The sequence below is a fragment of the Bactrocera neohumeralis genome, chromosome 2, assembly GCF_024586455.1.
Source record: "Bactrocera neohumeralis isolate Rockhampton chromosome 2, APGP_CSIRO_Bneo_wtdbg2-racon-allhic-juicebox.fasta_v2, whole genome shotgun sequence".
In the NCBI taxonomy this organism is placed as follows: Eukaryota; Metazoa; Arthropoda; class Insecta; order Diptera; family Tephritidae; genus Bactrocera; species Bactrocera neohumeralis.
The window spans coordinates 92,237,077-92,358,972 of record NC_065919.1 but is presented as its reverse complement, the minus strand read 5'-3'; the positions used below and the strand labels follow the sequence as shown (position 1 = coordinate 92,358,972).

The 121,896-nt window shown below is 36.2% G+C and overlaps 11 protein-coding genes across 23 annotated transcripts in view; 6 read left to right on the top strand and 5 right to left on the bottom strand.

Annotated features, from left to right (window-relative positions):
* Window positions 1-3,576: 3,576 nt before the first annotated feature.
* Window positions 3,577-28,252, bottom strand: LOC126756115 (uncharacterized). Of its 4 annotated transcripts, XM_050468958.1 has the most exons (9): window positions 27,820-28,249; window positions 27,453-27,697; window positions 23,946-25,205; window positions 10,711-10,926; window positions 5,131-5,234; window positions 4,828-4,968; window positions 4,621-4,629; window positions 3,830-3,970; window positions 3,577-3,764 (listed from the first exon to the last, which is right to left on the bottom strand). In XM_050468958.1, exons 3-9 carry the CDS (start codon window positions 25,048-25,050, stop codon window positions 3,660-3,662), a joined length of 1,821 nt encoding a protein of 606 aa, XP_050324915.1. In that variant the 5' UTR covers window positions 25,051-25,205; window positions 27,453-27,697; window positions 27,820-28,249; the 3' UTR covers window positions 3,577-3,659. The 4 variants fall into 4 exon arrangements, with proteins under 4 accessions (XP_050324915.1, XP_050324923.1, XP_050324931.1 ...); XM_050468966.1 differs by lacking the exons at window positions 27,453-27,697; window positions 27,820-28,249 and adding an exon at window positions 26,280-26,339; XM_050468974.1 differs by lacking the exon at window positions 4,621-4,629 and having other exon boundaries at window positions 27,453-28,249.
* Window positions 6,843-9,843, top strand: LOC126756080 (neprilysin-4-like). The gene has a single exon (XM_050468909.1). It carries the CDS (start codon window positions 6,843-6,845, stop codon window positions 8,970-8,972), a length of 2,130 nt encoding a protein of 709 aa, XP_050324866.1. The 3' UTR covers window positions 8,973-9,843.
* LOC126756097 (neprilysin-4) lies at window positions 12,764-15,647 on the top strand. Its single transcript, XM_050468934.1, has one exon. The coding sequence runs from the start codon at window positions 12,933-12,935 to the stop codon at window positions 15,027-15,029; it is 2,097 nt and encodes a 698-aa protein (XP_050324891.1). The 5' UTR covers window positions 12,764-12,932; the 3' UTR covers window positions 15,030-15,647.
* Window positions 15,854-18,300, bottom strand: LOC126756071 (neprilysin-1-like). The gene has a single exon (XM_050468898.1). The coding sequence runs from the start codon at window positions 18,161-18,163 to the stop codon at window positions 16,016-16,018; it is 2,148 nt and encodes a 715-aa protein (XP_050324855.1). The 5' UTR covers window positions 18,164-18,300; the 3' UTR covers window positions 15,854-16,015.
* On the top strand, window positions 20,894-23,906 carry LOC126756089 (neprilysin-4). Its single transcript, XM_050468922.1, has one exon. The coding sequence runs from the start codon at window positions 20,945-20,947 to the stop codon at window positions 23,051-23,053; it is 2,109 nt and encodes a 702-aa protein (XP_050324879.1). The 5' UTR covers window positions 20,894-20,944; the 3' UTR covers window positions 23,054-23,906.
* Window positions 28,253-29,125: 873 nt separating the features above from the next.
* LOC126756183 (uncharacterized) lies at window positions 29,126-56,931 on the top strand. The gene is made up of 4 exons (XM_050469046.1): window positions 29,126-29,637; window positions 31,588-31,706; window positions 31,778-31,861; window positions 56,842-56,931. The coding sequence occupies exons 1-4, from the start codon at window positions 29,494-29,496 to the stop codon at window positions 56,843-56,845; spliced, it is 351 nt and encodes a 116-aa protein (XP_050325003.1). The 5' UTR covers window positions 29,126-29,493; the 3' UTR covers window positions 56,846-56,931.
* On the top strand, window positions 42,134-107,248 carry LOC126756014 (probable serine/threonine-protein kinase DDB_G0282963). Of its 8 annotated transcripts, none has more exons than XM_050468831.1 (12): window positions 42,134-42,212; window positions 45,235-48,098; window positions 74,081-74,279; window positions 102,636-102,711; window positions 103,482-103,548; window positions 103,626-103,739; window positions 103,808-103,898; window positions 103,966-104,136; window positions 104,768-104,937; window positions 105,044-105,157; window positions 105,229-105,437; window positions 106,316-107,248. In XM_050468831.1, the coding sequence occupies exons 2-12, from the start codon at window positions 45,910-45,912 to the stop codon at window positions 106,447-106,449; spliced, it is 3,534 nt and encodes a 1,177-aa protein (XP_050324788.1). In that variant the 5' UTR covers window positions 42,134-42,212; window positions 45,235-45,909; the 3' UTR covers window positions 106,450-107,248. The 8 variants fall into 8 exon arrangements, with proteins under 8 accessions (XP_050324788.1, XP_050324796.1, XP_050324806.1 ...); XM_050468839.1 differs by lacking the exon at window positions 42,134-42,212 and adding an exon at window positions 42,231-42,357; XM_050468824.1 differs by lacking the exons at window positions 42,134-42,212; window positions 45,235-48,098; window positions 74,081-74,279 and adding exons at window positions 92,513-93,159; window positions 95,750-96,104; window positions 98,451-100,355.
* A 1,899-nt stretch (window positions 107,249-109,147) lies between these two features.
* On the bottom strand, window positions 109,148-112,350 carry LOC126756059 (uncharacterized). 2 transcript variants are annotated; one of them, XM_050468883.1, is made up of 4 exons: window positions 110,446-112,350; window positions 109,943-110,293; window positions 109,616-109,888; window positions 109,148-109,551 (listed from the first exon to the last, which is right to left on the bottom strand). In XM_050468883.1, exons 1-4 carry the CDS (start codon window positions 111,893-111,895, stop codon window positions 109,331-109,333), a joined length of 2,295 nt encoding a protein of 764 aa, XP_050324840.1. In that variant the 5' UTR covers window positions 111,896-112,350; the 3' UTR covers window positions 109,148-109,330. The 2 variants fall into 2 exon arrangements, with proteins under 2 accessions (XP_050324840.1, XP_050324832.1); XM_050468875.1 differs by having other exon boundaries at window positions 109,943-110,359; window positions 110,446-112,347.
* A 2,680-nt stretch (window positions 112,351-115,030) lies between these two features.
* On the bottom strand, window positions 115,031-117,686 carry LOC126756143 (delta-1-pyrroline-5-carboxylate dehydrogenase, mitochondrial-like). The gene is made up of 2 exons (XM_050468992.1): window positions 116,647-117,686; window positions 115,031-116,539 (listed from the first exon to the last, which is right to left on the bottom strand). The coding sequence occupies exons 1-2, from the start codon at window positions 117,524-117,526 to the stop codon at window positions 115,632-115,634; spliced, it is 1,788 nt and encodes a 595-aa protein (XP_050324949.1). The 5' UTR covers window positions 117,527-117,686; the 3' UTR covers window positions 115,031-115,631.
* Window positions 117,687-117,766: 80 nt separating this feature from the next.
* Window positions 117,767-118,842, top strand: LOC126756174 (uncharacterized protein C15orf61 homolog). Its single transcript, XM_050469035.1, has 3 exons — window positions 117,767-118,342; window positions 118,403-118,589; window positions 118,658-118,842. The coding sequence occupies exons 1-3, from the start codon at window positions 118,241-118,243 to the stop codon at window positions 118,786-118,788; spliced, it is 420 nt and encodes a 139-aa protein (XP_050324992.1). The 5' UTR covers window positions 117,767-118,240; the 3' UTR covers window positions 118,789-118,842.
* A 681-nt stretch (window positions 118,843-119,523) lies between these two features.
* Window positions 119,524-121,896, bottom strand: part of LOC126756159 (acyl-CoA Delta-9 desaturase-like) — a 4,854-nt gene continuing 2,481 nt past the window's right edge. For both annotated transcript variants that reach the window (XM_050469023.1, XM_050469017.1), the window contains exons 2-5: window positions 121,027-121,331; window positions 120,559-120,895; window positions 120,293-120,478; window positions 119,524-120,209 (exon numbers count right to left, since the gene is read on the bottom strand). In XM_050469023.1, the coding sequence (XP_050324980.1) occupies window positions 119,891-120,209; window positions 120,293-120,478; window positions 120,559-120,895; window positions 121,027-121,324 (1,140 nt within the window). In that variant the 5' untranslated portion in view covers window positions 121,325-121,331 and the 3' untranslated portion in view covers window positions 119,524-119,890. The remainder of the gene's footprint in view (window positions 120,210-120,292; window positions 120,479-120,558; window positions 120,896-121,026; window positions 121,332-121,896) is intronic.

Below are 121,896 nucleotides of genomic sequence, written 5' to 3'. Positions count from 1 at the left end.
AAATTTATTAGAAAATACATAAGTAACATGGAGCTGGACGGAGAACTTTTCCAGTCAGGAAACTAACCAATATTATTTGTAAATAATGAATATAGATCTGACAATAATCCGAATTACATAAAATTATCTGACGAAAACTAAATATTTTTATGTGAGGTGAATCAAACCCAGAATATTTTTGTTTTTCTATTATACATATTTGTTCCAATATTATGTTTTTCGAAATATGGTATGTTTTTTATATTCTATATTTTATTTATTGCTGCTTTGGAAATCGTTTAATATATACATATCTATAATAAATTTTGGTAGTTATTTCCTTAAAATGTAATACCACAGTTGCAGAGTAAGTTTCAAATGAATTTCGAAAAATCCATAAACACAAATGCAAGTTTCGTCATTAGCATTTATGCGATTTCAGGAATTATTTCACTTTTTCGTTTGTTTATTAGCGGTCATTCGTACTCCATAAGTAACAACTTTATGATTACTTATTAGATACAATATTTGAGGTACATTCGTATATACTTTTGTGAATTAAAATCTCTGTCTTATAAGTGCGCTGATAAAATATTCTTCAATGATTCACATGTGTATCATATGTGTGTATATGTATGTATATTTCATTTTCTTGCTCTTTAATTCACATACGAGTTACATTAAAATATTTTTATGAGTGAGAAAAGGATATTGTATGACGAATAAAATACATGTTTATATTATATATCTTTGAACTATTTTTTGTTTACATAAAAATTGAACATTGAATAATGACACATTAAAAACAAATAACATTATTAACAGAAGTAATTGCTAAAATTATTCAATGTAACTTCAACAACTTCTATGCGGAGCCTACTTCTTTTTAGGAAACAATTGTTTGACCCACAATGTCCTACAAAGTTTTTTGTTGTTTTTCTCGAGCATTTCATGTTTACATTTTGAAGTGTGATTAACCAAAGTATATTCAACAAAGTGAAATAAGTATCTGATATTTCATTTTTCATTACGCTTATTTGATATGTACATATGATGTCATTGATTTAACCCTTACAATTTAGAAATTCAAAAGCAAAGAAATTTCAAAACGAAAAACATAATTTTTTAAATAAATAAAAAAACGCCGAGTACTTGCTGCTTGTACGCAACAACAACTCATGGAAGTAACTTACCAATGTTTTCTGCTCCACCTGAAATAAAAGAGTCTCCTCTTTAAATTAAGACAACTAAGACCCTATGCAGTACCTTCATTAAAATTACTTACCACTCTTGAAGAAAACAAGTATGATAGCCTCATCTTCTCTTAAAAAGAAATTTTACGTTTTTACCATACCTCAAGATAAACTTTTTTGCGTTATAATCTTCCGCTAGTCGGAAGCTATACATGCCATGCAGAATGCTATTTCTATTACATATGGACATATATGTACTTATGTATGTATGTAAAGCAAGTGGCTTCATATTTTTCAAGATCAAAACAAAAGAGCAGAAGACGTCTTAATATAAACAAATACATGATTTGTCGACAATTTTATTGTCAAATAAGCGTAGGTCAAATACCACACTTATTTCCCTCTGTTGAATACACTTTGTGATAACAATCTATTCGTATTCAGTTATCGCTCAAAAACACATTTTTATTGGCTGGAAGTTCGAACAATTTATTTTTGGATCATAAAAACAAAATAAAACGAATGATTTTGATATTATGAGTTAAAACGCTTCTGAAAAACTTTTGTATTTGGGCTATAGATGCAATCTTATATAATTGAATCCTTATGAAATAATAAAAAAAACTAACAATGTCAGTTGGGCAAACTTCGTTTCGTGTAAATACACCAGATTAGTTTGCTGCCTTCCTCAAACGACATTTTTTGAACGGACTGGACATTCAATCTAGACTTACAAACTTTTTTTTTGAAATTCACTACTTGTACCCATTATTATTGTAAGCGATATTGGTGCTCCTTTGATGCTTACTATCAACCATTTTTGTCACGTTATTATACCTTGAACAGAGTATATTAAGTTTGCCACGAGGTTTGTCTATAAAGTATACTTATATGTATGTACATACATATGTGTGTTTATAATTGATCAGCGAGACGAGCTCAGTTGATTTAGTCATGTCCGACTGTATACATGTGAACTAATCGCTCAGTTCTTGGGATATCGATTAGAATTTTGCACACGTCCTTTTCTCACCAAGACGCTACACATTTGTTGGAACCGCCGATATCGGCCCACTATAGTATATAGCTGCCATATAAACTATGAAAAGGTCTTTTTTCATTTGACAAGTTATCTTGACGAAATTTATTCAGATCGGATCAATATAACATATAGCTGTCATACAAAATGACCGATTGAACTCGAGCCCTTGTTAGAAACCGAAGTTAACGTTTTCTCTTATTTTAATACATATTTTTTCATAATACATACTATATATTTAAATGTGGAAAAGCCCAAAACTCCTGCAAAATCTTTGCTTATGAATGTATGTATATGTATCAAAGAAGATTTAATATACATATAATAATAATGATAATATAAATATCGGGTGATTTTTTTGAGGTTAGGATTTTCATGCATTAGTATTTGACAGATCACGTGGGATTTCAGACATGGTGTCAAAGAGAAAGATGCTCAGTATGCTTTGACATTTCATCATGAATAGACTTACTAACGAGCAACGCTTGCAAATCATTGAATTTTATTACCAAAATCAGTGTTCGGTTCGAAATGTGTTTCGCGCTTTACGTCCGATTTATGGTCTACATAATCGACCAAGTGAGCAAACAATTAATGCGATTGTGACCAAGTTTCGCACTCAGTTTACTTTATTGGACATTAAACCAACCACACGAATGCGTACAGTGCGTACAGAATGCGTACAAGATGGCGCTACATGCCACACAGCTCGCGATTCTATGGCCATTTTGAGGGAAAACTTCGGAGAACAATTCATCTCAAGAAATGGACCCGTAAGTTGGCCACCAAGATCATGCGATTTAACGCCTTTAGACTATTTTTTGTGGGGCTACGTCAAGTCTAAAGTCTACAGAAATAAGCCAGCAACTATTCCAGCTTTGGAAGACAACATTTCCGAAGAAATTCGGGCTATTCCGGCCGAAATGCTCGAAAAAGTTGCCCAAAATTGGACTTTCCGAATGGACCACCTAAGACGCAGCCGCGGTCAACATTTAAATGAAATTATCTTCAAAAAGTAAATGTCATGAACCAATCTAACGTTTCAAATAAAGAACCGATGAGATTTTGCAAATTTTATGCGTTTTTTTTTAAAAAAAGTTATCAAGCTCTTAAAAAATCACCCGATATAACAACGATGATATTTCTTAATAGAGAAGAGGGTGTCCATATTCCGCGTTTACTCCAATTACAAATTCTTATGGAAATTCATAAAAAATATGGAAGAATAATAATTTTCTACTTTTTTAACTTTACATTTACAGCCTATACTTATTTGTGGCTTTATGTTTGGCGGTTACTGTATAACTGAATACTTTTTAACAAATACCACTTGCTGCATCGATGGAATCTTGTTAAGCACATGAATTGCGTATTCAGAGCCTTTTTATGTTAGTATATTTATAGTTGTACTGAAACAAATATCTGTATAATATGTGGTATTTAAGAGGTCATAGTTCCACATTTGAGGTAAAAGTACCCATTAGTATGGCGGTGTTATTTGCAGGAGCATTGCAATTCGTTGCCGACATCCATTCAAAGTCTTTTACTGTTGCCTATTTAAAAAAGAAACGAAATACATCATTACTAAGTATGTACTTTTAAACAAAATTAAATTTACTTTATGCATTGAGTACACCGCAACTACCACCAGCACATGCATAATATTATGGGAATTTAAATAGAAATCCACAACGCCAGGAAACCACTTCTCCGGTATACGCAAAGCGCCTATAGCACCACCCAATATAGATACACCATCCTATTGGACAGAAAACAATGAATGTACTTCAAACACGCAGGCTTATAATAACAAACATCGGGTGAATTCTTTGGATGTGAATAGCTAAATAAACATAAAACGAAATTAATTGGAGTTTCAGGTTAATTTTTGAAAGTTCTCTCATATAGGATAATCAGTATGAGTGCACTAACTTTTCATTTTTATATACATATTTTATATAATCTCTATAACTGCGCGGAAAGATAATTACGCAGTAATATTTGGGAAGAAGATTTTAAAATCCCGTTTTACTTATAAACGGGATGACGAAATTCGCAGAATTTTTCAGATTTTTCAATCAAAAATTTATTTGGACCACAATATGTATAAAAACTTTATAAGAGCTTCGGGTAGTTAGATCCTTGCCTCCAACAATGCATTGATTTTCACTCAAAGTTCTAAAAAGGTTGGAATTTTATTTCATTAATATATGTATGTACTTACATATATGTATGTACATAAATGTGGTGCATGTATCTATAGTATACCTATAAGAGCGCTTTCAAATTTTAATAAAAAACAAAACTACTCCAACGACGGGAATAAATACAAAAATGCAAAATTAACTAACTAAATTTGCGCCAATTAAAATACAAATAATTAACATTTTTACAATGATTATCACTCACTGCTTCTAACTGGAATTTGGTTAATTTTTGGAATGTTTTGTTAGCATATATAGGTAAGAAAAGTAGAAGCACAGAAACACAATATTTCATATCAGTGACGTAGTAATGAATATAGTTCTTATTGAGACACATAAACTTAATTAACTAGACGATTTTCAAAAGTATTCTTTCTTTCTCTATGCTTCTTTTTCTACATCCGACACTCACCTGGAGGTAAACGTGAGAAAGTGCTATCCGGCTTCCTCCTACCCATACATCCATAGTTCGAAATAGTGTCAATATTGAACGCATAGTGAAGGGCAGAGCGAAGCAAAGGCGACGTTGCCAAGGGGAACTTGCCGTTAGAGCCTGGAATTTGTAGATTAATTACATATTCAAATGCAGTCACACTTTTCATAAAAATGCAATCTTCAACTAAATATAAAATTAAACTATAGCCAATTACATATTATATTATATTCCTTATACATACATTTGTATCTTAACTGCAGCCAACACATGCATACTCACTTTATAAAGACCCCAAAGCGACAGTAAACAATAGGATAATATGATAAACCATTTCCAAAAAGGACTAAAACAAAACGTTGTTGCTGTGACAAGCGGCAAAGCACCTGCAAAAAAAAAATTTAACTTAATTAATAACTGGATGATTATGGAAATGAGAAAGGCAAGGAACATAAATGTTATTTATAAACGTAAAACATTTTTATATTCTTACATGTACATACATACATATATTCGTACAGAATTTTGCCTGATAAAAATGTTAGCTTCAAAACCAAAGTATTACGAGCAATTTTGCAGTTACTTGAAGGGCCGATGAATATACAAAAATATTTAATTTTTGGAGCGCCATTCGCTAGATTGTTGGACAGACTGACCTACGTTTCGTCACCAGTAATTATGCGTTATAGCATTGATACCCTTCATAACCAAAACATTATCCAGAAAGAGTTGAGTCCATCCATAAGTGTTGTTTATATACTCTCTATGCTTACACGACGATCGATTTTCAAGAATGGTTCCTTTAACTTTTTCGATGTCAACAGAGGTGGGTGAATTACCCACAAGAGCAAATTTTCGATGACTTTACGACCTTTACTGAATTCTTTTTGCCACTAGTATTCGTTTACTATTATAGGGCTTTCCTAAACACTTCTGCAATATTTGAAAAGATTCCGTAGCCGGGATTCTATTGAAACTACAAAATTTTAAAGTGGAAGAGGGCATTAAATATATCTATACACGTAAACCAGCGCTAAATCTCTAAGAGAGAAGAGGTGTGTCCAAAGTTTGCCAAGTAGAGTCATATCAAATTTCAGCTGACCCTTTTTCTACTAGTCACGCTTAGGTCTATACACCGATTGTAGCGAGCTTTCAGTGCGCCGATTTATAAAATAATTGGTCTTTTGCTCTAAAATTGGTCTCATTCTAGGCGAATTCCCCATCTTTATCGCTAAATTACTTTCCTGCGAAAATTCTTTTGAGATATGAGAACAGAAAAGAATCGGTGGGACCAGAACTAGAGAATATGGCAATTTTTCCACAGATTAAATGTTCAACAATGCAATAATATGTAAATATATTAGGGCAACTATTTCAGTTCACAAGAAAGGTCAGTACAATTCGCATTGTTCCGATTGTGAGTTTGCAAGGCACTCACTTTGTACAAAGCCTCCGCTTGCCTATCATGTCAGCTGTTTCAAAAACTTCGACTTACCTCATCAAGTGTAGATATTGCTTATGTACGATATTTGTCTGTAACTCTTTTGGAGGGTTTACATGTTCGGCGCTCATATGACTTGATTGGAACTCATTAAATTTTTACGAGTGCTTACTTTGTGTGCATCTTCTAGATACAGGTATCTATCTATCTATAGCAATTTTTCGTCACAAATTCACATATTAGATTACAAATATTTGTATATTTTGAAGGAAAGAGTATAAGAACAAAACATCTAGATTCAATTGTAGCGACGCCCTCTCATAAAAGCAATACCGCCTTGAAATGTAAGCGTACAATAACCACATAGATATGTGTACATATGTACATATCAACACACTTGTATACAAGTATCATATGTGTGTGCTCATAGCGAATGAAAAGAGGAAATGTATATGTTTTGCCGATAACCTATGTCTGTTTCCGAATTCAATTCTAGTGGGTATTACTTTTTACTTTTGCGATAATTGTACTTTCCAAGCGGCAGTCACGTAAAATGCTCAGCATCAAACGGCATTCAGCATTCGTTACGACAATGTGTCCAGACAAACAGCAAATTTGGCAGGTTTTGCGGTGTTTAGTGTGCTTAGTTTATTTCATTACAGAACTTGCTGGCGCGGCACGAATAATCAACACTGATTACGATTTCAACACAGAAAATGCGCGCGAAATTTTACGACTTTCAAAGGCTGCAGAAATGGTTAATTATATGCGACCTTGGATGGATCCTTGCGATGACTTTTATCGTTATGCCTGTGGTAACTGGCAGGATATAAACCCAGCGCGCTTTTCGGATGGGAAAACTGGCTTATTTAATGAGTTAAAGAACGCCTACAACAGGCGCGTGGTGCGTTGGATTCGTAAACCGAAACGGACTAGCGAATCAGATATGGATCGCAAAGTAAAGTATTTCTTTGAGTCTTGCATGAATAAAGCAGATTTACGAAAAAACTACCGACAAAAGTTGCTTTCTGTATTAGAAGAATTTGGGGGTATGCCGGCATTGAAGGGATCACTTTGGGAGGCTGATAAATTCGATTGGTTGGAAGTGGTTGCAGTTATTCTCCGAAAGTATGGTAAACAGATCATTTTAGGCGCAGATGTATTCGCCGATTTGACCAACAATGAAGTAAATCGTTTATATTTGGGTCAACTAGATAAGTTGGTAACACCACGAGCTGCTGAATATTACGTGGTGTTAGCTGTCGCCAGGCAAATGGAAATGCACACAGTATTAGGAATGAGCATGCAGGTGGCCTCCAAAACAGCGACGGAAATTGTTGATTTTGAAAGGAGACTTGCGGAAGGTAAGATCGATGCAGATAGGGGTTTTGGCTTGGAATACAAAACTCAACTGACTCTACTTGAAGTGATGACCGATAACTATAAACCGACGATAAATTTTACACATTTCGTTAATGTATGGCTGGGTTATCCATATGTGCTGCCTGTTTATGTATATGTGGAATCATATATAAACAACTTGCGCAGAGTTATCGAGGAAACACCAAAAGAAATTGTTGCTAATTATATTATGTGGGAGCTATTACAGGATTTTCGTATGGAAGTAAATGATTCCGACGACAAGCATCGAAACAAATGCGTGGACCGAACCAAACGTTTCTTTGTGAAATACTTGGACCACGTAATATACCAACAATTATTCACCCAAAACCAACAAATTTTTGCGGAAATACGAATGCTATGGTTTGAATTAAAAAATGCTTTTGGTGAATTATTGAAATCGGAAGTAAACAATTGGTTGTCGGTCGTCACACGTGACAAAGCATTGGAGAAATTATCGGCCATGTCCATGGAGATTAATTCATATGAGCAAGAAAATTTCGAGCAACAATACGATGTTTTGGTAATCAGCACTGATAGCTACTTCGATAATGTCGTCAATATTTTAGAGTTACAGGGGCGCAATTATCGTTTGCGTCTTTTAGAAGCTCCAAAACTTGATGTGGGAGAAACTCTTAGCTTCTCTCCTGCCTACGCAGCTGAATATAACAGAGTTCTTATTCCAGTCTCCTTTCTGCAACCGCATTTTCTTTGGGACCATGCATATCCGTCAACAGTCAAATACTCCACTATGGGCTTTGTTATTGCACATGAAATGGCTCACGGTTTCGATGATATAGCACGTAAATACGACCCCCGAGGCAACCTCAACAACTGGTGGGATCGTACTTCTACCGATGAGTTTTCCAAACGAAAGGAATGCCTTAGGCAGCAGTACAGCGGATACCGGTATAATGGTCGCAAATTGCCAATAATAAATGCCCAGGATGAAAATATCGCTGACAATGTGGGCCTACGTATTGCCTACAACGCGTTTCAGCACTGGATTAGGCAGCATAGAGATAATTCGACGATAATGCAGCAAGAGAGACTGCCAAACATTAATTTGTCGCCGCAACAATTATTCTTCTTGAGCCTAGGCCAAGTTTGGTGTACCGATGTGAATCGCAATTGGCGTGAAATTATAATTGCGACTGATGTGCATCCACCCGAGGAGGTGCGCGTTATTGGAATGCTCTCGAATTTCGATGAATTCGGAAAGGAATTTCACTGTAAACCAAATGCGCGTATGATCCCGAAGCGAAAATGTGTTGTGTATTGAAAATATATTGCGGTGTAGGGCATCAATATTCTTGGATTAAATGTATAATAGCTACAAGTACATACGAGTACTTGTGTACTATAATAACTATTTTATGTACGAGTTATCTTTGGCTATTATAATTCTAATGACCATGCTTTTACGGAAGTGTTCAAACCTAACATCGAAACTACAAAGTACAATGTCAAGTACGGCTCTTGTTGATTCTAAAATGTATACTTTCGTTATCGCTTAAGAATGAGTAAAACTTGTGAATATGTGTGCCGAATTGAAGAGATATTTATATATTATATTATAAAAGAGAACATACACTGCGAGTCATCAGATTAGTACACTTCAGGTTCAAATAGTTTTGATTAATTTCTATCAAAACTAAAGAAGCTAGAACTCCAAATTGATTTACACTTATTACGAATAATTTTTTTACTAAACTTTTACTTTTCTGCCAAAAGGCAACTATAGGTATAGGTCCGCATATTCGGTACCTAGGGGTTTGAACAATTTTGGTGCGACTTAAACAATTTTTGCTCTTAAGGTGCCATACTTCATTGTTTAATTTCATTTGTTTAATTGTTTCTTGATTTGTATACCGGAAAGTGAAAGAATCAAATGGAATATAAAATTGTGTTATATGAGAAGTAGCCGTGGTTGTGGTATGATTTTATCCATTATCGTGATATAACAAAGAAATGCCAGAAAAATCTCACGTACCAAATTTGGTTGAAATCGTGCAGGTGGGTCCCTAGCCAATAGGCGATTTTGATTGTTGTAGCTTTAGTGTCTTAGAAGATATGTATGTACAATAAACTTGTTAAAGGGCGGTGTATATCTCGCACATTGACCGATATTTTCAGTAAAAAGTCAATCATAGGCTCTGGGGTTTATATATCCGGTATCTGTGGGCTTCAACAGTTATGGTCGGATTTTGACAATTTTTGGACCTGAAATGGCTTATCTTAAAGACACTATTGGCGCAAAGTTCTATCCCGATACATTTTCTGGTGCTGTGTTATATGGGAAGTAGGCATGGTTGTATTCCAACGTCACTCATTTTTTGCACTAGGACATAGGGATATCAAGAAAAGTATCACACACCTAATTTGGTAGATATGGGTTAAGTAGGTCCTCAGATATGGGTTTTCACCTAAATGTGGGCTTGCCACGCCCATCGTGTTATTTTGACGCCGGCTCCTATAATGCCTTCGCATACCATCTCGAGTGTAAAATTTTTTGTCTCTGGTGTATTTAGTTATTGATTTATCGCACCTTTATTTGTTTTTAACAGTACCGTTATATGGGGAGTGGGCGGGTTGAAGATGGTCAATACTTCCCTGAGCCCCCATATACCTAAGTAATCATCTTCATTTTCTAACAAATCTTATGTCGAATATGTCGGTCAATGTGTGAGTTATATGTACATATATAGTAGGTGCATATATAAATTTGCTTAGATTCTGATTCTCTGGTTGACATTTTACATCTGCATCGAAATTAAACGATTAAAAAACATCGATGTTGATGCATCGATGCATATCTGTTTGTCTACACAAGACCATTCCTGGCTCCTTATAATGAATAATATACTAATTTCCGAAACCTCAATATGTTTCATACTTTTTAAATGTGAACAAACTTCCAACGTTCCATTATTAATTACCATTGGCTTCCTTTGTGTTTTATAATAAGCCCTTTCATTAAATATATTTAATCGCTTAATTTTACGAAATTCTGTACTTACCAAAACTTTGACTGACCCATATTCCGACCATATCCAATTTCAGTAAAGTGTAGTAGACGTGTTCTCCACTTTCAATATTCATGAAGAGATGATATATAAAGCTTCCGCACCATGGAGCTACCGAACCGAAAAGATGGCAAAATGATAAAAAGCGGTATTCCTGTTCCCATGGCATAAGACCCGGTACAATTGCCAAAATGTAGAAAATCGGAATGGCTGTGAATTAAATTAACAAGAGCCTAAATATGTTGCAATATTTGTGTATTTATTTACTTATGTATATAATATGTATATGTACTTATAATATCTATATATGTATGTACATACTAGTATGTATGTATATCTAAATGCTTATGTGCGTGCTTATGAAAATAAGAATAAAAACAAGAAAAAACGTTAACTTCGGTTGCACCGAAGCTAAAAACCCTTCACAGGTAGAAATGCACCTATAACTTAGTAACTATGTGTTCAGTTTGTATGAAAGCTATATGCTATAGTAATCTGTTCTAAACAAGTTTTTTAGAGATTAAATTGTTGCCTTAGAAAACACCATATATCAAATTTCGTGAATATATGTATCTTGTCAAATGTGAAAGTTGTCCATACAAGAACTTGATTCCGATCGTTCAGTTTGTATGGCAGCTATATGCTATAGTTAACCGATCTGAACAATTTCTTCAGAGATTACATTGTTGCCTTAGAAAATAACATATACCAAATTTCGTGAATATATCTTGTCAAATGTGAAAGTTGTCCATACAAGAACTTGATTCCGATCGTTCAGTTTGTATGGCAGCTGTATGCTATAGTTAACCGATCTGAACAATTTCTTCAGAGATTACATTGTTGCCTTAGAAAATAACATATACCAAATTTCGTGAATATATCTTGTCAAATGTGAAAGTTGTCCATACAAGAACTTGATTCCGATCGTTCAGTTTGTATGGCAGCTATATGTTATAGTGGTCCGATATCGGCCGTTCCGACAAATGAACAGCTTCTTGAAGAGAAAATGACGTTTGCAAAATTTCAAAACGATATCTTAAAAACTGAGGGACTAGTTAGTATATATATACAGACAGACGGACGGACAGACAGACGGACATGGCTTAATCGACTCAGCTCGACATACTGATCATTTATATACATACATATATACTTTATAGGGTCTCCGACGATTCCTTCTGGGTGTTACAAACTTCGTGACAAACTTAATATACCCTGTTCAGGGTATAATAAACGTAAATGGCAGTACTTATGGATCCGACGAGTGTTACTATTTTAAAAAATTAAGATTAATAGCGAAATCTTAGGTATGCGTAACGGAAAATTTTAAGAACGCTTTTAATAGCTTCATAAGTATGTATTAGAGAAACGCATAAGCGCCTCAAAAGCGATGGTGGTGTCCATTCACACTCATAGCCATGTATTTTCAATGTGTAGCATTTCGATTGGAACTCCGAGCTCCTCCAGCGTTACTGGTTGATTGGCGTAAGCCATTGGTTTAACATATTCCCACGGAAAATAATTCTAGAGGCGTGAAATGGCGCATGATATTGGGGAATATCGTGAAATTAACGAATCGCAAACTCTGCACGCACTTGGAGGCGACGCACCGTCTTGTTGGAAGAAGCGATCGTCCGATTTCATGCCTCATTTGAAAAGGAATAAGGTCCGCTGATGCCGCCATACCGTCAATTTTCCTAAACTACACGAATATTTTACTCAACCCACCAGCGACAAAATTTTTCTTGACAAGCTGACAATAATATATGTATGTACATAAGTATATTTCGGTCAATATTACCGAGTATTTATATGGCGAATTATTACCACTTTTTAGTTTAAAGTGCTTTAAAGTGTATTTATTAGTTTATTTAAACTATGTACATTTGCCATAATCTTTTAATAGCAGCTATTCACACCCACACAGACACTATTCGGTTTCTCTACATTCTCTACACACTTTATTGAAAAGGGTAATTGTCGCAGAAATATAGCAAGTAATCCGCGGCGTACAACTGAGACAGTCAGATTACACAGCGTCAGCAAGCAACTCCAAAGCGATAACAGTGCTGACCTGCCCAAAAGCTATCGCTCAAAATGTGATAAGGCGTAAATGAGATGAAGTCGCTCTATGTTCGGAGGTTTGAAGTAGCAGTCTTGATTCTCCATAACTGTCGATAGTTGAAACTAGCCATTGAGCTGCGAACCGGTCAAATATGTTTCGAAGCAGTAAAAATGCAGAGTGTTTAATAATTTTGTCAATATTACTATTTTTACATCTAATTGGTGTTGATAACGCCCCAGCGAGTAATGCTACTAAAGAACCGATGGAAGGTTTGGACACCGAGTGGGCAAAACAAATCTCACAACAAGCTAAAGCCGCAGAAATACATGTAATGCTCAATACGAAAGTAGATCCATGTATAGATTTTTATCAATATGCTTGCGGCAACTGGTATCGCCATCATCCAGCACAGCTCTTCAATCATCTAATAACCGATCGATTTCAATTAATCGCAAGCGCTTTCGATCGCCGCCTACAGCTGGTACTCAGTGAGCCTCGAGGAGATGATGTGGTTGAAACAAAATTGAAAGACTTTTATCACGCATGCAAATTAGTGGAAAAAGATGAAGTCCGATATAAGGTGGCTTTGCAACGTATCTACCAGGAGTTTGGAAAATTACCGATGGTGGATGGTGAGGACTGGAAGAGTGAGGAGTTCAGTTGGTGGGAGTCAGTGGCAAAAATACAACACAAGTATGGCAAACAAATTATACTTGCAGTAGATATCATGGCCGACATAGTTAACAATACAGGAAATAAAGTTTACATTGGACCGCCCGATTTTTCTATTAGCAGTGGCATAAAAATACTTAGCACGCTGCAGGAAATAACAACGGTGCAGCACATGAAACGGTTTTTTGGCATAGAAGAAACAAAGGGGACGAAAATAACTAAAGAACTCATTGATTTTGAACGTGCTTTGGTTCGAGGAGGATCTGATTCTCGTAAGGGTCTCACACTGCATGATTTACTGTCCCTTAAGTCAGTCGGTGAATTGCGCGAAATGTATAACGAAAGTCTAGATTTGGCAAAATTTTTACAACTGGCTTTGGGTGCTGAAAGATTGCCAGACTACATTTACATTTATGATGAAAAATATTTAAACAGTGTTGTGAAAATTATAGCAGAGACTCCACCGCACGTGGTTGCAAACTATATATTATGGCAAATGGTACAACCTTATATAGTTGATGTCAAGAAGGGCAATATGGCCAAGTGGTGCGTGGAGCGTACTAAGAAATATTTTGGTAAATTTGTCGACTATATGGTTTACCAACGTTTTAAGGATCCAGCTGTGGAAAAGGAGGTTTACGACATGTGGAATGAAGTACGTGAGGTCTTTCGCTCAGAACTACGAGGCAATAAACTTGATTGGATTATAAATTCAACACGCGACTATGCGCTTCAGAAATTAGATGCCATGAATTTGTACATCAATTCTTATGAGTCGGAGAATTTCACCGCAGAATATGGGGATATACAACTTACGCGTAATAACTACGTCGAAAATGTGCAACAAATTTTACAAATAGAAAGCCGTAGGAAGTTGCAACGTCAAAATGGGCCTGTAGTTCCACTGGAGGCGCCAGAAGTATTCACTTTTACACCAGTCTACAATGTACTGGAGAATAATATTAAAATACCTGTCGCACTTTTACAACCACGTTACTTTTGGGGTGCACACTATCCGCAAGCCCTGAAGTATGCCACACTCGGTTATTTGATTGCACACGAAATGGTTCACGGATTCGATGATGATGGTCGCAACTATGACAAGTTGGGCAACTTACGCAATTGGTGGGACGAAAAATCCACATATCAATTTGAAGAGCGCCGCAAATGCTTCCAAGCGCAATACCATAAATACCGCTATGACGGACATCAATTGCGGAACGATGTTTCGCAAGCGGAGAATATCGCCGATAATGCAGGTGTAAAACTGGCTTATGAAGCATACCAGAGATGGCTAAATGCACAACGATCTGCAAATGTAACGGGTATCGAGAGGAACGAAACATTTTCGCAATTACATTTTAATAATGAACAGTTATTTTTCATCGCTTTCGCTCAGCTGTGGTGCGACGATGTCCAGTCGTTTTTCCGCACCGCACTGGCAATTTCTGATTCCCATGCACCTGGCATGTATCGCGTAATAGGCTCCCTATCGAACTTCCAAGAATTCTCATGGGTTTTTAAATGTGGCCAAGACGCACCAATGGACCCGGAATTCAAATGTTCACTTTACTAAAAGAAAATTGACGCAGAAAGTGTAGTGTTTAGCTTCTTCATGTTTATGCAGTATATATGTATAGTATATTCTTTTATCGTTTATGTACATACTTACATATATGTACACACATACATACATATGTATGTATGTACATATGTACATACATAGCTAAGAAGACAATGTGGGGCCAGCTCACTTAGTTTAGCATGAACTTATCCTTTCATATGCATGTAACGCACACATATTGATAAGGACGGCATTTTAATGAGCAAACAGTGAAGTACATATACTCATTCTATACTTAAGCTTCAAAACAACAAAATGTGCGTGTTAATTTTGAAAAGAACTTTTAAAGTATTTAAGTACATATTTTTGGAATATTACTGGAGGAAGTTATCTTTATCATTGGACGAAACCTGGCTCAATTTAATTGTGTTGTTACTTTAACGTATTCGGAATATAATGTAAATCTAATTTTCTTTCCATTGAATTATTTTTGTTGGAAATGAAGTCAAAACCTCCTTTATAATGATTAAGTTGACTAATTTACTCAATTCCATAATTTTTACTTTTTAGCCATCTCTTCAACACTAATCTTGTACTGTTGATGCTAAATAAAGTTAAAAATCCAAACTATTTCAAGTTTCTAAATTGAATTACTTGGGAATGAACATAATGAGGCTGTAGTATATACATACAAACATATGTACGTATATACATACTATTCTTAACATGGATACGTTTTTCTTTTAGTTTTTACCATATGTATCTTAATAGCCTGAAGTATTTGTAAGAGTTTCCGTGCCGTAGTGTTTAAACTTTGCGAATTTGTCAAAATGTGATTATTGAAAATTCTCCTTTATTCATTTCTCTATTCGCTTGAATGCTTACAAGTTCGAATATCATACATATATACTTATGTACATAGGTGCATAAACATACATATGTATATATATGTATACATATATTATAAGAATATATAAGGAACATATTACATTCGGTAATTAAAAGATTTTACATTTAGGTTTTGAATTCATTGTAGTGCCCGTGTCGCAATGGAATTCCTCAGCAAACGACTGGAAATTCGCCAAAGGGCCAATAACCCGATATTTCGCCGGTGCATGTAAACTTATCAATGAAACTTTGTCCCTAAAGTGCGTATCCACATTGTTGCACCAAAATTGTGCAAAGGCGAGGAAAAATAGTTGTTTGCTTGTGAAATTCAGATTAGGCAAAGTTTCCAAGGCCAGGACACGTTCACGCTTCAATGGTGTGATATCATTTAAAGTGACGATCCATTTCTGATACGCCTTGTAAGCTAATTGTAAGCCCCCATTGTCGGCTATATTTTCCGCTTGCAACTCATTCGGTGGTAGATAATTGCCATTGTAACGGTATAATGAGTATTGGCGTTTAAAACATCCCTTTCGTTCATTAAAAGCATCAGTGGAATTGCTATCCCACCAAGTTTGTTCACTGCCAGCGGTATCGAAATGACGTCCCATTTCGTCGAAACCATGAATAAGTTCGTGTGCCAATAAAGAGCCGATTGTGGCAAATTTCAGTGCATTTGGATAGTGATCGGACCAGAGAAAATTCGGTTGTAGCAATATGACGGGTATTTTAATTAAATTTTCTCTGTAAATATAGGCGGGTGAAAGTGAGAATGTTATGGGCACTTCTACTGTCCTAGGTGGTTGTCGGAGAGCGTCTAAGGCCCGTATAGTTTGCTGAATAAGAACTTGCTTCAAATTCTCTATATAATCAGTATGACTTAGCAGTAAATTTGCGTACTCCTCATTGAACTTTGATTCTTCATATGAATTAATTTGTATTCTCATTCTTGCTAATTTTTCTAAAGCCAATCTTCGTGTTGTAGACGATATCCAACTTAAGTTATTCGATTCAAGTTCACTTTTAAAAATTTCTTTAATTTTGTGCCAAATGAGATTAATATCAGCCACAGTATTCTTATCGTTGAATTTCCGAAATATCATGTTATCCAGGACTTTTGAGAAATAAAGTTTGGTTTTATTTAAACAAAGCTTTTCCTTAGCCCCATTCGTTGCTTGGTAATCAAAAAAGAAAGTCTTAAGTAATTGGTACATAACATAATTTGCTACTTGCTCTACGGGGATCTCCTTAAGCAGCTGCACAAGGTTCTTTTGATACTCCACGTGATATTCGTAAAATGTTCCGTTAAATTCTTGTCCTAAACTAGTATTAAGATAGGTTTGTATATCTATATTGCCTTCATAGACTGAATACATTTCGTCGACTGTGCGCAACACAGCCATAGATTTCAGTGTCCTTGTCAATCGTTTATCTGTCATGCCATCGGCTAATCTCGATTCGAAATAAAGTATTTCGTGCGCTGTTCTTTTTGCAACTTCTTTTTTAATATCCAAATGCTTTTGCAAAGCTTCCGATATTTCCTCTTCATATTTGTCACGGTGCCATTTAGTAGCTAGGCTCTTATACATGGCTCTACTCTCTAGGGCCAATTTTGGCTGCCCAATGAATATTTTATTTACTGTTTTATTTACAAAGTCTTCTCGCATTCCTAATTGGAGTATGATATCCAGCCCATATTTGTTTTGTATACGCGCAATGGTGGCCAACCAGTCGAATTTGTTGGCTTCCCATGTACCCTCCGGTAAAAGTACTGGCATCTGACCGAACTCCTCAGCAATCTCCCATAGCTTCATTTTGTGACGCTCCTTTTGCCTCTCGTCAACATGCTGGCACGCGCTAAAGAATGTTTTCACCTTTATGGTAATTTTATCCTCATTCTCCTGTATCTCCTCCATGAGCACTTTTAACTGCTTTTTATCATAGGTGCTAAGCAATTGAGAAAAAAATGTTGTTTCCAATAAGCTGCGTGGTTCCGTTGGATTAATTTTAGCCCAATTACCACAAGCGTGTTGAAAAAAATCATCACAAGCGTTCACATCCGGTTGCATGTAGTTGCGCATTTCGGCCGACTTTGCCTGGCGCATTACATCACGCACATACTCGGTGTTGTTCATCTGTGAAATTGTATCCACATACAATTGGACCTGTGGTACTAAAGTTGATTGAGAATCGCACACCGACAGCAATAGTAGTTGGAACAAAGGCATCCATAGCGAATATCTTTCTATGAAGAACATTTTCCTTCGCACAACGCCTCGGGTCTTTATGATTTTTCAACGGAAGAAATATCGATAAACTTCGTTGGCTTTGACATGCGGCACATGCGACATGAGAAGTACTACTGTCGTGTCAAATACAGAGCGGAGAAGAGGACAGCCGCAAGTGGCAGCTGTTCCATTTAATAAACTGCAAAACAAGTCTCATTTTACATATAGTTCGGAATGTTATCGCTTCGCAATTGTACAGAGGCTATCGAAGAGAGGCCGGCTCAACTATGACTAGTATTAGTTGTAGACAAGTTTGATAATTACTATGTAGGCTAGGTACATATGTATGTACATACATACATATGTATACTAACATGTAAGGCAAACTTACTTATACTTCTGTTCTGTTCTGATCTGTTGTTTTTTGTCCTTTCATTTTACTATTTACTATTACTCTCGATAGAAGTTTTCGAATTTATTGATAAATATTCATAATAATGTAAAATAATTTTTTTCATATACAATTTTTTCGAAAAACTTTTCTCTTAATATGCTTGTGCACACTATTTATATACAAATATTTTTTATTTTACCTAATGTTAGGTTAAAATTGTAATTGTCTTAAATTTAAAGTTCATAGGTAGTAATTTAATAAGTCTATTCATTTGCATCTTGACAAGCTGAATGGGTATTAGCTGGTACTTCCGATAATTCATATGCATAAGCATTTTAAAAATATAAAACTTTATTACTGCGATTCAAGTAATATATAACCGGTTTTGAGTTGTAAATATGTTTTGTGCATACATACATACATATGTATGTATTCTCTGAAATGAATTAAAGCAAAGAAAGCGCTTTGACAAGTATTTTAATAATAAGTGCATTACTCCACAAACGTGTTGCCTAATTTTTAAACACTTAATTATATTCCAAAAGTTGAGAAAGAATTGTTGTTTCTATACCTTGAACAGAATATATTAAGTTTGCCATAACGTTTAAAGGAAACGCCGGAGACCCTGTAAATATATGTACGAGTATGTAGGTATGTATGTACATACATATGTACATATATACTTGTACAAATGATCAGTGACAAAATGGGCCGATTTAGTCATGTCCGTCTCTCTGACTGTATATACGAGAACCAGTTCTTCATTTCCAGTTTCAAATTTTGAACGCGTCCTTTTCTCCGCAAAACTCTGCTCATTTGAAGGAAGCGATATCGGTCCAATATGGCTTGTAGTTGCAAAACATACTGAACGATCGGAATCAAGTATGAAAAACATTTTTATCTTCACTAGATTTGACATGGATTATTGTTTCAAGACAACGGCACAATTTTCGAAAATTCAGATCGGACATTATAGCATGCTCCATACATGCCACACAAACTGACCGGTCAAAATCAAGCTATTGTAAGAAATATTTTTTATTTTTGAAAGGTGTTATAGCTTTGGTGCAACGATTTTCTCTTGTTATTAACTGAAAGCAGACCGATCTACTGGCTCTAATTATATCACATACATATGTTGTGGCCGATCATCTTTCTACCTCTCCACACGTTTACATATGTTTCGCATTCACATATAAGAGATTATTCTCCAAATACACATTCATAACCATTTTAGTTCAAATCGATATGGTAAACAAACGTTTTAAAGTAATCAAAATTTATTTCAATCATATGTATTTATGTAGTGTGTGTATTGTAAACTATCGCTCATTTGTCGTCGGTATATATTTAATTTATTACTTAATGATTTTAAGTAAAGTTGAAAACATATCAGCACTTTTTCAGATAAAACAATAACACAATACAAATATTGATTTTGGGAGAAGCCCAGTCAAACGATGTCCCTTTTTTAGTCTCAACATCAGTTTCGTGAAGTATGCTCAGATCGTACCCATGCATGAACATACTATGTACATATATGTATGTACAATATGTATGCATATGTACATAGGTTGCCCTTCATATTTCGGAATTTGACTATTAGATATTTGTACATTATCGAGCTTACTCTTGACAATCTAGGGTCATTTTTTTCGTCACTTTTTTAATCTATAAGTTTTAGACGCGTTTTTCTCAAAACTACTTTTTCAAAGTCCGTGTTCACTGTCATTTCAAAACTACTTGAACGTTTCATTTCAATTTTTAAATGGAAAAAAATTATCACAGAACGATGCGGGAGGATTTGATTATAATTTGACTAATTTTTCTTGGTTTTTTATTTTCGGATAATTTCCAGCCCAGTTATGGTGAATACCGCAAAGTGTCTTTTTCTCAAGACGTTCTGGGAGAAGCTCTGTTACCGACTTATGCTTCAATATTTCTGCATGAAAAAATGCTCAAAGCCCTTTAAACGGAGGTTATAGTGTGCAGTGGAATCGCTCGCAGAATTATAAGTAATTCTTTTATCAGAAACCACTATAATTCTTAGTAGTGGTCAATGTGAAAGTATTTGCGTTCGAAATAAAGATATCACCCAATGCTTCGTGTTCCACATATACATATGTAATGTATATTATTCATTATTAGTAATTCATAATTACGATTTTGCGAGCCGTTTATATTTGTATGAGTACATATGTATGTATGTATGTTCTTAAATGAGTCGTAGAATGCCAAGCCGATAACCCCAGAGTCATACTCTAGTCATGTCATAAAATCTAAGTATGTATGAATGCTCGTGTATGTATGCACCCATACCCCAGATGAAGACACGAAAACTGGGATGACTGTGGCGATCGCAACAAAACAGTTGCAATTTGTTTTTCGACTGTATAACAACGCGTCTGCTCTCCGAAATGAAATGTCTAATAAAGTATTCGTTGCAAATAATTTGTGTGATTTTGGCATGCGCACACACCTTAGCTACACCGTTAATATCGAATCGAGATAAAAAAATTCCCTCGAATCCATCGAAATCGGAAATCGATATAATGCGCACAGCAAAGACCAATTCAATAGTAAACAATATGGATACGAAAATTGATCCATGTGATGACTTCTACAAATTTGCGTGTGGAAATTGGACCCGCCTCTACCCCGCTACTACATTGGATCACTTGACAACTGGTCTGTTTGAAGAGTTGAGCCATTTACTCGATCGGAAAGTGGAGAAGCTTTTAACAAATGATCCAAATTTCAATTACACCGACATCGACAATAAAGTAAAGGACTTCTTTGAGTCCTGTGTGAATTTAGTTCAGAAGAAAGAAAACCTCAAACAAGACTTAATCCGCACTATCGCCCAGTTTGGTGAAATGCCTGCGCTCAGCGGGTCTAATTGGAATGCGGATAAATTCGATTGGGTGGAGACAGTCGCAAAAATTGCTCACAAATATGGCAAAGATATCATCATAGGCATGGATATAATGGCTGATTTTAAAGACAATAGTGTCAATAGAATTTACATTGGTCAAGCAGAACTGCCTTTAGAAAGTCGTGTTATGTATTTGGATAATTCAACAGCTGTGTATAGAGATAGTTACAAAAGTAAAATTCGCAAAGAGCTTGAGAAATTTTTGGGAATAGATACACATTTGGCTACAACTACTGCAAATGAAATTGTGGACTTTGAGGTGAATTTAGCACGAGGTTTAATTGATGATACACTCGGTCCGAGTCTAGATGAGTTATCCAAACTCACAACCATTGATAACTTGCAAGCCAAATACGGCACAGTAATAGACATTAAGAAGCTGATGAATATAACATTGGGAGAAATCGTTAAAGACAAAGTATATGAGTATGCTGAGTCATATCAGGAGAACTTGTTGAAAATTATTCCCTTGACACCAAAAGCAACACTAGCTAATTATATTTTCTATACATTCCTCAACGATTACATGCTGGATATCGATAAGTCGCCAAAGAGGCAGAAGAAAACCTGCATTGAAAAGACCAAGGCATATTTTGCTAAGAATGTTGATAATATGGTCTATCGTAGATATAGTACTGGTAAAACTGAACGAGATGTCGAGTATATGTGGAATAAGCTAAAAGAAACATTCAAAAACAAGTTACTTTCAGATGACTTAACCTGGATATCAGAACCGACCCGTCAATATGCACTTGAAAAACTCGATGCGCTTCGAATGGAAATTAATTCATACTCAGATCATGATTTTACCGAAGAATTCGGATCATTGGTTACTAATAAACACGATTATCTAGCAAATGTTTTTGCTTTATTAGAGTTAGATACTAAAAGATCTATCGCAAAATTGCATGAAAAGCCAAGACCCATAGAAGCTGGCGAAATACTATCCTACACGCCGGCTAATATCCTAATTGAAAATGTCATTAAAGTACCGGTGTCGATTCTGCAGCCCTATATTATGTGGGGTGACTACTATCCAACAGCAGTGAAATTCGGTACTTTAGGCGCGCTGGTGGGGCATGAACTTATACATGCGTTCGACGACACCGGACGTCGCTTCGACAAGGACGGCAATAGTCGCGACTGGTGGGACGAGAGATCCACAGAGATTTTTGTTGATCGCACCGAGTGCTTCAGCAATCAATATAGTAAGTACGAGTATGGTGGACGCGCACTACCGAAGAGCGTATCGCAATCAGAAAATATTGCAGACAATGGTGGTATGCGGTTGGCATACGATTCGTATCTGCGTTGGTATGAAGATGCAGATCGTGCTGGGGATAACGTTGACATGGAAACCCTACCCAAATTCCCCTACAACTATAAACAATTGTTCTTCATTAGCTTCGCACAAATTTGGTGCAATGATGTCCATCCTCAAGTCAAGCATCTCCAAACATCAACCGACCAGCATGTGCCAGGCGAGTTTAGAGTAATTGGACCTCTCTCGAACTACGGAAAATTCGCGGAGGAATTTAACTGCACAGAAGGCAGAAAAATGAACCCCCTCAATAAGTGCGAAATATATTAAACAAAAAAATATTGCTAGGCTTTTCTAGCTATGTATGTATATACATATATGTATATAGTACCTACATATGTGTGTGTCTCATTATCAGTCATTTAACAAAAATCCATACACATACATATGTAAACATCTGTATGTATTTATATATTGTAATTTCGCTTTAAAAATAACATTAGAAGTTTAACACACAAATTTGTTTCCATGAAAAATATAATCACAAATTTAAAATGATATACAGAAATATGCGTTATACTTATAATATATGTATTAGGCATTGACTAAGGCATGTGAGTTTTTGGCTTCAGTTTAAAGCGATTCAGTTAATTTTCCTGTGAAACAAAATATAGCGTATAAAAGTAATCTATTCGGAGTGATGAAGTCGCATGTTATATCCTATAATATTACAAAGAAACGTGTGTCCAAAAAAAGAAGAAAGAAGAAGAACGAGCGACTATATTAACAGAAAGAATAATAATTTGGCGAAATGCTTGGCTAAAGTACGTCCATTTGGTGTTATCATACAAATTAAGGGCCTAACATACATATGTATGTATATTAGGATTGCTGGTCAGAGCGCTGATCAGAATTTCCCTTTAACTCCTTTACGTAACTTTGTTGCAAACTTTAAGCCTTTAGAAGGGGAATTGTGTTACAAAGAGAGCAAAAACTAGGGGAACTATTTTAGACAACGAAGTGACTTTAGTCGGTTCCGATTTTGCACCTAGTGTATATTCAAGTGCTATACCACACATTTAGTATAAAAAACTAAACTAAAAAGAAATAGGTTTTTAGAATATTTGTGTTGTTTGTTTACATGGTGACGCAATAAATTCAACAAAGCTCTTGCTCAAGTTTATTTAGCATTGTGTGTAATATCAGTATGAATTTCACTTACCATGAGTGAGTATATTAACGGTTTCATTGTGCCAGGAGAACAAGCTCCACAGACATCCACGGAATGTTGTCAGGGGTCGGTAGCCGTTCAGCACATATGGATTGAACTGCAAATATTTTGGCATATCCTGCCATTTCTGTAGCTGCTTAGTGGAATTGAATGCGGGTGATTTCGTTGTTGCGAGCGACTTTAGATTTAATGAACTTTTCGATGACTGCACGATCGATGTGCTTTCCGAATTCATACTAGGTGCTAACGAGTTTGTTGATGATGACAGTGATGGTGGCGATGACGGTGGCGACCGCGGTGTCAATGGTGTTGTTGGTGTGTATAATCCTAAATGTTCCTCGTTTGCAGTGTGTGGTGGAAGCCCTCTAATAGGGAGTACATCTCGGTGTTCGGCACGTTCTTTGCCATTTAAAGCTAATATATCTCCTGATGTCGAGAACGTAGAACCAGCGTCAATATTAAAGCCATCGACATAGCTTTCCACAACCAGTGTTTGTCGTCGAGCCATTTCTTGCTTAATACTAATTGGTGTTGCGATCACAGACGATATAGTCGAATTAGAACTTGAATTACTCCTGGAACTTGAGCTAGAAATATTGGATTGCCCAGACCCCAACTTAAATTCTGTATTCGGCGTGGTATTCGACGTAGAATTTGTTGATATGACGACAGAGTTTTTCTCTATTCTCTTTGACGGCGATGCTTGTGGTGAAGGAGACGGCGTAACAGACATACGCTCTGTGTTGCTACCAAGATATTCAACCATATCAATGGGATGTGAAGCAAAACTTCCAACCATGTTAGTTGCTACAGTAGTTCCTACAGTAGCCGGACAACCGTAGTTCATTACCGAGGTCCCGATGCTATGGCCGACACCGACGCCAACTTGCAAACGGTGGCGCAGCACACTCGTTTGCTCCAACATTGCCACTGGGGTTAGCAAAACGGCTGGCGTGAAGCTTCCGGGTGACGTTACATCATGTGATAAAAGTTCGTCGCAACTGCCGGCACTCGTTATATCGCTTTGCATGATTGTGGTGGTCGTGACACCGTTGTTGTTGCTTTTGGTACCATTGCAATCAGCAGCAGATTGCATGGCTCATCAATAGTTGAAACTTCAAAGATTAAGCGAATTCAATAAAACCGTAATTGACTCAGCATTTTAAGGCTTCTAAGTAATAAGTGCTAGGAATTTTGTACATAAGTTTTTATCGTCAACATTCACGTGTCGGGTAATTAACTCTAATTAAGCTGCAAAAAAAAGAAAAATACACATTTATGAGTGTTACCTCTGCAACTTATATTGAATTGATTACACACATACATACATACATACATAATAACTATATCCTCAGCGAAAGCAAAATAATGCAACAAAACTTTTTTTAAAACACTTTGAAGTCAGTGGGGCTCGCATATTAGGGCTAGGGGAAGTTCGTAACTCAAGTTTTCAAGGGAATTTCAGAAAAATAACTCACACATAGGCCGTTATATGCAGTATGATTCCAATCAGAAGCTCGAAAATATTTACTTTTATTAGGTCTATAGAGGCTAGGCGAAGTTTAAACTGATTTTACACATTTTTGACATAAATACATATCGTTATCGGCAAAAGTTTTCCAGTGAGTTTAAATTTTCTTCTGTAAAGTATATGGGGGCTATGAGAACCAATGACCCGATTGTACCCATTTTTAGCATCAGGGAAATAAGTGTAATAAGTTTCATTGCTGTTAGTGATTGTCCGTTATTTTCGGTAAAAACTCAACTCACTCACAAATCCGGTATATAGGATTTCGACAAGCTATAGTCCGATTTAGAGACGTTAAATGCCTATCTTAAGGTCACTATTTCTCTTTCGATTATTTCATTGCTGTTTGATTTGTATACTGTAATATGAAGAAAGCAGACGAAATTTAAAATTTTGTTATATGGAAAGTATAACCACGGCATTCCGATCATATTTTCACACAGTAAGATAAGCATATAATGATTATTTCCCTTGAAGGTGATGAAGTGGGCGGTACCACGCACATTTGCCAATTTTTATATCGACTCCTATGAAGCCTTTCCCTATCATCTTTTTTACGAAATTTAATGCTTCTGATGATTGTAGAGGATACAGGCAACCGTTAGATGAACAAAAGTATTAAACGCTGCAGCAATATCTTGGAGAGTATAATAATTGAAACTGATTGAAACAAAATTTGGATTTTAGTTATAACTTATCAGATATAATAGCAGAAGCTTTTTTTGTACAATTATATGTATGTATGTATGTGTGATATGATGTAATGATATGTAATCAATAAAAACTGAAATTCGTACTTTTTGATTACATGTTGTTTCGCATCTTGTAGTTATTCTTACACTTTAAATTTGTCGCCATTTTAGCGTTGAGTTGGCAAGTGCAAAATATAGAAAAAAATATACAAAAAAAAATAAAATATATTGCATTTTTTAACTCACTAATCAATACACTCCCGTTCAAGCTTTGCATGCTTTTTATATTCAACTATAAAATTCATATTTTTACTGCCTTTAGTTCACCGTTCATTGTGGCAAATTCATTTACGCTAGAAATATATGTATATGTAAATATATTCAATAAATCATTTAGAAAAGATGAAACCCCATCGGTAATATCAACACATTTTTATCACCAATATTGAAAGACACAAGATTAAATAATAATAATATTTACATAAGGATTTATTTGTTTATCTATATTTTTGCTTTGCTCTATTCTTAGACCTGCGAGGCGAATTAGTCGTTGCACAATCATAAACACTACGGCCGTAAACATATGTACATGTGTAAAAAACATCTACACTTGCTGCATTATTAGTACCGCGGCATTTCATTTCACTTTTCAAATATTATTCTACCAATATCCATATACATATGTATGTATATACATATAAATATATGTATGTGTGTATTTATGTACAAATTACATATGTATCATTGATTTATTTATATTGCAGGTAAAAAGAGTAACATATTGCAAATAAAACACTGTTATAGTTATAAAGTAATATTTAATTTCTATTTACCAAACAGCTAAATCAATTTTTTGACATTTTAAGTCGTTTCCTCATTGGGTGTATATATGTATGTGCATATGTATATATGTAGCATGAGTAGACGATAAAAGTGATTCAGAATGCAAACATAATACATGTATGAAAGTATGTAAGGTACACATATTTATACATACATATATACCTATCGATCATAAAAATTGATGCGAACGCTTTGAATATTCCAAAACACTAATTTTGCATGAACGGTTTGGAAGTGTGATTATCTCCAAAAGTACGTACATACATACATATATTGGTATATTGAAAAAATTATTTTATTAAAATGTTCTTTTATTAAAAAGGTTAATTTGAAGAATGTCATTACTGTTAACATAAACCAGACCATAATCGAGATGTTCATATATCATATTCCAAACATAATAGCATGCACAAAAACCTATAGTTTAATAATTACCTTGTACTCGGGTACCTCATAATCTGGCTTTATTCCATTTCAATATAAGACCATTTACAAAAGTTATAATTTTGATTCATTATTGGTTTGGGATTTGTAATTGATTTTTTCTTTACGTTTAAGTACAATCACGTGATTTTTACGCACACTGTATGCACTTGGATATTTATATTATTATGTGTTTAAATGCTCACTGATAATTATATTCACATTCTGTACGTATAGTAAAGACGTTAATTTCACAGCTTTATCATACAATTATTTGAACATTAAATATTATTTCAATTACTATCACTTTATTTAATTAAATTGCAAAAATACAAGCCAAACTGCCCTTTTAGGAGGAATTCGCTGCAAACGATTTTACCTTTTTCATCTTCTACCATCTACTACTTCGAAAAAAAAAATTGAGCATAAATTTCTAAACATGCGCATTAAATAGCCACTACGAGGCTTTGTTTTGAAATTTTATTTTGACCTTTTTTTTAATTTAAGTTTTTTTCATTAAACTTTTGTTTTATTATTTATTTCTATTTTATTAATTAATTGCTATTTATTCTTTTTATATGTTTCCGTTATATTTTTATACAGAGTACAGAATCACTTCCGGTTAAACTGCTCGACACCTATCCAACTATCCAATTTTAGGGGAAACTTTAGTATACCATCCCACGATTTCAGGGTTAAAAGTGGTATGGTTGGATAGGGCTGATGCTCCAGATTAAGAAAATATATAATTATAGCCGCCGCAAACTTATAGTTTTCGAGATATATGCATTTAAAGTTGAAAATTTCGCTAATTTAATTTTGCGAATTATGGTTAGTTTTTCTTTCATATTATGCACTTTTAATACACTTACACTTCACTACAATATTTCTACATATTTATTTTTTATTAATATTTTATATATTTGCTTAAAATAAGCATTTTATATTTTACATAAATATTATTACACGCACAATAACAATAAGTGTTCCGTGTTGTCAAATAATAAGTATTGCCATATCAACACATTTATCAAAGTAATAAAAAATAGGTTTATACCCCAAATACATAAATCATTATCCCTTTTCTTACTATAACTTTGCGGCGGCTATAATTACATATCTTCTTAATCTGGAGCATCAGCCCTATCCAACCATACCACTTTTAACCCTGAAATCGTGGGATGGTATACTAAAGCCGACCCACACTGGGACTAAATACGCTAATTTTGAAACCACTGTCTGTTAAATGCATCTGCATTTATATGGTAGCATTATGAAGTTACAATAACTTTAATCGTAGCAAACTTCACCATGTAAACACAAAAAAGTCTAAAGAATTGTGAAAATCCTTTACCTTTGCTTGCCGAAAATTAAAGAAAATATATACATACATATGTTTGTATATTCTATTAAAACTGTTTTGTTATTCCTCAGTACATTTAATTATCCTGTCAAGAAATCGTGCACCTGCAATTTTATTTTGTCGTTTGCTTTGTATGCATTTTCTTCGCAGATAGGAGAAAGAGACAAACAAGTTGTAATTATGCATAATTTTTAAACGTTGGTTACAAAAACAGTTGTAATGTAATTGGTTTAGAATAAAAAATGCATGCTCTTAATCCAATTATTCAAAACAGGTACTTAAATATAATAATTACTTGGAAGCAATATAAAAACAATTTTATTTTATATGTTAAAAGTGGTTGAAAAGCATAACTGCAAAATACTTTTCATGGTGAATTTGTAACCGTAGCGTCATTATGTGTTCAATCATATTCACCGTGCTTGCGTGAGTGAAAAAACTGCAATCTTTGAACGTGATTGACGTTTGCATTTAGACGCGAACAAGTAGATAAAGTGCAAAGAGACAAAAATTAGCATTGACAAAAAAAAGAAAATAAATAAAAAAAAACGGAAAGGAGTAAAGGACTGAAAACGTCTAAAACTTGAATAAAGTAATTGGGATTATAATAAAGCATTCTCGCTATACCATTTTGCGAAATTACGGCGACTGGCGTTGCAGTTTAAGGAAAAATTGCACAACATTAGGTCGATGTTTATGCGTATACAGGAGCCGGCCATTAAAACTTGGAAGCGCATTACAAATCTGGTGAATACGCTTTGGAATAGATTATATCTACCTGCTTCGCCGTTTTTAGCGCTCACATATCCATCTTCGCAGATAATAGCATCTGAGGTGAGTATTATATCTTTCCTCATGTTAATTAAAAGTGTTCGGATTAAGGTATTGAAGTGAGCGAAACATGATTCCTCTTGAATAGTTTATAATTACATTGTAGTATATTTTTTGAAATGTGTATCTGCTAACAAATGCTGGGTTTCTCATTGCTTTAGTTAACGAAAAGCGCGCAAAGTTTATTAACAAAATTATTCACCACGAAAATTTTGCTCTGTAAACGAAGGTATTTTCGAAATGATTTTGCTTATGTCTGCAAAGCCATATTAAATATTTTAAGAATAACATAGGTATTGAATTAGGAACACTATTTGGAAACATTAAATTTTCCTAATGAATGTTTTAAATTGCGTGTCTTGTTTTTACGGTGGTGAATGTGGTGAATATTTAGCAATAGTGCCCTCTGCTGTTATAATCATTATTGTCGAATGTCACATTGTTCACATTTGACAGCCATTAGAAATGTCAATCTGAGTCTCAATGCATAGTGTGTTTGGATTTATTAGTATTGGGAATACGTGAGATTTTAATATTAAACTAAAGTTTGATTTCGTGGTTGGATAACTTTACTAGTCGTGAAGTTTGTGTTTCTTTATATTATTTATTATATATGCTTGCATAAAATACCATAATCTTGCACGATTTGCACAAAAATTTTTTGCATATTTTCACTGGTATTGTCGGCGCGGATACAGACATACGCTAGTTATAAAAAAAATCAATCTCGAGTGCTGCTTGCTAAAACAAGTTTTGAGATTTTTTTTTGCTTAGATAGAAAATTGTGAAAAATTAGGTAGGAGAACCAATCAAAAGAAACTGAAAGCGAAGAGGTAATTTCAATACGAGGAGGTGGAGTAATTTTGAAATTATTATGAATATTAGAGAATGCTGCCACAAAAAAGTCTTGGGCAAATAATAAAGTTCTAAAAGTAGAATATAGGTTGTACAATTTGTGCAAAATTTAAGAAATGAAGTGTTTTTATTAGCGTTCTCTAGAAGATATATTGTTGGATCATTTGGAAACGTAGTTTATTTGTTGTTCTGCCTTCTCAAATGTGAATAAGAATTGGTTTAATGCATAATAAAAGTATGCACTCTTATACATACACTTTTTTCCTTATCAACAATTTTCATTGTTTCCTCTTCACATTAGTAGTGTTTTGTAGAAATTTAACAATTCAGAAATTTCGAATTATTAAAGCAAAAATTTTCTTTTTGTTAACTTGATGTTTAGAAATACTACTTTTTTCAAAATTCACCTAGGAAATTGATACAGACCAACCTTAAGCCAATAATTATTTGGAAGCTATTTATTTTAGTGCATTTTTAACTATATGTTCAACAGAATATGATAAGTTTGCTTCGAAGTTAGCAACCAAGAAGTTTATACAAATATAAATTTTATAGAGTTTTAGACGTTTAATTCTGGGTTTCTATTTTCGAAGCAAACCTCCAAGAATCTCTAAAGTTTATATAGAAATCGTCAGCGTGACGAGTTAGTCGATTTGGGAATATTTGTCTGTCTCTCCGTCCGTCTGTCTGTAAACACGCAACATCTCTGATCTGGCAGTGATATCTCCCTTTGGTCCGACCCCGTCGAAACAGCACGTTTCTTGGGCCTACCGTTAGATGACATCGACGACAACACAAATGACATTTACCATCCCAACGGGGATTAGATTTCCGTTAAAACAACAACAACAACCAATATAGCATATGTTTGTTTTTATTCGAAAACCCAAGCCCAAGGTAACTCTCCAATCACTGAGCACATTCCATGTTGTGGGTTCCATATAAGCTGATCATTCAAAATCATATAATGATCATTATAAAATATATAATTTTCTTATTAAATAAGCTTAATCGCTGAAACCGTCTTCTCTTGAGTTGTTTTTTTTTTTATTATTTATCTGTGTTTCGGAATTTTGAATGTATTCAAATATATTGTAGATGCCTAGGACACGTAGACGTCATCATTCCAACGATCGTTCTTCGGGTGGTCATAGAGATAAGCGCAGAAGAGTGGACTCTGAAGAGGCGTCGCCTCTGCCAAATGACGCCTCCTCACCGTAAGCAATTCTTGATTTATAAATATATAGTTGCTTTAATTTTTAAATATTTTATAATATTATTTTTATAGGCCACGTGCCAGATATACACGTTCGGATGCCAAAAAACGTCACCATGAGTCGGACGTTAGTTCACGTGTCTCAAAGGACTCATCGTAAGTTTTTGTTTCAATAAATCATAACTATACATTTGTAGTCATATACGCTAGGTAGAAATTGGTTGACCCACGATATATTTAGTTTTTACCATATTTCTAAATAATATAAACTTTTAAGAATAACCTTCAAAAAGAGTGCTTTCTAATGATTTTTATAGTCTCGCAAATTGTTAGAGCAGAATATAGCATTTTCATGCAGCGTTTGTTTGTAACGCCGAAAAGTGATAGGGGTAAATATAGAGTTATATACATACATATGTACAGTTGTGTTCACGAAAATAGTAGTGCGACAGCACATAACACTCTAATCTTATTTCTGACATGTTCTATCTTGCAAATTGAATATTTCTACAATACTTTCGTAGAACAGAATATTGTTAACAGAAAAACACCAAAATGCCGTTATTTTTATTTTACGTTGCTTTCTTTATGGTATATTTCAATATTTGCACCAAAAGTCTCTTGTTCATTAAAATAGTAGTGCTTGACGGGAATAGTTGAAAACTTTTTTTTTTTTTTTTTTTTTAATTTTAACTGACATCAGTAAGTGTATTAAAATAGTATAGTAATTGTGTGATATAAATTTATTGAAATCGCTCTTTATTTCTTATTTAGTCGGTTGAAAAAAAGCATTGGTCAATCAAAAGCGAGAGTTAATAGTTAAGTTGCCTTAATGAAGGCAAGACATATAAAGAAATCGAAGAAATGATTGGTTGCACTGCTCCGATGATATTTAATGCTATACATCATACTATTAAGTCGAAAACTCGTGGTGGTAAGCGCAAGACTTCATTTCTAGAGGACCGATGAGTTTTGCGATACAGCAAAGCGAAGCCGTCGGCGTTGTCAAAAATAGTTAAAAATGAATTGAATCTAATGGTCAGTGCTGTCACAGTTAACCGAAGGCTAATAGAAGCTAATTTACATGCAAGGATTCCGAGAAAAGTACCCCTTTTGACGAAGAATAAAATGTTTCGAAAGACCATATGTATCGGCCCGCCGAAAAGTGTCACAATATTGTATTTAGGGATGAGATCAAAATTGTTTTGTTTGGTGGTATAGGCTCCAGGCAGTGTGTTCGTTGTCTCCCAAACACAGAATACCACCCAAGGTACACCACAAAGACAGTAAAGTATGCGATGGTCCAATCTCTTTGATCACTGGCATTATTGACCAAGTAGTGTGCATTAATACATTGAAAGATGTAATGCTACCGTATGCTAGTTGGAAAATGTCCTTAAAATGGACATTTCAGCAGGATAATGATCCTAAACATACGAGTAAACTAGCTAATCAGTGGTTTGCATCTGAAAACATCTACGTGATACCATGGCCAGCACAATTTCCGGACCTAAACCCGATCGAAAACTTATGGGGCGATGTCAAAAGTTGCGTAGCAACAGCAAAACCATCAAGAAGCACAGAGCTATGGCAAGTGTTTAAGGAGGTATGGGCTCAAGTCTCTGTGAAGCGTTGTAGGGAGCTTATTGATTCCATCCTACGTCGATGCCTAGCCGTTATAAACAATAACGGATTTACAACAAAATATTAGAACTTAGGAAACATCTTAAATATGAAATATTTACTGTTTCTTTCATATTCTTAGATTTTTCGCCTTTTTTAATAGCCACTACTATTTTCTTGAACAGCATAATTTTTCAATTTTATTTTAATTTAATAACTGTATGTAAACTAAAAAAATTTTTTGGTAGATAAAACCGTAAATATAACATACATTAATTAAAAATTAGGTTTTTTATAACTTTTTGATCGAATATTGTTCTTATCATGTGATTTGACTGTTTAATAGTTAGTAGTCACTGGCACTACTATTTTCGTGAACACAGCTGTATATCGAAAATTGTGTCAAAAATGGGTAGAATATGGATAATACTTCTATTTCCTATACATATAATATAAATATGTTCGAACTTCTGATATTCAGAGGTCATCATTTATCCCCTATGAAAAAATTAAATGTACATATGTATATACAAAAATAGAAGACCGGTGTAAAGTCGGTCGGTCCATATGTGTGATATTTTAATTTGTGTTAAGGGGACATGTTTTCATAAACATAATATGATTTTGCACTAAAAGTGAATGTAGCTAGATCTCATTGTAAATAATATATCCGTAATATAATGAACTCCAATTCTCTGTTTGACTTTTCCCCATATGCTCAACATGTTAAATTTAGTCCCTTTAGCTGTGTTTATATCACATAAGTATATGAACACATACCTATCATTTGAAATATTTAAGATGTTAATAAATTCGTCCACACAAAGTAAAAAATAATAATGAAACTAAGTTAAAATAGGACCTATAATCTAAATTAATAAATTATCAAAAATTATTGTACCAATACAAAATAATATTGTGAACGTACGTTTTCGTCGAAAAATGCATTTTCAATTCTTACCCAACACTTTGTAATGTAAACTTTTGCCAACATCTGAAAATATTTCCCACATTTATAAAATCTTTGGCTACGCCCGAACTTAGCTCTTTCTTACTTGTTAGATTAGTTGTTAATAGAATAAGAGTGCAGTTAAGGAAACTCATTGATGAGGATTTTACCAACGTAATTTTATTTTTATTACACTGAATACTTATTATTAACAAAAGGCCCTAACTGTCCCAACCGCTCCTTGTTCTGACCTATCCAGGGTAAACGTACTTACAGATTGCTGGTGGGGCAATAGTGAAATCTTTGCCTTTATATTACATAAGCCAAAGGTATCATTTATTCAATCGCAAGGATTACCAATAAGGTTTGGAGAAAGCTATTCAAGCAGTACGGGTACGAATCGCTACAAATAGGTTTATGCACATTGAATTTTTAATTATTAGTCCTAATTTAAATGTGTAATGTTATAAAGAAAAAGCCTATTTTTTGAATTTTCTACAAGTATGTTGGTAATTTTATCCCTAAATATGTACATAAGTATCACAGAGCTGCAACAAGTACGATTATGAGAGATCAACTCGTGCCGAAAAGACAATCAAATCAACTGAGCTGATCAAACTGATTTGAAGCAACACCAACAATCTTTTTCGCCAATCATCATCGAGTAAAAGATAGGCCCAGCAAGTACACGAGTAAATCAGTGTATTGAATATTATATACAACCCGAACACTGTCGAACGTTTCAATCATACAAATATGAGTATGATTCACAAACAAATCACATGTAAGCTGATTGCTACTGATTCAAATTTGTTCTTCGTCAGTGATTTGCAGACAAACGGTTTGATTCGTGTACTTCATGCAGGTACAGATGTAGATATTTATTTCGTCATTTTCTTTAAGAACCATTATCGTGAGGGTTTACGCGAAACAGGGAGCCCTGTTTGAATTAGTTTCTTAAATCATCTAACTTGACGTTCAACTCTTAAATTCGTTTATGCATCTGAATTAACAGAAAAGAAATAAAGAAAATGTGTATATTCCATCCGAGTAGACCATTTAACTCGCGGTGAAAAAGTGTTTATGCAAGTGGGTTGAATTTACCCTTGTAGAATATAACCGAGTAGAAATGAGGCATAAACATGGTAAAAGTTCCTATTACTTTTCACAGTTGAAAAGTATTTGTGTTTAAAGCAATAGAAATTAGTAATTCTGGACTTGTCTAAATAAACGCAAAACACCGCATCTAAGCTAAGCGGTCGGCAATCATCAGTATTTTTTGAGATACAAACTCTAAATGAAGAATAATTAAACAGGGGGTTCCGCCGGTGATCTATATCTAGAAACTCACTTCGTCCGTTACATTCGTCAAAGTAGCCATTATCTTCGAATAGCACAAGAAGCTGCTAATTTTTCACAACCAATATCGGACCACTATAGCATATAGCTGTCCAACAAACTGCTCGATCAATTTCAAGATTTTTGTATAACCTTTTGTGCTATAAGAAATGCACGTGTGAAGGGTATTATAGAAACTTTACTTTTCAAAGCAATGATATTTCAAATTTTAATTTTAAATACCGTTTTCGTGAACTAGTGTAAGTCACATCTAAATTGTGTACATCAAATATTTATGAAATTTATTGTATTTGTTATTGGGAAAGAGGTTGGCGGGAAGCTCTCGAATTTTTCACAAAATTTCTAAATAGACAAAACGTTTCAACATATTAAATAAATGCTAATGTATGTTTGATTGAACGGTCTAGAAAACAAAATATCGGATCGCAAATTAAGGGCAAGTCACTCTTTTGTACATTATCAACAAAAAAATAATAGGAAAAGCTTTAGAATAAGTAGACATTGGCAAAAATAGTTTTGTTTGGCAAATCAATACCTAATACATATTCTGTGGTTGTCCATAATAACAAATAATATCAATATGGGGGGATAATGGGACCTGGAACCTATGAACCATTCTATGTGAATCTTTTAAAATTAGAAGAAGTAATTTCAAGTATGTTGTTATATCATAATAAAATAAGAATATGTAAAAACGCACTAGATGGGGACTTCAGTTTTGACAATGCTGTGTACAATTTGTAGTTTTGTCCATTAAATTTATGACTAGCAGGAATCTTTTAAATTTAAAAAGAAACAAGAAAAAACGTTAACTTCGGCTGCAACTTAGCTATGTAATATACCCTTCTCAGGTGCATTTCTTTTAGTAACTATGTGTCCAGTTTGTATGGAAGCTATATGCAATAGTAATCCGATCTGAACAATTTTTTCGGAGATTATGTTACCTTAATCAGTAATCCATGTTAAATTTCGTGAAGATACCACGTCAAATGCGAAAGTTTTCAATACCCTTGATTCCGATCGTTCGGTTTGTACGGCAGCTATATGCTATAGTGAGCCGATCTGAACAATTTCTTCGGAGATTACATTGTTGCCTTAGAAAATAATCTATACCAAATTTCGTGAATATATCTTGTCAAATGCAAAAGTTTTCCATACCAGCACTAGATTCTGATCGTTCAGTTTGTATGGCAGCTATATGCTATACTAAGCCGATAAGCCTGTGCCAACTTTTGTGAAGATACATTGTCAAATGTGAAAGTTTTCCATACAAGAACTTGATTCCGATCGTTCAGTTTGTATGACAGCTACATATACTATGTTATAGTGGTATAAAAATAATAACAGTTATGTTCTTTATTATACTATATCGTATCGAATAGATAATATATGAAAAAACGTTTTTATTTCTGATTTCTTTGTTTTAAGAAATATAGCAACCAAAACGTACTGGTGGTGCTTTAGTTTTGGTCAATACTGTATATTCATACATATTTCAGCAACATTTCAAATTGAATATCAAATATTGTTGGCATTAAGGAATAAGAAGGAAATATAAAAGTGGAATTAATGTCCATTTCGGCTTGAGTAGCAATCCTGGCTGTGTTTAAGGTTCTGTTGGAATTAATCAAACTAAAAACAGCTATGCCCACGCTTCAGTTACTTAAATGTGCAAAAGGCAAAGTGTAATTAAATTCGCTGCAAACAAAGGAAAGAAATTGTTTCTTTTTACTGCGTTTTTTCGTATGCGTTGGATGTCGCTGAATTGCGAGAACCGATCAATTGCATAAATATGTATATGTACGTATGTAAATATATATGACATCATTAATAAGCGTGGCTCCGGTGGGTTTCCGGCAGTCGCAAATCATATTTGAGTAATTTACGTGTTTAATTGGAGAATTTATTAATGGATCCACCTTCGATGAAACCTTGCGTACAGTGTTGTACGCGGATTAAGTTTAACTTTTCAAAAACGTTTGGCGAATGTTTGTCACAGCGAAAAAGACTCTGTTCCAATGGATAGTAAATGATCATTGCTCGTTTTAGTATACTAAAATTTAAATATATAAAATTCCTGGCCTTTTCACTCACCACTTTCAAATCCATTTTTTAATTTCTACTCCGTATATATTCCAAGAGCTCTCCCATATTTTGTGTCGAGTAACTGTTTTTTTTTTTCTACCAATTTGAAAATGTTAATGTCATTGTTGTTATTATTTTTTTATTGATATAATTTCTAACGAAATGCTCAGTCGAATTTGTGATTATATATGAAGTGTTGCGAGTATTGTATTGCTGAGAGATGGTGTGGGCGCTTCTGTAGCACTCTGACTTGAAGATAGAGTGAAACCAAGGTCAGTTGCAAAAAGAAAATGAAATCACAAGACCTTCAACTCCATTGTTACTATATGTTGTGTTTAACATAAGTGTGGTTGCAAACAAAAATTGTCCAATCGACTACCAATTACCAGAAACAATGATAAAATACATATTTGATGGCCCGATGTAGAAATAAAATAAAATGTGGTTCAGTCAAAAAGCCTAAAGTCTTTCCCTACCACAGCGGAGAATGTTGTTCGTTCTACATTTGTTCGCGAAGTCTTTTGGCTTTTTATTACATGTTTTTTTGTCCAGTATCCAGCATTAAGCCATAACGAACTGTCAATATTGAAATAATATAAACCTCTAGTTTCGGGTTAAATAAACTGTTATAAATGACTCGCAGTGAGTTCTTTGCATTCTGGCGATTTGAAATAAATTCGGCTTGGCTAGAGGCATTGACCGCATGTTTACGCAGTGACGCCACTTAGGTAGTTATTGTTATTCTTTCTTGCGTTATATACAAACACCTTTTCTGCATAAGTACTTTCACATACATACTTCGCAGCTATGAAACTGTATATCTCCATAATTTGGAGAGGTTTCAATTTACCCAGGAGATATGTTGGTTTTTCCTTTGATTAGAGTCTATTGGGGACTTGAAATGCTTTCCCTTTAAAATAATTCTGTTTTTTCCATAACTACATATGTACATATGCAAACATTTCTCTTTGTGCAAATAAGTACTTATTGTTTGAATAGTATTTTTGTAGTCAAAGCTGTGAGATATTTAGTTTTAATAGTTGTTTAGTGACCTCTCTAATACAGTCTTACCCCTAAGGAAATAAAAGAAAACATTAGCAAAACTCAAGAGAATAACTAGTTACTAGCTATAGTATCGATGCATTGTAACCCTGTTCTAGTATCTTTCTTGAGCAATGCCGTTGCTCTTATTTTTGGAGAAATTCATCTTTCTGCGACAAAAACATTTTAGTAACTTCTTTATTTCTAGCTTAACGTTTTCTTTAAAAAGCTAACATTGATTTGAAGTCCTTTTGTAAAAAAGTAATTTCTGTATTTTTATTCTTGGGAGTAAGTTGTCATATGAATCCATCATAATGGTAAAAATGGTTTATAATGTTATACCACATTAATGAGATATTCGTATACCCTGCCATATCAAATTCAATTCCATAACTTTGTTTTTGCTTTTGCATACACATTGCATTTTGCGACAAGATAGCGGGTATATAAATGATGAATCGAATCTTACAGATACTGTGTTCTATCTTTTCTGGTCGTTTAAAATTGGTCGCGTTGTGTCGCGTTTGTATTTAATGAGAGATTGTGTATTACTTTATTCTAGCACCAAAGAAATCAATATTAATACAATAAATTTGTACTAATGTTTTGAAAAATGACATTTTTAACCGCAATGTTGTTAGTTCTTTTCGCTGCATCCCTTTGTTATTGACATTTTAACGCTGAGCCCCTTGACATTGGAAATGTGCGGTTGACATTATTTCATTATTTTCATATCTTAATCAAATAGATTGCATTCGATTGCTTTATCCGCCGTTTTGCTAACGTCACAATTTACCTCCGTGTTTTATTTATTTCCCTGCTGTCATAGGCTTTCCTGTCTGTTAGGGGTTTTGTGGTATTTTGTGCAACCTGACACTTGTTCCTGCATAATATAATTCATGAAAAAAACTCAATTGTACTACATTAAGTTGTCAACCGTTTTGTAACTAAACTGTAATCAATAAAAATTTACATTGGGTTAGTTGTAGGGTAGTATGGCACTGCTTACTACTACTTACTGCAAACACCTTATACCATTCTCTATTAGGGATTCAACTCAACTGGATTTTGGTTGAAGTTTTGTAATTCGATATCAACTCAACCCGTTTCGGTTGAAGTTCTCAAACTTCACTTCAACTGTTTTGTGTAAGTTTTTATGAAGCTCCCACTTTTTTACACATTTGCACGAAACTATCTCACAAGCTAACCCATATAATTTTTTGTTAATATCATTAAACAGGGGAATATTTCCTGAAAACCTTTACGAATCTATTAAAATCTATTTCTGTTAACAGTGGTAATTTTTAGCCATCTGATACATTGTTTTAATGGAATGCATCCTTTCCTGGCATTTACACTACTCATGCATATTAATATCTTGTGGCACCAAAAAAAATATATACACGTGTGTGCATATTTCCAAAAAAGTCCACTCCACGTTTGTGGAATGGTGATGGCCTGAGGCAAGTGATGGAATGACCGCTGCTGTCATTGACATAAATATTATACCCATTTTAAAATGCGTGGAATGAGCTTTTTAAATAAGGTTTAAAATTTAATTAAGCAAAACTTTATGGAATTTGGTGTGTTCTCACATGCGAATTGAGGAGGAAGCTTGAGGTTCTTTTTTATTATTTTTTAAGTGCTCCAGTTTTCTCGTTTTCTCCACATTTCTTTATCGATGTGTATGTTTGTTTAAAAGAGAAGAAGAATGTTCACTGCGATTACAATTGCAGTATAATAATCTATTGAATTCAATGAATTGATGGAGGGACCGTATGGGAGTATTAAATTAATTTATAGCATTAATCGAAATAACTGTCATAAATCAGTTCGTTAAAGATTATCATATTAATTATTTATTTTTCCTTTCTTTCTAGGTAAGTACCCATCTTTTAAACAATATCAAAATATGTTAACTGTAGGTAAGCATAAAAACAATGTTGACTCAAAGGTACATAGTTGCCTTAAAAGCATCTTTTAATAATCTTATCTATCTGAAAATTATAGAGTGCTCCATCACTTATGAGATTATGTCAACATTGAATAACTTAAAAAATCGCCTGAAACTTATATTTCGGCACGAATGCATGAATGGTCCAAGGAATATGACTCAAGGCTGGGTTTGTTGCAAACATATCTCATCTGCCAGGTTGAATGCAATCAACAAGTCATGAAAGACTTTCATCTAGTGTAAACCATAAGCCCAACTAGTCGTCCAAGTGTCTTTTCCAGGTGCATTGTTTACTTTTTGTTGTCATGAGAGGTAGCAATTTGCATTGTTCGGTCAGAAACAAACTGGATTTAAATCATTCTCAAAATTGGCAAAAAGCGAGTTCGTACTTACAGACTGTTTAAATAAATTAACTCATTATTAGAGCGATTTGTAATTGATTAAGATTGATTCTTCTACTTCCTGACTAGTTTGTTAGGGCACTGCATGGTAGTTTCATACTAAGAGGATATTTCCTGAATTCGAAAAGAAATAATATCTCATCTGAATGCCACCGCCATATCGGGCGATAATGAGGTATTCTTAGACTTATTCTTATTTTATGGTTAAAAGCTTTTTAATAAAGTAGCTGTACTCCACCCTATCATAAATAGAAAGTGGACACAACAAATCCAACAAATCGACGAACATTTGCACATACTTATGTATATGTACATATGTATATGTATGATCATCCAGTTTTGTTCACGTACATACATATATACAAACATATGTATGTGGTATGCCTGAACATATGCGTAGGTTGTGTATCTTCCGTTTTACTGCATTAACTGTTATTCGAAATGGAAATAAAATTGCATTCGTAGTTCCATATCTGCTGTGTGACGTGAGTGATCGCAATTGCTCTCCTTAGCTGTTTCATTTAAACACTAAAATATGAGAGAGCTGTTCGTGGTAAATAATTGTTCCACGAGTTTTTGTATGGGTCTTTAAGAAATCAGCCAGAAACTGCGTTTGTGTTGTGCGAATTTGCTTTCAAATGTTGGTTGAAACGCCTTGCAAGCAATGAGTTCTTTATAAATTGCATTTCTTTAGCGAGATTTCCAATTCGCCGTAATTTTTCTTTATGCTCACGTGTTTCTCAGGTAGTTTGGTGAGTCAGCGTTGGTTTTTCGCCTTTCTGACTGATACAATTCATACAAACTTCTTCGTTGGTTTGCTGTACTCATATCTGGTTTGAAATCTGGAAGTAGGAAGCCTGAATGCTTCTCTGAGACCATTGACACTTTTGATATAGCATTTGTGTGTGCTTTTCGTACTGTGATCTCTTACTTTGCTTTTGATGTTGTGTCGACTTATTCGCCGCATGCGGTTGACGATCAGACTCTTGCTTCAAACGACCTATTGTGTAAACAGTTCAGTCGATGCGATTACTTTAAAGCAGTTGGAGGTGCTCATTTGTGTGAAACGGAAGAAACGTGCGGGCCTTTGTGTTTGTAATTATTAAAAAAAAATGGTGCAAAATTTACATTATTTGAAAACAAATTAGATCTACATATTTCGGACTTGCCAGTGATTACTTATATTTGGAACTTTTGCATTTCCACCCATCCATATTTTTTTGTGCATATTTGACAAAATGTAATATATAGTACTCAAATTATGTGTATATCTGTGCTCAAAAATCAAATGAATTGTAAAGAAAATGTGCAAAATATTAAGCTAAAATGAAATAATAATACCATAACAATAAAAAGAAGTGGAAACGCAGTAAAGTTTTACTTCTAGAAATAATTCATGCAATCATCCAATTATTTACTTCTCAATGCCAATGCCCAGCAATATAGAAATTGTGTTCGATGTTGCCATAACCGTATTTGTTAATCATCTGCCAGCCTAAATCTGTTGCTCCGATTCTTCTTATCAACGAGCATTTTTTTAATATTTGCTTTAATTCTTCACCTATAATAAGAAGTGGAGTGCCATATTCATTCCCTTTTGATTTTCGAACTCGTCATACACATATTCATGTTTGTATGTGTATATCACATGAATCAGCTGTATGTGTACATATCTTTCTTAATTCTCTGTTTATTTGCTTTAAGACATTGTTTTTGTTCTCACTTGTTGTCGTCTGAGTATTGCCTCACTTCCATGTTTATCAGCACCTCTATGTATGAGGAAGTGTAATTAACTGGTTGGTTCGCTTAAAAATTGTAACATTTTTCTTCGTTCTTACTATTGACTAGACGATTGGGTAAAGTGGACAATTTGTATGATACTCTGCAATATGATCGATCCCCTATAATTGGGGATCAACTATTGTCTCTACACTAGCCCATGGCGAGAAACCAACAGTTTTCGCCTTCGTTATATGTATGTAAGTACAAAAATATGCAAAAAATACAGTTTTTACGCTACGCCTACACTCTAATATTCCAAGTACTTCCAGTTAATAATCAAAAGTGGTTCCGAAAGTAATTTCGTGTAAGAAAAAATAATAACTTAAGGAAGTGAATTATTTTAATGGAAAATAACCTAATTATAATAGAGGTATTTGCAATTCGTTCTTTTTTGTTGTTTTCGTTAAAAGTGAACTATTTAAAAATTTTTCGTCAGATGTAGTTAGTAGGGCTAAGCGGCAGGATAGACGACTGCCAACTTGAAACAAGTATGCACGAGATACACGTATCTTTTGTTGCTGCCGAAGAAGTAATTACTGTAATTCGAACTCTGTATAGCCAACCAATTGTCTAATGTGTTCCTAAAACCAAAATTGGTTGGATTTTCTTTTCAAAGTGGTTATTTTCATGAGCGCGGCCATTCAGTTTAGCTGAGGCGCACAAGACAATGCAACTTTATATATTTTTTTTACAGCCTGCTTGTCTTGCAATGCAGCTGAGCCACGTAGGAATGCTTTGTTTTCCTTATCCAAAAACTCATTCAGCTAAGAGCAGGCCTCAGCAAGATGCCAAGAGTGAAAACTAGCTGAACAAGTGTAGACGGGTGATTGACTGCACCGCACCGCATAACTGGACTTTGTGAGCAGTACATCCTTGTCGAAGCGGTGTTGTCTCAATGATATGTATTGTCTTGTAGATTGTTTTTTGTTGTCTGTGCTATTGCGTAGGACTACTGAACCCACTCGTCGACACGTCAGCGTCCGCCACTTTACTTTCTTCTGCCACTCCAAACGTGTTCCCATACAATTTTTGTCGACATCATTCCGAGCGGGCTGGCGGTCTTTCGTAAACAGGATTGTTTGAGTGAGGGTTATACAGTTTAAATTGTTACCGATTTATGATTACAATGAACTCAGTGCCGAATCACCCTTTACGCGCCGCACAATCTCTTCTTTGGTGGCATAGTGTGGAAGTGTTCAAAGCTGCTTATAGATTGGTCTTGTTTGTGGTAGCTTATTTGCTTTGAATTCATTTACACATGATGAGTGAGCAGCATGACCTATGAAATCGTGTCCGTTAATTGTGTGAATAATTCAGTATTATTATTTTAAATTAACGCGTATGTTCTACTTATAAACTGCTGGCTTCTTTGCTTTTGACAAAACTTACTCATACAAGTTATGCACATATTCATGTGTGTTCGCTATTTTCACTTTTCATAAAGTTGGCTTTTCGAACTTTAAAAATTTCTGCGACAAAGTTTGAATATCTCAATTAGACGATTAAACCTAGTGATTTGAAATTTGGAATTTTTTCAATAAAAATAAAAATAGTTTATGGGAATAACAATTTTGCCACGGGAATTTTTAAAGTTGAAAAGCCGACTATATGAATATGTGATGGTTATTTTTAAGAAGCGAAAATTAGTTGGTGAAATTTTAGTTTGAATGAAAAAACGAAAATTCCTATGTTAAATGTATGGGAACCTAAAAAAAATAGCGACACCTTAGAGTTAAGCTACAGCGCCTGGCTTGAGGGAGAATTTTTTGTTTGTCAATCACTAACATTTGAGGGGGTAAGAGTTGAAAAAAAAATTCAAAATTTTTTTTTGAAGCACCCTACTGTATATGCGTATGCTTTACAGTAATTTTTGTATTGCTAAGCCTTGTTTTTTTTTTTGCTTTCAACTCTCTTCAGCCGCCTTTCTTTGCGACAAGTCCAAGTCACATACATAGGTCATGTGTTTCCGATTGTTTTTATAAATGACAATGTGCGAAGTTAGTTCCATTCACAAGTCGAGGGAGGTTGCCCCCAAACAAATGGATTATGTCGATTTATTATTTTCATTGTTCGACTATTCCTCACTGACCTTTTCGCTAAAATGCGAAAATGCGGTCACCATGAAGTCCAACAACTGTGACTGCTGGTGGCCCGAACTGGCTCTGGCGGATTAAGAAAACATGTGCAGCAAACACGCGGCATAGCAAGGCACGACTCGGCTCACGATGCGTGTCTTTCGAGGCACAGAGAACATTTCAATTGCAAAATTGCGGCACTTGAGACCAGATTGCGTGTTTGCGCTCTGACATAGTTTCAGCTTTCATTGCTAATTTAGATTTCGGATGCAGCAAAAATGAAGATACGACATTGGAAGAAGCCATATTTGTTATATTTCGTTAATAAATGTATCTGCGATATATTGGCTTGTTTCAGTTAAAATAGCAAATAAAGTTTAACTCGAAGGCAAGTTACAACACATCAATTTAATAACTAAACCAAAAACCAAACGACGACAACTCATACAGATGGAAACGTATTACAAGCGTCTAACTACACGAGTAACACGCGTTTCAAATAAAGCTAAAACAGGCGAACACCTTAAATACCTAAAGGTACTCGAGCGTTGCATAAATGCAACTACCGAAGAAAACCGATTTCCCAATAAATAAAAGTAATAATATATATAAAAGTGAAAATCTGTGATTTGAGCTGCTTGAAGGAGAATACAAAGTAAATGGAAAGTGATTGATGAGCGCTTAGCAAAACTAGTTCTATTTCAATTTTGTGATGTGCGTTTTTTTGTGAATCTTCATATTCTGCGATTTTAATATAATGTACGTTTTAAATACTTTAAGAATTATTGATTAGTGACAAATTGAAATGTGATAAACCAGACCACCAGCAAGTACCCTTTGTCGACCTGGTGCACCCATTTCATAAGTGCATACTAAGAAATTAAGAATATCTAATTAGCGTATATTAAACCCTCGGCGCAAAAATAACTAGAAAAATGCCGGTAGGACATCAATTTACGTCTAGGCCGTATAGTTCGTTTCGAGCGACTCGCGCCAGTTGCAATTTACACACTTTCCAAGGCAACACCAATAACAGTAGCAGCGGCCACGCTCATAATACCAATAGTAATGGTAATGCTAACCATGGCCCGTTATATGGTCACAATAGTTCTACGCCGATATATTCAAGTCAAGCTAATAGTTTCGTTAATACTAATACTAATAATAATAACCACAACAACAACAACAACATTAATGATAATCACTTGTTGACGAGCAACAATAATTATCAGAGTAGTAATTTGGGGCGCCAGCAACCCTTTCGCAACAGTTTTTACGGCACGCGCTATCACAACAATAACAATATTAATGAGACTTACACTGCTAACGGCAACAATAATAATGCTACAGACAAACGTTTTACCAGTGTCGTTACTACCAGTACTATCAAACCGCTCACACCTAAGTTGGTGCGTCGCATCGAGACGACTTGCTCGAATGGCAACACACACACCAAAGGGCGCGCCCCTCTTCCTCCTTTAGCCAATAATGCCAACCTTGGCATTAGCACCACTCCGTCTTTTTCTAACAAACAGTGCCTGCGTACTCGCAATCAGCCTGTACCGCCGCCTCCTCCCGCGCGCAACTCATCGAACTTCGAAAGGTTTCACAATAGCAATATGAGCTTTCGACAGAAAAACTCTACTAATTGTACAGGCGCAGCTGCAAGCGCAACTACAGGTAAACCCTCGACGCAGTGCTGCACTGGTCTACATGATCACACATTGCAATCCAAACACACAGGTGCTACATTTTATAACAGCAGCACACGGTCATCGGGTGGGACAGGGACAGGTACCGGGTTAGGATCAGGATCGGGGTCTCAGAAGCGAGCCTATTGTACGGCGCAGAAATTGCACAAGGAAAATGTTCCCGCCCGATCTGTGAAAAACTACCCAGCTCCTCTACCTCCGAACACACCAAAAGCTGTGACAAAGAAAAAATATAGAGAGGATCTGAAGCTCGCATCTGTTTCGGCCTCACCTAAGTTGAATAATCGCCGCATTGGAGGTGTGACGAATTGTGAAGTCAACAAAAGTCTTTCCGCAAGTCAGCGTCGTAAGAATTACGTCCCCTTCAATGGAGAGTCGAATAGTGCGGCTACTGCCTCAAAAAATGGCAGCACTGGTAGCAACGGTTCGACTGGATCCGGTTCTGGCTCAGGCTCGAGTGGTTCACACGGTTCACCTAAAACTAAAAAGGTTTTCTCCAACAAATACCCGCTAGGACTACCTTTTGAGGATGAGTTCTATCGCCATAAATATCGCCGTTCCTATTCACAGTCGTCGAGCAACTACAGTTTCTATAGTTCCGTTGGTGCGCCAACAACCCCCCATGCTTGTGATTTTGATGATATCGAACGTCACTCGAAGCACGCTCACAACGGAAGCGCTCTAGATGAGGACGACGAATTCCAACGAAAACCCGCAAGTGATGAACCATTGTATGTGGACTTTTCGAAAGTGATGCCACCACAAACTCAATGCAACAATGACTGCACCCATCATTACCATAATAGTATTGTTAATGCAGACTGCTACAGTAGTTCCTCTTCCTCCGCAGCAACAACAACAACCATTTTACCGACAACTACTTGGATTGGCAAAACAGAAATTTCACATTCTCTGCTGCCGTCCCCAAGCCTTGCCACTAAACTCGAAAGCGAAACGGGACGATTACATGCCTATGCCGCGGCTGCGGCGGCTGCATCAGCTGCATCTTCGAGTGCTGATCATGGTTCGCCTCACTCACGACGTACAACGAAATCGAAAATTTCACATTCAATCAACGACTATCTTTACACTAGTTCTGGTGCTGCAACTAAAACGACAAAAAAAGAAAATGGAAAACTATTGCTCTCAACCGATTTCGAAGACGATTACTATGCGCACACCTCACCCGAGCCCACTAATAAAACGGATACTTTTGTGGCGGTAGCGTCGTGGGCGCCAAAGTGTTCACAGCCCACCAAAGTTCATATACCTGCAACTCCCTCCAGCATTAACGATAATAATAATAATCCAATGCCAGGGTACACAATGATGAACGGATACGATCATCGGCATTTTTCTGGTAAGCCATCGACGCCTGAATACACTTTGGAGCCCACGACAAACGAATGCAAGTAAGTATTGAGTATCATTTCTGTTATTGCTCTTGTTTCTCATTGAATCATGGGTGAGGTGAATAAACAATGTGTTGCAGTTGTCTGCAAACACGATAAAATAGTTGTAATATTTTCGAGTTTTCTGTATGTTGCAGAAGTCAAACGATGAAGTAATTAATTGAAGTGTGTATAATAATCGTGTGTGGGTGTTTAATTACAAGAATTGCAATTAAATTGCTTTTTGAAGTTAGTTTAGAAAGCTCAATGTTGATGTCGAAAATTCTCCTTGTAATATTTAAAATGGCGAAAGGCCTCGGAAAGATTACCATAAGAGGGCATATATTTGGATAAATAATGCTTTGAATTTCCCTGCGGGGTGGCATAACTGTATATGTAAATCATCGATTTATCAATTTGTCATCACACGGCTTCCTGGCGGCTACGTGTTGCCGACTGATTGATTTTCCAAATAAGCTTAAGTGTGCAGCTTGCCAACGAGCCAACTGATTGAATGGCTATCCGTCTGGCTTAGTTTAAGATCTGTTTTTATAGCTGTTTGCTTGCGACTACGCATGCCAATGTTTGTTGTGCTGTTGTTAGCATAGCCAATCGTCGGGAGTGAGTGCTTACGACGACCGCGCGTGCGTGGTTGCGGATAGATGGCTCATTCCGGTAGTCGTAGGCACACTTGGCATTGCCGCATACTGATTGCTGCCAACTTTCGGGTAGCAGCCAATTCGCTGACATAATATTTATTCTTGTCTGCTCTGCTGAGCAGTCGTTAACGCGAACACTGTTTGCTTGCTCTTGGGCACTGTTATCGACCACTTTCAATAGTCAATGAGCTAACTGTGAGAGCAAGCAAGAGCCGCATCTAAACGCCAATTGTTTTTGTTGCAGACACTTACATATATTTATGAATATCGGAATTCAAAAATATATGCGAACTATTTCTGTTTATTTTATCTATATTAATGAATATGTATTCCACATTGTTGTTTGTGTGCCTATTGTTTTTGATTCCATTTCGTAATTTGACTTCCCTATTTTCAACTGTAGTTCTCATGAGATTAATTGCCATCATTTGTGTGTTTGTGTTCACGACCTCCAAAAGCGGTTTACTGTCTCAATAGCCCGATTTGGTTAGTTGTTCTCAACCAACTGTGAGCAGTTTTTGCTTTAAGAACCGATTTAAACTAAAATAATTAGAAAATTTGGCGATTAGTAGATTAACATAAATTTATATTGAATTTGGTGGCTGCTTTCATTAAGAATACATACATATGTATGTATATGCGCAGACGGATCGGTCTCAGTTTTCAGGAAGTAACAGAAAAGGTGCAGGTCTACGTTTCGATAATCAAGAGTAAGCAAATCGTAGGAGGAGAGGAAGAGTGCTGTCCCATATTTGGACATCCCAACTGGTTCAAGTCCGAAGTAATTACTACACTTATAAGCCGCTTACTCATTCACGCTTTTGAACAACTGAAAATTTTCAAACAATTATGAAATTTTAAAATTTTACGAAGTAAAGTGAATTTGTCTTGCCATAAAAAATATATGGAAATCTTCCCAAGGATTAAATGAATATGTATGGTATATTTAGGACCGTCAAATTAAAGCTGGAAATATAGGAGTTACAATGTGTTAAACTGAAAAGAAATCAGTTGGATTAAGGAGATTGGGCAATTAGACGTATTTCTTGGAACTTGCTCCCTTAGGATAATATGCGAACGCGTTGGTGCTGTGGTCTTTACAATCAAATAAATAAGTTGCATTTTTCAAGTAATATTTGAATACATTTATGATTATGCACATAGGCGTCTTATTGCGAGCCTTTGCAATTTAAGTGTACTTGTATTGTAATTCAACATATGAGTGTGTGTGTGGATTAGAAGTTATAACCAATAAAAAAATTTACTGCGGCTCTTAATCAGTGACAGTTATGAAGACTGCGTAGGTGTACTTGAGATTTAAGGCGCGGTCAGCAAACCTTTCGTACGCTCCTTTTTTATTATCTTGGGCTTGTTGAAGATTTTCATTTTCGACTGCTTAGTTAAGACCAAGTCTTTTTCGTATGACGAGAAAAACAAATTGTTTTCAGGAATTGAGGAATCATGGGTTTAATTAGTGTTATTTTTAAGTTTAAAAAGCGAAATGGCTCTTAAGGGCTTTTATTTTTATTCATAATGCAATTTTTTGTTCCATGTTTTGTGAGTCTTAATAAGTATACATACATATGCATGTGTGTATAGTCATATTAATACTTAATACTTCCCCCCTTTTGGTTCGCAACATTTTTGCGAAATGTTTTCTGCTTACAATTCGCAAAATTGGAGATGTTTAACCCACATTTCTTTTGCGCAAAAAGAGGGAGCTGTTTATTTTGCAAATAATTCTGTAATTGCAGCCATTTACGGCAGTACTCATTGGCAAGCTCAATTACTCACGCCATCTTTTCCCTATTCTGATCTAAAAATTACGAAATATGTATAATGGAGAGCACATTCTGTCGGCAGCTGCGAATATACATGTGTGTACATAGTTGTTGTATTTGTCAACGTGTGGTTTTGCTCAGTGTATAACTGTAATAACTAAATTGATTACTCACTTAATTTTTTAGCAATTGTGTTTGCTTTATTTTGCTGGATTGGTTTGTCCTCTCGTTGTTTTAGTTTTTGTTGCGCTGATAGTTCAGCCTCGTTCAATGAACCTCTCTGGTTTATATAATTTAGGTGCTTAACTTTATACCGTCGATATATCTATGAATGTAAAGCTAGGTACATGCGAAAAAAATACAAATTTGTTTTTGGATATTTTCCTTTCTCAGTATTCCCCAAATAAGGCAAATAGTCGTTCGGAAAGTGTAAACGACCTTGTCGTTAACAGGCCATTGTTTATTGTATTCTGAAGCTTATTTTTTTTTATTAAATATTTTAATTTATTTTCTTAGTCACACTAATTTAACGTTGCTCTTTGATATTAAACCGCATCTTTTGGTGAGCAATTGCCTGTCAACCGTTTAGGGTGACATTGACCCCCGTTTAAGTACAGTATGTATATACATATGTACATACATACATATTTATATTTTATTGTCTTAAAGTGAACCGATGAGTATATAAGGATGAAGTTTTGTTGAATTGCCGCACATTTACACGCTGAGACAATTAGGTGTGCTGATAACTTCCTGTGTACGTTTGGATTATTACCATGTGTGTACAATTGTGAATTTCCCAAGGTCAATGCCAACCGATTAGAGAAATTTCAAATTTCATGTAGAGTATATTTTTATATATTATTGTAGTAAGTTTTATATTTCCCCACATCTTTAGTAACCCATAAAAAATATACAATAATGAAACCGTTGGTTCAGACTCGCCAAAAAATAGTTCGAAATATAAGATTTTATCTATCTCTCTTTCAATTTATCACAGTTAAATGGGTTCATACTGCCAAGAATATTTCTGAGTTCTGAAACATGTTTCTATTCAAACATAACTTTATCAATTGAAGGGTGGTCCATTCTTAGGTTCCATACTTTTTAAAGAAAAAATTCAGCAACTTCAAATTTAATGGGGAATGTTTATTATCACCTTTTGGTATTTATTTTTTGAAGATTATCTCTTACAAATGTTGGCCGCTGTTATGTCTCAGATGGTCCACGACCCGTTCGAGCATTTCGACTGGTAACTGGCGAATGGATATGCGTCATGTTTTGCTCCAAGGCCTGAATCGAAGCGGCATTGTTCGCAAAGACTTTAAATTTTACATATCCCCACAGGAAAAAGTCAAACGGTGTGATATCACACGACCTTGGTGGCCAAACAATCGGCCCAAATGTCGCCGAGATCACGAGCGTCAATTTTAGCCATTAAATAGTCGGTTATTATGGCGCGATAATGGTCGCCATTGACGGTTACGTTTTCGCCGGCATCATTTTTGTAGAAATATGAACCGATTCCACCGGTCCCAAAACCATACCAAACCGTTGTTTTTCTGGATGTAATGGTGGATCTTGAATCTATTCAGGTCAGAGCTGGAGTGTTTTCGTCCATTCAGACAACATGACCTAGCCAGCGTAGCCGCTGTCTTTTAATTCGCTGAACTATGTCGATGTCGTCGTATATCTCGTACAGCTCATCGTTCCATCGAATGCGGTATTCGCCGTGGCTAACGCGCAAAGGACCATAAATCTTTCGCAGAACTTTTCTCTCGAAAACTCGCAACGTCGACTCATCCGTTGTTGACATCGTCCAAGAATCTGCACCATATAGCAGGACGGGAATTATGAGTGACTTATAGAGTTTGGTTTTTGTTTGTCGAGAGAGGACTTTGCTTCTCAATTGCCAACTCAGTCCGAAGTAACACCTGTTGGCAAGAGTTATTCTGCGTTGGATTTCTAGGCTGACATTGTTGGTGGTGTTTACGCTGGTTCCAAGATAGACGAAATTATCTACAACTTCAAAGTTATGACTGTCAACAGTGACGTGAGTGCCAAGTCGCGAGTGCGACGAATGTTTGTTTGATGACAGGAGATATTTCGTCTTGCCCTCGTTCACTGCCAGACCCATTTCTTTTGCTTCCTTGTCCAGCCTGGAGAAAGCAGAACTAACGGCGCGGGTGTTGAGGCCGATGATATCAATATCATTTTGCTTGTTTACATACCCATAATTTTGCTCGTTGGTTCCTTGGAACTTTTCAAGAGCGCATACTGCGAAGTGATGTCACTTGAGTAGGTCGAGCGGCCTCAATTCTTGCACAAGCTGTAGTTTGTATGCTTTCAATTTAAGATCTCGGCGTAAAATGCGCCAAGTCTTTCCATATGTCAGTCCGAGTTGCTGTGAACGGCGCCGAATCGACTCTCCACTCTCAGCAACGGCTGCTATATAATCTTCACTCCATGCTGGACGCGAATAGATTACGTCCAGCATTCGTCGAATATTATCCAATAATTAAAGTTGAACGATTTGTCAGGGGGCGTAAGTCATTCCATGATGAAATGACAAAAAATATTAAACAAAAATAACATGACCGCTTATCACGACTCACACGCAATCTGTCAAAAAAAGATATTGAAAGTGTACCGCTATCTAACAGTGATATGATTTCTTAAGAACCACCAATCCTTAAGGAAATTCAAATATATCATTCAAATGACTACCACGACTTCTTCAAGTACTTTTTTCATTCAAAATTGACTTCTAAAGCTTGAAAATAGCCTGGTTTATTGCTAAAGGCCAATTACTTCAAATAACCCCACAAGAAGTAGTCTAATGGTGTCAAATGTCACAATTTCTTGAAAAATCGAAGCTCCAAACTTTTCATGAACAATTTGTGGATTTTCTTCGCTCCAGAATCGACAGTTTGTTTATTTATCGCACTACTCAGATGAAAGTAGATAGTAGAACCATTGTAGAAGAAGATTTTCCGCAACCGCAACATCAACAACATTTTCATTACTTCGAGCGGTTCTTTGTCTTACCATATTGGCACTTGTACGACCGAAATATTCAACAATTCCACGAATAGCGAGCACAGGTGGACGATTATTACGACCATAGATGGCAAAAGCTCACGGAAAGTTGCAATTGGAGAACGACTGTCTTGATAATATAATTGAATAAGAGCAAGATTGAGAAGAAGAGAACATATCGTTGGAAAACCCGGTACATACACATATGTATATACTTAATATAATCTATAATACTCCATATTTGTATTACACGAAAGTATCGAAACCGAAAATGACCACTGAAGTGAAATCTAACTGCAATAGAAAACGACATGTAAAAGTCTTAAAATAAATAATATTATGCAAAACATGTGTATATACATACATATATAAAAATTTACATATGCATATAAATTTACTATGTGTGGAAAATACGATACCAGCTAGATGGCATAATTATCGAATTGCATAGAATAATTACAGACCATTGTCAACGTGGGTAAAACAGGTTTTTAAAACCAGTTTGTTACAGTTATCGAAAAATTTAATTAAACAGCTAAAATGATTTGGTAAAAATTTGTAATTGTTATAAAATTATACACTCGTGTTCGTCACTAAAATTTGATTAGGACCGCACTGTCAACCCAATAGATAGTAGTAGTAATAATGGTTTTGTCATTTTGTACGTTGACTTAACGAAATTTTGTGTGTTTTCAAATTTTTGAGGAAACAAAAAATTTAGTTGATAATGCTGCCGAGAAAATCGTTAAATGAAACATCTTTATTTCAAATATCGGATAATTTTTCCGGATTCTGTGTGGACTTATCACTTCGGTGAGAGACTGGCAACACATACACCTCATTTGGGTTAATTACATTGAATTGTTTCGCAACATTTTGTAATATGAAATGATATTTTCAAATTGCGAGATTATAAAATGTTCGATTCCACCAGAACTTAGCCCTTCCTAACTTTTTTTTGAATGGTTTTTGCTTTTAACATAGTTGAGATATATCCTACTAAAATCGGTTCAGTAGATTAGAAATTTCCCCGTAGCTAAAATAAAAATGAAATTTGCTCAGATCGCATATTTGACTGTTACTAATGTGGTGTTTCCCATTATGAACCTTCGTTAATAAACATTGACGTTATTGTTTCTTTCTTAAATGGTGGCCAGAACTAAAAAAAAACTTCGCCAGAAATTACGTTGAAAGGGAAATCGTCTAAGTTAACGCTCCAATTTGTGTGACAACTATGTGTGTAATTGCGGACTAGTTGGCAATTTGTGGTAGCAATTAGTAGACTGGTGCTAACTGCTTCAAAAACAAAGTTAACAAAAACGCAAAGTTCATTGTGACAATGAGAAAGCAGCTCAAAGGCATTTCTTTAAAATGATAGGAGAAAGATTCAAGATGTAATTGTATTGTAGTTGCAGTAAGTAAAAGGTCAACAAATGTGGAATACAAATAAAGATAAAAAAGCCATTTATTTAACCTTCATTCCTAATGGGGTCTCTGCTATCAGACGTCATTTGTGGCATTTAATATAGATGATTCATGATTGGCAGCATTTACGTTTAATTTTTATGGTAATTTAATGATAAACATTTGCACATTACATAATAATTATATTACGGAGAATAGGAGTATGGGTATTTAAAGCCGTTAGATAGCCCTCAAACCGTGCCATTTCCGCTTTTTAGTGGTTTTTGCGAATGCATAACATTATCCAATAATTTCGATTATTTTATTAATATCAAATTTAAACAATGTCCCAAACCTGTCTGGGGGGTTTTGATGTATTTCATCATCCTGTAAAATTCATTCTCAAAATGATCGCTAAAATCAAATTTGATTTCACTTTTTGCAGTTGCACAATTTTTCGCTCCTTTAAGTCATCTCATTTCAAATATTTTTTCGACTACTTCGACGCGATTGTGTAAATTGCTTATTATCATAGCTTTTAAATAAATAAGTTGGTTAATTTAATTAAATCTAGGTAATTATATACATATGTATGTATATATAAATAATGATATTAACATTTGTAAAAATTTGCATTCGAGCACTTGGGGGGCGGTTTCTCAATGTCTGGTTGGCGACCACCCCACCTGTAGTTTCTTTACCGAAAGAAGGAGTCTTATTCAAGTTGACCAGAACTTAACTAACATTGCAAAATGAAAATATTTCGTACTAATTAACATCGATCATGCAAATTAACCATCATTACCGTTACCATAAGCAGTGAAGCGCCCTATATTGTAATGTATAAGGTATACATATATAATATTTTTAATACCATATACACACAGACATACTAGCTACATATTGTCTATTAGCACTTTTGAAGTCGCTTCTTCATTCGCGGTTTGTAAAATCGAGAAAGCGCAACAAACTATTTTTTTTCCAGAGATTACTTGTAAGTAGTTACGCAGTGATTTGCCTTAGCTGGTTGGCTGCTGTGAGAGAAATGTTTTCTCGCTGATCTCTTTGCAGTTGCAGCTGCTCCATTGCGCCGCTGCACTGATTCGATGGCGGCCTGACCGCGCGGTTAATTGCAATTTAGCGATATGGTGCACTGCTTATTGTTGTTATTGCTTGCCGTATTACTACGTTTTAAACACAATTTACGAGTGTTTTTTACAGTTTCATTTTGCTCTTTGTTCATAAATTCATTTCACTTTAAAGTGGAAGGCATTGACTTGTCTGCAATCATGTTTTGCTTCAATGCAATTGCACGTTTTCTTATTTCGCTTTTGGTGTTTTTTGTTTTTTGTTTCTGGCTTCCAACTTCATTATTTACCTGCTCATATTTGCGCGTGTGTTTGCTAACAAATACCAACAAACCAATATACATATGTACATACACATTTATGCGTTATGAGTTTGGAGCATGCAAATTATCCGCAATATTTCAGTGACAGCCAATGCCAGTCGCATTTTGTATGCAAAAGCTCAGTATGCGCACGTCGCTCCATTCGCAGTCTTATATACATTTGCACACATATGGTATATGTATGTGTGTGTAAAGATATGTGCGTGTATGCATGCGCCAGTTGCCATTGCTCCGTGGCTACTAGTACCATTCTCTGCCAATGGTAATTAGTGCTTCAAAATGCAATCCACTTAGGCGCATGCGCAGATGCATTTGTCTACTTTCTTTTATACATTCACATTATTTATATTATATATTTTGTGTTACGATTTATAGTACATGTTTAGGAGGTGTTAAGTACGTATTTTAGTTAGAGTTTACTTCATTTTTGACCACTTTACTAATTAATACCTTTCTTATTTCTTTTTTAGGTAAGTTTGAAATAACCGAATAATTCTATTGATTATCGATGCACAATTCAACTGTAAGTTAGTGGCTTATACGTATATAGTTCTTAATATTTTTTGAGCCCATGTCCATGTACATACATATGTATATGTTAATCTGAAAATTTTAAGTAAAAGTTTAAATAAGGAGTTGCAGTCGGTACCAAACGTTGAAAGCGACAAGCTGATACTTGGAAGTTATGTAAACTGTGTGCTAATAGTAGATTCACTAGTTAATTTCAAATAAATTAAAGCTGAGTGGTTTATGTTTTTGTTGAATAACTTTTTTAAATGATTTAGCCAATTTTTCAACTTGTAGTAATTTTTACCCTACTGGTGTTCATGAACTTAATAATATTCTGATTTCTTTTATAGTTTCATTGGTAAAAACCAAATAAAATCAATAGAACGGTATGTTAACTCTATCATGCGTCCATCTAGTCCAAATGCTGAATACAACGTGTTTATAAAGCAAAAGAGTATTCAGGTAGAAAAATAATAATTAATAACTAGATTATTAAATCGCCATAATTTAGCATATTTTACTATTGTACCAAATGTGATCAAATAATGTCAGCAACAGTGGTTTAATACTCATTCAGCCTAAAATAGATCTTGACATTGTTTTATCACATTTTTTATAAACTTAATACGGGGTAAGTTCGGCACGAAGTTTCCAACACCCCGAAGTAAACGTTGGAGATCATATAAAATATATATTTAAATAATCAGTGTGACGAGCTGAGTCAATTTTGAAATTTCCGTCATTAATACGTTATTTTAGAAAAAGTATATATGTACATTGTTTTATAGACTCCAAGAAGCTTTATCTCAAGGATGTAAACGGGAAGTGGTTAGTTGCTCCTTGATGCTCACTTCGCTAACGGCACGTCCTCTATAGTGGCATCTCTCGGAGAGTTGCATGCTGACTGCACGTCCTTTGCCGACCTTCTGGATGAGCAACACTTGGCATGGGCGATTAATTCGTTCAAACCGTTCAAGTCCCCGGGACGGCATCATACCATCGCAGCTGCAGCAGGCTGTTAAGCTGTCATGCAGCTGCTTGCTACTGATCTATGCGAACTGCATAAGATTAGGTTACATCCCGGGGGCCTGGAGACGAGTCAAAGTTACGTTCATCCCGAAGGCTGGCAAGGGCTCCCATGTCTCGGCCAAGGATTTCAGACCCATTAGCCTCTCCTCTTTTTTACTTAAAACTTTGGAGAGACTGATGGACTGGTATTTAAGGAGTCGCATTCCGAGAGACTACCTATCAGGAGCGCAACATGCGTATCGTAAAGGCAGGTCGGTGGACACTGCCCTGCACACTATCGTGTCGTGGCTGGAGGAAGCCATCGAGGCTAAAGATTTCGCTGTTGGGACCTTCCTTGATATTAAGGGAGCTTTCAACAATGTCTTGCCGGAGGCAGTCATAACTGCTCTAGAGGGTCTTGGGGGTTGAATCTAACCTCAAGCACCTCATCTTCAGTCTTCTTTGTGACAGAGTGGGCGAAACAGAATGGGACAGCGCGAGCGCGCGGCACAATGTGAGCAAGGGAACCCCTCAGGGCGGGGTTCGTTCTCTTCTATGGATTCTAGTTGTTAACGACCTTCTTAAGAAACTAGAGGATCTGAGCTGCCGGGTGATTGCCTATACAGACGATGTAGCACTTATTGATAAGTGCTGACGCAGGGATATCTCGGCGTTGTAACAAAATAGGCGGTCGGAAGTGGACTCGCCATCAACCCGAATAAAACAGAAATGGTTTTATTCAGTAGAAGATATAAGATCCCAGTGGCACCGTTGCCACAAATGGGAGGTATTCGCCTGCAACCGGCGGATACAGTGAAGTATCTAGGGCTCATCCTGGATAAGAAGCTTTCATGGAAGCCGAACATTGAGGAGAGAGCCAAAAAGGCATCGATTGCCCTTTACTGCTGTAGAGAAGCTATTGGCAAAAGGTGGGGCCTCTCACCGAAGGTGGTCCCCTGCCTCTATGATACCATAGTAAAGGAGGGCTTTACAGAAGACCACACTTGCTAAGAAACTCGAAAGCGTTCAACGGGCTGCGCTTATCAGCATGTGCGGTGCATTAAGGCTCTTAATGCAATTCTGAACATAACGCCCGTGGACATTGCCGGGAGGTGTATGGCCGCAAAAGTGGCTATTAGGCTCAGGGAATCTGCGTTCCTAAAGGAGCGTGTTTCTGAACACTCAGACATCCTTACAAGCTTTGACTGCATACCGGATCATCTGGATCATGGAGTCGCCATATCAAACTCCCGCGGTTTCTTCTCTACCCATATACCGAAGAGGGAGTTATGGGTGGGAAGAAGCCGTTGGAGGAAAGGGGCGGTAAGCTTCTTTACGGATGGGTCAAAGCTTGGGGGGAAGGTTGGTGGAGGGGTTTACTGTCGGGAGCTCTCCATCAGCTCTAGTTTCAGACTTCCTGACTACTGCAGTGTCTTCCAGGCTGAGGTTGCAGCCATCAAGGTAGCAGCAGATCTGCTACTCCGGAGGGTATCCACCTTCAGGGAAGTGACCATTCACTCAGATAGTAGAGCAGCGATACTAGCCCTGAATTCATTCACAGTGCGTTTAGGGCTGGTTGAGGAGCGTCTGGCGGCACTGTCCCTGGCGGCGACAGTATTTACTATAAAGGCTTGTATGGGTGCCGGGCCACAGCAGAATAGCGGGTAATTGCAAAGCTGATGAGCTAGCAAGGAAGGGTACCCTAGAGTCTCTGTCGGTAGAATGGCAACGGGTCAGTGCTCCGGTGTCCTCTTGTGTCCTACTACTGGAGGGCTGGGCCCCGCGGATGCTTGGTCAACGCTGGGCCAGCACTGGTACTTGCGCGGTCGCAAAAGCATTCTGGCCCAAGATAGATCACAGAAGATCTAGCGATCTCTTCGCCCTCAGTAAGGCTAGCCTCTCTTTAGTGCTGGGGCTCGTGACAGGCCATTGCCTTATTGGCACGCATGCTGTAAGATTAGGAATCTTACCGGATGCCGCTTGTAAAAGCTGCCTAGAAGAAGATGCGGCAGAAACTAGCCAGTACTTCCTTCTTGACTGTCCCGCGTTCGGGAGGTTAAGACTTAGACACTTGGGGGCACATACCTTCAGACATCCTACCGAACTGGTGGGAGTAGATATCAAGCGCATTTGCACATTTGTAAGAGTTGAAATCAAAATGGAATTTTTTTTTTTTTGTTTAAAAACATTAGATAAAAGTAAAAATACCAAATTATAATCAGGGGTGTTGTGGAATCCAAGACAGAATTGCTTAGCTGTCAGAATTGCAAACCAATTCTGATTTTCAATGGTGTCACAGAATCTGATTGGATTTTCGTCTTTTCGAACATACGCAAAACCAATATTCGAATCAGCTGTTTACTAATGTGACAAAACTTGCAAATGAATACATTTAGAAGCAATCCTATTAAAGTTTTAATGAGTTCCGAATTAAAGAAAGATTTAAGAGACAACATTTATCGAATAAATATAGACGCATTTGGGTGTTGAGTTACGTTTAATACGTTTTGTAAATCTTCTTTAAGGGAGGAATTTTTTTTTGCTTAAATCTCTTTGAAAAATATCTAAGAATATACCCCAATGTTATATATGGGAATTTGAAATATTGTCGAAGCTAAAAGGGAAATAGTGACCGAGCACTGGTAGATATGTATATGAGCGCTTGGGCAGAAAGCGAAAACTTTGACGCGCGATTTCTCGGTTTTCATTCTTACGATTTTTCTTAATTGGCGGACAGGATAGAAAAAACTAAACGTATGGAATTGGGGCAAAGTTTATTATCTTTGGCATTAAATTATCTTATATTTAAACAAAAAAAGGTAAGAAAAGTTAAGTTTGAACATACATACGTAAAATTTTTTTGGTCAAAAACCACTTGTTTCTTCAAAATTTAAATTTTTTTAGAATTTAACACTTATTTTTTGAAATTTTCGTAGTTTAACTTGAACAAAGTTATTAACAAATATGAAAATCTTTTGAATTTTTTGTTTCCGATAGAAATTGCGACCTGCATACTGCCCGCCGTCCGACAAATGCGTATGCGAGATGCATAGGGCAACTGCTTCCCTAAGGAAGAATATCAAAGAATTCGTATCCAAAAAATTTTCGAATGATGTTTAAATATATAACTATAAACCCTAGAGATTTCGCTTTAATCAATTATTTCTTTCCCTCCCCAAAAAAAAAAAAATAGATTTTTTAAGCCTCTAAAGCAGGCTCCTCCTTAAATATCCGCATTTTTTTTCAAAACTCAATAATTAAGACATTTCGTGTTTTATTCTTATGTTTTCTCTTATAGAAATAAAGATAAATTAATTCGTAACAATAAAATAACATGAATTTAAGAAACTTACATTTCAAATCTGTGTGCGAATATCTTCCTGCTTTGCTTCTGACAGCAAAACCGATAAAATTGGTCTCCGTGACACCCAAAACCGATATAAATTCTGTTTCGAATATCAAACCAATAATGTCTGAATTCATGACACCTACTGCTTTTTTTGATCGGTTTCAATTCTGATTCCGACAACTATCAGATTCCACAACACCCCTGAATAATTCCATGTTCAATGAAGAGTCTGCAAAGTTTAATGTTAATATATACATACATATGTATATGTATACTTGTTCTAAAATCATGTATGTTATGGCCACCACTGAAAGCGTGAAAGCGAACACTTCATACATTAGCAAGGATACTAAAAAATATCGCAAATAATTAGAATATTCGTTATTCGGAGAAACCATCAATATATATACTAGTTGTTAATACCGAATTATATGATTTCAATCGAAATATTTTTACTTCCTTTTTTTAGCGCCTTCTATTAAGAATTGTAAGTTTATAAAATTGTTTATTTTGTATTTTTATATAATTTATTTGTAAGCCCTGTTTGTTTTAAATCAAATTATTATGGGCATTTCAAAGCTGTTTTATCAATCTATAATGTTATATTTTGCCATTCAGCATATCCACCGAATTATGTGGGATGTATGTACATATAATAATATAAAGGCAATGCCAATGCCAGAAGCAGATTTAAAATCAGATGAAATGAGTAATAACCAAACGGACCTCCACTTCTTCGCCGCGCTCGTGGGCCAAGCTTCAGGCAGAGCTGCTGTATTTTGTTTGCTTTGGCCTTTGTGTGTGCTGTTGTGTAATTAGTGTGAGCAGCAAAGTACATTTAAAAAAGACTGCCACAGCTCACTGCCTCAGTAAAGAATTATACGCCATTGAAACAAAGTCAGAGTCGAATAAAAATGAGACGCAAACAAAGAGTTTGCCACACAGTGGCCCGTTCAAACTGCAATCGCCAACTTTGGTTAAAGCAAATTGAAGCGTTAAAGGCGGAATTGCTTTGGGTGTTTCGGCAAGGTCGGCAAGGTCGGCAAGACTCCGAAAAATTTTGAATGCATACAACCATATGCTAGCAGCGGTGGGAAGCAATGTTAAGTCCCACACACATGTACAAAAGCACACCAACTCGATTTCAATCAATTTTATAGGATTACATAATAGCCTACGAAAAAAAAAAGAAAAAAAAAAACCACGCTTACATGTGGTCATACATACATATATGTATGTATGTACTTTTTATATTCATACATTTCTAACGGCAAAGAACGCTGGGATTTGTGTGCCGGATTATTGTCAGATTTTCATCGCGCCATCAAAAATATAACACGAGCAATACGCCCTGCGTCCAGACCGCAGACGTCGTGCTAAGGCACTCAAGTGGGGCTGACATTGAGCTTGATTTCGTTTCTTCATTGTGCCACCACCGCGTGATTTTATCGAAATGACTTCATATTTTTTGAAAATTATTGTAGTAAGTGTAAATATAAGCCACAGAAATATTTTATTTCGATTTTTTTTTAAATATCTAAAGCAGATCTCTTTCCAACGGAAACACATATGTGTGTGTACACTCATGAATGTGTTATATACATACATACGTATGTATGAAGTTTGAGGTCTTTTTTTGAGTGTTTTCATTTTATTTCAGTTGAACTTTTAACTCCATGGCTTACACAAACTTGTTTCCTGAGCCTTCACATAATGACATTTGAAACCCAAAATTGGTTGTTATTATTTTATTTATTTGTGCATGTACATATGTACATACATACTTACAAGCATTGCTTTTCATTGCTTTTATTTTATTGCTTTTTTATGTTGTGCAGTACACGGGCATACATACATACATATATATTTTAATATTTATTTATTTTATACTTCTTATTCTGACATCAATGGTGCAAATTTGTATAGCTTATTGCACGATTCAATATATTCTATTGCACTTCCACTTCACATTTTCTCTATTTTCTTGTTTTGTTTTATTAACTAACTTTTTTGACATTTCGTTCGTGCCCACGTGCGTTGTAAACTGGCTCTCAGTCGTTACTTATGTACATACATATGTACATACATATGTACATACATATGTACATACATACGAAAATACTCACTAACATAAATATTGAGTAGTGCAGGCAATTAGTTACAAGCAACTGGTAAGCCTGGTGACTTTTGTCCAATTTGTTTTTTTTTATTGTCGGATGTTGTCAGAAATATACATACATTCAAATTCGTTTAAAAATTAAGTTTTTAATCCCAACATCGAAATGAAAAAGTCAAAACATGGATTAAATTTTAGGCTTTCAATTTTTAATTACATTTTCGTTTTTTAACTTCGATGTTAGGACTATAAATTAGATTTTTATTTTTTTATCCAAACGGTTAAAAATTTAATTTAAAAATGTACTTTAATTTTAATATGCAAGATTGCCGAGCAGTGCTCTATAATGGATTGAAGATGATGGCTCTGTGCGAGCTCTAGTTTAAAATAGTAGAAAACGGAGTGTGAAAACGCGTAAAAATCTTAATTCTACACAATTTGCTTTAATTCTTCATTATATGCTTGGGGTTAAACTAGTGTTTTTTTAATTCAAAAGTTGCTGGTACAAAATGAAAAAAAAAAAAATTAAATAATTTAATTTAAATGTTAATGCATTATTTGCAATCCTGCTATGTACTAAAGCTGAAATCACAAATATGTTTCGAATTTCAAGTTTCATATCTATAATTTCCGAATTCATATAACGGCATAAATAGTTACGATTTTTCTTGTTTACCTAAATAGGCTAGTCCAGTCGTAGATGATTGGTACAAGTCATGTTTCCGTAGAACTAGTTTGCTTTCAGTAGTTGCAGTGCAGATAGATCAGTACTATATGAACGTATCGTATAAAATAACGTAACACTACAAAGCATACCTACATACGTACAATCTTGTATGTGCGAATACCAGTGTGTTATAACAAATTAACATTGCATAAATTTAGCATGCATAGCAGAAAACTAATAAGAATATGGCAGAAGGAATACAAACACACACATGCATACATACTTTTATTATTTGTGCGTGCAGGTGTTTGTAAATGTGTAAATGTCTTCCAAGCGACAAATTACCCAACACGTTGCCAATTACTATATTTGGTCTGGGTATGCAAAACTTCTCATTGCGGTGATCGATGACATTGGAGCCGGCGGCCTCTCGTATAGCGGAGACAATACATATTATATACTTGCATATTAAATATTACATAATTCATAAATTAGTTAACACAATTAAATAACTCTCATATTTAATTACAATGCGTAAGAGTGTGCTTGTTGTCGAGAGGTTTATTCGCTCTAAGACGATATTCCATTCGATATTGGATTGATAGCCTAACCTGCTTGGCGCGCATCACTTCGATGTACGGCAGCAAGAGTATGGCAGTCAGTCGGTGTTGTCAACAGATGCTTTGCATTCGTTTGTTTAGCTGTCAGGGGTTCGGTTGTTTGCCCACCTCTGCTGTTTGTCAGTGCACTTCATGCATGCTTTTGTTGTTGACTAACTCAATTGTGATCTTACACTACAGAGAGCGTAGGCTCTCTCCCATTGCTGTCACGCAACTGACGGAAATGTTAGTGGCGTCTATTTCATTAATTATGGCAAATGCGTGTGCGACACACAAAATCGCTTAAATTGCTTGTTTAGTTGAATATCTTCTTTTTTCGGAAGTATTTTGCACCACACGCGATAGCAATGACGTCTATGTGTACACGTATATTTGTCCATATATGGTGGGAGCTTTTTAGCAGCTGTTTGTATACAGTATTCTGTCTGACAAATAATAGAAGTAATAATTTTTCTTGTGGTTATGTGTTATTGAATACATAATATTCAAAACTAGTCGTAGTCGTATTTTCACTGCGGAACGGGGTATGAAGGTGCGCTCCAAAGTAAACAGGACTTAAAAAAAAAACAACAAATGGTTTTTTCGGCAAAATCAACTTATTTTATTCAAAATAGTATCCTTTTTGCACGGTTCAAAAGCATGTCGAACGAGTGTTTTAGCCGTTGGCCGGTATGGCCGCCAGTATGCCGGTGCAAGCCTTTTGAATGGCTTCTACGTCTGCATAACGCTTTCCTTTCAAGGGCAAATGCATTTTTCCGAAAAGGAAGAAGTCGCACGGTGCCATATCAGGTGAATACGGGGAGTGGCTAATGGTTAAAATGTGATTTTTGGTTATTTTTATACACTCGCAACAAAGTTGCTAAGGAGAGTATTATAGTTTTGTTCACATAACGCTTGTTTGTAAGTCCTAAAACTAAATGAGTCAGATATAGGGTTATATATACCAAAGTGATCAGGGTGACGAGTAGAGTTGAAATCCGGATGTCTGTCTGTCCGTCCGTCCGTCTGTCCGTCCGTCCTTGCAAGCTGTAAAAAGATATCATGATGAAACTTGGTACACGTATTTCTTGGCTCCATAAGAAGGTTAAGTTCGAAGATGGGCAAAATCGGCCCACTGCCACGCCCACAAAATGGCGAAAACCGAAAACCTATAAAGTGTCATAACTAAGCCATAAATACCGATATTAAAGTGAAATTTGGCACAAAGGATCACATTAGGGAGGGGCATATTTGGGCGTAATTTTTTTTTGGAAAAGTGGGCGGTGCCCCGCCCCCTACTAAGTTTTTTGTACATATCTTGGAAACTACTACAGCCAGGTCAACCAAACTCTACAGAGTCGTTTCCTTCAGGCATTTCCATATACAGTTCAAAAATGGAGGAAATCGGATAATAACCACGCCCACCTCCCATACGAAGGTTATGTTGAAAATCACTAAAAGTGCGTTAACCGACTAACAAAAAATGTCAGAAACACTAAATTTTACGGAAGAAATGGCAGAAGGAAGCTGCACCCAGACTTTTTTCAAAAATTTAAAATGGGCGTGGCGTCGCCCACTTATGGACCAAAAACCATATCTCAGGAACTACAATACCGATTTCAATGAAATTCGGTATATAATACTTTCTTAACACCCTGATGACATGTACGAAATATGGGTGAAATCGGTTCACAACCACGCCTTCTTCCAATATAAGGCTATTTTGAATTCCATCCGATGCCTTCTCTGTATAATATATACATACATACATTATCATATAAGCAATGATGATAGCGGAATAAAACTTTACACAAATACGGTATTTGAAAAATATGTAAATGACGGATAATGAAATCTCGATTATCACTTTATCATGTTTTTCATTGATTTGGTTGGATTCTGAACAATTTTTGGTCGTCAGTCACTTTGTGCGGAACAAACCGTGCACACACGGTCAAAATCCGATAAATCGATGTTTTGGAGATCTTCAATTCCGTTTCCATGAATTTCAATGATGATTTCGGCTGATTTTTGATGAATTCACGCACAGTTTCGATGGCATTTCCGGTGATCACGGATTTTGATTGGCCCACATGTTGATTGTCATTTATGTCCTCACGTCCACTTTGAAAGCGCTGAAACCACTCGTGTACTCTGCTACGGGATAGGCAATCATCGCCATAAACTTGTTTCATCAATTGAAACGTTTCGGTAAAAGTTTCACCAATTTTAAAACAAAATTTAATGTTCGCACCGATAACACAAACATACTGACACTTAAAACACATCAACTTCACTTCCAATCGCTGAAATGTCATGAAACAATCAATGTCACTGGACAAACGATAAAGATAACAGATTCTAACGCACCAGTCGACATATAGATGGCGCTAGATTCAAAAAGTCCTGTTTACTTTGGAACGCACGTTCTTAAAACGTTATTCGGAAATAAACCTCGTAAAGTTTCATGAAAAAACGTTTTCCATTATCGTTACCCGATTTTCTTTATTTTCACTGTCATTGTTAATTATACATATGTTAAGGAAGCTCTTAGCTCGTTGTCCAAAATTTCCGATTACGACAAATGATCAATATAATGTTAAATTGTACAAGTGCCGAGGAAATTTGTATGATCCATAAAAATTTAACTTCGGTTAGGCCCTTTTTCCCCTAGGCACAGTTGTTCAGAATGATCTGTAGAAAATATCCCGCATACGCGATATTTCAACAAAAGAAAAAAAATAATAAAATAAATCGATCCGCTCTAATGTATGTATGTACATATGTAAATATGTATATAACTAGTTTAACAATTATTCTAAAGACGAATTTGTACACCAGTTTTCCGATTTTTACCAAGTATGGTCCGCTAGACGCGCTAATAACTGTAGCTGCAACTGTAACTTGCAATGTCATGACGTCAGAAGATTGACATGGACGGGTGAACGGGTTTCTCGGTTAAAACAATTTAATACATTTGTTGATATTTTTATTACACTCGCAGTACTTAAAATCCACTATTGTAATAGGTTTCTGTTTAAGATACAAATTCATCGCCCATTATAAACTTTGATTGCCTATTGAAACTTCGTACTTTTTTCTCTTATGAACAAAGTGGTCTGAAAAGTTCCTTTCTTTAGGAAAATTCAATTTAATTATTCAGCACAATAGCCATCAAGTGGTTTCCCAACTTTCCAATATCGTACAATTTGTTTGGACGATTTGTCCATTGTGTCAAAATAGAGCTCAGCGTCGCCGATTATCTCTTTATGGCTAAATTTGTTTTCTGCCAAAACTCTGTTGTGGTCCAAAACCAAAAATTCATATTTATTCTAGCGTGCATCAATGAAAAGGCGATATTTCGCGAACAAATTGTTGAAAAGCAGTGACATTTAAATAGTAATTTAATTCTAGAGCGCTCTCTTATACATTTTATTCTGATTTGCTGATACATCACCTTGGAATCACTCGACTTTAACGTTTTGTTGTTTTAATTTGTTTACCTTTGTTTGTTATCATCTCAAGTTGCTGACATTTCGCGTTTCCAAACCATTTATGTTTGGGCCTGAACTAGCATTCTTAAATAACAACGGTCAAAAACTCAGCCATTGCTGTCTATCCAGTTCTTGCAAAAAAAGATCATCCATCGATTCGGTGAAACGTGATATCTGAAAAAATGGTTTGAGCACAAAACAATATTTGAGTTCTAGTTCTAGTTTTGACAAGCTGTTCTTTTATTTGAGCTAAATACATGTGTGTTTTTCGTTAAATATCTATTAATATTGTGAATGCCATTGAAAATAATCTGCAATGAAGTAAGCAATGTCAGAGAACAGAAAGTTTGTTTGTGTTCATGAAATGCTTGGCTGCGCTTTCCATAGCTTACTCAACTAAACTCACCCTGTATAGGCTTATGTGCTCCCGTTTGGAATTCCGCTAGCGTGCGTTTCAATTTGTTCTAATAAAATTTATAGTGCGCTATGCCAGTGATGCATTTAAATATCCTATACCCCTTTGTTCGTACATATATAACAGGTCAATTGAAAAGTTCCCGGCCTACCATTTTTTTTGACAAAATTTCGTTTTTTTCAAGCCTTTGCATATTTGTCCTTTGTTTCAAAATATGCAACAGTTTCACCTCTTCATTCGTCGAAAATTTCCTTCCAGGGACATTCTTTTGAGATCAGAGGGCAGGAAGTAGTCGGTGGGGGTCAGATCTGGAGATTATGTTGGATGAGCCCAATTCATGGATTTTTGTCATTGATTTCACATATGGTACTTGTGACACGGTGCGTTGTTTTGGTAAAAAAAGAAAGTGCTCTTTTTCTTCAAATGCGACCGTTTTCAGCGATGTTTTGTTTTTTACGGTTTTCATTACGGTTTAACAGAGCTTTCTCATACCCAAATATTCGTGAATGAAGTGCGATCTATGTGTCAGGCCGGTGACTTTTCATTTGACCTGTTAAATCCATATTATGCAATCCGTGCTATGTACTTCTAGAGATCGGTTGATAATGCTTAAGACATTCGTGTTACCTTTCTATCTTATGCTGCTATTCAAGCAGTGTACCGCAAACGAGCACGTGCCGCGATAAGTAAATTACTGAAATTATGCGTCCATATCGCAATGAGAGGGCATTGCTGCTGCGACTGATCGATTTCAGTTGGGAAGGTGAAAGTTTGCTGCTTCCTCTTGATCACCTTCGTCTCTACAGGTGCCAACATAGCACAGTTTATGGCAGAAAATAGACAATTTTCACACCAATAATTATTCTGATTTTCACCATCAAGCAAGTCTGAATTTCATTTTTTATTTGTTAGTAAATATATTCCGATCATTTGTAACTTGTTACTTTTTTTATTGGTTCACATTTATTCACTGGAACATATGTATGTACTTCAACCTGCTTAACGTGACACAATCAACAGCAGCCCACTGCTGATACAGTGCAACCCTGTTGGGGCGTCATTTTAATGCCGACGCATGAAATATTTGTGTTGTGTGGATTTGCACTTACGCAACGACACCTGTACCTATATTTGCATACATATGTATATTAAAGTGTGATTGCTGTTTGCAGTGCATACATGTTGCTCTCCGATTTGTAAATGTTAAGGAAAATTTTGAAATCTAAATTGTAATTAGTAAATTTTTGTTAGCAACTCTAAGATCAAATGTTAAGTGTTAATGATAGCAAAAAAACTTTAACTTGTATACCTTTCACAAACACAAGAGATTCCTTACAAGAAATTGATTTTGATCGGTCAGTTTTTATGGCAACTATATTCTATAGTTATCCGATAAACTGAGGCATGAGCATGCTATAGTGATCCTATCCGAACAAGTTGTTCGAACAATGTCTTAGACAATAATTCATGCCAAATTCGTGAATATATTTTGTCAAATATAAAAAAAAAATTAATTCATACACGGACTCGCTTTAATCGACGCAGCTCTAGCGTGATCATTTATATAAATACTTAAAATGATCTCCGACGTTTCCTTCTGAATATTACATACTTAATATACCGTATTGAGGACTTACTGGGAAATCTGTATAATAATAGTATAATAGTGAGAATTTGTTCAGGATCAACCCGTTCTTGCATTCGTGTTGAAAATTCCCATCTGGACTTCTAGTACTGAGAATATCAAAATATGATATGCATATTAGTCACTTTATTTCCATTTTAATACCCTTAAGACTGAATGTGCCTTCAAGCTAAATAAATGCACGTATTTTTAGCATTAACCGAATCTAACCAAATGAGACAGGTTACAGCGAATGACATTCTGAAGTCGTCTGAGACGGCAATCTATTTACGATTTGCAGTCGTATGCGAATGGAGATGAAACATGAAATCTGTTTATTTACGCATTTATTTTCAGTAGCAATTTGCTGGCTTCTTTTACCGTGTGATTCTGTAACTTGAGACAGTCTCAAGTCTCTAAATTTGAGATTTTAAGTTAGAGACAATTTTTGAGACTTGAGATGATATTGCTATTCTGTAAGTGACAGTCACAAAATCTATTACATTTCATTATTCAGAGATGTTTTTACACTTGAATGAAAATAAATATGTCGATAACAAATATTAAATTTTCTATAACATAGTCAAAAAACATAATTATCAATGAAAATAAAAATATATGTTGACTTTGTTTCATAATATTTACGAAATTTATGTAAAATTGATTTATTTTTAACCTTTTCGTGTTTGAGTTGCTTACAAAATATAAAGAAACGACAATCGATTAATATCTATGATGATCTCTATTCAGTATATTCAAAATGGCAGGCAAGAGTTCTTTTTAGTTTTGTGACCTGCTAACTACCAAGTCTCAATATTTTGAGACTAACGCTAGAGACTGTTTAGTGAATAGTAACTAGTCTCAAATTGAGACTTTGCCTCAAAATGTCTCAAATAGAGACTAGAGACTGGTTACAGAATGCCGCTATTAATCTTCTCTGTATTAAGGTCAACAAATTCGTCGATGTTTTTAAGTTGTCCCCTCTTTCTTGCATTAATTGAATATGAAATGCTGTAATTGTGTTGTATCTGTACCGTTTGGTCAACTGAGGTTTAGGTAAAAATCCGATAAATGGGGGCAATCCACCTAGTGAAAGTAAGTTTAAGAATAAAATGAATTTAAGGATTTAGGATTGAAGAATGACCTTTGGCCTTTTGTAGATGTTTTTAGTGCAATAATATATATAATAGTAAAATACATTATTTGTGTAACCTATTCACTGTGGATTTATCTCGCTTGTTCGATTTGATAAAGTAGTTACAATAGTATGTACTGAGTTATATCCCTTTCCTTTGGTTTAGACCGCCAGTAACATTAGTTGAGGGAGATATTCAAACAGTTCGAAGTTTGGATTCAACTCATTTAAAAAAATTTTCATCCAGTGCCAATTTTGGCTATTCTATGAATTTTAGTTATTTGGAACAATGTTTCCTAGGTGTTTTCTCGTCTTTCTCGTTTTTATATTCAAATACTATACAGTATTTATATTGATTTCTTAATTTTTATTACTTTGGCGGCGATCTATTTTGTTGTCAATTAATGGAATCATAATTTTCTAGTTGACATTTGTCAGTACAAATCAACCCATTTAGATTTAGACTAATTAGGTTCGGCAATATCACAGAGCAAAGTTTCCGTTTAGTGTGCTTTTAAGATGCTTTATTTGCAACAAATGCGCTTGTGGAGCATCTTAGACTGCAGAGCTATCATTCAGTTATAAACTAGTTTACAACTAGTGTGAAATTGAATGTGCAATCGAAAAAAGCAAATTAGCAAGAAGAAACAAAAATATTGATAGTAGTAATTTCGAAGAAGAGCAGAAAGAATGTTCGATTGCATTTGTAAAAACTAGTTTGACCACTATAACCGAAATTATGAATAGATTTCGACATGTTAAGTGGGATCTTACTGTACTCGCTTCTGTGCATGTATGTATATTTTAATGTTTGAAATCTACATAGATAAGCCAAAAGCACTACCTGTTCGTTCTTCGGCCACAGGGCTGTGTATCAAAAGTATATGCACTTTTCGATATTTCAGCTGGGCTGGCCATGCTATCAATGATGTATGTATGCAGGTGGACCGCCGCTTTCGTTTTAGAGTGTCTCACGTTGTCAGCACGATGCTGTGTCCGCCTAATGATAAACTTTTTCAATTGTTGTGCTCTAAAGCCAAATTAGCCTTCATGCGCTCATTGGCAGCCTTATATCTCAGTATTTAGTACGATTTGAGCCTCCAAGAGGTACTGTCATATATGTATTACCGACAAGTGTAGTGCAAGTGCAAAACGGCTAAAAATATAATTAATTCACAAGAAATAATTATAAATTTTTACAGTTAGACATTTTATGTGATAGATATAGTACATTTTTATACGCCTGGGCGATGAATGGGGAATAAATGGTACATTGGGCAAGTTGAAGGCAATATGTGCTGGCAATATTCCTACTCGTTTGGGCTTCGATCAAATGGTGTGATGAACTTAAAATCATACGTCGCAAATCTACTAATTGTGTGAGTTGTGCCATTGGCGAATCGAATTCAATATCTAATCGATCATTGTGATGTGCAAGAAACCCATATACAGAGACCACCCGCTGTATACCCAATTAATCCTGATTTATATCGGGTGGTTATAGTGGCTGCCAGAATGCAGCTGCATTAATCCAGGCCACAACGGCTGTCGGGGAATCGAAATAGCTGATGAATTGCAAAAGGTCGACTACCGAACCAACTCAGGAAAAAGACGCAAATCGTTAAAAACGATACACAACGAAATTTCCGAAAGGGCTTGATTGCCAAGATCATGTGCAAGGGAGTGGAAGGAAAACATACAAGCTTTCCCCCTACACGGTCTTGAAAACACTGCAAGACGGTTGTTGGCCTACTTACTGGCATCACATGTGAGCCGTATGGCCATTATAACGACTTATGGAAGTACACTGAAATTCCTCCTCTGCTTATGTCCGGCCTTATATAGAATATATGAAGCTTAGATGTGGATGAAGTATCAGAACAAAATAGAAGTCCCCATTAAAGTTCGCAACAAATTTCAGCTCGTATAAGTAAATCCCCAGTGTTACCTAACCTAAACTTTGAATTTTTCATATTTTTTTAGTACTTTTGTTTTTTATAATTTATTTGTCAGAAAACAACAAAAAAGTAATACAGCTGAGGCCTTAATTTTATATTGCAAGCTCTTAAAGAATAAAATATATTGTACATAAAGGTTAAGGGATTTTCTTTTTTTAATCATGCATTGGTCCGAGGGACGTATATTTGTATTTTATATTTATTTGATTTAAAGAATTGCAAACGTCAAAAATGTCAAAATATTGCAAATTAGTGTTTGAATGAATTCTGTTATTATTTTTGAAGAAACTTTTATTACGCTTTAAACATTTGAGAAGTGCTAGCACATACATTCATGTATCCGAATTGATTCAATTATTATTATTGTTTTTAATTATTTGGCGCGCAACACAAGCTTTCTGCTTCATTCAAATGAAAATTTTTCATTTTGACTTTTAAACAAATAAATGAAATCAAAACAAATAGAAGCACAGAGTTGAGAGCAGCGCACATGCTGGCGGGCAGAAAACAAAATTGAAGGAAAGGAAAGCAAAGCAAAGCAAAAAGTGAAGAGCACGAACTTTCCCACCAACAATACTATAATAAAAAGAGCAAAAACAAGCTGTTGTTGCTTTGCAATTTAGAATAAATAAAAAGTATTTTGTCCATCTCGTTTGCCAAAAGCTGTGTCGCCGCCAGATTTGTTCGTTTGTCGCCGAAATATCTCACATGAAAAAGCTTTTCAGCATATTAAGTTTTAATGATTTTAGGTCATATTGTGCATCGTTTGTTGTTTTTTCACAACTGCAGTCAAGTTTTATTAATAACAACGCTTTTTATTCAAATCTTCTTCAGCTTTGATCGTTCATCACGCCGTCGTAAGGAGCGCTCGAAACGTTCACACCGTAAGTCGCCCACATCGGGTAGACGTGTTCATAAATATCGTTACAGGGATGAAACATCCAATTCAAGTTCACGGAGACGACATCGGGACCGTGCCAAGGTGGTTGACGATCGAGAAACCGGACGTAATAATCGCCGTTCACCGTCTAAGGTAAAAACTTTTCATTTTATATGCAGGGAAATATCAAAAAAAAACAGAAACTGATTATCGAAAGAAATGCAAAACTTATTACTAATTTAATTAATTAAACACGGTTCACACTATAAGAAACGTAAATTTCCAAATAAAATAAAATTTAGCTACAAAGTTAGTTTGCACATTCTTCAAATGTGTTGGTAGCAATTTGAAAACAAGATTGAGTGTTTATAGAGTTTTTAACAAAGAAAAGTAGTAAATTCTCCAATTTCCCATTTTTTTATTCCCATTATGACCTAAACTGTATGATTAAGGTATTTTACTTATTTATATATATATGTATATGTATATGTATTCTGCGCTATTTCTGTTTGAATCCGTTTGATTATCTCATGTGTTTACTAATAATACCTTAAACAGGGTCTTCCAATAAGAGTGATATGATTTAAAAAAAAACAAATCGTTAAGGAAATTTAAATGTTTTTTATTTAACGTGAATTATAACACCGGTTAACAAAAAAAAATTTTTTTTTTGGGGTTTCTGTTCTCATGCTTGAATTCTGATTCTAGACATTGAAAAACACTTAAATATTAATCTTTAGTTCTTTAAGTTTGCTTTGGGCTAATCTACATCGATAAGTATATTTGGGGTTTAATACGAGAGAGCTCATATGAGCATAAAAAAATACAAGAAATATTCACTTTTAGACAATAATTTCTTGTTATTTTACATTTATATATTATTGTTTATCACACATCTTGAATAAAAACGGCTCTTGTATCTAAAAAAAAGTTTTCTAATTATAATCTATAGTGAAATTGTAGAAAAAATATAAAAAATCATCGAAAAATTGCTCTAATTTCTACGAAAGCAAACTTTAACCGGAAAAAAATGTGTCCTTATTTTTATCATAGGAGAAACTAAAATTTAACATGTAGATGTTAGACCCAAAAATCGTGTTGACCGTTATAGTCGATAAAATTAAGTTCTGATATAGCATCATTCAAATGGCCTTCACAACTTCTTTTGAAGGAACGAATTCGATGAACAGAATTTTCGAGTACTATTTCCACTAAATCAAGGTGTATGTCATGAATAGCCTGTTAAATATTAAGCTTTAAATCTTGACGAGAGTCTGTTCTGTTGTAAAAGACAAATCTCTATTGATAGTAACGGTGTCACCAGCTTCATTTCGAAATAAGTACAGACCGATGATTGTCCGATAACTGTAAATTTAGGTGAATGTAATGTAATGATTTTTAATGAATAATTAGCGATTTTTCTTCGCAAATGAATCGAGAGCTTTGTTTATTTACCGCACCACTCAGATGAGAAGTGAGCCTCATCGGAGAAGATGATTTTTTTTTTAAATTGTTTACGTTTTCTACTTGTTCCTTAGCAAATCAGCCGTCAGTTTAACGTTGACGGTGGTGCAATGATTCACTTCTTGGGTGGCAACATTTTTATACGGAAGCCAGACCATATCCTTTCTCAGAATTCGCGCACTTAAAGTTCCAATTGGAGAACGATCATTTTAATCATATATTTGAATAATTAGAAGAAATAGTAAACATTATTGAATTCAATGAAAGAAAAGAACAGATCATGCAATTAAAATGGCTGAAATGACCCTTAGAAAGCATATCATCCCTATTGGAAAACCCGGCATTTATTCACATAGTTTATAATTAATTTATGAAATCAGTTAAATTGTATGCTTTTATATGCCTTCACGATGAGTCATGGTATAAGATCATCCCCACTTTCCATCTCCACATTTTCCGTTTATTTTCGCCTTTATGTGTAGCGGGGACATACTTGATGGGAAGCCAGGACGGCGTGGTCATTCTCTTCGTTACGTTTGCTTCTTTTTTACTTTTATTTTTTTCATCGCCTTCAAGAACGATTGTCTCACACTTTTCACCTAAAATCCGATTGCTCATGTACACACAGATGTACATATATTCATACATATGCTATACATATTTACGTAGCATACGGAAGCAAATGAGTAATTGGTTTGAGCTACAAGATCAATTGAAATCAATGCAAATATAAATAAATAGCAATTGAACCAATTTCTTGCCAAATCCATTTTTTGTCAGACTTTAACGCGTTTTAACTATTCTGCTTTTATCCCCACATTACTCTTGTCAATGGCATCCATGCTAGTCAGTGCAGTTTTTGCATTTAGAGATTTTGTGCGCGTCTGCTACTGCGTGTGAACCATCCCTAAACCCATAAATTTCTAATACAAAATGAGTATGCTATTGTTCAAGCGACACCTGGAGAAGTCTCAGCTGGTTGCTCAGAATTTCATTAAGGCCAATAAAAGTGTACCCTGTTATGTGAAAATGCGTGAGATGCCAGCTCCCAGGAAGATCGAACGCGTGCACGACCTAGTGGCGCAGTGTGCAATGCTTTTCACTGTGTACACCTGCGACTGGATTGCGGATGAGTATTTCGCGGATCACGACGGCGATTATCTTGTAAGGTCTCAATGTTTAATGTACTGAACTTTCTGATAGATGTGTCCAATGTTAGTTAGACACAGAAAATGTGTAGCACTCAAATTGCTTGCCTGCCACAACCGCATGTGCATAAATCATTTGTAACAAATTACAGACAATAGCGATTACGCTCCCATTGTATCGGGCCATTCGTGCTTTGTTGATCCCCAACTGAAGTGTTACGGTGATGGACTTATTGTTTTTGGTATCAGTAGATGAATTTCGAGAGCCTTTAACTATTCTCTGTGAAATGTTTTTTGTTTTTCGTCCATTAGAGTTTTGTCAGTTAGTGCACCTATGTACATGCTCGTCCATACTTATGGTACATACAAACACTTCGAACATATTTCGGATTGAAAGCGTACATGTCAATTCAATTAGTTTGGTTATTCACAGTGACCATTGAATAGCGCCATTTTAATGAAATAAAATGCACTCTTCTGAGTGTGTGTTTGTGGGAAGTGTCGTGGGGGTCTATAAGTATTTGTGCTTGCATTTATTGTTTAGTTTGCTATTTGGCAACTGCGGATGATACGAATCGTAAACTAGTCGTGTTATTGACGTCTTCGATAACGTGTCACCGCTTTGGTGTTCTCCCCATTTTGTTACAAATCTGTTATCACCGGTCTCTCAAGATTGATTTCTTTCGGAAATTAGAAAAAGCAGCTGTTAGGCGACAGCAAAATGTTTTCAAGTCATCGCGGTCTTCGTCGGAAAAGACGGCCATTTACGGCACACTCTCGTTACGCAAAACGATCAATCGTTGTCGCAATAATTTCGATTTGGTTGTAGAATGTGATTTTTTATTTGATAAGTTTTTGGGCGATTGGATAACGGATGAGTATTTTCTTGAACATGATAATGATTATCTTGTAAGTGTGTTGAAATGAAATCGCTCGGTTAAAAACAACGTTATATATTTTATAATAATTTTAATGATATGTAAACTATTGCATGATTCTGCATGCTTTTAAGTTATTATACGAGAATTTGTGTGTGGATCTATACGATGAATTTTTGAAATTGGGTGGAGCTACCTTGAAAAACCTTCTTTTCACTATGAATCTTCTTATTCTTAGAAATATATTCCATTCGTTACGTTCAAAATGAAAAGGGTTTCAAGTGAAGAGAATACCAGTTCACTCCTAATAATTGCCTTCTATGGAAAAGAACGCTGTGGTTGGGTTAAAATTTAATCGCCTTATCAATATATTTCCTAGTCCTGGAAATATATTTTGTAATAACTTTCTTTTTATTAAATTTAAACAGTTTAATTATGACAACTTGCGTTTCTTTTTTGATTTCTCGCAAATTTATCCTTTTTCTTAGCACGCATTTGCCGTGGCGATTATGTAAGGCACTGTTTAATTTTTTATATTTCGGACATTAGTTGTTAAAAAATAATATTATTACATGGGTATACCACATATATATAGTATGTATGTATGTAAACATATGTATGTCGTGAAATAATTAAGCATTACGAGATAAACAAATGAAAAATTTGTTGGAAGAGCAGTTGCGTCATCGCTCTTTGCTCTGAGATATTTTACTTCTTCGCTTCGCTTCGATTCTTTAAGAGAAAGTCCCTTAAGAGCGCATCAAATCGAAATTGTGAATGTGTTTGTTTATTCCGACGTGTTAGCCTGTTTTCAAAACAATGCGCGCGCATCAAAATTTTTCTTCAACACCAACACTTACGTGAAATATTTTCGAAAACGAAGATGTGACTTTTCCAAAGTTCTTACAGGCATACTATATGAATGTATGTTTGTATATATAACTAAAATTATATACTTGTACGCAAAGATATTTGTACGTGAGATATATATATGTACATATAATGATCGGCTATTTCGAATTGTTGGCAAATATTGTCTTTCGGAAGGCTGCTGTTGGTACTGCTTATACTCGTTTTAAGTTCGAAAAACTAATTCAGAAGAAAATCCAAACCCTCATTAGACGGTTGTGTGCGCGCAACAAAAAGCAAGACTTTTCAAAATTTAAATTTATTTTTTTCTTGGTACATTACGGCTTTATGTAAAATTGTGTCGACGGTACGGCGCCTGCGAGAGTGCAAGTATAATTAAAAGTATATACAATTCAAGAATATAACCATACGAGCCGTGCGTGATATTTGGTTCAGTGTTCGTTTAGCTTAATTGGCCAAAAAACAAACATTTTAATATAACTTCAGTGTTGTAAAGAGCTTTTTTCTATTTCTTCACTCTATGAAAAATTCAATATTGAAATTGATATGAAAACATACATTGTTTGTCGCGGTTATCGCCCAAAAAGAGTGACATAACTTTGAAAATGGTTCAGAAAAAATAAAAAGTGACGAAAAAAGTGAATTATACATTTTTAAGATAAAAATACAACGACAAAACACGGGGCTAGAAAAAAGAAATATACAAAAAATAAAATAGCAGAACTTGACAAAACAGCGGGTTATATTTGTGAGTGAAACGAAGGAGCCAAACATGAATAGAAAATACTGAAGGCTTCTTTGTATATTTTCAAATTAAATTAAATGGGTTTGTCTGCCAAAGAGTTCCGACAGATCCATTAGATTTCGTGTTCTCTTTCCTTTAATTTTTTCGTTTCTACTCGATTCTTGATTATAATTTTGTGTCGGACTTTTGATCTGTTAAATAGAGCTTTCTTGAGTAATAACAACAATAGCAAAAAAGATTTCGACAAGTCTAACTAATTTAAAATGACAAAACGCAAAAATTTCGCACCATTCCTTAGGTCTCCCAATTCGAACATTGTAGTTGTATGTAGACAACGTGTATGTATGTATGTGTATGCTTATGTATTTTTATTTTTATTTACTCCGCTTTTATTTCGCACTGCGGCGCACACCCACCTTCGTCACATAGCTTCTTGATGACATTTCAACTTTTCTGAAAATCGTTGTTTGTACTTTGGTCCCTTTCAAGCACACCATTCCGCCTTTTATGCGTATTTACCTATTTCAACACATGGGTGATTTGTGCGACTTTGCCCCACCGCCACCACTCTGCATTGATTCACGCACTGCACCAGTTTAGACACGTGTGAGGTTGCTGTTGTGCCACACAGATCAGCACAGAGTAGCGTCGATCAACCGTCTCTGTGGCAACACTGTGCAAACGTCATCTTCAGCTTTTGTATCGACCGCAACTCAATTGAGTGTTTATTGCCTTGTTTGCCATTGGTTACAATCGCTGTTGTTGTGATTATTTTTAGATCTTTCTATTTTAAGTAAATACGCCAGAAAAATTAAAACAGGAAATACACCCATTTTCCAATACCATTTCGTCTTTATATTCACTTTATACGTATATACATACATATCCTGTAGTCAACGCAACTAGTTAAAAACTACTTTACTACTAGTACATTGCCTCTTTTCGGCTGTAAACATTACAGTCTCATACCAGTTTGTAGTTGGTGTAAGTCAAATAAATTTTTCGCTGTAGTTGGATTTCCGAAAGGAACTTCAAATTGTGAACTGGTAAATTTTCTGTACAATGCGACGCTTCAGTACAGGTATACACATACACTCAAGCAAGCATAAGCCGCAATAGTCATTTATGGTTTGCATTTTGCTTCCCGCTTTGTGTCGTTGGACGAGGTGAATGGACAATAACAGGAAACAGCTTCCCATGCAGAAAATTTTAAAGTTCGAAGCGTAACAAAAATATCGGTTATTAAAATTGTGAATTGAAAGTGCCATTTAACATTAACTGAAGTCTATTATTTCTGTCCATAAACCAAAAAAGAACAGTTCCAGTTCCGACATGTGCCGAATACATTCGTTAGTTAGTAGTTAACCGATAATAAAACGAAAATACAAGTGAAGTAGAGTAACCGAATAACAGGGACAAGACAAACATAATATTTGATGCAAAAAAATAAAACGTACTGTTTAAAGAATACGCGCTGAAGACACGATGATACCGTACATGCTTGTATAGATTCTTGCCCCGAAGCTAAGTTAAGTTAATTTTTAACATGCGTGCATCCCCAAAGTTGCCCATGAACTTTTAAAATACTTATGAATCTTATAAAGATTCGTAAAAAACTTGGGAGATATGCGTTGAACAGTTCCCACCATAGTTGTAAATAACCCAACATAAAAGTGAAAGAAAGAGCAAACAAAGGTGATTTGTTTTGAGGGTCCACTTAAGTGTGGTTCACTATTACTTTTAGGTATATATTCCTTAGGTTATCTTATCATTTCGGTATTACTTTGATTAACTTCCTTCTAAATAATGGGGGATTGATCTGTTCGCAAGAGCAAGGTTGCCAGGCGATTCTTTGTTCAGTAATTGTAGTCTCATTTGATTAAACTTGTTCCCAATTGACGTCATTATGTTTATGTACCTACCCAAGTATGCACATTGATTGATGGCAAAATAAACCTTCATCTATAGTATTGCTCGGTTCATTTGACCCCGAGAGAGCAAGAAAAGACACGCCAAGAAATTTACAGGATTTGCTACATACAAGCATGCAAATGTCTGCCAAAAATGTCAAGAGATTATTGCATTTACCTCGGTCCTGTTTAAAGGTGCGTGAAAACCGAAATACACAAGTACCCGTTTCGATGTACTTAACATCCCTCGTATCGGTTGATTACTTTCACATTGCAGCTGAAACGCATTTCGCAGTAATTGAAAAGCTCTTTTCGCTCGGTCAGACCATTTGTGATATTCGTCGTTAGGTTCAAGCACGTTAAGAACTCGAGCGGAGGCGCAACCAGTCTTCGCTATTTCGTGTTGAGTAATCACAAATTTTTGTGTGTTTTTTAGCAATTCAAGTGTAATATTATCAAAAAAATTTTAAATTTTCAATTGAATTTGTATTGTGTGTTGAAATAAGAGTAAATCAATTTCGATTTTCGAAAATATTAACCACAAGAAGTGTAACATTGAACGACGTATGTAAAAACCACACTGCACGACCTCAATTGCAAGATAATTTAAGTGCCAACAAAACAACAAAATCGTATTGCTACAACACAGAAAAAAATCAATTGCAACGTCGCAGTAATGTCCAACGAATTTAGCGAATTGATCGCCCTTAATTGCCCCGATCTACACTCGAACAATGCCAGTAGTGGAGGGGGTGGTGGCCAAATTCATATTACTGACTCCCAACGCCGTTTGAGTGTAAAACAGATGACGGCGACAGAATTCGCTGCCATACGCGCTGCAGCCTCCGATGAAATCAAAGCTGCCTCGCAGTCGGTATCGGCGCCTGCTACGCCAGTTGATATCAACAAACCGGGCTTATTGGCAGTCAACACTGGTAGCAAACGTTCAAGTGACAGTGCAACACCTCCCAATTTGGTGAGCGCGAATAATTCGGTAGGAGATATACCAATGCTACGATCGCCATCGAGTGATGAAATCATAATAGCACCATCTCATTTGCCCAGCCCCTATGATCACAGTATGTTGCCTCCAAGAGGCGAACATCTTAAGTCACTCTCGGCCGCACCTCTAGAACGCGTAACCTCCTTGCCGAATGTGTTCGACGAAGACATAGAAAAGCAGTTTTTACCTCTCGGTAGCGGTGATGCGGCAGACGCATTGCGTGGCCCTAAAATGAGAGTGAATTCACCAAAACCACAATTGGAGCTTAATTTAGACGATAATTTATCGAAAGGTCGTGGTGCGGTTTATGAGGAGAACGAGTCAAGCAAACGTTCCATTTCCAAATCGTCCACAGATGAGTATGAAACCACACAAAATCATCATAAGATATCTGATTCGATCGAATTACTGCGTATGCATCGCCGTCAGCGTGGCTTAGACACTGCAGCACACGAAGTAGAACCAGAGCGTTCATTGTCTCCAGTCATTTCTGGCGGGCCCTCTTTGCTCTCAATTACATCGCCGCGTTTACATCACGAACGCAGTCCGGCGCCAGACCGTCTGCACAGTTTGAGTTTGAGCAGCATTGGCTCAGCACTTTCGGCTTCGGGCAGTGTGTCTGTATCAGTAAATGCTAGCAAAAATACAAGCAGGCGAGGCAGTGCAGTTAGCACAGCTGAAGAAATGGCAATCAATTTACCTGTGGCATTACCACCGATCTCCAATTTTCCTTTATCAAAAACTACTTCAACACCGAATATGGAGCGTCGCCGAAGTAGTTTGTCTGCACTCTTTCCAGGACCTTCGCCACTGGTTGCACCTGAGCCTGTCTTGCACACTAATCCTTTATTGCCTAAGAACAATGTATCTGCTGAGGAAGAAGAGACACACCATATAGAAGAAGATACTTCCAAGCGAGATATCCCTGCCGGCAAAATGGTACATCGCACTAAAACGCCACCACCAGTCGGTGTCAAATTAGGTGTCAATTTGAAAAAGGTTTCGCCGCCGAGGACTCAAATAGGAATCAAAAAGAATGAGGCACCAATGTTGGGAGTAGTATTGCGACGTGTCGAAAAGAAACCTATACAACAAAAAAGCATTCTTGATGACGACAAGCCACTCTATCACTTCTCCATAGTACGTAGTGAAAAGAAGGATCAAAAACCGATAACAGCAGCTCCTAAGCCAAAGCCGAAACCTGTAATTGGTTTACAAAAGTCAGCGACCACGGTTGCAGTGCCGCCAAAACCGAATCCGGGTGGCATTCTAACAGGTCCACAGGGGAAGACGGGAGTTGGCGCACGTCCTACAAATCCGGTGCAGCGTCCACCCCAGACTCAACGCCCGCAACTTGGTGTGCCGATTACTATTCAGAAGATCGAAGGCGATAAAATTATTATTATTAAGAAATTTGTTATCCCAAAGAATGGTAAAATACCGGAGCAGTATCTCAAGGTTGGTTGGTCGTTCGTGTTGCATTTGATTTTGGTTTATGTGTTGGCATTTTGAGTTGTGTCGTTCATGCAGTGTATTTGTACACGTTCATGATCGTTTCAAGGTCAATGTTAAGCTGTTTTCTGTGATGTCACAGTGTTCAATGTTGCAAAGCATACAAAAGTGTCTTCTGAACATCCAATTTACATTACAACATTTTAATTAATTTATTGGTACACCGTATGTAGTCGGGGGAGAATTTATACATAGCATTGTTGAATAGTAAACAATTGTTAAACGGTAATAAATTCGAAGCTAAATAGCTGTAACCGTAACATATCCCTATAATTACAGAATATAACCTACATAAGTATTACAAATTTGTGAAGGTTTTTTTTAATCAATTCACTTAGTTTATTTTCCCAAACAAATGAGTGAAAATGTTAAGCATTCAACTGCAGATACTAATTCTGAAACAAAAACAATAACATCAAACAAAACAGAACACTCAAATGGCAGCGATGAATCAGCACCGACGCTATCCCTTTCTAGAACAGCAACCGTGAGATCTGTGATTACTACGACTCTGCCTGAAACTGAGGGGGCCAAAGCTAATGGTTATAATCTGAAAGGCGTGACCAAAGCAATAGAATCGAACACCTCTTTTAAAAGGGAGACCTCCGATCCAATGGTGCCCATTACCGTCGCCACGTTTGGCGATTCGCCGTCAAACATTTCGAATAACCAATCGGGGTCACAGCAACCTTATCATTTGGTATCCCCCCAAATTGCGGCGGTCTTATCTTCAAGTAAGACCGAAACTAGGACCGCTTTGTGTTCGCCAGTTTCTTCTCCTCTAAGTGGTCGAAAGTGCCGGCCGTTGGTGACTTTGAGTCCTAAATCAACCCCGCCAGTAGCACGTAAAAATTATCATTTGTCGTACAATACTGCCACTGGTACTATATCATCACCAATCCCAATACCTGCGGTGCCGCCACACATGATGTCGGCTATGGGATCGAGTCCGGCATCATCATTATCGCTATCTTCGTCGACATCATCACCTTCGTCATCGCCTCCTCCGCCTGTGCCTGTACGAGCACCCAAATACAGTTCCACTGGGATTGTACAAAGATCTTTAAAAACGTGTCAAAAAGATGGTTCTAACGCCTATACAAAAGGTTCACCTCATGGGCGCGGTTACAAGCCTTTAAGTGGTTCGCCTCGTAGTCAAATGGACTTGGCACTACCAAAACATCAGGAAACCAGAATTGGCAATGCCATATACCGTTTACCCGAACTTACATCCATCTCTGCCAAGCCTGGAATGGACATTGACTTGGATAAATTGGTTGCGCAGCAGAAGGAGCTGGAAAAGCAAACAGCGGCTGTTAAATTGGATGCAAATATTTATGATGCGGAAATCGAAATGATGAATCAATATTTGAAAAGCCTACCTGATTACACTGAATTGGACAAAAAGCTGCATAAGGAGTTTCAGGAGTGTGAGGACTTGTATGACCGGTTGAAGCGTCGGCAGGCGCCAGTTTCAAACTCGAATTCCCGCAAAAGTGTTATATTGCCCGCGGCAATTAATTCACAGACGACAAGCCGTCCAAATGTATCTGTTCATAACTTGTCGAAGTCATCATCGATAAATTTCGGTAATCCTCTAACTTCAGTGGAACATCCACAATCAACTATCGTCACGAACCGCTCTCGCTTGGCATACCCTTCCATATTTTCCTCAGTCGGACAACAGCAACAACTTGCTCCGAAATTGCAACGTAGTATTTCTAGTAACAGTATGCCATGTTCGAACTCGCCGCAATATGGTTGCGTTCAAGGAATTATAACACCACAGTGCACCCAATTATCAACGGATCAGAAAGACTCAACTACTAACGGATCCAATCTTTCACTCAACAAGCAATTAATGAACGATTTTTGGACGGAAAATCTAATGTCCTCACAGAAACGTCAAACACCCAAGCGGTCAATATGGAACTACGAGAAAATTTGCGCGCCCACTGTAAACACTGTGGGCGCTGCAGGGGCACCACTCAAAGTGGATGCCCAGACAGCTAAGAAGCTTGCCATATTCGATCCGACAGTGGCTGAAGCGGCACAAAAGGAACTGCATAAGCCAAATAAACTCCAAAAAAATGCATCTCTATCGCATTTGGATATGAAAGTGCGGCAGGCCGTTACTAAAGAAGAACTATATAAACTTATGTGCAACGAAAATGCACTCACCGTCCCGCTGGCGCCTACAAACTTCATCAGCAAGCTACCTGTAAAGATAAATGCTCAACCAATAACATCACAGGTGCATCATCCCCAGGAGCAGCTAAAGCCTGAGCAACAACAATATTCAGAGTTGGTACCCTTGAATAAAAGCGTTTCACTTTCCCATGTGCCCTCCGGGCTGATCTCAACATCAACAAATTTCGACAATGCCACGCCATACACACAAGCTGCTAAAGCTCCAGTGAAAAATCTGGTGCGCTCAACAAGCCGCACACACATACCGTCCTATATGAAACACTTGCCCGCATTGAGTCGCAGCAATTCCAACACAGCAATATTAATGCCCACGTCTATAGCAGAGCAAAATAAGCAGCCATCTGCGTTGATGAGCAACATGACAACGACGTCGGCTACACTGACAACAGGAACAGTGAATCCCATGGGTGGTTTACTCAAGAGTGCGTCGAGCTCAAGTGTTTTCGGCGTTAGTGCGACAGCTAAATATAGTCCGTTCTATATGCAGCGCTCTATCGTTGATGACTCACCTCAAAGTACTTTAGTAGCTACGGGGAATACGCTGCCACAGTTAACAAGCACCGCTGTGTCGCGTGCACCTGCAATGGCAACTTCTTTGGTGACTCCAAGTGAGAAACCAAAATCGGCCCTTAGTGACGAGCTGATGATACGCCAAAAGCAATCGCAAACATTGCCGCAACTACAAAAGCAGCAGCAGGAGAGAAAAGAGCAGTCGCAGACTGAGGCTAAACAACAACGGCAACCCACGCGACCACAAAAGCAAATTGTGACGAGTAATATCGATTCCTCGGCTTTTTCTGGTGAGACGGCTAAAACATCCGGATCGCCTCTGATATGCGCCACGAAGACAGTTGATAGTGGTGTTGTTGTTGGACCATCCTCATCTGATCGCAAATCTGAAAAGAGCAATAGCACGATCAGTACGAGTAGTATAACAACAACAAACTGCTGCAGTACACATTTGCCACAACTGTCGAAATTTACATCGTCGTTTCACATACCATCCGCAGAGGCCAAGGGCAGCCGTCTGACGCCTGCAACGAAGCAACCCCCTCGCAATGGTGGTAGCACTGGTACCAGTGCAACGGTGTCAAGCCATGAGCAAGCCTACAAAATCACAAAGGCGCAAAGCAGTGCCAACTTAGAATTGATCAAACGTCAAAAGGACACAGACAATAAGGTTGAGAAGTGCTTGAACGAATTGTTGAAAATTGGCAACAATAGCAACAGCAAAATTGAATCCAGCAGTTTAACCGCGGAACTATTGCAAACATCCACGCTATCAAGCAAAATTGCTGTTCCGGCCGTCACAGATAATCAATTTTCTGAAGAGCAAGGCAAAATCGTGAGGATGCAACAGCAACTACCACAGTTATCGAAGAAAAATTTTCCCCTTGGCAAGTCGAGCTCTACATCGCAAATACCGTTAGGTAGCTGTAGCTACCAGCGCACAATTTTGCAGTCACAAGTGCCGTCGCAACAAAAGAATGATCAACAACTTATTCAGCAACACGATATTCTACGTCCAAGGAAACCACAGACATTGCAACAGCAGCAACAGGAGCAACAAACAGTCGCGCCCATACAACAACACGCCTACCCGCAACAGAAGCGCCCTTTTTTGAATTGGAACTCCTTTGCGTGCTCGGCCATGAGTGTATCAACAGACCCTTTCTGCCAACATCAGCAAACGCATAAGTTGCAGCACACCGCTTCGGCATCGAATGTAGGCAAGAAGTTGCAACCAGTTACCTCTCAACAGCATCTGCAGCAGCACCAACACTATCAGCAGATTGCTCAGCCTAAAGCTGCAACAGGTTTAGCGACGCCTTTGATAAAGAATAATACCAACAAAGAGAATAAATATAACAACTTGCAGCAACAACAACTCACACAGTTTACGACTGGCTTCTTACCAGTACAACAGTCGCAGCAGCAGCTGCAAACGCAGAAACAGCAAACAAAATACAATTTCATGAACGCGCAAAAACCGCAACTCGATGGCAATGTCTTGACGCATTCGGCCTCTTTTAGCGCTGTGCAGAGACCAAGCGGATTCCAGTTATTAGGTGCTAAGCACCAGCCGCCGCCCGGACAATACTTCAATGGACCAAAGATGCAGCAACAACAACAATCGCAGCCGGCACAAGCGGATTGCCAAGTCTTGCAGAACTTCGATCCTTATTTATATCCGAAGCACAGCAACTACTCTCTCGGAAATATACAGCACAAACTCTTCCGTCATCACCAACAGCAACTACAGAACGGTGGCGGCGGTGTTTTTTCAACACAGCTCAACACTCAAGCGCAACAACAACTGCAACGACAGCCAACAGGCGGTGCTTCGTATCACGGTTTTGGCTCTGCCAACGCAATTGCAGCCCCAATTCAAGTCAATCCCCTCACCCAATCAGCCTCCACTTCGGCCATGTGCTGCGACACTCATCGTCCTCTGGCCCCGATCCATGCATCTGGTGCTGGCCACCAGCATCAACAACAACTGCTGTTGCAGCAGCAACAAAGTAATTCAGTTATTTTAAATCAATCACACAATCAAATGTCCAAATCCGCACTAGCACTACACTATATCGAGGTAGTTTCTCTGAATTTTTAATTTTTGTTTCTGTTTCGTTTTTTTTGTTTTTCGTTTTTCGTTTTTTGTTCTTCTGTTGCGGTTTGTTGTAGTCTTTATTGCCAACGTTAATTGTGTGTCATACTAATTTATGCTTTGCTATCTGCTTTTCTCCTAATTACTACTAATCCGTCGCATTCCGCTGCATTGCATCCGTTTTTTGGCTTTATCACATACATATATACACACTTATGTCCTCGCAGGGATCGCTTGCTATGTCATTCCAATTTGTTCAAAGTTAAAATATTTTAGCTTATAAATGGTGTGTTGATTGCCTAAATGCACATATTTACGTACGCTTGGCAGTTTGTTTGCTCGACGTGATTAGCCTAAGTAATCAGTGCGCTTGCTGCGCGAGATTCAACGACCCTGACCGGAGATGGATAAAAAAGAGCATGTGTCACTTTAACCCTTTCGCTGCCATTAATTTTTAGACGCTTTAAAAGCGATCGCAAAGCGCACAAATGTTTTGTAATTTTAAACCATTTATTCAGTCGTTTTAATTTTTTAGTTATTGTCTGGAATGCAAACTGAAAAATACTAATCGATGAATTTCTATGTCCACACAATCCCTTCGTCTATTACTTCTCACTTTTCACAATTGTCGAAAAGTCTGCGGGACAATATACTTATGTACATATTTCTTAGAGTTTTCTAAGGGAGTAAACTGTGTGTTTGCTACCATGCTACTGAAAAAATAATTGTGGGATCGTAGAGGGTTAAGAGGTAGGGCGGGAACAAGACATACATACTATATTTTATTTACACATTCAATTCGATATTTTTGACGTCGTGGGATCGAAATGCATTTTTAGTCCCTCATTATTAAAATTTGTTGCAAACCGGAATTGAAATATTCTTTATTTTCCAAAAACCGTTTTTAACAGGCTCGGAAATTTTCAAATGTATGACTATTAATGTCATGTGTACCTTAATATAAAATTCGTTAGACTTTTGTATTCACACTTAGGTACATGGGTACTAAGTATTTGGAAATAAACAAAAATAGAGCGATTACTCATCGTCTTTGGTTAACCGACAGAAATGTTTATAAAAGTATGTGCCCATTCAGACGATTTGCTCCAACTAAGCTAGTGCTGCCCATACACCAATACTACAGCACGATTTTCGAACTGTTGTTTTCCTTAGACAAACATGTGTATTGCGGGAGGGAAATAGTTTGCTGGTGCTTTATAAAAATTGTGCGAGTCGTGCTATTGAGGAAGCCTCGCTCAGTTTTCGTTTTTCCATCACTCTCTACTGTGCATTTGCTGTTGATCGGCGATTTAGCAATTAGACACTCAAACAGATGCTTCACACCCCACAGAAGTAAACAAAAACTCATGCTCTTTCAATGTCAATTTGCGAACAGCATTTTACAGTGGGGAACGTATGTATGTACATATGTACATATATAATATAATATTAATTTGTGTGTGGTGGCTCTACTATCAAAGCATTGGATTCAATATGCAAACGTTCATAGGCACATACATACATCTAGTAATATCTATATGGCTGGCTGATCATCACTTATCCTGTCAAATATTACTTTACCGAATTATATGTTTTCTGCTGCCCAGCTGCTGCAATCATAAATTTGCAAGCCGTCAGAAGGTGTGTGACTTCCCATTTACCTTTGCACTGTCCCTACTAATTCGCTTTATTCCACGTAGTTGGGTTCTCTGCGTAAGTTTTGTATATACTTAGGCGCTGTACTAAGTTGCTCAAACGCCCTGTGTTTCTTTGTTAAAGGACAAAGTCTTCCCAACTACTTGCGAAATACATGTACTGATGTCCACATATACAGCAAAATGGTAATATTTATTTAAATACACGTTTATGTACATATATACGATTGAAGAAAATTAAAGATTAAACAATTTTCGGACGCCTAGGAATAGCCGTATGCAGACGAAAATGAATGGAGTAATGCCACATTTTGCTTAAGTAAATTACATACATATGTACATAAATTATTGTAAAGAAAGGAGAGTGAGGCATCAGCTGATAAATTAAAAAAAAAATAAGGAAAGCTGTAGAATTTTCATATTATAAGCATGATTTCTTGCCCGATTATTCGTCGGTAAAATCGATAGAGACGATCTAACGATCGGTTAGTGGTTCTTAACTTTATCTTGCGCCCCCTCTTTACTATCCCAATAATATTTTAAATACAAGCTCAGGTCGCCAATAATTGCCAATCGCTCTCGGATGTGGAGTTCTTGCTCTCAGACACTCACTAATTTTCGAAAATTTGCTGTCGACTGAGAGAGAGTTCTTTCGAGCAGGCACTTAACATCTCTTAAGAGAACACTTTTCTTTCGAAAATGGCATCTTAGCATTTTCGAAAACATTTCAACAATAAGAAAATAGCAACTACGCTAAAGCATTTGGCGGCATCTACAACGACTACGTCAACTCATTTCATCCACAAAAAAGCAGTGCGGCAATACCCTCGTGCATTATAGTTCGATGTAGACGAGCTTCGCTTTGTAGCAAATTGCCGAACTTTGTGTTCGTGGCCATTTTCAAATGATGTGTTTTGAAAATTCTTATTGTTAGTGGTAATAGAGTGTCGGTTGTGACGGGTGAAATTTTATTATTTGCGTAGTGTCGACTGGATTGTAATCGTTAAAAAATTTAAAAATCAAATAAAAGAAAAACAGGAACTTGGACGAATTAGAATTCTTGTTGCGAGCGATTGCAATAACTTCGCACTGCTGTTTAGAAAATACATGCAAATTCTGAAAATGAAAATAATGGAAAAATTTAATAATATGTGCAAGTGAAAATAATACAAATGGCGAATAAGTATTCGCTAGTGTTCGAAAATTTCGTGCGATCAGAAACATACACATATCATATGAATTAATTAGGGTATTAAAAGGTCCAAATTTGTCATATTCTTTGAAAAAACGATGAAAAATTAAAAAGACTTTGAAATGTATGATTTAAAAACATGATAAATTCAATGCGAACAGTATTGACGCAAAAGCCCTACAAAGAAGGAACCACTAACTTCAAGAATAGCTACAGCTACAACAACATCAGCGACATCTAAGACAAAAGCCGTTTGCAAAAATAAGAAAATTTTGTCTGTCAGCGTCGCGATACATACATACTTACATACGTACTTAAGTACATAAGAAGAGCAATTTTTGCCAGGAGCAAACACCAAAAGTGACCCAACAACTAAACGAACATTGGCAATAGGAATTATTCTTAGAAATGCAGCTATTTTTGGTGAAGCTAAATTTTTCTACAGCATAACAACAAATATTTATTATTATTTACCAAACCCGACCGCTCAGTGAAAATAGGGAACTGAAACGAACCCCTGTGATCCCCTTCATCTATTTCGGTTCAGCTCTTTGCAATTTCTTGTTGATTTTCTCAATTTTTTTATAATATTTATTTGAGTATCATTAGACATTTTTTAATTAATCAATTCTTAAAGTATCCCTCTATTATTATGCATATTCTTTGAAGAAAGAACTTTGTTTTCTATTCTATTTCTTCACTTGCGTTGAACTAAAAATAGAACTTCCTCATTTTCCATAAGGTCAAATTGTGCTTCTACATGTCTCACGAGGGGAGTGCTGCGAAATGAAAAAGCAAGAAACACGCGAAAGTAGAATGTAAACAAATGGTTCGCTGAGGCGTGCGTGTGTCGAGGTGCAAAGTAACATTTCAAAATAAGAAAATGAATTGAATGGCTCTGGTGTTTTGCTGGAGGGTGCATTCAATAGTAATTAGTATGCCACATATTTCTTTTTACAGCAATTATTTGATAAAAATTAACTGTGGATTCATCCATTCAATGATGCGGCTTTGACCTATGAGAAATTGCAATGATCATTCCGTGTTCTAAAAGCGCATCCTTGTCGAAATACTGTTCGCAGGGCAGCAAAGATTTAGTGATAACGATAATAAAGCAATAACATCTCTGTAATTTTAAATTAACGATTAAATAATGTTTCTTTTTACCGAAAGCTGAAGCATAAATGTTTCTTTGAAAGTAGAGTAAATTTGAGTTTACCGATTTAGAATAAGCGAAAGCAAAAACAGATGAACACAATAGAAGTAAAGAACTTAAACCAGCAGCAATCATAAGAACTTAGAATCGAAGGGACCGGGACCGTCGTGTTTAGAAAAACGGCAGTGGCAGCAATACAAAGAAATATAAACAGAAATAAAAAATGGCCACAACATTCTTGAATCGTTTTCATCGCGAAAAAAGTGAACGCCAGGGGTTGGTGGCCGCAGATAGTAACGTCAACACTAAATCGAAGAAAAAAGACAAAGAAAAAGGTAACAGTGGCGGAAAAGCTGCTGATGGCACAAATGACGTTGGGATCATATCGGCGCCGCCTACACATTCGGCTGCTGCTTTCGCCGCGTCAACGGACATGACGAACTCAGTGACAGAAAAATCGGACGCAACAGCAACAACAACCTCACAGCAGCAGCCAGCGCGTCAACAACGCCGCTACATACGCAGCGCCACAGCGGCGAGCGTAACGCAGCTCTTGTCGGAAAGCTGTAGCAGTCTGTTGCAGCGGTTCCGTCGTCATCCGAGCGAGCGACCCGATAAAAGTCAACATCAACAGCAGCAGCAGCAGCAGCAGCACCAGCACCAGCACCAAAAACGAAATCGGTAATGTTCTGCACGAAAATGCAGCGAAGAGTGCAATGCAATTAAAATAAATAAATAAATCATGACAGAAAACGACTCGCCGCTCGCTAACGATCACGTTCGTACGTTCGGGCGTCTGATCGCCATCACTGGTGTCTGCGCCGTTAGTGCGTTATTGTCGTGGAGCGAGTGTATCTGCCTCGTGCGGTCAGCGTTTACGTGCAGAAGTATGTATGTGTAACCGTGTACCGCCGCGCGATGCCGACCTTATTTCAGAAGTTAATACGGAAAACGCGTTATGTAAATTCTGATCACTTGTAATTTGGGAAAACCCAAACAATGTTCTGTTGTAACTACTTTTAAGTAGTCATGATATGCGGACTTTTCATTGAAACGATTAAAATAAGTCAAATAAGGCTGATCTCCGTCTAGCTGCGAAGGTCGTAGTATTACAATCCATTTCAACGTTCAAATATAATAATTGCAATTGTTAATTTTATCATCTGGCCGCCAATTGATAGAATTGCAAAATTATTGCGTGATAAGTATTTAGAGACTTTCAACTTTGCGCGCTGAAGTGATCCTTTAAAAATAGCACTTTTCACTTGCACACCACGAACACACTTTTACCATCCCTCTCTCTACACCTCTCTCTTTTTCTCTTTATTGTTAGAACGAATAGTATCGAAAGCTTTCAGAAGCAATTCCATCCGTCGTAGTCGCCTCTTTGTATTATTTCTGTCTCCGATTTAACTAAAATTTCTTTTGTTGCTGCTAGAGTCGGAAATTATGTATCTGACGGTGCGTCTGTTGTTCTTGATGAGTCTTAACCCAGACAAAGTTATGGTTTACAGCACGAATTTCAAACCAAATAGAAATGTGCGTTTTGTGGCGTTTTAGTTCAAGGTGCGATTCTTTTTATAAATTATAAAGTGTATTTCTTAATTTACCAAGCGCCAATGAGGAAAATAGCGTGTGATGTTGCCATTTAAATGCATATATGTACATACATACATACATATGATATATGTAATATGTACCAAATAAATGCACATGCATATAATTAAGTATTTCTTTGTCCTGACTTTGATAATTGCGCGAGCACCGACGATGATCTGACGCATGCGGAATTAATAAAGCTTCGAAGCGTCTGTATTTCCTGGCCAGAGCATTTTTTATTTAATTGTGTAATAAATGTCATGCGGAAATTATATTTTATAAACGTGCCCGTACCTGACACTTATCTTATTTAAGATGCATTCCGCAATAATTTATTTCCCTTATTGTTCCAGGAAGAACTAAGAACCACGTTACGCGTCAAAATTGTATTCTTTTAGTTCCATACTATTTCTCAACAACAGATTAATATTCTTAAGAGACATCCAGAAAAAAGACAAAGCACTTCCTAATACTCCCACATTCTTCAAATGTGCGCACTTTTGAATAAATCTTGATTGAAAAGAAGATTACTCCGACATCAGAATCATAATCATGTTTTTATGAGTTGTTTGGTTTAATTGCCGAGAATAGTCAGCTTAAAATTTCGATGGAAAATAATAATATTTTAAGGACATCTTACTTAAATTTACTTAAGACCTCTGTCCTAATTGGTAATTATTTCTTAAAAGTGTGCCTTTGTGCAATCGTCCAAAAAATCAACTTGTTGCCGAGCGCAGAATATTATTCCGCACTTTTTAACAATGCGGAGCTTTTTTCCCAAAAGATTGGAAAATGCACAGCTTTAATAGCCAATCGCTCGTGGAAAACTGTGCGAAACGCCCCCAGTTAAGGTGTCGTGATATTATCGTTCCTTCAGTTTTGGTTCTCCTTCATGTGTGCTCCCCAAAACAGCTGTATTCGTAGCGGGCACACACAATTTTCACACAATATTTTTATTATTTTCTCAACACACTTACATAGACAGTATATATGTATGTATGTATGTATGTACATATATGTATACACACATTTGCATGTATGGGCGGGCTGTATGTTAGATCGTGAAAAAGGTGCTTGAGAATTTTCTTTCTGTGCCATTTGGTTCAGTTAATTTTTGCGTTTACGGTGCGACGTATCTGTAGTCTAGCCTCCCAAAATCGTGTGATCATTTGACGTTCGCAAGCAATAGAAAAATTCTGAAAGCAGTGCGTTTAAAGGCAAAGAATTTTCGAAGTTCAAATCAATTATATTATATAAATGATATTGTACATATGTATGTGCCAATTATTAAGTGATGTATATGTATAATAAACTGCTTTCAGTTCGAAGACGAATAAACATACTTAGATATATATGTGTGTGTATATATATGTACGTACTTTTGGAATGAATTTTATTACCTTCACCTAAATCTATAGACTGCATAGATTTTAGGAAATGCTCATATATAATATATGTATGTATGTATACATACGCTATGCGGTGCGATCTGTACGCCAAAACACATATGTGTTAAGTGATCGTGTTGAGTGCGCTCGGAAGACTTGCGGCAGTGGTGTCGTTTTCTGTGATGTTTAAATGAAAGACTTAGAAATTTGTAATTCATATATACTTAAGTAAATAATAAGCCTACAACAAATATATCCCCACAATTTTGTGTTGTATACCACAGTGATATTAAGAGTACTGCGACCGACGAATATCGGGATACCAGTAAGACGCCAACAAACTTCGATAATAACAATTCAAAGTCGGTAAAAAGTCGCGAAAAGCTTATAGAGAATTGTGAAGCTGCTAGCTACAACAGCAGCGACCGTAATTCGATGTGCGATCGTAGACGTTATTATGGCGGTGGAGGAGGAGCAGGAAGTGGCTATTATGCCGGTGGCGGAGGCACCAGTACGGGCCGCTATCAGAAAAGTGCGACTGCAGTGTCCGCACTGGATCGTTTACGCTCGAACTTAAGTCCCGTTACGTCATATTATAAGCCGCTGATGCGTAGCTTTGGGAGACGTGGTGACGATGATGTTAGTATATAAAATGTGCAGAGTTGTATTTTGGAAATAGCAAGTTTTCGAATTTGTCATCCCTTTTATAAAATACTTAATTCGATAAAAATAGTTCGTTGACAATCTGTATTAGATGGCGTCTAGTGTTGATCAGCATTCAAATTTAATCGAATGATTCATTTACCACATTCCCACACGCGAAAACACAAATAAATATTTCCAACGTCTGCAGGCCATTTAATGGATGAAAATATTTCATATTCAAAAAGACGTAATTTTTTTACCTTCATGAGATACATATACATCTATGTATATGCCAAAAATTTGCATTATGTATCGATATATACATACATAAAGGCCCATCTATGTGCATCAAATGTACTGACTGGCCGACCCTTTTGTTCTTAGATTTACTGAAATATTGAACTTGTTCCGGCAATACGGTCGATATCCGACCTCATACATACATATCTGAATCGTAAAGAGACCGAAGCTGTTTCTACTTGCAGCTTTACACAAAAACGAAAGTCGGAGGTATTTTTTGAAAAGTATGTAATACAGTGCGTTTAAAAAATGACGTTTTGTTTTCCAAAGTGTGGGCAGCGTTTATTTGGAAAAATTTTGTAATTAAAGAAAATTTTGTTATTCTGTCGTTTATTAAATACTTCCTCCAATCTCCGGTGTTGTCTATCATAGCCTGACATCCGTTGAAACCAAGTTTTCCGCATGTTCCTAGAGGTGTATTTAACTAGCCGAAATAAATCTTTTGTGGACGTTAAATATTTTCTTATGTATTTGCTTTCATTGAATCCCAAGCATTCTCTTTCGGTTCGGTGTCTGCTGACTGACCGCCAATCAAAATAACAATATCGTTTTCTTGTTTCCAGTTCTAGTCTGCTCCTGTGGTCTTCTTGCTGTATCCAATCATAGTTGTCTTTACTGTAAACATTTCAATTGACCTCAGTAAAGCCTTTTTTAATTTTATCATTCTAATAGCGTTCTAAGAGGTTTTCTGAGAGGCATCCCAGCGCCCAATACAACCTTTTTAAACGTAAAAGTGCTTCTTAGAAAATATATTTTATTATAGTTAGGAAAAATAAATCGACACGACAGACATGACAAAAAACAAAAATAGTTTTCTGCTAATTGATCGCGCAAAGGAAAAACGTTATTTTTTGAACACACTGTATGTGTAGTTTCAACGAATTCTGTCGTCTTGCTTTTCTCTTTGGTCTAAATATAAATACTATTTTCGAAATAAATGTTTATTCGCAGTTTATATTCAAGCGAATATGTATTTCTTTTTAACATTTTTGTTTTGATTTTAAAGAGATTTTGTTTTTTCCTAGTGTATTTTGTGAAAAATGCTGAGAGGTCTCACACCATAATATTAATTTTTTCACCGGGGGTTAACTCTTACCTGTTTATACAAATGATACAAATGCCTATCCACTGTTTTGTTCTAAAAAATAGTAAGTTGTACAGATGTGTTAGCTGGTGAGACAGCAGGGGGGTAACCATTTGTTGAACCTTCTATCTATGTATCTTAAAGATGACTAAATTTGTATTTATCAGAATGAAGGGTCGACTAAAGTAACCTGTTGGATATGTTTTGCAATTTGAGATCGATGTAGTAGAATTATTTGTCTGCACTGAAGCAGTTTTCTTCAATATCTGCTTGTTTTTGTTCTCACACATTGCTGCCCCCCCGCCACACACTTGCCTGAGGAAGGATACATATGAGGTGTGTGCAACAACTTAGACAAATACTTTGGTAGGTAATGTATGCATACTCCCTCAATGAGGTCTGAGTTGGTGTGGCGCATCTGTGTTCGGGTATTTTACCCACACAAATTGATCGCAATTTTATTTCTGTTAATTCGCCTGTATTCATTATATGCATGTATATGCGTATTTCATGAATATACATATATATTTTGAAGGTCGATTTGGGAACATTATATTGGCCGCGGCTGTTCTTAACTACATAATACACGACATTTGTTCATGGGTACCTGTTCAGATGAGAAATTATGTTATTTTTAATTACATACGTACATAGATGCATACATGTATTGGCATATTTTCTCTTGATGTGCTTGGCAATACGGAAAAATTAGACAATATATGTATGTATATGTACGCACCGGCTAATCTAGTGTGAGCTTAATTGGTCTTACTGAATATGTAAATACTCATAAACATATTTTTGTTATTATTGTTTTACATGAAGCTTATTATCCTTCTAAATTTTGGGGACGATACTTATTTTGCTATTTTCAAAATACAAACGTAACGGTATAGCACAAAATCAAAATTATTGAAAAAGAAATAACTATAATTACTTCCTCTTCGCGTACATAGAGAAAAGACACCGACAAAGACAAAACTCCCACTGCAAGTGGTACCAGCAAGCTTTCAGCCATCTCCCGTCTCGAAAACAAATATTCGGATATCCTTGATCGCCATAGGCATCACGAGGACGATCGTGACAAAACACTCGAACCCGATGAGAACCGAAATCCCCTGTCCAAATCAGCGACTTCGCATCAGCTGTTGGGCGTTGGACGGCCAAAGTTGTTGTCAGGTTCGTTTAATGCGGTCGATCGGAAGGAACGCACACCTTACCGCCTTGGCCGAAATAAGACTAATCGGTATTTAGGGGATTCGAACGACAGCGGTTATGTAACGAGTACCAACGGCAGTACGCGGGGTGAACACACGACGCTCCTCGACGAAAATTATCCTCTAGATTATGGTGGAAGTAGATACCGGCGAAATTATGAAATGCCGCGACACCATTTAGAGAACTACGAAGCACTAAAGGCTGGTGGGGCGATGGGATACTCGCCAGGGTCTAGCCGTAGCGGTCGTGGTGCGGAATATGCCGCCGGTTACAATGCACGCAGCTACAGAAGTCGTGATGTGTACGATGATTATGGTGGTGGAGGTGGTGGCGGCAGTTCCCGCAGCAGACCTCATGCCTACGGTCGAAATAAGACCTCGGAAAATCTATTACCATCCGCTATTGAAACAGTGTCTAGCGCACATGCTTCTTTCCGTCCAGATTGTGAAGATTATGGTGTGCCGAATTCACGGAATCGGTTTGCACATCGACGCAGAGATAATATGACGCAACGTTTGCCAACACGGAGGGAAGAACTCACCGATGAAGATCGTGAGATACTTAACGATGAGCGGTCGTCTGCTGATAATGCCGCAATCCTGCTGCTTCTCAAAGAAGATAATCAATATCTAGAAGCGCGGAAATTCGAAGAACGTATGCGTAGACGCAAGGAGTTACAGCAGCGTGTGTTACGTTATGCGCAAGAAGATGCTGCTGCTGCGGCAGCTGAGAAAATAAAGTTAACTAAACAGAGTGAGAAGGTAGCCGAAACTGAAATGACTGAGGCGAAAAGCTCAAAGCAAGAAGACAATGTCAACAATGAAGAGGAAGCATCGAATGCTAAAACAACACAGAAGACAACAAACAATCACAATAAAATAGCTAGTCCAATTACCGATAGTGACAGTTCGTCGGAAAGTAGCTCTGAAGAATCCGATAGTAGTAGTCAGGGAGATAAACCTATAACCACATCTACTCCTAACACAAGTACTACACCTGCAACAACTGCTGTTAAAGACTCTCAAGACGATGCCACAGTCGCTGCAGCTACAAATGCCAGTATACCAAACTCGACGTCAGCTTCTGGCTCCAGTGTTACCGCACTACATGCAGATCGTAATAATAATGACCTCTCTAAGTATAGACCAACCGCTGGTACCAACTTCAAATCGACTCACGGACTCATGCATTCATCGAGCTCTGGGGCTTTGGCGTTTGGTGGCATTAGTGAACGTCTAGCTGCGGGACGCTCACAACGCTACCAACCGGTTACGTCTTCACGCACCGCTGCGCTATTGGCTGATTTAGACACCATACGGCCTACTGCAGACAGCAGCAGTAGTCGTTATCAGCAACACAAGAATGTTTTAAGCGATTCATACAAATCGTCGTATCTTTTCGATCCATACTATTCATATGGCGGTGCTGGGGGATCTAGCGCTGCCGGCAGCCGCCGTACAGGAGCAGCCGCTGGCCCCTCATCGTCCTCATCGGCTTATCAACGCCAGCAGATGCATGCTTATCAGCAGCACCAGCAGCAACAACTACATCAATATCAACAACACCAACACATGTTGTCGAAGAGCGCCACAAGCGCGGCACTCTTCCAGAGATCGCGCATTCCAAAAACCCTCTCAGCCTTTGTAAGCTAATTGTTGATTGTAATGTGTGTGAATTGATATTCATTAGATCGGTAGCATTCCAAGTATTCCACTTTGTTCTGCCATGGCGTTCGCTGTTGCTTGTTTCTGTGCTTGCTTGCTTGGCTACTGCAAACTACTGCATTGCATAGTGCTGTAATTACACGCGTATTTTATTTATTGCTTGATCCTGGCGTCTGCTTTTCACCCCGATTGTGCCACAGTGTTTGTACAAAGGGAGGGAATATACCTATCAAAGCAAACTAAACATAAAAAGCGGAACACTGGAGGTGATCACTTAGTTGTTGACGACTTGTCAAAGCAGTTTTCTGTAATTATCAAAAGTAATTAATGTTTTTCCTTCCATAGTTGGTAAATATGTACATTGAAGGGAGCAAAATTGGTTAGTCAATCTGACTGTCCTCTAAATTTGATGTATACGCGGCGCAAAATTATATTCAACCATCGCAAAGATTAAGCTAATCTTATATTGGGGTGCAGTTTTTATATACAACACTTCCTGCCTCCTGCTATTGGCTAGCAAAAGTATTTGCATGTATTACACTTTTGGAAATAAGTCAAAAATTATACAAATAAGTTAATTAACTAATTCATACTAAATTACACATTCACTCTTTCATATTATACTATTTAATTCGCTTGCTATTTATATTTTTTGTGAGTGCAGTCGCAGAGATCATACATGTATTGTAGCACACTGCCTAGAGAGGAGTGTACGTTTGTATGTACATACATACATATGTATGTGTACATATATGAAATTTTACAATGTTAAAAATTTTTAATTCGGCATATTGCAATTACAATATGGACGGATCAGACCCCTTCATGAGTTTGCGTATATGTACATACATACTTATGTGCGAATATGCAGTTTATATTTGATATCTCAAGAACGAAATCCATGAGATTGAACCATATAAGAACTCTTTAGTTATTTATGTTTATCCTTTAATTTTATCAAAACTATAGAATTTTTATAAAAAAAATTACTTAATTTCAATAGGAGAGCTGTAGGTTGCGTTGAAAGAGAAAATCTTTCTTATTCATATACATATACATATATATATATATATATATTATATATCTACTATATTTACATATGTTGATCGTGTACCAGATATACGAGTATGCTAGTAATGGATATTTATCCCATATTCTTCGCATTGATACAAATTAACTCCCCACTTTGCAAAGATTTACTACTTTTTCAAACACTCTATAAAAATGTATACGTTTTCTTTTTTGTTTTAACTAAAGCAAGATCTCTTTCGTGATAAGTTTGAGTTAATTTTCTTTTATTGTTGTGTTTGCATTAAAACTAACTATATACGTTTCTTTACGTTTGTAATATACATTAATATTTATACTAAACACATAGAATGAAAAATGTGTTTTGTAATTAAAAAAATAAACTAAAAACACCAAATCAAAAATTTGTCCGAACTATTTTCTTACCGAAAAAACGATACGTATTTTTCTCGTGTTTTTTTCTGATTATGATGATGATGATGAAAATCACTTGATGTGGGTATGATGAACGACTTGATGTTGATGATGATAATGATGATGACTTATTGATAATAATGATGATGAAATAACGAATTGGTGGTGTTGACATTTTTGCGGAAACGGCTGTACTATATACACATTGCTAATGGCATCAATGATGATAATGGTGGTGATAATACTTAAACGGTGTTTGGATATGTGGTGTCCACGTGGGATGATGATCACTATGCAATGAACTCTGTTCTATGATGATGGACGAATGATTTCTTCACTGCTGCTTCATGTCAACTGTGTTGCTCTCAATGGTGGCAACGGAATTCTGGTGGCGTATGCTCTTATGCATATATACCTCTGTCTTTCTACGGGACGGTGGATTTTTTTTTCTTTTTTTCTCTGTTTCTTTTTTCTTTTTCTCTCTTTTTCACATGTATGTTTATCCACGACTGAACCCTGTATCGTTTTGCCAACGGGCCAACCAATCAACCATCAACCAACAAATCAAACAATCGATCTCGCGTGCAACTCCTGCGGATTTCGTTTACTCTACCATACACCACCAACGAACGAACTCAACTTGTATCAACCAATCAACCGCGCCGCCACAACAACGCCACCACCACCACGACCACCACGACTAACAAACAAACCACTGCCCAAACACTTGCTGACGTTACCAATAATCTGCTCCAACCGAATCTCGAACTTGGTGCATTCTGTTGCGATCCGCTCACTTAACTCACTCACACACAGACAGCAAAGCCCGTCATACAAGATGATGCTGATGGCCACTTGATATATCACAACGGCGATATACTTCTTCACAGATGTTCGTGGCAACTTTTTGTTTTCTTTCCTTTTTATATCTAATACATGAAAATACATAATTACAAAAGAGAACCTTACAAAAGTATTCCAGCTAGAATTATATTTAAAACGATGCAATTGCAGTTTAGAGATGATAGGATCGCCAAAAATAAAAACATTATTTTAATGAAATAGTTGAAATACGAACGTACATGTGTACGCATGAGTATACCAACATCCATAGTAATACTTTAAAATGTTGTTTTTATTTTTGTCCATGCAAATATGTATAAATATGTATGTATTCGATGAAACGATTTCTTAGATGTTCAAACGCGGTCTCTGAACTGTTATCCAGCCTTCATTTCAGTGTTTTTTAGTTCTTTTTCTAATAACATTCTATTGTTTATAGAGACCACCGCTAACGGTTTCCTTTCATTTATTACTTTTGATTTGGGCCCGTCTCAAAATAATAAGCGCAATGTTTTATTTGTATTTCGAAGTTTCTAATTTCCTTGGTTAAAGTAGCTGTTTGTAACATTTCAACTGTTAAACGCGATCAGATTCTTCAAATGTTTTCTTTTTCGTAAATACGTAAATAAGCTGGAGCTCAAATCAAGTTTAATTTAAAAATTATTTCGTAATGATCAGGCGACTATGTCTTAACCACAGTAGTTTAGGTAGCGAGCAAAATATAAAGAAGAAACTAAAACTAAAATAATTTCTGCATCGCATTTTGGGCATTCGAAGTTCTACTAGATTTACAATGTTGTCCTTTTTGCGAACTTTCAGATAAGATTATGGCTACACTGGGCGAGGGAACGTTCGGACGAGTCGTGAAGGTCAAGGATATGGAGAGGTATGTTGAACAGTTTTGAATATTTTATGGGTAGCTAAGGATGTATTTTAACAACATATTTTACAACAAAATATTAGGGACTTTTGTATGGCCTTGAAGATCATCAAAAACGTGGAGAAATATCGTGAAGCTGCGAAGCTGGAAATTAACGCTTTGGAAAAGATCGCTCAAAAAGATCCACATTGCGAACAGTAAGGACAACTTATTTACATGTGACTATATATTAAAACGTGACATTTTCATTTTCACTTTTTTACAGTTTGTGTGTGAAAATGATTGATTGGTTCGATTACCACGGCCACATGTGCATCGTTTTTGAGATGTTGGGTTTAAGTGTGTTCGATTTTTTGGTAAGCTTCCTTCTTATTAACTTTCCTTTCAATTAATTTTATAATAACATTTAAAATTTATTTATAGCGCGAGAACAACTATGAGCCATATCCATTAGAACAAGTACGGCACATGGCCTATCAATTATGCTATTCAGTAAAATTTCTACACGACAATCGCTTAACACACACTGATCTCAAACCTGAAAATATTCTCTTCGTCGATTCGGAGTATACGACGCATTATAATCACAAAATTGTAAGTTATAAGGTTTGGTGTATTTGACACCTTATAATGAAGTGTGTTCAGAAAGTAATTTCGCGGGTTTTGGAGAGTCCAATTGTCAAATTTTGTTTTTGACCGTTGTATTTATTGCATAGTACTTTGCCTAGCAGCTGCTAGGGTTAGACATGTTTTTATGAGCTTGACGATTTTCGTTTGTGAAAAGAAATGGGCACAAAGGAGACGATTGAGCCAATTTGACAATTAGATTCTCCAAACTCGCGAAATTTAACAATGCCCGTTATTTTTTTAAACATAACTCATATACTTAATATACATGTGTGTTTAATTTTATATTTTCGAGTATTGAACAAGAGTTTCTACTTTTTTGGGGGGTTTGATGGGCTGTACATTTGTGCACTCCTTCCAAGAATTGTGTGAATCTTTTTCATGTCTTCGTTTGACATTAACTGCGGAGGAACAATGGTCATTAGGCAAATCGGCTTGGTTTGCTGGCTTAGTTCTGTTACTAAGTAACTTTTGTTATTCTGCATTATCAATTTCTTTGTTCGATTTTAATAAAGTAATATTGTGTACAACGCAAAGGTCGTTTGTTTAAATATAAATATATATAATATATATTTTGTATACTTTTACTTATTTTTAGAATCGCGAAGTGCGTCGTGTTAAAAATACCGATGTTCGCCTCATTGATTTCGGGTCGGCAACATTTGATCATGAGCATCATAGCACAATTGTTTCTACACGTCACTATCGTGCACCGGAGGTCATTCTTGAGTTAGGCTGGTCGCAGCCCTGTGACGTTTGGTCTATTGGGTACGTGTAAGAAGAAGCTTACATCTCAATATTTTAAGAAAATGTGTGCATATATTTGCTTAGATTTGTTTTTTTTTTAATATGAAATTACTTTCCTCTTTTATAGCTGTATTCTCTTCGAGTTGTACCTAGGCATAACACTCTTCCAAACGCACGACAATCGTGAGCACCTAGCGATGATGGAGCGCATCCTTGGCCAAATACCATATCGTATGGCACGGTAATGCAAAGCTAAACATGTTTACATATTTATTCGAACGGTCCACTTCATGAAATTCGATTAATGTATAGAAATCATTGCCATTATAGCAAAACCAAAACGAAATACTTTTATCACGGTAAGTTAGACTGGGATGAGAAGTCTTCGGCTGGGCGTTATGTGCGCGATCATTGCAAGCCACTATTCAGATATCAAATGAGTGACACGGAAGATCACTGCGAACTTTTTGATCTGATCAAGAAAATGTTGGAATACGAACCATCTCAGCGGGTGACGTTAGGTAAGTAGAAGCAAGCACCAAGTTCAGTGCGTCAAGCCTGCTCCAATGAAGATATTGTGCATAAATGTTGTTATTGTTACAGAAGTTGGTATTTATATTGCGTTGAAAAAGTGTTTGCAGGTGTTTTTGCTTCGAAAAATAAATCAGAAAAATCTGGAATAGATAAAGATCCTTTTATAGAATATTAGACCTATTTTTAGAAAGGTCAAAAATCAGACATCTTATTTTTATAAAATGAACCGAAGAAAATTTAGGTTTCGAGTATGTAATCTACAAAATAAAACTGCGTATGGGATTTTTGAAAGCTAATGTGACGTGTAAAATTAATATAATCTTACTTGTTTAAATAATTCCTCTTGACATCTGCATAAAATAGTTATAAAGCTTTCACTCTTTCGGAGTGTTTCAGTGTTACTTATGGTAGTAATTTCTTAGATTTTGAATTATGATTAAATATTCAATGGGTATTAAATTATTATCATTTCGTGTTGCTCAACAAGCACACGAGCCACAGGCTATTTTTGATTTGTAAGGATATGTTTGCTAATGGGAATGTAAACCGATAAAACTGAGTAGTATAAATAGATTATTGCAATACGTAAATCCATGCAATTGTAAATGAATTATAATACTCCGATATGTTCAAGTAATGTTAACCAATACTTGTTTTTATAAAAACGAATATGCTGTGAACTAGAGCGTAGGTGTGAATATTATGTATTTGAGTTGTGAAATTAAAATCTGTAAAATAGAACTAAAAGCTCGGTTTAAATTGACTTATTGGCACTGTTAGAATACAGTGGCATATAAGTAATTTTATTTATAATTCCCTGTCGACACAAGCGCTAATAAATTTCATTTGCTTTCTTCCTATCTAGGTGATGCGCTTCGCCATCCGTTCTTCGATAAGCTCCCACCGCACCAACGCGTTGGCGAAATCGGCAATATAAAACAGGCGATTTCTTCGGGCAGCAGCAGCAGCCGCGAACGTTCGCATAGTTTGTCAAGATGAGATTTGGCGCGATTTGGTTATTGTTAATTAAAATTAGAACTGCAATAGTGAACGACATAGAAGTAGGAGGAAAACATATGGACAACCGACAACAAACAGATGTAATACAATGAAATAAACGAAAAGCAAGCATTGGAATTAGGCGCGTGCCCAGCACATAACGGGTGATGACGACAACGGTGCAGCGCAACGACAACGATGCCATAGAAAACATAGCATAGGAAAAGAAAATCATCACCACACTTAGAACACCTAAACCCGATTGGTCGAAGTCCAATCATCAGCATACAACAATTTTGTAGTAACACAAGAACAGGCAGCAGAACGTAAGAGGAGAAAAGCATAAATAGTTTAAGATACAATACACAATACTAAATACTAGTAAAGCTACTTTTTATAAAAGAATCTTGGAATTTGCGATAAAGGCGCAGAAAAGTGGTTTCCACACACACACACACACACACACACAAGCATATACACACATTCTGCGAAAATGTCTTATTGAAACCTTTGCGACAATTAATAGATGCATTCATCATGCGTATATGATTGATTTTATATTCTTACATGCATACATACATATATATTTTGTATTTTTCACTAATTCATATTTCTGTGAGAGTTTCAATGAAATGTATTAGTGTTTTTTGGGCAAGGTGTGCAAGATATGTGTGTGTGCACAAAGCGATCACCCACAAAAAATTAACGTAAAAAAGCTAATTAGTAACTATAGCCAATATTAATTAGAAAGTTTTTTAAAGATTTTATTTTCGTTTCTAATAAATCTAAAGTAATCATGCCTCTGTGAGTTTATTTGCTTTGCTACAACCAGCTCGATTCCTCAATCAAAGTAAAGTGTTGTATGTTATTTGTTCGAAGAAGTGGACATTTCTTGTTTTTTTCTTTTAAGAAATTCAGGATAATTTTGCAAATGAGCTAAACTTGCAACAAAGTTTGTTGGACATGTTTGACGTGCGTCACAGCGCAAATTACAGTCTTCGTGTCTTGACATGTGATTTTGTATAAAACATTATTAGATATAAATATATAGCGCAAAACATTGCTTGTCGTACAGTGTCTCATCCCGTTTACGTGGTTCCATGTTGTAATTAAAATTAAGAATAACCAAATCCAGAGACGTTCGTCGCTGAAGAAAGAAAAAAGAATCCCATTTAATTTTTGTTCCCTTATATGTATGTATTGTAATGTAAATGTACATATAAATAAATGATAAAAGCTTCCGATTAAATTAAACAAGATACGAAGAGAAACGGTTGTACACATACACAATAGCGAGCTTTATTTGAGCATACCAATGAGTTAATCAAATTTTGCTTTCATTGTTTTCATTGACACTTTGCTTCTCTCTCTAACCTGTTGGTATGTGAAAACGCTGCGGCTAGTTGCGTATGTGTGCAAAAGTCTAGAAACAAGAGAGGTGACAATTATTGGATCAGACGCGTACACATCTGTGATGTGCGATTTTATATGTTTCATACATATAAACGTATGTACATTTATTGATCGGTAATTTTTTTTGCTTTGCGTAAGCAAACGTCCTTAGTTTTTCAGCTGACTGCATGGGCAATTATTATGATTGCTTTCCCCTGCAGAGCCTCAAATTGAGATAATTGCATTGAGTCAGGCTTAAATTAGATCGTGCTCATGTTTTTTTTCTTTTTTTTATGGAAATAATTCACTTAAACTTAAGTTCAAAACAGAGCGTGTGTTCAATATTGGATTTTTATATAAAATATATATAAATAAATCTACTTTTATGTTAAACAAACTATCAGAACTGAGCGTACAGAGTAATCTAGTGAAATGTAATGCTAAGAAAGTAAAAAGTGTTAAAATTATCGAAAAATGAATGAATATTTAAGTAACTAGATTGCAATTAATTATAAAGCGCTTGTATTTCAAAGGGATCTTATCGAGTCAAATGTTATCATATGACATGTAAATAAACTAAAGTATAAAACTGCAAAGAATAATATAAGTCATATTAAAGAAGTTGATTTGATTGAATTTTTGTAGAAATTAAATAGCACTTTATCGAAACAATAAGGACTTATACATATATGCGAATTCCAATCCAAGCAATCTTTTGAACGCGGTAAAAATGTCAGTATATGTACATAAAGTGTCTTTTGCTTACCTTATATGCAATTTTCTAAATAGCAAAAACAAACAAAAGTGGAGCAAATCATGAGCCGTGCATCATTCAGCCAAAGGAAAGCGCAAATAACCACACTTACACATACACACTGGTCGTTTCTAATTTAGTTAGTTTGTTTGTTTGTAATTTCTACTGCTTAAAATGTAATTAAGTCATAAACAATTGATACACCGACCAAACGAAAATGTGCAACCGTTCGTTCAAGTCCAAAATCTAAAATAACTACACTGTTATGTGGTAATGGCAGTAATTAATGATTAAATGACTACGTTATGGAATTCGGATGGATGTGACCAAGTACAAACATCCATATTGAATTCTATTCGATTATTTATTTCCGTTTGATTTTAGGTTTTAGCTATGTTTTAAATTCATACAAACATTGAATATTGTCCACAAACACATACACACACACACTCAGTTAAATATACTATATAATGTACTAAATAATACGTAAAATATATATTATTACAATTTATGATTATAAAATGAAACACTATTAAAAAATAAAGAATTGACTATGAATAATTGTGTCCCTTTTATCTATTTTCGAAATGTCTTGATGTACATATGAATTCGTAATAGAAACTATCGGCAATGTAAAATGCTTGCAAAATATAACGCTGTAGTTGAATAATTTGTTAATGAATAACGGGAACGGAGAAAGGGGGAAAATGAAATAAAAGGTCGTTGCAAAGAAGCTCATCCTTTTTTGAGACCATCGCAGTCTGCTTTGGAATATTTGCTCTTTTCGAAAAGCATGTCTTTGAAATGCTGATTTCGTTTGTTTTCCATATTATAACGTCTAAAAATGTCACGCCTATTCTCCAGTGCTGTTGTAATGTCTTCACAGTCTTTTGAGGGGCCCATAATTGTCCAAGACCCAAAAATTGTATCAATTCCGCCGCAGACACGGCAATAACCTGTAAGCCAAGTGCCTTAGCTATGAAAGCCGCATTAGTCAGTGGTCAGCAATAAAATGCATACCTATGAAGGTGGCCACTGTACTCAGTTCGCGATTTTGCGAGTAAAGATAGAAGGGGCCACCTTGTTGGTTTAGTGCGCTGCCCATAAACTTCCAACTAGTTTCAATAATATGATGAGCATGCGGTGGGATGCGTTCGCCTACATCCACGGTTAAGAGTTTATTGTTCTTCTCAGCTGTGCCTAATCGCCGATCTGCCGCTCGCGTCAAAGTAATATCGAAACGTAATCCCATTTGGTAGGAGTTCCAAGAGCCAACAACATCACATGGCATACCTTGATATGGAAATTTTCAGTTTTATAAATATAATTTGAATGACACTATTTTACCATCTGGTTCGCAGCTATCATCTATTGGTTCTGAGGGTGGTGCTTTACAAGATTGGATATATTCCAGTTTGCTTAGAACCTTGTCAAGTACACCAGCTATGCGGGCGGCCTCGACGTCACTGGATTGGTATGAAGTTGAAGATTTTCCAATTGCCTTGACAGGCAACTGATCTTCAGCTTGCGTGGGTGCCACAGTGGGTGTAATTGCAGAGGGGGGCGCTGGAGGTACGGTGGCTGGACCGGAAGCGGGAGCTATATTGGATGCAAGTGCCGGGATTCCACCGAATGGATTATCCTGAGTCATTAATGGTGCTGGCACCCCCGATTGGTCGAGTCCCACTAGGGGTAAGCCTGAGACCACAGAAACCTCGTTTAGTGAAGCTTTCTTTCCTATCGGGTTTTGGTTTAACTTATTAACTAAAACGAATAGTATTTATTATATCCGACCTGATAGACAATGTTCGTGCTACATTTGTGTACATATAAAAAGTATTTACTCTTACCGCTCAAGTCTATGAATTTTTGCATTTCTTCCCCCAATTGCGGGTCCTTCTTCGCCACGTAATCCAATGGATTAGACATGGCCGCCAACTTTTTAGCCAAATCTAGCGTCGTCATATTCATTTTTGAAGCGACCGTCGCCAGCAGATTTTTGGGCGCTGTATTACTCAGAAGTCCTAAATTTGCGTCTACAGATTTAGTTAGCACAGCTGGATAAGAAGCACCGGCCGCTGTGCCGACACCGCTTGTCGTGCCTGTCATGAAGTTTAATGAGTCAGCACCGAAGATCGTCGCACCTAATTCGGTAGCACCCAGACTGCGTTTGTTCTCCTCCTTGTCTATATTGTCAATGGCTTTGTCAATCTTCAATAGAATAGTTGACGCTTCGAAATTTCCAGGCATTACTTTCGCGTCTTCCGACTGCACCGCCGCCACTAATCTCTGTAACGTTGGTGAAGTAAGATCGTATTCACTAAGTTCTCCATATGTGCGACAGATCCGCTCATTGCTCTTCTTGTACAACTCCCGAGTCAGCTCATCTAACTTTTTCTTATATTCGTCATAAAAACTCCGTTCGACAGCTTTGTCAGAATCAATCTTTTTTTGTGTCGTCTCTCGTTTGGGCGTTGTAACAGCTGGTAAACCGGAAGCACCATATTCACCTCGCTTAAGGACTTTTTCGCCATCCAGCCGAAGTTCATCACCGAGGTTATCGAGAAGTTTTTTGTATTCGTCATATAAGTTTTCTGTCACTGGTGTACGTTTTCTGCCATCGTTATGATCGGTGGAAACTACGTCCCCACTTGTACGCTTAATTGCTTTAGTTGGCTCCATAAATTCATTATTGAATTTGTCCAGGCGCCGTTTGAATTCCTCGTAAAGACAATTACTTACTGCAGACCTCTTCTTAGGTTTGTCATTTTCAATTTCGACCTGCGGTGGAGGCTGAGTAACCGCCGGCGTGTTAACATTGTTATACAATTCTCGAAAAACTTGATTTAACCGCTTTTTAAACACATCGTACAAATCACCATTGTAACCCAACTCTGATTCCTCACTTGACCGGTCGGATTGACTGGGTGACGTTGGTACAGTCGGTAATCTAAATTTGTTGGAATGAGCGAATTTGATTGGCAAGCTTAGGTCATTGGCTTCCACCTCGTTTTTGTCTTGTGCCTTATTGATTTCTTTCGTCTTGGCATTCTGACTAGCTTTATCATCCAGCACTTTTTCCTCTTTTGGTTTAGATTTATTTATCAAAAAAATCTTGCCAATTGGTTTATGTTGAGCTACATGTTTGGTGGTCTCATTATCTTGACTAGTTCGATGAATTTGTTTTCCTTTGTCCTCGTCCTTTTTCATCACTTGTTCCGTCTTCTTACATTTACTGGTAACCAGTATGTGAAAATGCATCAAAATGAAAATTAAGCAAGAAATTTTAATAAAATTCATTGCAACTCTATTTTCACATTTCAATATTGATTTGTTCACACCAAGTTTTCATATTTCCCTCTTCAAATAAACATGCGTATATATAATACGTATAGAATTATACACTCCGAATTGGCTCAGATAATTTAATTTTATTTGTATTCATTTTCAACGTAAATACCTTACGTACATAATCGTCGATAGTGTACCTTAGGCGAGCCAAGGTACCGGAAATAGTTCGTTCCAAATTTGAAATCGCTGTTTGAATACTCCACCCTCAACTTCCAAGTCTATCCCAATTACTACGAAAACTTTTTATCCTCAGTATAAAGACACCGTCTTAAGTCTTTCAGATACACATCAGTTACATTATTGGGATCTCTAAAAGTAAATACAATATTTACATGATATTTCAAATTATAGTATACGCCCTCTTTTTGATAAGTATATTAAGATTTTAATGGAGTGAGGGAAGTCACTGTCTTTTTATCCCGGTTTATTTTCTTTATTTAGCCTGCTAGATTCTTTCGCATAGTAAGATTTGAGTTTTGCGACATTTTATCTTATTCGCTTTTGGTGAATTCCCTCCAAATTCGAGTTAAATTTTCAATAACTACTTTTTCGGAATCTGCCTTTTTTAAGAGCGGTATTTCGTCGAGTACATGTAAGAGGTATAATAGTTCATCATGATGTATAGCGTCTTTAATATATATTAATATATGTATATATATACATATAAATGTGGACTTATGGTGTCTCGTTCATATATTAATACGATGGGTGCATACTTTTCAAATTTCTCATTCAACCATCTTTTCGTGGTTTCATGTTTTAGTAAATCTATGTGTTACGCTGTAAGTGATGGATTTTTTTCGGAAATATTTTAAAATATTGTTTACAATAGGCTCCGCCGACAAAGTCAGATTTTGATTGGTACTCTGGAAATTAGAGCTTTGTATGGTTTTATAAAGATTATCCAGTAAGAAGCGTTCTTGTCCAAAATTTTCCTCGATGTCTGGCATCCAGTTCAAGACGGGATTGCAATTGAAATCAAACATATCAGCCGGGGTAATCACAAAATCCATCATTGTTTTCTTAATAAGTAAACAAAAGACGGTGCATTCATTAATATTTTATCTATCCATCTAGCAGGATATATACATATTTGAAATATGTGTTCTTTTATTGATAAACAGTATTGTTAAAAACTGTACCAAAAGCTTGTTTACCTTCTTGAGGCGTTTCACTAAATCGGATGAAGGCTCTTTGGGGCAAATCTACAATTCCGCTTGTATATGACTGAATCTTTTCTGCAGTGGCGATGCACTCATCATAATGCCGCAATGGAAAGATTCTTTTGACATGGGGAACATCAACTGTAAGTCAACACTAACACTACTGGCGCTGTGGCCGAATAGTGTTACTGAATTAGGGTCTCCACCGAAGTTAATAAGATGAGTCTGGTCGGATATGGTTTGGGGTTTAAAGGTATCTTTCCCAAAAGAACTGTTCACCCAGTATCTTGCCCAAAGAAGTTTTCATTTGAATTGCAATAGCACTTTCTAATGCGGTTACACGAAGGAAATGGAAATTATTTTCATTTCGAACTGTTAGTGCTGATTTACGACCAAAGCGCGCCTTGTCGACTTATTTCCAGATATGTGACCTCACGAGTGACTGTGACTGCGATTGCGGGAAATGTACTTACTCATCTACTATTTTTTTTATAGGAAACGATGCTTTTGCAGTGGAGATTTTTAAGTCTCGATGGGAGTCGTCATTTCTACTAAAAAAAAGGTATAGCCATTATTATACGAAGAACTTTATTATGAAAGGCTTGAATATCATTAAAATTCCAATCGACTAAACTCCCCGAGATTTGAATTCCATACGACCAGTTAGATGTGAGTATAGCTTTATATGTATATGAATAAATTGTTCTTCAAACTGAGACTCTATTGTACTCAAACCTTACCTTCGTAAAACACGTAGAATATAAATTTCACAACTTTAAAATGATCCAAAAGTGAATGGAAAGGGTTATTCGGGACGAGAATCACAAAGCATATTGTGGTATTTTGTTCGACTTTGACCAAATAGCAACGGCGCTAACTGTCCCAGACATTGTGCACACCAGTTGCAGAACAGATCTGTAAAATTTACTTTCTAACATAGTGTAGTTAAGGCCGTACGAAGAGGGTACTTAAGATACAGTTCTGTGTAAGCTTTGAACGGACTCGATTTCCTGCAGGTTATGCATGCAATAACCTACATATTAGACATTTTCTAAGTAATGGAAATGGATTCATGTGGGTATCTCATTTTCGACATTTTTCCTACTAAACATCAGTATTTAGCTGCCTAGTGCAGTAATCTTAATCTAGTAGATCTATTTTGCTTCTCTCTGTAGTGGGTATTTCTCATACAAAAACACATGTAAAATTTGAATTTGGCAAACCGTAAAACCATACCAATAATATTTACCTAACTTCTGCATATTGCCCAGAATTCCTTGTGTAAATTGATGTATTTCATGCGCTAAAAATATATCATGCCTGGGATACAAGCACGAGATAACTTCCTATTCATCTCCTTGCAAAGAGGACTCTATGAACAACCACCTATACGAAAACCGACCCCGTCGAAACCACATGGGGCCTGCCGTAAGATGATGTCGACGGCGAAGCTTTTTTTAATCTTAAATCGGACCTAGGCAATCGCTGTACAATTTATATCTTTATATAAATTACCATATATATAATATATCTTTATATACATATGATATATGTATATTACAACAAAACTGTCAAATGTTTGCGAAATTATGTTTTTGTTGTTATTAATCAATACCAAATAATTGCATCTTTATCTTACACAATTAGAATAAACGTTTTATTCCTGTCTTCTCATCTCCTTCTATACGTATACACACACACGCACTACCTAAGTGGCAATCAGACAAGAAAATCCAATGTTAAATTGTCCAAGGTTTTTTTATATAATTCAATGAAGCCCATGATTTTTAATCTTCAAGGAACTGAGATTGTATACATATTGTATAATTTTTCGTAGCAAAAATGCCGATAAATTCCCACATTTTTTTTTAATTCCCACATTGATTTTTAAACACTTTCCAATAATAACACATGTGCGAAATTTAAATGTATATTTTTCTTTATTAAAAATATTTCAGTATTGTCCAATTAGAAGTTCGCTATATATAGAAACATGTCAAAATAATATATTTATCAGCATTTGCATTCTGCGGCTCCACTCCTTAGACGCGCTTATGACTAGTATTGACCCCTAAACATTTAATACAAATGGAAATATAAATAAAACCACAAGCAAATGATTATCGCAGGTCTGTGTTGTTTTTATTGTACACAAGTATGGGTATGTAATAAAGTCCCACAAACGCACCAGAATATAAAAAAATATTGATAACAAATAGGGGGCTTGGCTACTGGTGAACGTGACCCATGTTCGATGGCATTCTACATTCAACTCGCTGAAGTAATTAGCTAAGCATATACATATGTATGTATGTACGTTAATTGTTCGTTAAAGAGATTCTAATACACATTGAGTAAATTGTAATTTATAATTGCTTAATACATTCAATATATTTGTAATATTCCAGTATTCATGGAATAAAATAAATGATTATTAACCACAAAATATTTATATATTTTTAGTTTTTAACTGCCATTCGAGATTCGCTTAGTTTCATTTAAAGAGAAATATCATCAGTTATTTAATTAGTCGTTTTGTTCATATAAGGATAGTATATATCTGGTATTGGTACGAAGGTCTCTTTTACAGCTTGCAATGAAGCGAAACGCATCAGATAAAATGGGCAACCTGCTTTATCGTTAGTGCCGGACTGGCGCGCCCCACCGAAAGGCTGTTGCCCAACGACAGCTCCTGTGGATTTATCATTAATGTAAAAATTGCCAGCAGCATCTTTAAACTCATTTAAAGCTTGTTTTAAAAACGGCTCATCTGTAGCAAAAACGCTGCCAGTTAACGCATACTGAGTTGTATTTCTAACCAAATCTAAGGCCTTATCTAAATCGTTGTCTTTATAAACATACACCGATAATACTGGTCCAAATATTTCATCTGTTATTACACGCTTATTAGGATTTTTCACCTGTACAATAGTTGGTTCCACGAAGAAGCCTTTCAAATTGGACAAATTTCCACCTGTCAATATAGTGCAGTCGGGATCCTCTTTGGCTTCATTAATAAAACCAAGAATACGTTGAAATGAGTTCTCATCAATAACCGCCGAGTAGAAACTGTCCACTTCACGAACATCGCCTACTTTCAAATTCTTAGTCTTCTTAATGAGTGGTCCTTTAAATTGGGACTCCCAAAGCGATTCTGGTACATATAATCGAGAACATGCGGAGCACTTCTGTCCGCCATATTCGAAAGCAGAGCGAATAGTTTGCGCAACTGCGGTCTCCACATTCGCTGATGGATGAATGAAGTGGAAATTCTTACCTCCACATTCACCTATTAAACGTGGATAGTTTTTATACTGATCAATTTTATTACCCACCAGTTTCCAAAGGGTTTTGAAGGTCGCTGTGGAACCAGTAAAATTGATACCAGCCAAATCGGGGGAATTAGTAATCGCATCACCGAAATTTTTGCCTATCGAATATAATATAAATATTTTATACACATAGTTACAAATATCTACAAGTATGCATACATATGCAGCTAAATTAATATATATTAGTTTTAAAAGGGTTAATTACCAATAGCAGGAACAAAGTTTACTACTCCATCAGGTAAACCGGCTTCCCTCATTATTTTGAATACCGTCCAGTTGGAGAGCATCGCCGTGTCTGAAGGCTTCCATAACACACTACAACCCATCAAAGCAGGTGTAAACGCTAAATTGCCACCGATTGCGGTAAAATTAAATGGTGTTATTGCTGCAACAAATCCCTCTAAGCCCCGAATGCGTAAATGGTTTTTGGTTATGCCTGGCTGAGGACTTAGAGGTTGTTCCATGGCCAAATTTTTCAAGTAACCGGCATTCATTCTGGTAAAATCGATCAATTCAGCACCAGAATCAATTTCAGCCTGTATTACTGTTTTTGATTGCCCCAACATTGTAGTGGCTAACAATTCAGCACGATATTTTTTGGCCATAAGATCAGCAGCCCGTTCCCAAATTTCAATACGTTTTTTAAGAGGGGTTTTATCCCACTCCTTTTGTTTCTGCACTGAGACACGTATAGCTTCTTCTATAGTAGCATTGTCAGCATAATAATATTTTGCAAGCTTGTGATTCTTGTTATGTGGCATAACTTGGAACGTCTCTTGTCCCTCTCTTATCTCTTTACCGTTTATAACAATCGGTATATCTTCACAATTATTTTCATAATGTTTAAGGGCTTTCTGCAAATCTTTGATTTCATTAGACCCGGGCAGATATTGCGGAATTGGTTCATTATATATACGAATATCTTGAAATTTCTCTGTTTGTAAAACCGAATTGGTTAATTTGGCATCGGAAATTTCCGCCTGCTTGGCCTGGCTAGATGAGGCACGCAAAGAGACTTTTAATGCATTTTCAACATTTAATTGAACAGCAGAACGCCTGGCTGAAACCCACAGTCTGGGCCACATTTTTAAAATGCTGTCTGTAATATTATAATACCAAAAAATAAGTTTTACTGGAAACTATTCGTCTTGATTATTATCACGTAATCTGTGGAGCAATCACTACACCATAAAAAATATATGACTAGCCAATTAAGAATGATATGTATCTACTATTCTCACTATTCTCTTAATCATCCCCAGAAAATTCCTACTATGAAAATACGAATAAAAAGTGTCAGACGTTGGCAACACTTCGCTAAACAGCTGTCTTGATACTCAGTGCTGTGTAATTACATTTCTAAAATGCAAAATTTACATTTCCTTTGATACATTTGTTATTATTTGCCAGAGGACAATAGATAAAGGAAAAAATATTTGTGGTGCTAAAATCAATTAAACAATATTATAAATAGTGTATGATTGAATAGAGACGAACAAATGTCGTTGATAACATTCATCAACGGGTTTCTGTTGCATCTTTTATATACTTTCATCATCACTGTCATCAGCTGTTCCAAGGTCACATATTTTTATATTCTATAAAACTTGTGAAAAATCAATCATACGTTGAGGGATAAAAACAAACATTCAATATATATGTGATTAAAGTTTTTTGCCAAGGCGGGTTATCGGGTTTGGGATGTCACGTGGCATCCAAAACCGGTCTTTGGTAAATAAAACATATCGTTAACCAAATAAATGTGATTAAAAGTGACGTACTCGAAAAGCTTTTCCAATATGCGTCTTTCTGCTAATTTGATGAAACCAAAAGCTTCAGAAATCTTAACCGCTTATCTTAAACAATGTAACGAACCACCGTGGACGTCATATTTTGTGAAGGCAAATGGAGCATAAAGTAAAAAAGAAATTTAACTTACGCACCTATTTGTATGAATTTAGTTCAGGGATGTTGAGAACGATCAGCGCGGTAGGTCACACTTTAATTGGACTCTTGATTCTGGAGCAAATTATCATATACTCCGTACTGGATGCTACCCTTATATGAAATATCACTGCAGTAAACGGGCAATTCAAGATCTTTCCATGGAAGATAAGTTTTTCCGATTTTTGAAAGTAATAAATTTGGGTAAATACAATTATTTCAAATTTATTTTATTTCTGGGTATTCTTTTATAAGTATTTATATAACTGCAGGACTGCCAATGCTATTTTATGGGCTTGCTGCGATACATCTTATATCTCATACGGAACTTGTTCATTTACCAAATGGTGATCGAATCCCTATATACTTTCTTTATGCAGAAGATAAGGGTTCTATGCACTAATTATGATACGATATTGAAACAGTTTTACATAATAAAATGAGTTGAAACTCCATATTTAATGTTCTTTTAATATATTAGTTAAACTTTTCAGCGATGAGTCATGTCTTCACTTTCACTAATTTAAGATGGTTTCAGAAATTTTAAACTCGTTTTTCTAAAAATGTTTTTTTCAATTGTCGAAACAAATAAAATTTGCTCAGGAAAAATTGGACAATTCAAATCTTTTTATGACTAGTTTATTACGAATTTATTGACTAATTTTTCTATTCAAATGTCCCGGCAGGCACGATTTTTTTAATATTGTCTACAAAATGAACCGAAATTTTTTTGTGAATGGCCAATATGGATTAATTTGATAAAAAAAGCAAAAAATCCTCATTTTTTTCAGCCATAAGTTTCCTGAAAGGCTTCTAAACCCTGAAGAGTAAATTAGGCTATTGGTTGGGTTATTTATTTATAGGCCACCTACCAGTGTGTGAGAAGTACGGACTAAGCTTACATAAATTCCTGAATCCTTCTTGGTGATGACGGTCACCGATGATGTTAGTTGACAAAACTTCAAACCTTCATCCCTTCATAAAATATGTTTTCACTGTTTTCTAACGTCACATTCTTAAATATTTTACAAGGTCTCCCATACTTCCTTCTTACAAACATCGTGGCAAACTTAATATACCCTGTTCAGGGTATAAAAATATATAATATTTTTCTCTATTTAAGAGTAAACAAGATTGGTTTCTATTTTCATAAGTAGTATTTTATTCAAGGGGTTATACATTTAATCCTATTGCATAAATATGTATGTGTAGAGTATGAATCAATGAATGCATGCATGTACAAAATTACTGATTTCAATTAATAATTACAGGAGCGATGAATGGTCAACCGCATCATATTCGTATGTATCTACATACATTTCACAATACAGCTATATACGTTATATCATATATTTATGTGTTTTATAAATTATCTTAATTTATCCATTTAGCTAAATTGCTTCTTTTAGATTCGCTTTGCACAAATTGTAAATTTAGTGTAAATGATAAGACACATTGTGAAATTCAGACAAGTTGGGTTCAATATGTATTAAAATTAAAATTAATTACTCCTGCTTCTTATTAATTGTAATAATGCCTTGTTGGTCCTCTTTGGTAATATCACTGTCGCCATAGCCCCAAAGCTCGTGTGAACCATCACCAGTACGTTTCACCCGTTTCTCAATGATGTCGGCGGATACGGTCTTCAAATCATATGCCCAACCAATTTTAGCGAAGAAATCGATGAAAGCAGTGGTTAAATTCAGAGAATAGTTGCCCCATTCTGCTGTTTTGTAGTCCCATGGGAAGACATGGTGATAGTTGTGCCAACCCTCACCAAATGCAAATGCTGAAACAGATGGGCATTGCGAAGGATTGATGTTTCTATATAGGCAAAAATAAAAATAGAAAACGTAGAGTCCAAGTTAAGTGAGGTCGTAATGCATGGGAATTATAATTGTACACACTTATCATATGGACGACCTCCAAATTTGTGCGCAGCACTATTCACACACCAAGTGACGTTCAACAAGAAACACCAACGGAACATGGTTGCAACAAACCAGGAATTGATGAATGTCTCATTCCAGAAGTACATGGGTATAACGGTTGGGAGAATAAAGCACGCCAAAGGCATGAGTATATTGTAGTGTCTGATGAAATAATATAAAGGCAATTGTGTTGAAAATTCTAAGTATATATAGTTAATGTTAAAAAATACCGTTAGACTTACTTCAACTGCCACATGAGAATACGATCAGCGTGCAAATCGGTCAAATCTAAGCTTTTGCCTTTAGCAATAACGTCAGGATGTTTCTTGCATAACAACCAACCGATGTGGGAGAAAAAGAAGCCTCGTGTAGCATTATGAGGATCTGCATCGGTTTCGGAAAACTTGTGATGCACACGGTGGTCACGTGCCCAGTGGAATGCGGCATCTTGGAAAGCACACGTATTGAAAGCAATCAGTATAGCTCTTAAAGGCCACTTAGCCTTATAAGAGCGGTGAGCCCAAAGGCGATGAGCTCCTGCTGTGATACCCAATACACCAATGGAATAGAGATAGATGGCTGAAAAGTGATAAAATTATGATAATATTAATTATAAAAGCAGCAAAAATACAAACATATTTGAATATACGATTTTAAACGACTAATGAAATAGCATTTTCGATGTGTAGAAGCTAATTAGAAATACTCACAGAAAAACACAGTCGGCCACTTCGCCGAAGTAAAGAATAACCAAGCACCGTAAAGTGCAGCAATGTGCAAGTACCCAAAGATAATTATATTTCGCCAAACCAGTTTAAGCTTGCGTTTTTCTGCACGTTTTCGTTGAAGCACATCAATGTTCAAGGCTCCATCAGCCGTGTCGGCATCGTATTCAAATAGAACTCCGGTTTCTTTGGAAGCTCCTAAATTGTTTTTGGTTCCATCATTCTTTTGTCCCGTTAGGGCATCCAGAGAATTGTGATTTATTGCTGCTGCATTTGGTGGCATGATTAATCTAGAAATATAAACACGAATTTATAAAAAATATTTGAAATTAGCCTTCAGCATTCATAGAACATCGTGGATTATATTGGAAATAATTGTCATATTTTTGTTTGGCATCGGCGTATGTACCACACATAACATATACAAATATCATTACACAAATTTTGATTACTACTACAACAACAATAGCAACAACCAGTGATTTTGTAGTCAATTTATTAATTTCATTCGCTAACATCCAATAGAAAACCCTTCTACAGAAAAAATTGAACTTTATTGGAAGTCTGGTAATCGGGAAGGAAAAAACAAATCAATACTATTTGTTGACTTCCGTTTATGTACTGCTGAAAAAACTTCTGTTTTTACACTTAAATTTATTCTCAAGTAACTGTAAGCAAATGCAAATACTTAGTAACTAAAACTTGTCCAAAATGAAATCTTAACAAGTCATAAGCCCGATAAAAAAAAAAAAGATGAAAAAGAAATTCGATGAACGTACTTTTCCTGTCATTGCTGCTTAAACAGTAATATAATCCACGCACCGGTAATTACATATACTTATAGTGCAACTTTTC

Bases quoted from the DNA above. Each gene is read 5' to 3' on its own strand.
- LOC126756080 (XM_050468909.1), top strand. From the start codon at position 6,843: ATGCTCAGCATCAAACGGCATTCAGCATTCGTTACGACAATGTGTCCA.
- LOC126756097 (XM_050468934.1), top strand. From the start codon at position 12,933: ATGTTTCGAAGCAGTAAAAATGCAGAGTGTTTAATAATTTTGTCAATA.
- LOC126756071 (XM_050468898.1), bottom strand. From the start codon at position 18,163: ATGTTCTTCATAGAAAGATATTCGCTATGGATGCCTTTGTTCCAACTA.
- LOC126756089 (XM_050468922.1), top strand. From the start codon at position 20,945: ATGAAATGTCTAATAAAGTATTCGTTGCAAATAATTTGTGTGATTTTG.
- LOC126756115 (XM_050468958.1), bottom strand. From the start codon at position 25,050: ATGCAATCTGCTGCTGATTGCAATGGTACCAAAAGCAACAACAACGGT. The intron at 5,235-10,710 runs GTAAGTACAGAA...TTTTTTTTGCAG, and splicing joins ATGGGTCAGTCAAAGTTTTG to GTGCTTTGCCGCTTGTCACA. The intron at 3,765-3,829 runs GTAAATTTAATT...TTTTTTAAATAG, and splicing joins CGGTGTACTCAATGCATAAA to GCAACAGTAAAAGACTTTGA.
- LOC126756183 (XM_050469046.1), top strand. From the start codon at position 29,494: ATGTTTATGCGTATACAGGAGCCGGCCATTAAAACTTGGAAGCGCATT. The intron at 29,638-31,587 runs GTGAGTATTATA...AATATATTGTAG, and splicing joins CGCAGATAATAGCATCTGAG to ATGCCTAGGACACGTAGACG. The intron at 31,707-31,777 runs GTAAGCAATTCT...TTATTTTTATAG, and splicing joins CCAAATGACGCCTCCTCACC to GCCACGTGCCAGATATACAC.
- LOC126756014 (XM_050468806.1), top strand. From the start codon at position 84,012: ATGAGTGAAAATGTTAAGCATTCAACTGCAGATACTAATTCTGAAACA. The intron at 88,461-102,635 runs GTAGTTTCTCTG...ACTCACACACAG, and splicing joins TAGCACTACACTATATCGAG to ACAGCAAAGCCCGTCATACA. The intron at 104,137-104,767 runs GTAAGTTATAAG...ACTTATTTTTAG, and splicing joins CGCATTATAATCACAAAATT to AATCGCGAAGTGCGTCGTGT.
- LOC126756059 (XM_050468875.1), bottom strand. From the start codon at position 111,895: ATGAATTTTATTAAAATTTCTTGCTTAATTTTCATTTTGATGCATTTT. The intron at 110,360-110,445 runs GTAAGAGTAAAT...TATTCGTTTTAG, and splicing joins AAAATTCATAGACTTGAGCG to TTAATAAGTTAAACCAAAAC. The intron at 109,552-109,615 runs GTATGCATTTTA...CTTGGCTTACAG, and splicing joins TACAGTGGCCACCTTCATAG to GTTATTGCCGTGTCTGCGGC.
- LOC126756143 (XM_050468992.1), bottom strand. From the start codon at position 117,526: ATGTGGCCCAGACTGTGGGTTTCAGCCAGGCGTTCTGCTGTTCAATTA. The intron at 116,540-116,646 runs GTAATTAACCCT...TATATTCGATAG, and splicing joins AAACTTTGTTCCTGCTATTG to GCAAAAATTTCGGTGATGCG.
- LOC126756174 (XM_050469035.1), top strand. From the start codon at position 118,241: ATGCGTCTTTCTGCTAATTTGATGAAACCAAAAGCTTCAGAAATCTTA. The intron at 118,343-118,402 runs GCAAATGGAGCA...GTATGAATTTAG, and splicing joins GGACGTCATATTTTGTGAAG to TTCAGGGATGTTGAGAACGA. The intron at 118,590-118,657 runs GTAAATACAATT...ATATAACTGCAG, and splicing joins TTTGAAAGTAATAAATTTGG to GACTGCCAATGCTATTTTAT.